The sequence below is a fragment of the Bufo bufo genome, chromosome 3 (genome assembly GCF_905171765.1).
Source record: "Bufo bufo chromosome 3, aBufBuf1.1, whole genome shotgun sequence".
NCBI lineage: Eukaryota > Metazoa > Chordata > Amphibia > Anura > Bufonidae > Bufo > Bufo bufo.
The window spans coordinates 50,802,936-50,947,114 of NC_053391.1; positions in this window are offsets into that span (position 1 = coordinate 50,802,936).

Below are 144,179 nucleotides of genomic sequence, written 5' to 3' on the forward strand. Positions count from 1 at the left end.
CAGTTATGTACATGGCAATAAATAGCAGAGTCTGTAATTTAGCAGTTTCCTTCATTCTCCCTCCACTCTCCCTGTAGTCTCCCTGCACTCTCCCTCTCCAATATTGTCCTACACTGTCTGTTAACAGCAATACTGTCACTAGTACATGAGCGTCTTGTCTTGTCTCTTTCTATATTCAGCTCACGGGAAAACAGCAGAATCCGTTTTTTATAGGGCTCTAAAGCAAAAACAAACAATACAACAGCACTTTGCAAACAAAAATAATAAAGTAAATATAGTGCCATACTCACTATAGAAAATTTACTAATGCTACATTATAAATGTGAGATTATTGGCAAATACATTTTGTACAAAATCATTTGTGCCTGTCCACCAACGTCAAGGTGATCTCTTTAGGACAGGAACCTACACTAAATACTACCTCCGATTGTGCGTTACTGGCCTTCATTAAATTTTGGGAATGCAGGCTCCACATGCATGCTGAGCCCACTCTATATTTTACCTCTCCTGGTGACAAATCACCTCCAATAAATACAGAAAGAGCAGGCTACAGCTTTATACTTGCACTAATTCAAATCAGCCTATGGGACAGACAGATTAGTTAGGACTGCACGACCAATAGAGTCAGCCACACCTCCAATACAGCCTGCAAAGAAAATTTAAAAAAGGGGTTAGTCAGCACCTACTAGTGTGCAGGTGCACCTCGCCATGGCTGAAAGCGTAAAAGCAAAAACAAACATAATGAAGCAGCAGTCTGAAAACACAAATAACAAAGTAAATTCAATTGTGCCATACTCACTATAGAAATTGTACTAATGCTAAACATGCATGTGGAACCTGTATTTCCTGAATTTAATGGAAGCTGGTATAGCACCAGTGGGGGTAGTATTTAGTGTTGGTTCCTGTCGTAGATTACCTTGTTGTTGGCTGACAGGCACAAATAATCCTGTACAAAAAGTATTTGCCAAGAATCTCACATTTATAACGTAGCATTTGCATTAGTACGTTTTCTATCATGAGTATGGCACTATATACACTGCCTGTCCAAAAAAACACTGCCACTTGGATTTAACTAAGCAAATAGTTATGAGCCTTCTATTGGATAATTACTGCATGGCCGATTATCTTTCAGCTGGCAATAAGTTATTTAAGCCCAACTGGTGCAATGAGCTTCTCATTTCTTAAACAACCATGTCGAAAGACACACCTCGTGGTCGTGGAAAAGATGTTAGTCTGTTTGAGAAGGGTCAAATCATTGGTATGCATTAAGCAGAGAAAACATCTAAGGAGATTGCAGAAACTACAAAAATTGGGTTAGGAACTGTCCAACGCATTATTAAAAACTGGAAGGATAGTGGGGACCCATCATATTCGAGGAAGAAATGTGGCGGGGAAAAAATCCTGAATGATCGTGATCGGCGATCACTTAAACGTTTGGTGAACTCAAATCTAAGAAAAACAGTAAAACTCAGGGCTATGCTTAATAATGAAAGTAAGAGCATTTCCACATGCACAATGCAAAGGGAACTCAAGGGATCGGGACTGAACAGCTGTGTAGCCATAAGAAAACTACTAATCAGTGAGGCAAACCAGAAAAAAAGGTTTCCATTTGCTAGGGAGCATAAAGATTGGACTCTGGACCAATGGAAGAAGGTCATGTGGTCTAATGAGTCAAGATTTACCCTGTACCCTGTTCCAGAGTGATGGGCCCATCAGGGTAAGAAGAGAGGCAGATGAAGTGATGCACCCATCATGCCTAGTGCCTACTGTACAAGCCTGTGGAGGCAGTGCTATGATCTGGGGTTGCTGTAGTTGGTCAGGTCTAGGTTCAGCAACAGTATGTGCTCCAAGAATGAGGTCAGCTGACTACCTGAACATACTGAATGACCAGGTTATTCCATCAATGGATTTTTTCTTCCCTGATGGCACGGGTATATTCCAAGATGACAATACCAGTATTCATCGGGCTCAAATTGTGAAAGAGTGGTTCAGGGAGCATGAGACATCATTTTCACAGATGGATTGGCCACCACAGAGTCCAGACCTTAACCCCATTGAGACTCTTTGGGATGTGCTGGAGAAGGTTTTGCACAGCAGTCAGACTCTACCATCATCAATGCAAGATCTTGGTGAAAAATGAATGCAACACTGGATGGAAATAAATCTTGTGACATTGCAGAAGCTTAACGAAACATTGCCACAGCCAATGCATTTGTATCAAAGCTAAAAGCGGTCCAACTAAATATTATACTGTGTGACCATTTTTTTGGTGGTGACTTTTTTTTGGACAGGCAGTGTATATATATATATATATATATATATATATATATATATCATCACCGCGCCCTGCCAGTGTGATGAGGTGGTGACAGACACATCAGTGCGGGAGAGATTTTGCTCATTTTCTTCAATCAAGATGGCCATGATGGGCTCTCCACGAGCAAATGGATGAGGTGAGTATGTTTTTTTTTCACCATTTAAGGAACAATTGATTGATTACCATGAAGCACCAGGAAATTCGGAAAACTGATGTCTATGCAATTTTTTTAGCTTTTCCTTTATAATAAATTATGAGTTTTTAAAATTCACATTAGGTGAATCAATTCAAAAACCACAGTTTTTTTATATCATGGGGAAACTCTGGTCCACACAAAGACTTCTGAATAGAGTTGAGCGGACACCTAGATGTTCAGGTTCGACAGGTTCGGCCAAACTTCACAAAAAAGTTCAAGTTCAGGACCCGAACTTGACTCCGACCCCGAACCCCATTGAAGTCAATAGGGACCCGAACTTTGGAACACTAAAATGGCTCTAAAAAAGTCATGTAACGGGATAGAGGGCTGCAAAAGGCAGCAAAATGTGGTTAAGAGCATGGCAAGTGCTCTGCATACAAATGTGGAAAGGGAAATGACTTCATATAGCATACAATACGTGAAAAAAAATAATTATAATCTTGATCTAGGGGGAGGAGGTCCATATGGAGTAGAAGGTTGAGGAGGCGGTGGATGTGGCTGTGTAGGTGTAAGTGGCGGTGGAGGAGGAGGAAGCCAACACTGGTTTTTGGTTTGTTTTTTTATTTTATTCTTTTATTTTATTTGTTATTTTTTGGGGTAGACCCCAAAACATTGGGAAATATAAAAAATAAAACAAAGAGAAAGTGCGCTGGAGTACAAAAATGGCTGGGTGAGCCCGGTATACATGTCTATTCTGCACAAGGTACGGACAAGTTCTGTGGGATCCCTGCCTGGTTCATTTTAATGAATGTGAGCTTGTCCACATTGGCTGTGGACAGGAGGCTGCGCTGGTCTGTGATAACCCCCTCCTGCCGTGCTAAACAAACATTCAGACAATACACTGGCCGCAGGGCAGGCCAGCAGCTCCAAGGCGTAAAAGGGCAAGCTCAGGCCATGTGCCCAATTTGGAGACCCAGAAGTTGAAGGGGCAGACCCATCAGTCAGTACGTGTAGGCGTGTGCATACATACTGCTCCACCATGTTGCATGTCCCCGTGATGTCCACGATCCAATTGGATATCTTCTCTATCAACTTTCCATGTTCTTTTATGCGCCTACCATGGTGATCACGGGTAGCGGGGAATCAGAGTTCCATGCCCGGAAAGGGAGCCTGAGAAAGGGATACCACGTCCAAGGGAGGTCAATGGCTGCGATGTGATCGAGCGGAAATGTGGAACATGTTGTTAAAGCGGAAGGATCGAATGAGGGGACGCGCGTCAATTACATGCAAATTTTATACATTTAAGTCCCTGTCACCTATGCAGAGCAGTGGTTTTTCATCTGCAAAAATGGGTTAATGTCACACAACAATGGAACAGACGATTTACATTTTTTTTAGCCCCTGTCAACTATACAGAGCAGGGGTTTATTCACGGCAAAACTGTGTTCATGTCACCCACCAACTGAACAGACAATTTAACAAAAATGAGTTCCCAGAGTAGGGCTTTTGTTGCTGAGCTTCACGGTATACCCTCAATATCTTCACCTAAATCCCTGTGTAGCTGAAGAAGCAGGTCAATAACCGAGACAATTTCCCCAGTGACTGGACGACACACAGTTTGGGAGTCAACTGACTTTACTAGGCATGCGCACCTGGTTTCAAACTGCCAACAGCCTCATTTACATACAATACATAGATTACTATGGTACAAGGAAAAGTGGGGTCAGACAATAGCAAGGGCTGATGGGAGGTTGAGGGGGGACACTGCAGCTATTTTACACAGGTCTCCCAGTGTCCCTGAGACAACACCCTGCTGGGGAAACAATGGGACAGGAAAAGGGGGGAGGTGAAGAGGTACAGACAAGAAAGACATTCTGTAAGTGGCTAGGTTTGCCACAATGCTCCCCCAGAACCAAGCCGGCATACACAGTCTGATCCCAACGGATCGGCTTGGGGATGTCCGGAGGAGCGCTCACGGATCACTTTTCAAGTTCAGTTTGTCTGGATAACCTGTCGGCGTTGCCATTTTGCTTCCCAGGGCGGTAGTGGATGGTAAAGTCAAAAGGCTGCAGCGCCAAACTCCAGCGCAGCAGCCTGGCATTGTCTCCTGACACCCTGTTCAGCCACACCAACGGGTTGTGATCTGTGAGTAAGGAAAAGGGTTGTCCGTACAAATAGGGCTGCAGCTTTTTAAGGGCCCACACCACGGCCAGGCATTCTTTTTCTATGGCGGCGTAGCTTACTTCCCGGGGTAAAAGTTTTCTGCTTAAGTAAGCCACTGGATGCTCGCCGCCATCTTCTCTGACTTGGCTCAGTACTGCCCCCAATCCAAACATAGAAGCGTCTGTGTGGACGAGAAAGCGTTTAGTTGGATCAGGGGCGGCAAGTACAGGTGAATTCACAAGAGCCGTTTTTAGTTGCTGGAATGCCTGCTCACACTCTGGGGTAGAGACTACTATCTTAGGGAGATTCTTGCGGGTCAAATCGGTGAGGGGTTTGGCCAGGGTACTGTAGTTGGGTACAAATTTACGGTAGTATCCTGCGGTACCTAGGAATGCCAGTACTTGAGTTTTGGTACGAGGGGTTGGCCATTTGGCTACAGCCTCTACCTTAGCCGGTTCGGGTTTTTGTTGGCCTCTCCCTACCCGGTGTCCTAGGTATTGGACTTCTGCCATCCCTATATGGCACTTACTGGGCTTCAGAGTTAATCCTGCCTCCCTAATACGGTCTAGTACGGCTCCTATATGGGTCAGGTGTTCAGTCCAGGAGTGGCTGAAGATCGCTATATCATCTAGATAGGCGCAAGCGTACTCCTGGAACCCATCCAATAGCCGATCCACCATCCTCTGAAAAGTAGCCGGAGCGTTTTTCATCCCGAATGGCATGACCTTAAACTGGTACAGGCCAAACGGGGTGACAAACGCCGACTTAGGGATGGCGTCTTCGGCTAGGGGTATCTGCCAATACCCCTTACAAAGATCTATTGTGGTGAGGTATTGGCCCCTGGCCATTTTGTCCAGGAGCTCGTCTATCCGGGGCATAGGGTAGGCATCGGATACGGTCTTATCATTAAGCCTCCGGTAGTCTACGCAGAAGCGGGTAGTCCCATCCCGCTTCGGCACCAGAACTACTGGGGAGGCCCAAGGGCTTTCAGAGTGCTCTATGACTCCTAGTTGTAGCATTTCTTCAATTTCCTTGCGCATATTATCCTTTACGGATTCAGGTATGCGGTAAGGAGGTTGGCGGATAGGGGTCTGCCCTGGTGTTTCTACTCTGTGGGTGGCTAACGGGGTGTACCCGGGGAGATTAGAAAAAGTGGTTCCCTTTTCCCTTATTAGACTATGAGCCTGCGCCCTTTCCTGGGGACTCAGCCGTTCACCTAACTGAACCTCTTCCAGGTCCTCTTTCTGGCCCTCTTTCTCTAGGAGATCTGGAAGAGGTAAATTGTCAAAGTCCTCTGCGGCAGAGGCACAAATAGCGGTCACCTCTTCTATGGGCTTGTAGTAGGGCTTCAGCATGTTCACATGGAGCATGCGTCTGCCCCCTGCTCCAGCGCACGGGCCGATCACATAGGTGGTATCGCAGATTTGCTCCACCACCTTGTATGGGCCCTGCCAGGAGGCCTGCAGCTTGTCATTAGGGACTGGCCGTAGGATTAACACCTTCTGCCCGACCTGAAAGCTGCGGTCCCTGGCCCCCTTATCGTACCATCTGCGCTGTCGTTGTTGGGCCGCTTGGAGGTTAGCACGTGTCGTCTGGGTCAGAGCCTCCAAGCGTTCCCTAAACTCCAGCACGTATGGGACAATAGGGGTACCATTCGTAGTTACCCCTCCCTCCCAGTGTTCTCTGATAAGGTCTAAGGGACCCCTCACTCTCCTCCCGAACAATAATTCAAAAGGGGAGAATCCCGTGGATTCTTGGGGTACTTCCCTATAGGCAAAGATCAAGTGGGGCAAAAATCGTTCCCAGTCTTTTTGAGTGTCTATGAACGTGCGGATCATCTGTTTAAGTGTTCCGTTAAACCGTTCACAGAGCCCGTTGGACTGGGGGTGGTAGGCGGAGTTTAAGATCGGTTTCACCACACACACTTTCCAGAGTTGGTGGGTGACCTCTGCAGTAAACTGGGTGCCCCTATCCGATATAATATCCCGGGGAAATCCCATACGGGAGAATATTCGCATAAAGGCATCGGCTATAGTCTCTGCACGTACATCGGTCAACGCCACTGCCTCTGGGTATCTAGTGGCGTAGTCCACTACGGTCAAGATGTATTTCTTGCCGGAGGGACTGGGTTTCGCTAGGGGTCCTATTATGTCTACAGCTACTCGACTGAAGGGTTCTTCAATTATGGGCAGGGATCTGAGTTTGGCTTTATAGCGATCCCCTCTCTTCCCTACCCTCTGGCAGGTATCGCACGTTTGACAGTATTGTCTAATATCCTTTGAGATACCTGGCCAGAAGAAGTTCTGCGTCAGCCGATGTTTCGTTCGGCTGATCCCTAAATGTCCTGATAATGGTATATCGTGCGCGATGCGCAGCAACTCTTGTCTATACTTTCGGGGTACCACTAACTGCTTAGTGGGCACGGGTATGGACCCTGCTACTACCTTCTCTGCATAGCGGTATATGAGACCTTTGTCCCAAGCATATCTCTCTCCCTCCAACCCTCCTTGGTCCTTGTTTATCCTATCTTTATATACCTGCAGGGAGGGATATAGGGCCACCTCCCTGCCAAATTCCAGGGGGGCATCCCAGGGGAGAATAGGAGGGGTGTGTGGCATATTGTTTACCCGAGCCTCAGTGTGATCGGATGGAGCCGTGGTGCGTGTTTGCTGCCGGGTAACAACCGGGTAGGCCTCTTGGATAGTTGGTTGAGGGACAAAAGCAGAGGTGAGCTCCCCCAAGTCGTTGCCCAAAATAACATCAGCGGGCAAATCCTGCATAATTCCCACCTCCATGTTTCCATGCCCTGCCCCCCAATTCAAATGCACCTTGGCAGTGGGAACTTTGTAAATTGCTCCCCCTGCCACCCGTACAGCTACACAGTCTCCGGTGAGGGTGTGCTTAGGCACCAAATGATTTTGGACCAGGGTTAACGTGGCCCCAGAGTCACGTAATCCTTGTATACTCTTCCCCTCCATGTGTACCACCTGGCGGTGCCCTTGGCGGTTGTCTGAAGCGGCTTGTATGGGGTTTACCTCGTGTAGGATCCCCAGAGGCTCTTCTTTTGAGGTGACTGTGGATGTTGGGAGCACAGATTCTCTTTGGCAGCAGTGTACTGCAGCCCGATTGGGGGGAGGAGGACCCTGGTGGTTCCAGTTCTGGCGAGGTCGGTTACGTGGGCAATCTCTCTGGATGTGCCCCTGTTGGTTGCAGGTGTGGCAGCGGATCGGAGGTCGGGTATTGTACCTAGCAGGGTACGGGTTGTGGCTCGCGGCTGGTCGTGGGTGAGCCAAGGTAGTCACTGCTGGCAGAGGGGTGGTAGATCCAAACGTGGTCCAGTGTGGTGTGCGTTGATCTCGCCTGGTGTCTTGGAACTCGTCAGCTAGCTTGGCTGCCTCTGGTAGGGTACGGGGTTTGCGATCTCGTACCCAATTTTGAAGTTCTGTGGTTAGTCCATTAAAAAACTGCTCCATTACTATTAACTGGAACATCTCTTCCATAGTGGTGACCCGTGCCGCTTCCATCCACCCCTTGGCGGCTCGTTGTAGTCGGTGTGCCCATTCAGTGTGTGAGTCTTTTGTTTGTTTCTTGAATTTGAGTCGGTATGCCTCAGAGGTAATGGCATACCGTGCTAGGATGGCTTGTTTGACTTTTGGATAATTCCTGATGTCTTCGTCTGGGACGGTCCGGTATGCCTCTGCAGCGCGGCCTGACAATCTACCTGCCAGCAGGGGTACTTGGTCGGCTGGGCTGATGTCGTGTAGCTGGCACAACCTTTCGAAATCCTGTAGGTATTCGTCAATATCACTTTCTCCTTCTGTGTAATTTTTAAAAGCTTGGTAGGGAATCTTAGCTTTTCCCTGGGTAGTGCTGGTGGGCGCTGGGGCTCCTTCCCTGACTCGCTGAATAGCATTTTGCTTCGCTACAATGTACTCGTGTACATCTGCTATCAGTCTTTCCAGTGTCTCCATGGAGGGGGTGTTTGGGTAAAAAGCTAACCTGCTATTGAGCTCTCTTGTAAATTCTGTTGGCTCTGTCTCCTGTGGAGCTGCCGCAGTGGTCGCTCTGTCCCCCTCCATGAGTTCGGCCACCAGAGTAGCTTTAGTTTTGTTGCTGGCTATTCTTCCCCTTGCTTCCAATAATTCCTTTAACGTAGTTCGTTTCAATGTTGCATAATTCATCTCCATTCACCGTTCGTTCGAATGACTGCACATATTCTCTTACTCCGGTATATCTGAATGGCTGTTTTAACAAACTGCTGCTTTGCTGTGCTGCAAGGCTTGTATCCCGCCGCTTGCCACCAATTGTTGCGGAGCTTCACGGTATACCCTCAATATCTTCACTTAAATCCCTGTGTAGCTGAAGAAGCAGGTCAATAACCGAGACAATTTCCCCAGTGACTGGACGACACACAGTTTGGGAGTCAACTGACTTTACTAGGCATGCGCACCTGGTTTCAAACTGCCAACAGCCTCATTTACATACAATACATAGATTACTATGGTACAAGGAAAAGTGGGGTCAGACAATAGCAAGGGCGGATGGGAGGTTGAGGGGGGACACTGCAGCTATTTTACACAGGTCTCCCAGTGTCCCTGAGACAACACCCTGCTGGGGAAACAATGGGACAGGAAAAGGGGGGAGGTGAAGAGGTACAGACAAGAAAGACATTCTGTAAGTGGCTAGGTTTGCCACAGCTTTGTATACAGGAAAAATGGTAAAATGTCACCTGACAATGTAACAGACGATTTTTTGAAATTTAGGTCCCTGTCACCTATGCAGAGCAGGGGTTTATTCACTGCAAAAATTGTAAAATGTCACCCAAGAATGCAACAGACGCTTTTGCACCCTGCTCCCTCTTTTGCTGTGCTAGTGCCTCTGTGCGACCACCGCCTCCTAATTCAAAGTTCACACGTCACTCGCATGACCTTGATTTCATGTGTGGTCTAGTACCTCATCATTCTCTACATCATTTTCCACCCAGTCTTCACCCCTGCCCTCCTTGTCGATCTGCACAGTGCACAAAGCAGAAGAGACTGCTGCATGACTTGGGGCTCAGACTGCTTGGCTGATTTGCAAGGGGGTAAGGTGAAAGACTGATGGCCATGGGCTGCAGGTGCCAACTCTGATCTTTCAGCAGGAGACTGGGTGGGAGATAATGTGAAGGAACTGGAGGCACTGTCAGCCACCTAATCTACTATCGCCTGTACTTGTTCTGGCCTCACCATCCGTAGAGCCGCATTAGGCCCGACCAAATAACGCTGAAGGTTCTGTCGCCTACTCGCACCTGAGGAAGGTGTTTCACTTGTGTGTGTAGCTGTCACAGATGGACCACGTCCTCTCCATGCAACAGGAGCTCCACCAGCAGCACCACGACAAGGGCCACGTCCCTTATTTGGCGCTCTCCTCATTCTTTGCGTTCACCAACCAAACTAACAGATGGTTTGTCAGGCGACTATGTAATCGCCAATAGTCAACAATCAAGTTCACTGACAGTAAGGCTGTGCCGGTGTCATAAAGAGTAAAAATTTCTTGAGGTCACACAATAGTGTGACCGGCGAATTTTATACAATTACTTCACGTGAACAAAATTTTTTAAAGGGGTTCTGCACTTTGTTTAAACTGATGATCCTCTGGATAGATCCTTAGCATCTGACCGACGGGGGTCCAACACCTGGGAACCCCGCCAATCAGCTGTTTGAAAAGGCAGCAGCGCTTCAGCAGTGCCGCTGCCTTCTAACTGTTTACCGCCGGCCCAGTGATGTCATGACTAGTATCAACTTGCCTGGGCGGGGCTAAGCTCTGTTCACTTGAATGGAGCTTAGCCCCGCCCCCAGGCAGTTTGATACTAGTTGTGACATCACTGGGCCGGCGGTAAACAGTGAGAAGGCCGCGGCGCGGCTGGAGTGCCACTACCATCTCAAACAGCTGATCGGCGGGGGTCCCGGGTGTCCTTGCCGATCAGATGCTGATGATCTATCCAGAGGATAGATCATCAGTTTAAAAAAGTTCACAACCCCTTTAATTTGTCAACCAAAAATGTAACAGCAGTATTGACTGGTTGTATTGGACTGTCACAAATGCAGCAAAGGCCCTAAATGTAGTGTCTTGCACAAAATGGGTGTTTTTTTTCAAACCAGAATATAAAAGCGGTATTTAACGCTTGTATTTGACTGTCAGAAATGCAGCAAAGGCCCCAAATGCAGTATCTAGGACAAAATGGGTGTTTTGTTTTAAAGCAGAATATAACTGCAGTATTTAAAGCTTGTATTGGACTGTCACAAATGCAGTGCAGGGCGCAAATGTACTTTTTAGTAAAAAATAAATAAATTGTCCCCCACAGAATCTAACAGATGGATTTAATTGGAATGTACTTTATAGAAAAAAAAAATTATATGTCACCCCCTGGGTCCCTGAACTCACAGACCGATTCCCTATATTATTTTGCCTTCCCCTGGCACATATGCAGTGCAGGTGCACTTAAAAAATGGGTGTTGCCTCACTGAACTAAAAGAACTAGGCTAAATTATTGACCCTGGCACATATGCAGTGCTGGTGCACTGAACTTGCACAAAATGGCCGCCGGCGCCCACCTAACTAACAGACGGATAAAAGTTATTTTTCTTTGTCACTGGGCTCAGGGCAGGGTTAAAAATTTTTGCACTGCACCCACAAAACAAAATCGCTGTAGATCGCAGAGTTAACAACAAGTTCTGATAACAGATAGATTTTTTCCTATTCTCTCCCTCACAGCAGCAGCATCCTATCCCTACACTAATCAGAGCAGAGTGACGTGCAGCGCTACGTGACTACAGCTTATATAGAGGCTGGGTCACATGCTGAACTGGCCAATCACAGCCATGCCATTAGTAGGCATGGTTGTGATAGCTTCTAAGGGAACATGAGTTAAACACTTGTTGATTGGCTGCTCTGCAGCCTTTTAAAAAGCTCCATTAACTCGCCGAACACCGAACTCGAACTTTTACTGAAAAGTTCGGGTTCGGGTCTGAGGTCCAAAAATCCTAAAGTTCGGTACGAACCCAAACTTTACAGTTCGGGTTCGCTCAACCCTACTTCTGAAGAAACGGTGAAAATTATTTGAGGTGGGTACGAGCATAGTCCTAGAAAATCAACCAGGCTGAATAGTATGGAACTACAAGTTCCACAAACCACGGTGTGGCTTATCTTACAAAAACATCTGCATTGTCAGTCATATAGATTCCAATGAAATCAGGAGCTAAAACCAGATGACAAACTGAAATATCATAACTTTTGCATTGACTTGCAGCAGTAATTGGAAGTGGACAAATTTAGTGACAGACTGGTTTTCAGTGGGGAGGTCAATCCCCAAAACTTTGGAATCTGGGGCTCAGAAGACCCATGACTTCTTATCGAGCACATGAGGGACTCACCAGAAGTAAACGTGTTCTGTGCAACGAGCTAGTGCAAAATCTACTGTACCTGTTGTTTTCTGGTATAGAGATCCAGCAGAGGATATCAATACTATAAAAAAGCGGTTCCGTTTGGACCTCATGCATTCTGAATGGAAAGAGATCCGTTCAGGATGCATCAGGACGTCTTCCATTCCATCAGCACTCCATTTTGTGACCCGACACAAAACTGCTGCAAGCTGAGGTTTTGTGTCTGGTCATGAAAATTGAAAAAACTGATACGCCACTGAAAACAATGTAAGTCAATGGTGATGGATCATTTTTTTTTTAGGAGCCTCAAAAATTGATCCGTCACCCATTGACTTTCAATGTATTTAGGGATGTTTTTTTTTCCGTTTTGATTTCACACAACCGCATCCTAACGTAATGGATGCATCCTGATGTTCAAAATCAAAACTGATCCATTAAATTCCGGTATTGAGATCCTCTGCCAGATCTCAATACCGGAATTAACAACTCAAGTGTGAAAGTAGCCTAAGCAATTCACCAATTTTGTGCTGGCCTCCAAAATCACCAGATCTAACGACCCTGCGACTACTTTCTGTGGGGCTACATCAAGAACCTCCAGTACCTGTCCCCAGCCAAAGGATCTGAGCAATCGACGTATCACTGAAAACGTGGAGTCCGTATCCAAGGATATTCCAGCACATCTGGACAGAACGAGACTACCGCCTAGACATCTGCCGTCTCACCAGTGGAGGACACATACAACATTTGTATGTATCTGTAGATGGATAGTGTGTCTTTCCATAGTAATAAATTTGTGCTATTTTGTCTCAGTTATGAAGACCAAGGATCTAATTTTGCACCATTCTTTTTCAATCACCCTGTATATTAGTTGTCATGTAAACCACTTTAGTACTGATAATGGCATATTGTAATGATTCATGGATGTACACATGAAATCTGCAGATTTCTGTCCTCAATAAGTCTTTAAAATGTACTGTTGAAAAGAAAAAAAAAACCTGTAGCAGATGTGAGGTGTAGGAAACACATGCAGACTGAAGTAGTTCTTCCCTCTCCAGGAGAGCATCAGTATAGCAGTATATATTTATTTTTTTCTTGAGCTGTTCAACTTTGGTGTGGAGTAACCAGCAGATGGTGCTATAAGATCACACAATCCTATGAGCACACAGCTGGTTGTTGCTTGAGGCATTGGAGATAAAATTGAAGAAGGCAGTCACTAGGATGAGATTGATCTGAGCTGAACTGGTGATATGACAGGTATATCAGTTATTTGTACTGTGGCATTGAATTTGACTGATGGAAATAAGGCAAAAAGCTAAGAAACTTCAAAGAATTTAGGCGTAAAGTTGTTGAAGGTGATAATAATAATAATAATAATAATAATAATAATAATAATAATACAAGAATTCTAAAATGCATAATAATTTACATTTTGATGGTATTTGGTTGATAATTTGCAAAAATGTAATCAATACAAATCTGACATTAAAATGATGTGACTAGAGATGAGCGAAATCCTCTAAAAGTTTGATTCGGCTGCTTTGCCGAATTTTACAAAAAAAATTGCTTTGTGACGTATTACTATAAAATTCTTGCAAATGAGCAAATCAAAGTCCACGAAGCCAGATTTCCTTGTGATTCGTGGTAGCAAAATGTTTTTCCCCGAAATGATGTAAAAAAAGCAAAAAAAAAATAAAAATCATACTTACCTCATCCATTTGCACAATGGGGCATATTCTTTTTTTACAGCTTAGGGTGGGTTCACACTAGCGTTAGGGATTCCGTTATGGCTTTCCATTATAACATGGTTATAACGGAAAATAACGGAAGCCATAAGACGGAAGAACGAATCCGTTCTTCTGCCCATAGACTTGCATTATGACAGAATGCAAAACGGAAGCCTTTTAATGGCATGGTTATAACGGAAAGCCATAACAAAATCCCTAACCCTAGTGTGAACCCACCCTTATTAGCGTTTGTATTTTTTCTTATGTTGATTGATTAACCTTGCCCATTGTATGATTAAGTGTTCACCTATCTGTCCATATGCTTTGATTTTGTGGAATAGTCAGTGGGGGGTTGCACATTCTACAACTCACAGGTGTGTCTGTTTTTAATTGTTTTCATGTGATTTTGGCTATACATGGTATTGATTTTTGATATTTAAATTAAGGTAATTTATTATTGCTATATATTTTTGGTGTGCACACGATTTATTGCCTACAATCTATTCTTGTGTGTTTGGTAACTCATATTGAGAATGGTTGTGTAGCACCTATTTGATTTGGCTATATTATTTGGGGTTGCACACCCATCTGTATATATTTGATCACAAAGGGGCTTTCACAGCCAAGATTTTGCACGGAATCTTCAACCATTTTGGGGTATATATAGTGTATTAAATAACTGTTATTATTTTATTTTTAGGGGGAAAGATAAATAACAGCAATTTTGACATTATTTTGTGGAATTTTTTATGGTGCTCACTGTGTGGTAAAAATAACATAATTTTTATCATCTGGGTCACTATAATTATGGTAATGTCACATTTCTTTATATTTTTACAGTTTTTTTCTCTCCTCCTGCAGCCTGTCAGTTCTGTAACTGCTCTCTCTCTTCCTTTACACTGCAGGGGAGGGGAGGCTGCTTTAACTGCCCATATCTCTGGTATGGGCTTTGTATTGCATGTAAGCTGGCACTCCAAGCTTTCATACAATACCAGAATATGTTCAGTACAGGGGAAGATATCATTGATAGAAATCGGGATGCTGTGAATGCAGCTGAAAGTAAAAGTAAAAGCAGGTTTCATTTTGCCAGCTTTCAAACAACCAGACTTAAACAAAAATGCTTTTTTTTTACTCCATTTTACCAGTATCATGAAGAACAATATGCGACGAAAAAAACAATCTCAGAATGGCCTGGATAAGTCCAAGCGTTTTAAAGTTATCACCACATAAAGTGACACTGGTCAGATTTGCAAAAAATGGCCTGGTCCTGAAGGTGAAAATGAGCCCGGTCCTTAAGGGGTTAAACACCATCTTCCCTCAATAAGGCACAATTTTCAAAATATGAAAAACAGTGCAGTATGTTTTTAAACAGGAATTATCCAACAAAAAATATTCTACAGTTTTCAAACCAGCAGCTTAATCTCAATACTTTTACAATTGCATGTAATTAAAGATTTTGTATAGCCGTTGAGCTATTCAATAAAATGTATCTGTATAGCGCCATCTGCTGTTTGTTCTCTTCTTTATTTGTCTGGCTCAATGAGAATGCCACACATGCTCAGTTTCATCCTTCAACTGCCTCCTGAGCATTCAAAGAGAGAGAGCTCCAGCAGAACAGACACGCCCCCTGAGCTGTCAGCTTGATATAAATGGGGAGATCTCTGGATCCATGTGAGGTACAGGGCTGGTTCTAGCTTTGTTAGAAAGAGTTTTGTATTATATGATGTCTGATTTTCATTTTTTACATTAATAATGGGATAACCCCTTTAACACCGTCAACCATGCGTTTACCCATAGCTATGTATGGAATGGGGAGGGGCTAGAAAGAGCAAACATTTGTTAAAAATGTTAAAAAATAAATAGCAATAAGTTATTTAAAAAAGGAGTCCTAGGAGACCTCAGAGTATCATATAAATTTCTTTTGCAATTGCAGCATGTTTGATTCGTGTTAAATATATTTGGGCACAATTGCTCATGTCTGCTGTGACTCTAGATTTTTTTCCCCCAAAATATTTATTGAGAATAAAAGGTACAATTGAAAATGAGGCAAATCTGAAAGCGTCTCACTTACATAAGCATATCAACTGACCAAACAAGTCAAATTCAACCAACTGAATACAATAATTAAAGGCTCTCTCAGACAGTCCTTCAAAATGAGCTGTGTACCTAGATCTCCCTAGTCAATAGCTAACATTTAACCTGAAAAGAAATAAGTACCAGCAACAAGTTATTGAAGAGAGGAAAGGGAAGGCAGGTGTAATAGGAGCCCCAATGGATAATAGGATAAGGAAAAGGTGTAGCACTGACTAGAGCTAATGTGTAGAGCTAATGTTATCCCTTATGACACAGTCCCTATACCTCTATAGGTCTTTCAGACTTTCCAGGCCTCCACAAATTTATGATAAGCTAACATTTCCCAAGAGGACATTTCCTCAAATGGGTAAATCTGGTCTATCTTTTGTTTCTATTGTTCTATGGAGGGTAGCTCATTTGACAGCCAGAATTTTGGGATGAGGAAGCAAGCTGCTCGAATAAGTAATTGGGTTTGGACTCATCAGTTGATTTATAGAGACCTAAGAGAGCACTAGCTGGCAAAGTGGGGACCCTAGAGCGGCAGATTTTATTGTCTATGACTAAAGATTAGTTTCCACCAATCCAGAATAACGGGGCATTGCCACCATATGTGAAAAGTGGTACCTTGTTCTTTAGAGGACATCCAGCAAATGTCCGACGCAGAGGTAGTGTAGAGGCATGTTTTATCAGGAGTCTTATACCAGTGGGTTAAGATCTTACATATGTTTTCCTGAATTCTAACGCATCAAGATGACTCATGTGGGAAGTCCCAAGTCCCCAGTTAAGTCCCAAGATAGATCCTGCTTCCATTGTCTAATATAGGCTTGGGTTGGAAAAAGGGCTGGGGAGCTGATTCTTTTATATAGTTGTGATATTACCTTTAAAGGTGACAACAGACTGCTGGTTAATCCCTCAAACTAAACAAGTGGCCAGATCAGATCTCCCTTTTCAATGTTTAAAGGGTATAAACAAGATTGACGGGAACTATAAGCCTTGTAATTAAAGGTGTTCAGTTATCTCGCTTATGTTCGGGATCCCACCATCCTCATCATACAAAGCTAAAAGATGAAGAGTAAAGTTTTATAACCTCTAAGAAATCTTCTCCCGAAGGGCTTTGGGGGCTAAAGAGTAAAGAAATGACATCTGTCAGTTGTAGTAATGATGAAGGGAAAGGGACGCCATAGTGGGAAGATTTAAACGATTTCCAAGAGTCCCAAGTGGTTCTGATAACTGGTCCAACATGTATCGGTAGAGGAAGACGAGTTTTATTCCCCAACAGCAGGAATTGAAAGGGAGAGCCTATCAAGGTTCGCTCCATGGAAACCCAAGACTTGTGAGGCGGAGCTCTTAACTAGGGTTGAGTGAACCTGAACTGTAAAGGTCGGGTTCGTATCGAACTTTAGTATTTTTGAACCCCGGACCCGAACATTTCAGTAAAAGTTCGGGTTCGGTGTTCGGCGAGTTAATGGCACTTTTTGAAAGGCAGCCAATCAACAAGCGTTTATCTCGTGTGCCCTTAGAAGTCATCACAGCCATGCTTACTAATGGCATGGCTATGATTGGCCAGTGTAGCATGTGACCCAGCCTCTATATAAGCTGGAGTCACATAGCGCTGCACGTCACTCTGCTCTAATTTTTCTGAGCCCAGTGACCCAGAAAAATAACTTATCTGTCTGTTAGTTAGGTGGGCGTCGGCGGCTATGTTATGCAAGTTCAGTGCACCAGCACAGCATATGTGCATTTGTGACAGTCAAATAGAACCTTAAAATACTGCAATTATATTCTGGGTTTAAAAAAAATCACCCATTTTTGGCAAGACCCTACATCTGTGGCCTTTGCAGCATTAGTCAGTGTGCAATTTAAGCTAGAAATACAGCTATAATTTTCTGGGTTTTAAAAAACACCCTTTTTGGGCAAAATACTAAATTGTTGCATCTGTCAGTGTGAAATTCAAGCGTAATATATACTACTGTCATATTCTGTTATTAAAAAAACACCCATTTTGAGCAAAGTACTTAATATTGCAGCCTTTGCTGCATCTGTCATTGTGAGATACACGCGTTAAATACTGGTGTTCTATTCTGTTATTAAAAAAACACCCATTTTGGGCAAAAAACTAAATTTGCGGCCTTGTCTGCATCTGTTAGTGTAAGATACAAGCTTGAAATACAGCAATAATATTCTGGGTTTAAAAAAACACCCATTTTAGGCAAGGTACTTAATATTTCAGCCTTTGCTGCATCTGTCACTGTCAGACGCATGCGTTAGATACTACTGTTCCTTTCTGTTCTTAAAAAAACACCCATTTTGGGCCAAATACTAAATTTGCGGCCTTGTCTGCATCTGTCAGTGTGAGATACATGCGTTAGATACTGCTGTTCTATTCTGTTATTTTAAAAAAACACCTATTTTGAGCAAAGTACTTAATATTGTAGCCTTTGCTGCATCTGTCATTGTGAGATACACGCGTTAGATACTGGCGTTCTATTTTGTTATTTAAAAAACACCAATTTTGGGCAAAAAACTAAATTTGCGGCCTTGTCTGCATCTGTCAGTGTGAGATACAAGCTTGAAATACAGCAATAATATTCAGTTATTAAAAAAACACCCATTTTGGGCAAAGTACTTAATATTGCAGCCTTTGCAGCATCTGTCATTGTGAGATACACGCGTTAGATACTGGTGTTCTATTCTGTTATAAAAAAAACACCCATTTTGGTGTAAAGTACTGCTGCTGGTGGAGCTTCTTTTGCAGGGAGAGGAAGTAGTCGATCTGTGCCAGCTACACGCACAAGTGAAACACCTTCCTCAGGTGCGAGTAGGCGACAGAACCTTCAGCGGTATTTGGTCGGGCCTAATGCGGCTCTACGAATGGTGAGGCCAGAACAAGTACAGGCGATAGTAGATTGGGTTGCTGACAGTGCCTCCAGTTCCTTTACATTGTCTCCCACCCAGTCTCCTGCTGAAAGATCAGAGTTGGAACCTGCAGCCGATGTCCATCAGTCTTTCACCTCACCCCCTTGCAAATCTGCCAAGCAGTCTGAGCCCCAAGTCATGCAGCAGTCTCTTCTGCTTGTTGATGAATCTGTTAGCAGGGTTTCCCAGGGCCATCCACCTAGCCCTGCCCCAGAAGTGGAAGAGATTGAGTGCACCGATGCCCAACCACTTATGTTTCAAGCTGAGTACATGGGAGGGCCACCGCAGCACATCTCGGATGATGACGAAACACAGGTGCCAACTGCTGTGGCTTTCGAAAGTGTGCAGACCGACAAGGAGGGCAGGGGGGAAGAATGGGTGGAAGATGATGTGGAGGACGATGAGGAAGAGGCGGTGGTCGCACAGAGCACAGAGCCAACAGCACAGCAGAAGAGGAAGCAGGGTGCAAAAGCGGAGCGGCCGTCCCCTAGACAGTATGTCTGCTACTGCCCCCACAGCAAAGGAAAGAGCACACCAAAGCCAGCTCCAAGGGGTTCCCTGGCATGGCAGTTCTTCAGACAATGTGCTGACGACAAGACATGAGTGGTTTGCACGCTGTGCAATCAGAGCCTTAAGCGAGGCATAAACGTTCTCAACCTGAGCACAACCTGCATGACCAGGCATCTAAGTGCAAAGCACGAGCTGCAGTAGAGTAGACTCCTCAAAAACCAAGAACGGTCTCTGGCTCCTCCTGCTTCCTCTTCTGCTGCAGTCTCGGCCTCTTCATTCATCTGTGGAGTGACAGTGCCACCAAACAGAGGATCTGCCAGCAACACCACCACCTGGGTCACCAAGCATCTCAACAATGTCACACGGAAGCGTTCAGCTCTCCATCTCCCAAACACTGGAGCGGAAAAGGAATTACCCCCCTACCCACCTGCGATCCCTGGTGAAGACAGAGAGTTTTAAAAGCCTTATGGTGGTGGCTGTCCCACAGTACGTCCTGCCCAGCCGCCACTACTTTTCCAGGCGTCCCATTCCTTCCCTGCACAACCAAGTGGGGGACAAATTCAGGTGTGCACTGGGCAACGCCATCTGTGGCAAGGTCCACCTAACTACGGATACGTGGACCAGTAAGCACAGTCAGGGACATTATATCTCCATGACAGCACACTGGGTAAATGCAGTGGCGGCTGGGCCTGAGGCGGATATCAGTTTGGCGCATGTCCTTCCACCACCGAGGATTCCTGGGCACTTCAGTTTGCCTCCTGTTGCTTCTTGCTCCTACTCCACTTCCTCATCCTCTACCGGCTCCTCATCCGGTCAGCGTAACACCTTCACCACCAACTTCGGCACAGCCAGGGGTAAACGACAGCAGGCAGTTTTAAAACTTATCTGTTTGGGGGACAAACCTCACACCGCGCAGGAGCTGTGGATGGGCCTTGAAAAACAGACCAATGAGTGGTTGGTGCCAGTGAGCCTCAAGCCCAGCCTGGTGGTGTGCGATAATGGGCGAAATCTCGTAGCAGCTCTGGGACTAGCCTGTTTGACGCACATCCCTTGCCTGACGCATGTGCTGAATTTGGTGGTGCAGAGATTTCATAAAAATTACCCTGATATGTCAGAGCTGCTGCATAAAGTGCGGGCCGTCTGTGCGCGCTTTTGGCGTTCTCACCCTGCTGCTGCTCGTCTGTCAGTGCCGCAGCATAACTTCAGCCTACCCGCTCACCGCCTCATATGCTAACTCCACCTTGCACATTCTGGCCAGACTGTGCGAGCAGCAGCCGGCGATAGTGGAGTTTCAGCTGCAGCACGCACGGGTGAGTCGCTCTGCGGAACAGCACCACTTCACCACCAATGACTGGGCCTCCATGCGAGACCTGTGTTCGTTGTTGCGGTGTTTCGAGTACTCCACCAACATGGCCAGTGCCGATAACGCCATTTTCAGCGTTACTATGCCACTTCTATGCCTCCTTAAAAAAACGCTGCTGGCGATGATGGAAGAGGATGTGGCACAGGAGGAGGAGGAAGAGGGATAATTTCATAGGGTTTCCGACCAGTCATTCACAAGTGGCTCCGAGGGTGGGTTCCTTCACCCACAAACGCCAGGTACACAATTGTCCAGCCAGGGCACAGTTCTGGAGGATGACGAGGTGGAGGATGAGGAGGAACCGTGTTCACAGCAGGGTGGCACTCAAACCAGCTCATGGCAATCACTGGTGCGTGGCTGGGGGGATACAGAGGACACAGACGATACACCTCCCACAGAGGACAGCTTTTCGTTACCTCTGGGCAGCCTGGCACTCATGAGTGATTACATGCTCCAGTGTCTCTGCAACGACCGCCGAGTTGCCCACATTCTATCTGGTAGACGCGCTGCTGGTGGCATTCCCACCTGACATGTGGGGCACAGTGGAAGCACAAGGCGAAGGCAGAGGAGGAGGAGGAAGAGGTTGCCAACGCAGCTGGGGCACTACCAGCACCTCAGAAGGCAGGGTTAGCATGGCCGAAATGTGAAAAAGCTTTGTCAGTACGCCACAACAACCAGCACCACCAGCTGATATGGAACGTCTTAGCAGTAGGCAGCATTTCAGCAACATGGTGGAGCAGTATGTGTGCACACGCCTACATGTACTGAATGACGGATCTGCCCCCTTCAACTTCTGGGTCTATAAATTGGGCACATGGCCTGAGCTTGCCCTTTACTCTTTGGAGGTGCTGGCCTGCCCTGCAGCCAGTGTATTGTCTGTATTGTCTGAACATGTGCTTAGCACGGCAGGGGTCGTTATCACAGACAAGTGCAGCCGCCTGTCCACAGCCAATGTGGACAAGCTCAAGTTAATAAAAATGAACCAGGCATGGGTCCCACAGGACTTGTCCGTACCTTGTGCAGAATAGACATGTATACCGGCCTTATCCAGCCATTGTTATACTACATTGCTCATTGTTGTATTTTGGATATTTCACACTCTTTTGGAGTGTACCCTAATAAAAAAAGAAAAATTATTAAAAAACCAAAAACCAGTGTTGGCTACCTCGTCCTCCTCCACCGCCGCTTTCACCTACACTGCTACGTCCACCGTCTCCTAAAACTCCTACTCCATATGGACCTCCACCTCATAAATCAAGCTTATTTTTTTTTATTTGTTTATGTAATTTCACTAATTTGCATGTTACATTTTCGGGTGAAATTCACCAATTTTTGGGTGTGATATACCCTGGCTGTACCTAGCAGACAGGTAAAATATTTCACTAATTTGTATGTTACATTTTTTGGGGAAGTTCACCAATTTTTGGGTGTGATATACCACTGGACTGGTGCAAGGATTTTTGCCACCCTAGGCGAAAGCTAATTTTGCCGCTCCTCCTGACTCCGCCCATTGATCACGCTCTTTGACCCGACCCGTTTTTGTTGACCACCTATTTAATGATTATTGCATGCAACATTTTACTTGACCAGCTAATTTTAGATATTCTTGGTGGTCATCTGTGCCATTTTGGCCTCAAAACATTACATGACCCCCTACACTACATTTCATTATTGACAACTGTAAGTTTTTACCTTGACTGGTGGTGGCCTAGGTGTGTTTATCAGCAGGTCTGCTCCAGTCCACTTATCTTTTTAAATCCATGCTGGAAAACCTGTCCAGATCTAATACTTCCCACAGCTGAGGGTTTGCTTCAATGTATGAGTGCAGGTTTTACACTTTGAACAAAGCGTTCTCTGCTGCCTTTAACCTGATGAGTTATTGGCATGACCCCCCCCCCCCGATGAGGTTCTGCAGCAGCTACAGTGTGCATGATAAGTGTGTGAACTGCTGCAGAACCTCTTTGAGCTCTGTGCCTTTAAATAAGCGATTGACGTATAGCTCCTCAGTTCCATGTCACCAAGAGGTTCTGCAGCAACTGAGCCATGCATTATGAGATGTGGAGGCTACGTGACTTATAATACACACCTCAGCTGCTGCAGAACCTCTTTGAGCTCAGTGTCTGCTCATCAATGATGGACATTTAGCTCCAAGGCTCTCTTCAAAAAGAGGTTCTGCAGCAGCTGAGCCATGCATTAGGAGGTCTCAGAGCTGTGCTGGAAATATAATTGATAGTACGTGCCTTATCTGCTGCAGAACCCCTTTGAGCTCGACGTCTGTTCATGAATGATGGACATTTAGCTCACTATTCGCCTTCCAAAAGAGGTTCCGCGGCAGCTGAGCCGCGCACTGTGATATCTGGATGTGATGTTACCCTGTAAATAATGCCAGCAGGACTGTGTAAGGTGCCGTGTTGCGGTACCGCAGTGGTATCCTGAGCGGAACGCCAGTCTGGCAGGCAGAGGAAACACAACAATGGCTTTACACTGTGCATGGCAGCAGCAATCAGTGCAGTTGTCAGAAGCTGGCCGGGGAGGGGGGCGGGAGGTGGAGGAGGGTGAGGAAGGGGGGGGGGAGTAATGAAGGTGGGCGGTGTCACCGCCCGCTGGAGGGAGGCAGGATCAGGGGTAAGGAGCGGGGCGGTGCCACTCTTCACAAGGCAGGATGGGGGAGGCAGTTAGGAGTGGAACGTTTCTCTGGTGAGAGAGAAAGGAAGACCAGGCAGACGGGCTGGGCATGGTTTGTCATCAGTGGGCATCTCAGATTTCTCACGAAAGCCTTTAGTGTGTAATTGAGGAGGCGTGGCCGCACTCGTTGAGGTAGGAGTGTTTCCAGTTTCATACGAAGCAGTGGTAAGTGTTGGGAATGTCGGGGGCGTGTCTGATGAGAGTGGAGGGGGGGTGGTTTTGTCGGCGCCACGGCGAGGGGAGGAGAGAGGCACCACTTGCAGGAACTGGAAAGGGGGAGGAGGTAGGAGAAGGTGCTGAAGGAGAGAGGAAAAAAAAAAAAAAAAGACAATGTAGCTTGCGTGCGGCTGCAGGAGATTAAAGCTGCCGCAGAGCATACTTTGCTTATGGGTGGGGCCGGCCCTGCTGCTATACCTAGTTGACAGGTAAAAAAAAAAAATTATTTGTCTGTTACATATACGGGTGAAATTCACCAATTTTTGGGTGTGATATATCCCTGCTGTACCTAGTAGACAGGTAAAAAAAAAATCACTTATTTGTCTGTTACGTTCTCGGGTGAAATAACACCAATTTTTGGCTGTGATATACCCCTGCTATACCTAGTAGACAGGTATAAACATTGCACTAATTTGTCTTTTACATTCTTGGGTGACATTTGACCATTTTTGCCATGATAGGGACATAGATTTTAAAAAATCGTCTGTTACATTGTCAGGTGACATTTTACCAATTTTGCCGTATACAAACCCCTGCTCTGCATATGTCACGGGTGTATGTGAGCAACGATAGTAATTCACAGTACAGAGCAACTGACTGGACCCAGAACTAGGGAGGATAAAGGGTGACCCCTGTCCGACCCTCAACGCTTTCCCTATTCTGCTAAAGCACATGCCCGGATCCAAAAGGCGGAACGAGGCATGCCCACGTGCCTAAGACTAATGACCACTGTAACCCCTACAATAGTGGAAGGGGCACGGCCACCAGTGCCCTACTCAGTATATGGAGGGAACCGTGGCCACCTCAGATCCAGTCAGAAAACAAACAGGAATACAACAATGTCTGCAGACTTAGCTGAAGGTGTTGTAGCCGCAGAGAAGACGGATCCAAGGACAGGCTGGCAAAATCCGGAGTGCTAGCTGCAGCAGAACACAGGTCCAGTGGACTGATAGCTACAAGTGAAGAAACCAAAGCAAGAGCCACAACTGAAGTGAGAACTATAATCCACATCCTATCATAGGAGGAGGGGTGATATAAAGAGAAGGAAATCAAACACATGAAGGACAGCTGTGGTGAAAGAAACCAGAAGTAAACAGAGTAGTGAGAACGCCTCCCAGCTCTAGTAGTGACATCATCACAGGGGTGGAGAAACAGAGCTGTGAGAACGTCCCAAAGCTCTGGTAGTGACAGTACCCCCCCCTCTACGGGTGGACTCCGGACACCCAGGACCCACCTTCTCAGGATGAGCCCTATGAAATGCCCTGATGAGGCGAGTGGCTTTAATGTCCGACACCGGAACCCACATCCTCTCCTCAGGACCATAACCCTTCCAATGAACGAGGTACTGAAGAGAACCGCGGACCATGCGAGAGTCCACAATTCTGGAAACCTCAAACTCCAGACTGCCATCAACCAAAATCGGAGGAGGAGGCAAAGAGGAGGGTACCGTGGGCTGGACATATGGTTTTAAGAGAGATCTGTGAAATACATTATGTATCTTCCAAACCCGTGGAAGATCAAGACGGAAGGCAACAGGATTGATGACTGACAAGATTTTATAAGGCCCAATAAACTTGGGACCCAATTTCCAGGAGGGAACCTTCAACTTAATGTTTCTAGTAGACAACCACACCAGATCACCCACATTCAGGTCCGGACCAGGCACACGTCTCTTATCAGCCACACGCTTATACCTCTCACTCATCTTTTTAAGATTACTCTGAATCTTTTGCCAAATGGTAGACAAAGACGAGGAAAATCTCTCCTCCTCAGGTAAACCAGAAAGAGCCCCTCCCGAGAATGTACCAAACTGTGGATGGAACCCATATGCACCAAAGAATGGTGACTCACCAGAAGATTCCTGACGACGGTTGTTCAGAGCAAACTCAGCAAGAGGGAGAAATGAACACCAATCCTCCTGGTTCTCTGAAACAAAACAGCGCAAATATGTCTCCAGATTCTGATTAAGGCGCTCAGTCTGACCATTCGACTGCGGATGAAAAGCAGAAGAGAAGGACAGCCGAACCCCCAGGCGAGAACAGAAAGCCTTCCAGAACCTGGACACAAACTGCGTGCCTCTATCGGAAACAATATCAGAGGGAATGCCGTGCAATTTAACAATATGGTCGACAAAAGCTTGCGCCAACGTTTTAGCATTGGGTAAACCAGGGAAAGGTACGAAATGAGCCATCTTGCTAAAACGGTCCACCACCACCAGGATCACCGACTTCCCCGAGGAACGAGGAAGATCCGTGATAAAGTCCATGGACAGGTGTGTCCAAGGACGGGAAGGAATGGGTAACGGGAGAAGGGAACCTGAAGGCCGTGAACGAGGGACCTTAGCGCGAGAGCACGTCTCACAAGCAGCCACAAAACCCTCCACCGACTTACGAAGAGCCGGCCACCAAAATCTCCGAGCAATGAGATCCACCGTGGCTCTACTCCCGGGGTGACCAGCAAGAACCGTATCATGATGCTCCTTAAAGAGTTTGTGACGTAGCTCAGGAGGCACGAACAACTTCCCAGAAGGACAACGGGCAGGTGTCTCAGTCTGGGCAGCCTGGACCTCGGCCTCCAAATCGGAATATAGAGCAGAAACAACTACCCCCTCCGCCAAAATGGGACCCGGGTCCTCAGAGTTTCCTCCTCCCGGAAAACAGCGAGAGAGAGCATCAGCCTTCACATTTTTTATCCCAGGTCGGAATGTAACAACAAAATTGAATCTGGAGAAGAACAGAGACCATCTGGCCTGTCTCGGATTCATACGCCTGGCCGACTCCAAGTATGCCAGATTCTTATGGTCGGTAAAAACGGTGATAGGGTGCCTGGCCCCCTCCAACCAATGGCGCCATTCCTCGAAAGCCAACTTGATGGCCAACAACTCCCTATCTCCCACATCATAGTTTCTCTCTGCCGGGGAGAGTTTTTTAGAGAAAAAGGCACAGGGTCGCCACTTGGCAGGGGAAGGGCCCTGGGACAAAACCGCACCCACACCCACCTCGGAAGCATCCACCTCAACAATAAAAGGTAAGAAAACATCGGGATGCACCAAGACGGGAGCAGACGCAAAATTCTCTTTAATCTTAGAAAAGGCTGCAAGCGCCTCCTCCGACCAAGAGGAAAAATCCGCCCCCTTTTTTGTCATGTCAGTGAGGGGTTTGACAACAGAGGAATAATTCAAAATGAACTTTCTGTAATAGTTCGCAAAACCCAGAAAGCGCATCAATGCCTTCTGATTCTCAGGAAGCTCCCACTCAAGTACAGCACGGACCTTCTCGGGATCCATGCGAAAACCAGAAGCAGAGAGGAGAAAACCCAGAAATTGAATCTCCGATACCATAAAAAGACATTTCTCCAGCTTGGCGTACAATTTATTTTCCCGCAGAATCTGCAGAACCTGAAAAAGATGATCCTGATGGGTCTGAACATCAGGGGAAAAAATCAAAATATCATCAAGATATACCAATACGAATTTCCCCATTAAATGATAGAAAATACTATTAACAAAATGCTGAAAGACGGCCGGAGCATTCATCAGGCCGAAAGGCATAACGAGATTCTCGAAATGCCCGTCAGGGGTATTAAAGGCCGTTTTCCATTCATCCCCCTCTCTGACCCTGACCAGGTTGTACGCGCCTCTCAAATCCAATTTGGAAAACACCTTGGCCCCAACAATTTGATTGAAGAGGTCCGGGATCAGAGGAAGGGGATAGGGATCGCGAATCGTGATACGGTTCAGCTCCCTAAAATCTAGGCAAGGTCTCAGAGAGCCATCTTTCTTTTTAACAAAAAAAAAACCCGCGGCCACAGGTGACTTTGAGGGACGAATATGCCCCTTTTCGAGACTCTCGGAGATGTAAGTTCGCATTGCGATTCTTTCCGGTTGTGAGAGATTGTAGAGGCGTGCTTTTGGCAGCTTGGCGCCGGGAATGAGGTTAATGGGACAGTCAAACTCCCGGTGAGGAGGTAGCTCCTGAACACCGCTCTCGGAAAACACGTCCGAGAAATCAGAGAGAAATGATGGCACTGTTTTAGTAGACACCTCTGCAAAAGTCGCTGTGAGACAATTCTCTCTACAAAAATCACTCCACTCATTTATTTGCCTTCCTTGCCAATCAATAGTGGGGTTATGTCTAGTGAGCCAGGGTAACCCCAAAACTAGAGGAGACGGCAATCCGTTAAGGACAAAACAAGATATATCCTCCACATGAGTGTCACCTACAGCTAGCCGGATATTGTGAACAATGCCCTTCAGAGATCTCTGTGAGAGTGGAGCAGAGTCAATAGCAAAAACAGGTATATCTTTATCTAATGTGCAAACCTGAAAACCATGCATGGCTACAAATTGAGTGTCAATAAGATTGACGGCCGCTCCACTATCGACAAAAATCTCGCAAGAAATGACTTTGCTCTCTAGCGCCACCCTGGCAGACAGGAGAAAACGGGAACTGCAGGTCAGAGGAAAAGCATCAAATCCTACATCAACTTTGCCCAAAGTAGCAGATGAAGCAGAACTTGATGATTTACCTTTTGAGATTTTTCTCTTATTATCGCTCTTAGTACGGTTCAAGAATCTCCTAGACGGACAAACATTAGCCAAATGACCTATGCCCCCACAACAAAAACATACCATACTCTGAGGACTAAATCCTCTTTTATCAGGGGCAAGTCGAGCTAGCTGCATGGGCTCCTCCTCAGAGGGGAGCGAGACAGGATGAGGCCCCTGCACACTGAATGAGTCCGCACCACTGCCCCTAGACTGACAATGGCTGGACAGAGAGGTCTCGTTTCTTTCTCTTAGACGCCTGTCAAGGCGTACCGCCAATGACATGGCAGACTCTAAGGACGTTGGTCTCTCATGGAAAGCAAACGCATCTTTTAATCTCTCCGAGAGACCATGACAGAACTGACTCCGGAGTGCAGCATCATTCCAACCCGAATCAGCTGCCCATCTCCGAAATTCAGAACAATAAAGCTCCGCAGACCGTTTGTTCTGGCATAAAACACGTAGGTTAGATTCGGCCAGAGCAACACGATCCGGGTCATCATAAATCTGCCCCAGGGCCACAAAAAATCCCTCCACGGATCGAAGGGAGGGATCCCCTGATGGCAGCGAAAAAGCCCAAGTCTGAGCATTACCCCTGAGCAGGGAGATGACAATCCTCACCCTCTGCTCTTGATTACCAGAAGAGTGAGGACACAAGCAAAAATGGAGTTTGCATGCCTCTCTGAAACGAACAAAATTCTCACTGCCCCCGGAGAACGTCTCCGGAAGTGAGACTTTTGGCTCGCAACAGACTCCATGAGCCGGAGCAGGGCCCAATGCTTGAAGCTGGGTCATAGATTGACGGAGATCCGCTACTTCCAAAGAAAGACCCTGCATGCGGTCAACCAGGTCAGAAAGCGGATCCATGTCAAAAAAGGACGGTTTTGGTGGATTATAATGTCACGGGTGTATGTGAGCAACGATAGTAATTCACAGTACAGAGCAACTGACTGGACCCAGAACTAGGGAGGATAAAGGGTGACCCCTGTCCGACCCTCAACGCTTTCCCTATTCTGCTAAAGCACATGCCCGGATCCAAAAGGCGGAACGAGGCATGCCCACGTGCCTAAGACTAATGACCACTGTAACCCCTACAATAGTGGAAGGGGCACGGCCACCAGTGCCCTACTCAGTATATGGAGGGAACCGTGGCCACCTCAGATCCAGTCAGAAAACAAACAGGAATACAACAATGTCTGCAGACTTAGCTGAAGGTGTTGTAGCCGCAGAGAAGACGGATCCAAGGACAGGCTGGCAAAATCCGGAGTGCTAGCTGCAGCAGAACACAGGTCCAGTGGACTGATAGCTACAAGTGAAGAAACCAAAGCAAGAGCCACAACTGAAGTGAGAACTATAATCCACATCCTATCATAGGAGGAGGGGTGATATAAAGAGAAGGAAATCAAACACATGAAGGACAGCTGTGGTGAAAGAAACCAGAAGTAAACAGAGTAGTGAGAACGCCTCCCAGCTCTAGTAGTGACATCATCACAGGGGTGGAGAAACAGAGCTGTGAGAACGTCCCAAAGCTCTGGTAGTGACAGCATAGGTGACAGTGAATTAAATTAAAAAAAATTCTTCTTTAATTGATGCACGCCCCCTCCTTTCATTCAATGCTTAAACTTTAACATCTTGTCCCACATTTGCACTTCAATAATTTGTCCCACTTTTCCTCTCGATCATATTTAATTAAAAAAAAATTACCTCCCTTGGATGTGGTCTCTCTTTCTCAAGCTCCTTCTCCGGCATGTAACCCTGATTCGCCGATACCTGTGATCAACATGGTAGGCTCAGAAAAAAACATCAAAAGTTGATAGAGAAGATATCCAAATGGATCGTGGACGTCACGGTGACGTGCGATCAGGCAGAAGTTATCTTGAGTCAACAAAGCGGCAGCAGGACCTCTCCTGTCTAACGTTTCCAAATCCTAAATACCCCAGTGTCATTCCCTATAATTTTGTATTAATCATTCCAATAACAGGGCATCTTAAGAGTCCTGTATTGTTATTTATCGTCACTACCTCCCCGACGGGAGTGGGTAATTGCCGCGTGCCTCCTCCTTTCCTTTGATTCTTCTGTTTTAATAACTTCTCCCACATTTCCATTCGATCACAATTAAATTTCATCCATTGACCTCCCTTGGATGTGGTATTCCTTTCTCACGCTCCCTCTCCGGCGTGAAACCCTAATTCGCTGATAACCGTGATCAACATGGTAGGCGCAGAAGAGAACATCGAAAGTTGATAGAGAAGATATCCAATTGGATCGTGAACATCACGGGGAAGTGCGACATGGTGGAGCAGTAAGTGTGCACACGCCTACACGAACTGACTGATGGGTCTGCCCCCTTCAACTTCTGGGTCTCCAAATTGGGCACATGGCCTGAGCTTGCCCTTTACGCCTTAGAGGTGATGGCCTGCCCAGCAGCCAGTGTATTGTCTGAATGTGTGTTTAGCACGACTGGAGGGGGTTATCACCATATTTCCCAATGTTTTGGGGTGTACCCTAATTTAAAAATAAAAATAAAAAATGTAAAACCAAAAAGCAGTGTAGGCTACCTCCTCCTCATCCACCGCTGCTTCCACCTACACCGCCACATCTACTGCCTCCTCAACCTCCTACTCCATATGGACCTCGTCCTCCTAGATCAAGATTATTATTTTGTATTTTTACGTATTTTATGTTATTTAAAGTCATTTCCCTATCCACATTTGTTTGCAGAGCACTTGCCATGCTCTTAACCACATTTTTCTGGCATCTGGCCCTTTCCATGACATTTTTAAAGCCATTTTAGTGCTCAATAGTTCGAGTCCCCATTGACTTCAATGGGGTTTGGGTTCGGAGTCAAGATCGGGTCCCGAACTCAAACTTTTTTGTGAAGTTCGGCCGAACCCGTCAAACCCGAACATCTAGGTGTCCGCTCAACTCTACTCTTAACCAATCCACTACCCTAGATATCAATACTGCTTTTCCATATAACTCTCGGTCAGGAAGGGCAATCACTCCTATCCAGTTGAGTCTGGACAGAGTTGCATAGGAAAGACGTGCCCTTCTACCACGCCAGATGAAGAAACAAAACATTTTCTGCAACAGATTGTTGTATGTTTTGGAAACAGAATTAGAAAAATATTTTTTAGCTCATAGAAAATATTATAAAATGATCATATGATGTAGATTATATCTGTATATGGTGTACACGTACAACAGCTGAATCCTATTTTAATAACTGTCTATTTATGCAGACCAAGACAAAATAAGCATGTTAATTTAAAGTCTAGAATAGGTAAGCACATAAAATGGTCTACAGTATGTCTGATTAGCATTTTAGTCACAAAATAGCTCCCTCTGCTTTGAAGGTAAAACTTCAACTTTAACAGTACAACACAAAGTTACATGAAAAAGTGAAGCAGTAAACAGCATGAGTTGAGCTGCTTCTAGTATACGTAGCAGCTTAATGAATGAATTAGCATATTTGCATTTTAATCAAAACCCAAACACTACTGTGTCTCTTGTTTATGGTAAGGAAAAGACTCAGAAGAAAAAGTTTCACAGGTCATCAAGCAGTTGTATTTGTGGGACAATATGCTAAAAATCTAAATTATAGGCCTTACATATCTAGGGTCCATGTGAAAATGCCTATTTGGTTTGGTTTTTGATTCCTTCCCATCACACAATTTTAGCTTTGATCACAGGTGATGTCTTCTATGATCTGACTTCTCTTTCCATTCAGTCCAGATTGTCATGGCAACTTCTCTGAACTCCTGCCTAGCAATATCCCTACCTATTTTCACAATTTGCGCTAAATGGTGACTCACAACTGGACGGCAGTCCCTTCCTAAATAAGTGCAGGGTCCGAGTCAGGAAAGGGAAACCACAGAGACAAATAACAAAAGACTAGGGACAGAATAGCACAGAAATCAAAAGACAAAATTCTGAAGAGTAACAAGCCTAGGTCAATTCCATGAGAATCCAAAATGTATCTAAACAGGACCAGAGAGGTGAAACTAGGGCTAGCCAGGGGTCAAAACAGGACATCTCATCCAAGACCAAGGGGTCAGTCAGGAGGCAGTGTCAGGTTACAAATCCAAAGTCAGAAATCCAGAAATCTGTCAAGCAATATAGGGCTAGTGAGTCAAACTAACAGAAGAAAACCAATGACTGGCAAGCTTTTTTTTTTTATTAGTGCATTGCACCCATTATAAGCTAAAAATCTTTTTTTCAATTGGTCTTTATTTAAAAATATGGAGCCCTTTTATCTGTACAGAGGTTAGATGCTCTACTAGCAGAATCTGAATCTGTGCTCTGTCACATAGCTGACGAGCTCCTTATCTCTGCTCTCAAACCTTATAAACACTCAAAGCTCGATACTTATCTTACTGATAAGAACGTGGCTTAAATAAGTGTTTATGATCTCTTAGTAGTTTAGAGATAAGGTTTATTAGATGACCTGCACAAAGCAAAAGTCGGATGCACACAGCTAGAAAAACAGTTAACCCTTTTTGACAGAACAGCTCAATATTTTTAATAAAGACCAACTGAAAAAAAAGATTTCAGCCCCAAATGAGCAAAAATGCAATCATAAAAAAAATGCTCCTGAAGGTTTAAATGGCCTTTAAACCCTAAGACAGCATTTTTAAAGTAAGTGACATACAGTATATAGCTATGTTAAATGGATGGTAGCTGGTGATAAACAGCCTGTTTTATAACACACTGCACTGTTTAATTTTAAAGAGATTATCTTTAAGACTATATTAGTAAATCTCACCCACTATCCTCAGAGATTTACACTGTGCCACCAATACTTGGTCCTAGATTGTTATAGTGCTACCAATACTGTACCCAAGAATTATAATATAACAATACTGCGGCCTAGACAGTTATAATGGGCCAGAGAGTATTATAGTAACACCAATGTTGTGCCTCTGATGAATGCACTGTGATCAGTGGTGAATGTTGTGTTCAAGAGTGTTATAGTGCTACCAATAATATGTCCCAACTATATAAACTGACCTCCAATGATATATCCTGAGTGCTAGAGTATTATAGTCCAACTAATGTCGTGCTCTAGAAATATACTGTGCCACACATGTGATCCCAGAGGTATACTATAATATGCTCCCCTGAGGGGTAAACTTTGATTTAGCAAATTGCTGTTCCCATAAATATCTCTTCATAAAATGTGTTAAAGGAATCTGTCAAATTGAACATACAATACAGTCTTTGGGCACCATGCCACTGCAAATTCATCTGATCAGATTCAGTAAAACGTTTAACATATGTATTTAAAGGCTATGTACACCTTTGGGGGGATTTTTATTATTGCATTGTACTCATTTTGAGATAAAAATTATATTTTAAATCGGTATTTATTAAAAAATATGGTATCTTTTTTATGTTCAGAGCTAAGATTCTCTAGTAGCACCCTTTGAACTTTCCGCCTCTTCCGTCAGACCAGGAGCTAACGGACTCCTCATCTCTGCTCTCTGACCTCCTAAACACACAATATAGCTCAGTCCTTATCTTTCTGATAATAATGTGGCTTAAATAAGTGTTTTTTTTTTACCTTTCAGTAGTTTAGAGATAAGGTTTATTACATGACTAGCACAAAGTGAAAGTACCAGTCACACAACTAGAAAAATAGTTAACCCTTTCTGACAGAACAGCTCAATATTTTTAATAAAGGCCAATTGAAAAAATTAATTGTAGCCCAAAATAAATAAAAAGCAATCATAAAAAATTGCCTCTGAAAGTGTACATAACCTTTAAACCTCTACTCTTTCTGGGATTTGGAGTCTAGTGGTCCTATCAGTGATTTCACCAACAACAGCTTTCTTATCCTCTAGCTACAGCATCTCTCTCTCTCTCTCTCTCTCTCTCTCTCTCTCTCCTGCTACACCATCTTTTCATGTTTTATTTTATGTTTAATCAGAACTATTACGAAAATCTATGAGTTTGATGGGTACATAGGCTTCAATAGTAATTTTGAGCAAGCATACTCGGCAGAACACCAGTTCGGCTCGAGCATCGCGATGCTCGGAACATTGCGGTGTTCGGCTGAATACCGCGTGTGCTCGAGCGCGATGCTCGGGTCTTCTTCCCTGTATGTTTGTTGGCTGCACGTAAGCATGTGCACGTAAGTACTGACACTCACTGTAATGCCGTAGCCATGTTGATTACTGGCATTACAGTGATTGGCTGGTGCTATGACATGTGGTTCTGCTCAGTCTTAGTCAGGGAGAGCCGTGCTGAAGAAGGGACAGATAGTGTAGGGAATTGAATTTTATTTTATTGTTAGGCAGGGTTGGTGTTAGAGATCCAAAAGTCCTGTTAAGGACTATTATTGTGTCTGGCAGCAATATATATTTTTAGCGCAACCTGAGCTAAATTGCGTGCAATTGTAGAGACCCAAAAGTCCTTTTAAGGACTAATATAGAGCAATTTAGCTAATATACAGGGAGTGCAGAATTATTAGGCAAGTTGTATTTTTGAGGATTAATTTTAATATTGAACAACAACCATGTTCTCAATGAACCCAAAAAACTCATTAATATCAAAGCTGAATATTTTTGGAAGTAGTTTTTAGTTTGTTTTTAGTTTTAGCTATTTTAGGGGGATATCTGTGTGTGCAGGTGACTATTACTGTGCATAATTATTAGGCAACTTAACAAAAAACAAATATATACCCATTTCAATTATTTATTTTTACCAGTGAAACCAATATAACATCTCAACATTCACAAATATACATTTCTGACATTCAAAAACAAAACAAAAACAAATCAGTGACCAATATAGCCACCTTTCTTTGCAAGGACACTCAAAAGCCTGCCATCCATGGATTCTGTCAGTGTTTTGATCTGTTCACCATCAACATTGCGTGCAGCAGCAACCACAGCCTCCCAGACACTGTTCAGAGAGGTGTACTGTTTTCCCTCCTTGTAAATCTCACATTTGATGATGGACCACAGGTTCTCAATGGGGTTCAGATCAGGTGAACAAGGAGGCCATGTCATTAGATTTTCTTCTTTTATACCCTTTCTTGCCAGCCACGCTGTGGAGTACTTGGACGCGAAACATGATTTTCATGCATTGTCCTGCATGAAAATCATGTTTTTCTTGAAGGCTGCAGACTTCTTCCTGTACCACTGCTTGAAGAAGGTGTCTTCCAGAAACTGGCAGTAGGACTGGGAGTTGAGCTTGACTCCATCCTCAACCCGAAAAGGCCCCACAAGCTCATCTTTGATGATACCAGCCCAAACCAGTACTCCACCTCCACCTTGCTGGCGTCTGAGTCGGACTGGAGCTCTCTGCCCTTTACCAATCCAGCCACGGGCCCATCCATCTGGCCCATCAAGACTCACTCTCATTTCATCAGTCCATAAAACCTTAGAAAAATCAGTCTTGAGATATTTCTTGGCCCAGTCTTGACGTTTCAGCTTGTGTGTCTTGTTCAGTGGTGGTCGTCTTTCAGCCTTTCTTACCTTGGCCATGTCTCTGAGTATTGCACACCTTGTGCTTTTGGGCACTCCAGTGATGTTGCAGCTCTGAAATATGGCCAAACTGGTGGCAAGTGGCATCTTGGCAGCTGCACGCTTGACTTTTCTCAGTTCATGGGCAGTTATTTTGCGTCTTGGTTTTTCCACACGCTTCTTGCGACCCTGTTGACTATTTTGAATGAAACGCTTGATTGTTCGATGATCACGCTTCAGAAGCTTTGCAATTTTAAGAGTGCTGCATCCCTCTGCAAGATATCTCACTATTTTTGACTTTTCTGAGCCTGTCAAGTCCTTCTTTTGACCCATTTTGCCAAAGAAAAGGAAGTTGCCTAATAATTATGCACACCTGATATAGGGTGTTGATGTCATTAGACCACACCCCTTCTCATTACAGAGATGCACATCACCTAATATGCTTAATTGGTAGTAGGCTTTCGAGCCTATACAGCTTGGAGTAAGACAACATGCATAAAGAGGATGATGTGGTCAAAATACTCATTTGCCTAATAATTCTGCACGCAGTGTAGTGCTATAATCTTTTTTTTTATATTTGTAATTTTTTTCCAATCTGAACTTCAGATGAGAAAAAAATTACAACTATTAGACAAAGAAGATTATAGCACTATATTAGCTAAATTGCTCTATATTAGTCCTTAAAAGGACTTTTGGGTCTCTACAATTGCACGCTATATTGCTACATATTCTTGTTTTAGAATATTACGAATATTCAAAAAAACGAATATATTCGATATAGTGCTATATATTAGTTTTTTAGAATATTCGTCATTTTTCCCATCTAAAGTCATGATTCCTCCCTGCTTAAGTTGCTTGTGGGCCAATGAATCATTGGCCCACAAGCAAGAAGCAGGGAGGAATCATGTTTTCAGATGTTAAAAAATGACGAATATTCGATATAGCGAATATATAGCACTATATTCGAAATATTCGCGAATTCTCGAAGTTGCGATATTCGAGATAAATATTCGTAATTCCAATATTCGCGCTCAACACTAGAATCTGGCAGCAATATATATTTTTAGCGCAACCTGCGCTAAGTAGCTTGCAATTGTTTGACAGAGACATTATCTCCGCTACATCTCCTGTTTAAAGTGTGCGCATACTAAAAATATCTGTGACATCCAGTGTACTTTTTCCGTAGATGGTGTCCACTGCAGACAGTGACAATACCTGCGCTACATCTCCTGTATAATGTTTCCACATCCCAAATATCTGTGACATTGACTGTAATTTTTTCTTAGCCTCTGGTGACCGCAGCGCCATTATCTGTGGTACCTCCCCTGTATAATGTTTCCGCATCCCAAATATCAGTGACATTGACTTAAATTGTTTCTTAGCCGCTGGTGACAGCAGCGCCATTACCTCTGGTACCTCTCCTGTATAACATTTCCGCATCCCAAATATCAGTGACATTGATTGTTTTTCTTAGCTGCTGGTGACAGCAGCGACATTAGCTGCACTACATCTCCTGTATAACGTTAGCCGCTGGTGACAGCAGCGACATTCCCTGCGCTATATCCCCTGTATAACGTTATCCGCTGGTGACAGCAGCAACATTACTTGCGCTACATCCCCTGTATAACGTTATCCGCTGGTGACAGCAGCAACATTGCCTGCGCTACATCTCCTGTATAATGTTTGCGCATCCCAAATAGCTGTGACATTCCCTGTAATTTTTTATTAGCCGCTGGTGACAGCAGCGACATTAACTACGCTATGTCTCCTGTATAACGTTTGCACATCCTAAATATCAGTGACATTTAGTGTGGTGAAACCAACCTCGCCACTGGGTGCTGGAGAAGCCTGGTTGCCAGCCTCTTGCCCCAGGATTATGGGCCCTCTCATCAGCCCATGCTAAACTTAAACCCCATGGAGATTTGACTGTGTTTGTGGCATCTGAGCGCTGTTCGGATATATTGAGCGCTCAGATCCAAGCCATCTGGGGATAAGTTGAATGTGGGGGTTCTGTTCAGTTTGATAGGAGTTATGTATTTTTGTGTAGTTTTGCTGTTGTTGTGAATAGAGGTATTTTCTGTACCTAGTTGGCTTACCACACCCAGTTAAGCCAATTATCTCACACAGCCTAACTCTGTAAAAACTGGTTTTGGGCAGAAAAACCATGCTTCCTTTGGTCACAAAGGACTATTACTAACTTTTGAACCCCTGGTCTAATTCGTGCCATTTTTGGATATGTTTAATGTCTAAGTTTTATGCAATAGCTGCACAGTTAAATATTCTTATGTCTTTTATTGTCTTTCGCTACCATGTGGCTAATAAAGTTTTGCCTCTTCCCTTGGAGATAAATTGGATTACTTCCCAATTGTCTCCAGGACAGAAGACATTGTGTAAAACTGTGTATTCTCCTGCCTGTGATAATTACATTAACCCATTGTGTAAGGTAATTGTATCACAGGCAGAGGGGAGGATTTTGTGTCTGAGTGTCTGAGTGTATTGTACGGGGTTACTGGTTGTTTTACAAAACCCTGTGGGTGGTACTAATGTGTAAGAATGTGTATATGAGAACAATAAACACACAGCTCTGGCTGACCACTGCTTGACCCTCAACACAGAGCCTCGTCTCGTTCTTGGGGGGGATTCACTGTATGCTGTTATAAACTGATTGCTAGGAGTATAAGCCACTTGGGTGCGTTTCCTATTCGTCTGCTAGCAGCTATTCATGAGGATCCATTCAGGAGTTTGGAGTATAGCTGCACAGTTAAATATTCTTATGTCTTTTATTGTCTTTCGCTACCATGTGGCTAATGAAGTTTTGCCTCTGCCCTTGGAGATAAATAGGATTACTTCCCAATTGTCTCCAGGACAGAAGACATTGTGTATTCTCCTGCCTGTGATAATTACATTAACCCATTGTGTAAGGTAATTGTATCACAGGCAGAGGAGAGGATATTGTGTGGGACTGTCTGAGTGTATTGTACGGGGTTACTGGTTGTTTTACAAAACCCTGTGGGTGGTACTAATGTGTAAGAATGTGTATATAAGAACAATAAACACACGGCTCTGGCTGACCACTGCTTGACCCTCAACACAGAGCCTCGTCTCGTTCTTGGGGGGATTCACTGTATGCTGTTATAGACTGATTGCTAGGAGTGTAAGCCGCTTGGGTACGTTTCCTATTCGTCTGCTAGCAGCTATTCATGAGGATCCATTCGGGAGTTTGGAGTATTCCCTTGTATGCCGTTCAGGAGTTTGGTGTTCTGTAAGTAGCTGTGTCTGTAGCTCTGGAAAGGGAATATCTCTTAAACGGCTTTTACCCCCTTTTATGCCCGGGGTGCCGTTACATTTAGTTTAATTATTTGTGCATACACTTACAAAACCTGCGCTACTGTACGTGTGACATACTTGCCAGCATATATATATATACCATTTAATAAGCAGAAGGCGAGTAGTAAGGGACGGGGAAGTGGCCGTGCTGCTGATGGTGCACGCAGAGGCCGTGGCCCTGGGCGCGGTGAAACTGAGGAGCTATTTTCAGCGCCATTCCTTGATTTGGGCCTCTCACCAAGTCCGCTTGAAGAGGGACATGAGGCGATTGTGTGCACTGATGCCCAAACTCTTGAGCATCCACAGTCACAAGAAGATGACGGTGGGGAACGGCAATTAGTGTTTCACGAGGTGGATGATGATGATTAGACACAGTTGCCAATAAGTCAACAGCAATTAGTGTCTCAAGAGGTTGATGATGAGGATGAGACACAGTTGTCAATAAGTAAGGTTGTTGTTAGGGCAACAAGTCAGGAGGATGAGCAGAGTGAGGAAGTGGAAGAGGCGGTGGTGGACAATGAAATCACTGACCCAACCTGGGAAGGTGGCAAGCCGAGCGAGGACAGCAGTACAGAGGGGGAGGAATCTGCAGCACCACAACAGGTTGGAAGAGGCAGTGGGGTGGCAGATGCGGGAAGGCGGGCCACACCTAACAGGCCCGCAACTGTTCCCCGGAGCACCCCCTTGCGGCAATCTCTCTTGCCAAGGGGTAGGTGTTCTGCAGTCTGGCGGTTATTTGAGGAAAGTGCGGATGATAAAAGAATTGTCATTTGCAACCTGTGCCGTACCAAAATGAGCAAGGGTGTGAACACTAGCAACCTCACCACCACCAGCATGATCCGCCACATGGCATCAAAGCACCCTAATAGGTGGGCCGAACGCCTGGGTCCACAATCAGTGTCTGCGGGTCGCACCACTGCCTCCTCTTCCCTTGTGTTACCTGCTGGCCAATCCCCTGTCCAAGATGCAGGCCCGTATGCCTCCCGCCCTGCACCTGGACCTTCGCAAACACCATCAGCTAGCAAATCCACTTCTGTGTCCCAGCGCAGCATACAGATGTCCATACCCCAGGCCTTTGAACGAAAGCGCAAATACCCAGCCACCCACCCACAAGCCATAACACTAAATGCGCACCTTTCCAAATTGCTGGCCCTGGAAATGTTGCCATTGAGGCTTGTGGACACTGAGGCTTTCCGCAGCCTGATGGTGGCAGCCGGCCCTCGTTACTCAGTCCCCAGCCACCACTATTTTTTCCCTGTGTGCCATCCCCGCCTTTCACCAGCATGTGTCCCGTAACATCACCTGTGCCCTGACCAACGCAGTAATTGGGAAGGTCCACTTAACGACTGACACATGGACAATGGCACACTGGGTGAACGTTGTGGAGGCCGGAAGAGAGTCGTACCCTGGGATGACAAAGGTGCTTCTGATGCCAAGGATTGCGGGCCCTACTTCCATCAGAATTTCCGCCACCACTTACATTAGTGGCTGTAACCTCCCCTTCTCCTCCTCTACTTCCATCTCTGAATTCTGACCTTGCAGCACCAATCTGTCGGTAGCTGGAAGCACTGCAGCACTGCAGTGGGGAAGCGGCAACAGGCCAAGCTGAAACTAATATGTTTAGGTGACAAACAGCACACCGCCGCAGGGCTGTGGCAGGGTATAAGGGACCGGACTGAGCTAAGGCTCTCGGCACTCAACCTTGAACCAGGCATGGTCATGTGTGATAATGGCCGTAACTTGGTGGCGGCTTTGGAGATCGGCAAGCTCACACACATACCATGCCAAGCCCACGTGTTCAACATAGTGGTTCAGCAGTTTCTCAAAACCTACCCCAATTTGCCTGAGCTACTGGTGAACAGTGATGGTCAGTTCGCAGTGTTCGCCTGCGAACACATGCGGGCTGCCATCTTGACTCACAAGTCCGGCGATGCACAGGTAAGCCTGAACGAGAAAATAATTCGGATTTTAGGATTATTTTGCCTTACAATACTGAGGCAAAACAAGTGGAATGCATTATAAAATCCCACTGGCACCATCTACATAGGGATAAAACTATAGGGATGTTCCTGCCTCCAATCCCCAAAATTACATATTCAAGGGCTCCTAACTTAGGAATACAAATAGCCCCTTCAGTAAAATAAAAAATAAAAAAAGGCCCAATATCAAATTGGCTCCAACCGAAAGTTTTTTTTAGGTGTGGGAGATGCTCAGGCTGTAGGAAGACCAAGTTCCCAAGGAAAACAACAACAGCCACCTCCACACAAAATTCACACACTGACTATTAAAAAATTTTCTCACATGTAACTCCGCCAATGTTATCTACCTGATCCAGTGTCCATGTTTGAGACAATACATTGGGAAAACCAAACGTACCTTGAAAGTTAGGATAGCGGAACACCTAAACAACATCACTATAGGGTATGAAAAACACTCGCTGTCCAAACATTTCAAGGACGTACACCATCAAGACCCCAAGGGTCTCTCATTCATGGCACTGGAAAAGGTGGAGAAGCATTGGCGGGGAGGTAATCAGATCGAGAGGTTATCAAGGGCAGAATCCAGAAAAATATACGAATTTGGTAGTCTCTTACCAAGAGGTCTAAATTCAGAAATATTTGGGTTTATCTAATATTGGGTGGTCCGTGTGGGTGTCGATGTAGAGTTGCATGTCAGGCTGTTTTTTTTCCCCCAGCACTGCAACTCTCCCTCTACCCCACACGTGCCCCCCTTTCATCTATAATGCACAGTTACCTAGAAGAAACAAGAATTACAGGTACAGTACAGACCAAAAGTTTGGACACACCTTCTCATTCAAAGAGTTTTCTTTATTTTCATGACTATGAAAATTGTAGATTCACACTGAAGGCATCAAAATTATGAATTAACTCATGTGGAATTATATACACTGCGTGCAGAATTATTAGGCAAATGAGTATTTTGACCACATCATCCTCTTTATGCATGTTGTCTTACTCCAAGCTGTATAGGCTCGAAAGCCTACTACCAATTAAGCATATTAGGTGATGTGCATCTCTGTAATGAGAAGGGGTGTGGTCTAATGACATCAACACCCTATATTAGGTGTGCATAATTATTAGGCAACTTCCTTTCCTTTGGCAAAATGGGTCAAAAGAAGGACTTGACAGGCTCAGAAAAGTCAAAAATAGTGAGATATCTTGCAGAGGGATGCAGCACTCTTAAAATTGCAAAGCTTCTGAAGCGTGATCATCGAACAATCAAGCGTTTCATTCAAAATAGTCAACAGGGTCGCAAGAAGCGTGTGGAAAAACCAAGGCGCAAAATAACTGCAACATCACTGGAGTGCCCAAAAGCACAAGGTGTGCAATACTCAGAGACATGGCCAAGGTAAGAAAGGCTGAAAGACGACCACCACTGAACAAGACACACAAGCTGAAACGTCAAGACTGGGCCAAGAAATATCTCAAGACTGATTTTTCTAAGGTTTTATGGACTGATGAAATGAGAGTGAGTCTTGATGGGCCAGATGGATGGGCCCGTGGCTGGATTGGTAAAGGGCAGAGAGCTCCAGTCCGACTCAGACGCCAGCAAGGTGGAGGTGGAGTACTGGTTTGGGCTGGTATCATCAAAGATGAGCTTGTGGGGCCTTTTCGGGTTGAGGATGGAGTCAAGCTCAACTCCCAGTCCTACTGCCAGTTTCTGGAAGACACCTTCTTCAAGCAGTGGTACAGGAAGAAGTCTGCATCCTTCAAGAAAAACATGATTTTCATGCAGGACAATGCTCCATCACACGCGTCCAAGTACTCCACAGCGTGGCTGGCAAGAAAGGGTATAAAAGAAGAAAATCTAATGACATGGCCTCCTTGTTCACCTGATCTGAACCCCATTGAGAACCTGTGGTCCATCATCAAATGTGAGATTTACAAGGAGGGAAAACAGTACACCTCTCTGAACAGTGTCTGGGAGGCTGTGGTTGCTGCTGCACGCAATGTTGATGGTGAACAGATCAAAACACTGACAGAATCCATGGATGGCAGGCTTTTGAGTGTCCTTGCAAAGAAAGGTGGCTATATTGGTCACTGATTTGTTTTTGTTTTGTTTTTGAATGTCAGAAATGTATATTTGTGAATGTTGAGATGTTATATTGGTTTCACTGGTAAAATAAATAATTGAAATGGGTATATATTAGTTTTTTGTTAAGTTGCCTAATAATTATGCACATTAATAGTCACCTGCACACACAGATATCCCCCTAAAATAGCTAAAACTAAAAACAAACTAAAAACTACTTCCAAAAATATTCAGCTTTGATATTAATGAGTTTTTTGGGTTTATTGAGAACATGGTTGTTGTTCAATAATAAAATTAATTCTCAAAAATACAACTTGCCTAATAATTCTGCACTCCCTGTACATAACAAACAAGCGTGAAACAACTGAAAATATGTCATATTCTAGGTTCTTCAAAGTAGCCACCTTTTGCTTTGATTACTGCTTTGCACACTCTTGGCATTCTCTTGATGAGCCTCAAGAGGTAGTCCCCTGAAATGGTTTTCACTTCACAGGTGTGCCCTGTCAGGTTTAATAAGTGCGATTTCTTGCCTTATAAATGGGGTTGGGACCATCAGTTGCGTTGAGTAGAAGTCAGGTGGATACACAGCTAATAGTCCTACTGAATAGACTGTTAGAATTTGTATTATGGCAAGAAAAAAGCAGCTAAGTAAAGAAAAACGAGTGGCCATCATTACTTTAAGAAATGAAGGTCAGTCAGTCAGCCGAAAAATTGGGAAAACTTTGAAAGTAAGGGCTATTTGACCATGAAGGAGAGTGATGGGGTGCTGCGCCAGATGACCTGGCCTCCACAGTCACCGGACCTGAACCCATTCGAGATGGTTTTGGGTGAGCTGGAATGCAGAGTGAAGGCAAAAGGGCCAACAAGTGCTAAGCATCTCTGGGAACTCCTTCAAGACTGTTGGAAGACCATTTCAGGGGACTACCTCTTGAAGCTCATCAAAAGAATGCCAAGAGTGTGCAAAGCAGTAATCAAAGCAAAAGGTGGCTACTTTGAAGAACCTAGAATATGACATATTTTCAGTTGTTTCACACTAGTTTGTTATGTATATAATTCCACATGTGTTAATTCATAGTTTTGATGCCTTCATAGTCATGAAAATAAAGAAAACTCTTTGAATGAGAAGGTGTGTCCAAACTTTTGGTCTGTACTGTATATATAACATTCGCAGAAAATATTTTTTGTGCAATAGAAAATTCTATATAGAAAATATCCCTGATGAACCGCAACTATGGCATAGAGACAATAGGAGAGAAAACGCACCAAATTCTTAAAAAACGCAATGAAACCGCATATGCGTTTTTTAGTCAATTGTGTTTTCTGAGAAATAGAAGATTCCACATAGAAAATATCCCTGATGAACTGCAACTATGGTATAGAGACAATAGAAGAGAAAGTGCATCAAATTCTAAAAAACGCAATGAAACAGCATATGCGTTTTTTGGTCAAATGTATTTTTGAGAAAGACTTTTAGTGGAGGGGAGACAATCCTCCCATGTAAGGCTTGGGAAAACTGCCTTGAGTACACATATATATATTTATTGTTTTAAATGTATTTTATTTCATTTATAGATGCATTGCATAAGCAAATTATAATAATAGCACATATGCGAAAAATTGAGAATCTATATTTAATATCACAACCATTATAAGTAGATTATAAATATAAAAAAAGAAAAATGTACCAGGGCAAAATACATTAAAACTGGAAGGAAAACACAGAGATGTAAAACAACATCCAAAAATTCTAGACCGGCTTTAAAGATACAATTCCGAATCCAGCCCGGATTTTTCGAAAGACCACCATCAGGTATAAATTACACTGATTCATGGAATGGGGGTATGCCACTGAGGAAGGGGAAGCGTCTCCCCGAAACGCGTCTGGCGTCAAGAAAACTTGGATGAATACCCCGTTCTCCTACTTAACTTAGTGCACTATAAAGAAAAGGAATCCATCGACCTCAGAAGACTGCGATACGTCATCCAACAGCGCCGGCAAAGAAAAGTCCATGATCCTCACATTGGACTTGATTCTGACACCATCTGTAAAAGACACGTGGGTGTAATGACCGACGTCACGCACAGGGAGGAAAACAGGGAAAGCTCTGCCCAATGGAGAGGGAAAGGTGGTGACCCCTAACTCACCTTGCGGCTGGAACCTGACTGCCCTGACGTCCCTAGACGGGTTCCTCACCCGTGCGACGATCACGTGCCTAAACCCTGGCTTTCCCTAAAATGAGCCCTAGATAGTGAACGGGCCGGTGGGATCGCTAGTCCGCACCACTGTCACTAAGAGGGAAACACCAGGGAGAGGACAGACAAAACAGACAAACACATACACCCAGGTGGGCGACCACAATAGACCAAAAAGGTCCAACAGGGATCCGGAGCGTAGCGTTCTGGACCAACTACCAGAGAACGCAGCAACACAGCTCCAGAAGGTCAGAATAGATGTCCAGGCAGGAAGCTCTATCTCTGGCAACCAGAGAAGTGTGAGAGAGGAATATAAGGAGGTCTAGGAGTGCTGGACAAGGAACAGCTGAGGAGAAGGAGCTACGGATCCCTGAGTGAGCCAAAAGGGTTTGCAAAGCAAACCCAGAAAGCTACCATAAGGAAAACAGCCCTCTATCTTAAATAGAGCGTGCAGCCAACCGCTGCGACTTCCTGACCCCGGGTATAACGGAGTCAGGCGTGGTTCTCGATACCCTCGTGACAGTACCCCCCTCTCTACGAGGGGCCTCCGGACATTCAGGACCAGGTCTCTCATGATGAGAGGCATGAAAAACCCGAACTAACCTGTCAGCGTTTACCTCAGACGTAGGAACCCACATTCTTTCCTCGGGACCGTAACCTCTCCAATGCACCAGATATTGAAGAGAGCGGCGGACCCGACGAGAATTAACAATTTTGGATATCTGAAATTCTAGATTACCATCCACGACAACAGGAGGGGGTGGCAGCGGTGATGGTTCTAGAGGTGGAACATATTTTTTGAGTAACGACTTATGAAAAACATTATGAATTTTAAAAGTCTGAGGTAACTCCAGGCAAAAAGCCACGGGGTTGATGATGGCTACAATTTTGTAAGGGCCAATAAACCTAGGACCTAGTTTCCAAGAGGGAACCTTCAATTTAATATTCCTAGTAGACAACCACACATAGACATTTACTCCTAGGTCCGGACCTGGCGACCTTCTCTTATCAGCCATGCATTTGTATTTACCTCCCATATTTTTCAAGTTAGCTTGCACCTTCTGCCATACCGATGAAAGAGATGACGAAAACCGTTCCTCTTCGGGAACCCCAGAAGACCCCCCCTCTTTGAAAGTTCAGAACTGGGGATGAAAACCATATGCACCAAGAAATGGTGACTTGCCAGTGGATTCCTGACGACGATTATTTATGGCAAACTCAGCTAACGGTAAATATGATGACCACAACTCTTGGTTTTCAGACACAAAACATCTTAGATATGTCTCAAGGTTTTGGTTGGTACGCTCAGTCTGTCCATTCGACTGAGGATGGAAAGCTGAGGAAAAGGACAAGTGTACCCCCAAAAGGGAACAAAAAGCTTTCCAAAATTTCAAAATAAACTGGGTACCCCGATCCGAAACAACATCGGAGGGGACCCCGTGAAGCTTCACGATTTCACTGACGAATACCTGAGCAAGAGTCTTAGCATTAGGTAGTGCGGGTAACGCAATGAAGTGTACCATTTTGCTAAACCTGTCCACTACTACCAAAATAACTGTTTTAACGCAGACAACGGTAAGTCAGTGATAAAATCCGTTGACAGATGTGTCCACGGTCTATTGGGAATAGAGAGTGGTAATAGAGACCCTGCAGGACGTGTATGTGAAACTTTTGCGCGCGCACAGGTAGAACAAGAAGACACAAAATCCAATACATCCTGACGCAACCTTGGCCACCAAAAACGACGAGACAATAGCTCCAAGGTTGCTTTACTACCCGGGTGCCCAGCAAGTGCCGAATTATGATGTTCCTTTAATAATTCGAAACGTAAGTTCAACGGTACAAACAATTTCTCTGAGGGGCAAGAGACCGGGGCGTCCCCCTGGGCCTCTAACACCTTCCCCTCCAAAACAGAGTGTACCGCAGAAACAACCACTCCTCTTTGAAGAATGGGCACCGGATCACTCACATTACCCCCTCCAGGGAAACAACGAGATAGTGCATCTGCCTTGGTGTTCTTTGCCCCAGGACGATAGGTAATCACAAAGTTAAACCTGGTAAAAAATAGCGACCACCTAGCCTGTCTAGGGGTGAGACACTTAGCTGATTCGAGGTACAGAAGATTTTTGTGGTCCGTAATCACAGTGAAGGGGTGGACTGCCCCCTCTAAGATGTGACGCCACTCCTCAAACGCAAGTTTAATAGCGAATAGTGCCCTATTGCCAATATCGTAGTTCTTTTCTGCTGCAGATAGTTTTTTAGAAAAGAAAGCACAAGGACGCCATTTGCCAGGAGACGGACCCTGAGACAGCACCGCCCCCACTCCCACCTCTGACGCATCGACTTCAACAATAAAAGGCTGAGAGACATCAGGTTGGACTAGTACATGTGCTGAGGTAAACCTCTCTTTTAGAGAGGAAAAAGCAACTTTAGCGGCGTCAGACCATTTAGAAAAATCTGTCCCCTTCCTAGTCATGTCAGTAAGCGGTTTTACAATAAGTGAATAATTTTTAATGAATTTCCTATAGAAATTCGCGAAGCCCAAGAACCGTTGTAGTGCTTTGAGGTTCTCAGGAAGATCCCAATCTAAAATTGCCTGGACCTTCCTAGGATCCATACGGAAACCTGAAGCAGATAAAAAATAACCCAGGAATTGTATCTCCTGAACGGCGAAGACACATTTTTTAATTTTAGCATATAAATCATTCGTCCGTAGGTCCTGCAGTACTTGTCTGACATGCACCTCATGTGTTTTCAGATCAGACAAATAAATTAAAATATCATCTAGGTATATTACCACAAACCTGCCGATTAGATGACTAAAAATGTCATTAACAAAATGTTGAAAGACGGCAGGAGCATTGGTCAGACCGAAAGGCATAACTAGATTTTCATAATGCCCCTCAGGGGTGTTAAACGCTGTCTTCCACTCATCCCCCTCCTTAATACGAATCAGATTGTAGGCACCCCTAAGATCAAGTTTGGAGAACCACCTAGCACCCGCAATCTGATTAAACAGGTCATGAATGAGAGGAAGAGGGTATGGGTCTCGGATGGTTATCCGATTTAATTCGCGAAAATGTAAGCAAGGACGCAGGCCCCCATCTTTCTTTTAAACGAAGAAAAACCCTGCAGCCACGGGTGAAGAAGAGGGTCTGATGTGTTCCTTAGCCAGGCTCTCGGAGATATAATCTTTCATGGCCTGTCTCTCTGGACCCGAAAGATTATATAACCTGGTCTTGGGTAATTTTGCGCCGGGAATAAGGTTAACCGGGCAATCATAAGGACGATGAGGTGGTAACTTCTGACAACCCTTTTCAGAAAAAACATCCTCAAAATCCGAAATAAATGTAGGTAGGGTAGTTATGGAGGCGACTAAGCAATTGCTATTTAAGCAATTTTCTCTGCACTGCTCACTCCACTCCAATATCTCCCTGCCCTGCCAATCCACCACTGGATTGTGCGCTACCAACCAGGGAAGGCCCAGCACTACCGGAGTGGGAAGCCCCTCCAGAACATAACATGAAAGCATCTCGTTATGGTGGTCCCCTACCCGAAGGTGTAAATTATGAACAATGTGGGTGAGTTTTCTCTGAGACAGGGGAGCAGAATCAATAGCGAATATGGGAATGGGTCTCTGTAAAGTACAGAGAGACAAACCCAAAGTGCGGGCAAAATGGGCATCTATCAAATTTACCCCTGCTCCACTGTCTAGAAAGAAAGAAATAGTCTCCGTCTTATCACCAAAAATAATAACCGCTGGCAACACAAAATTGCGATGTACGTATGGAGGAAACGTATACCCCCCGGCTGACATCCTCCACACAGCCTGGGGTTAGTAGTTTTTCCGACGGTCTTTTGTTTCTGAGGAAAGAAGGACAGACATTAATGAAATGACCCCTCTCCCCACAAAAAAAACAAACCCCTTGCCTACGGCGAGCCTCAGGAGGACGGACCTGACGAGTAGTTCCTCCTAGCTGCATAGGCTCGTCTAAGTCCGTACAGACTAACTGCTGCTTGGGAGGGGTTACCAATTGCTCCGGTTTTTTCAACCTGTCCCTAAGGCGTCTCTCTATACGGATAGAAAGGGACATAACCGCATCAAGGGAAAAGGGGGTCTCATATAATGCAAGCACATCCTTAACCCTTTCGGATAACCCAGAGCAGAACTGACTCCTGAGAGCCGGGTCGTTCCATTGGGTATCCGTAGCCCACCTACGGAATTCAGAGCAATACTCTTCTACTGGCCTCTCTCCTTGTAAGAGTCTCCGTAATCTTGATTCAGCCAGTGCGACTCGGTCAGGGTCGTCATATATGAGACCTAAGGCCCCGAAAAACTCATCCACTGACCGAAGAGCCTGGGAATCAGTAGGTAAAGAGAACGCCCAGGACTGCGGATCCCCCTGCAGCAGGGAAATAACAACCCCCACCCACTGATCTTCATTACCAGAGGAGTAAGGGCGCAGCTTAAAATATAACTTACAGGCCTCACGGAATGTCAAAAACTTGTCCCTTCCCCCAGAAAATCTGTCAGGGAGAGGGACCTTGGGTTCCGCAACAACCTGGTTACCAGTAGCAACCGCTGGGCTTGCAGTCAGTTGCAATCGCTGCTGTTGCTGGAGGACCGACGCCTTCAATCCTACCACCTCCAAACACAGGCCATGAAATTGTTTGGACAGAGCAGCAATTTGATCCATACTGGATTCTAAGTACACAAAATAAGGGCCAGAGATAATGTAATGACCGACGTCACGCACAGGGAGGAAAACAGGGAAAGCCCTGTCCAAGGGAGAGGGAAAGGTGGTGACCCCTAACTCACCTTGCGGCTGGCACCTGACTGCCCTGACGTCCCTAGACGGGTTCCTCACCCATGCGGCGATCACGTGCCTAAACCCTGGCTTTCCCTAAAATGAGCCCTAGATAGTGAACGGGCCGGTAGGATCGCTAGTCCGCACCACTGTCACTAAGAGGGAAACACCAGGGAGAGGACAGACAAAACATACAAACACATACACCCAGGTGGGCGACCACAATAAACCAAAAAGGTCCAACAGGGATCTGGAGGGTAGCGTTCTGGACCAACTACCAGAGAACGCAGCAACACAGCTCCAGAAGGTCAGAATAGATGTCCAGGCAGGAAGCTCTATCTCTGGCAACCAGAGAAGTGTGAGAGAGGAATATAAGGAGGTCTGGGAGTGCTGGACAAGGAACAGCTGAGGAGAAGGAGCTACGGATCCCTGAGTGAGCCAAAAGGGTTTGCAAAGCAAACCCAGAAAGCTACCATAAGGAAAACAGCCCTATCTTCAATAGAGCGTGCAGCCAACCGCTGCAACTTCCTGACCCCGGGTATAACGGAGTCAGGCGTGGTTCTCGATACCCTCGTGACAGTGGGACGCGAGCAGCTCCATAGCCGAGACGCCGGCAGACTCAACGGAGCAAGAGCTCAGTAGCAAGTCCCGTTTTGACCAGCGGCGCGGGTGAAGGTAAGCCCACAGTAGTGGGTATCACACTAAGGCTACTTTCACACCTGCGTTAGGTGCGAATCCGTCTGGTATCTGCACAGACGGATCCTCACCTATAATGCAAACGCTTAGATCCGTTCAGAACGGATCCGTTTGCATTACCATGAACAAAAAAAAATAATAATAATAATTATTATTTTTTTTGTTCATGATAATGCAAACGGATCCGTTTTGACTTTTCATTGAAAGTCAATGGGGGACGGATCCGTTTGAAAATTGAGCCATACTGTGTCAACTTCAAACGGATCCGTCCCCATTGACTTACATTGTAAGTCTGGACGGATCCGTTTGCCTCCGCACGGCCAGGCGGACACCCGAACGCTGCAAGCTGCGTTCAGGTGTCCGCCTGCTGAGCGGAGCGGAGGACAAGCGGTGCCAGACTGATGCATTCTGAGCGGATCCGCATCCACTCAGAATGCATTAGGGCTGGACGGATCCGTTCGGGGCCGCTTGTGAGAGCCTACAAACGGAACTCACAAGCGGACACCCGAACGCTAGTGTGAAAGTAGCCTAAGAGGTGTTGCACCAAATAACTAAAAAATGAACTGCTTTGGCTATCCAAGTGAAGAATTCCCGTTGTAATTAAGTTGAATGCTAGCATATTGCAACAGTCAGCAGCCGGAAAACTGACACAACATATAATTAGTCTGTAGCAGCTGGAGTGCTCTTTTGATACAGACGTTTGGATAGACTGTGTTTAAACATAAGAAAATAACAATAAACCAGAGACTGACCTAATCGATGGTGTAATATTTCTTGTTCTTAAATTTAATATAGTATAATACGCTATTTAATCTTTTATGAATTTGATGTATTTTGCTATTATATGAAGTTTGTAGACGGATTGCCAGCTAAATAGATAGATACTGTTTGCACTAACCTGTCTCTACACTGCGTGCAGAATTATTAGGCAAATGAGTATTTTGACCACATCATCCTCTTTATGCATGTTGTCTTACTCCAAGCTGTATAGGCTCGAAAGCCTACTACCAATTAAGCATATTAGGTGATGTGCATCTCTGTAATGAGAAGGGGTGTGGTCTAATGACATCAACACCCTATATTAGGTGTGCATAATTATTAGGCAACTTCCTTTCCTTTGGCAAAATGGGTCAAAAGAAGGACTTGACAGGCTCAGAAAAGTCAAAAATAGTGAGATATCTTGCAGAGGGATGCAGCACTCTTAAAATTGCAAAGCTTCTGAAGCGTGATCATCGAACAATCAAGCGTTTCATTCAAAATAGTCAACAGGGTCGCAAGAAGCGTGTGGAAAAACCAAGGCGCAAAATAACTGCCCATGAACTGAGAAAAGTCAAGCGTGCAGCTGCCAAGATGCCACTTGCCACCAGTTTGGCCATATTTCAGAGCTGCAACATCACTGGAGTGCCCAAAAGCACAAGGTGTGCAATACTCAGAGACATGGCCAAGGTAAGAAAGGCTGAAAGACGACCACCACTGAACAAGACACACAAGCTGAAACGTCAAGACTGGGCCAAGAAATATCTCAAGACTGATTTTTCTAAGGTTTTATGGACTGATGAAATGAGAGTGAGTCTTGATAGGCCAGATGGATGGGCCCGTGGCTGGATTGGTAAAGGGCAGAGAGCTCCAGTCCGACTCAGACGCCAACAAGGTGGAGGTGGAGTACTGGTTTGGGCTGGTATCATCAAAGATGAGCTTGTGGGGCCTTTTCGGGTTGAGGATGGAGTCAAGCTCAACTCCCAGTCCTACTCCCAGTTTCTGGAAGACACCTTCTTCAAGCAGTGGTACAGGAAGAAGTCTGCATCCTTCAAGAAAAACATAATTTTCATGCAGGACAATGCTCCATCACACGCGTCCAAGTACTCCACAGCGTGGCTGGCAAGAAAGGGTATAAAAGAAGAAAATCTAATGACATGGCCTCCTTGTTCACCTGATCTGAACCCCATTGAGAACCTGTGGTCCATCATCAAATGTGAGATTTACAAGGAGGGAAAACAGTACACCTCTCTGAACAGTGTCTGGGAGGCTGTGGTTGCTGCTGCACGCAATGTTGATGGTGAACAGATCAAAACACTGACAGAATCCATGGATGGCAGGCTTTTGAGTGTCCTTGCAAAGAAAGGTGGCTATATGGGTCACTGATTTGTTTTTGTTTTTGAATGTCAGAAATGTATATTTGTGAATGTTGAGATGTTATATTGGTTTCACTGGTAAAAATAAATAATTGAAATGGGTATATATTTGTTTTTTGTTAAGTTGCCTAATAATTATGCACAGTAATAGTCACCTGCACACACAGATATCCCCCTAAAATAGCTAAAACTAAAAACAAACTAAAAACTACTTCCAAAAATATTCAGCTTTGATATTAATGAGTTTTTTGGGTTCATTGAGAACATAGTTGTTGTTCAATAATAAAATTAATCCTCAAAAATACAACTTGCCTAATAATTCTGCACTCCCTGTATACCGGTATATATATTTGCCCTATTTAAATGCAGGATTTTATAGTAATGATGATGATGATGATGATGATGATGATGATGATGATGATGATGATAATTAGCGTGTCTGAATATCACTCTAAGTCCTCCGCAAATCGCAGATCCGCAAAACACGGATACCGGCCGTGTGCATTCCGCACAGGATGTAGTAATAAACCATCACAAGAACCCCAAAGCTGCTGTCTCTGGACGGGTGCCTTTTCTTTACAGAGAAGACTCTGTTTTGGCTTATATCCAAAAAAATCATGCTGCAAGGCCTGTTAAAGAGTCAGAAATTGACTCATAGCGTTGCTATGAGACAAGGGGTTAATCCAGAAGCGAGCTGAGGAGTCAAAGCCAGAAGAAGCCTATTCAGTAGCCAAGGGGTAAATCCAGAAACAAGCCAAGGAGTCAAACCTGGAGAATCAATACAGATCTGTACAGACTTGCTACCAGGTTCACCAACAGATTACATCAGATCCCTGGAGGGTCCCATCAGTGAGATGTCTGTGATCAGCTGTAAACAGCGGCCATATTGACAATAAATGTTTATCAATCGAATAGAAAACAGTGTCTGCGTCTTGACAGCCCACCAGTTCTACCCCATATTTGTTTTTCAAATTGGTCCTAAATTTTTTTCTTGTAACCATCATCTACTGGTCTTGTGAAAGAGCTATATTGCATTTCTGTGTTATTGTCAAATTACAGGAATTTCACCATATTTATGAAAGTGACTATAAATCAGTACCTTTTAGCGATGCGTACCTACCAGCTACAATGTCTGATGGGAGTCTGTGGTAGTCTGGAAACCATCTACGCCTCATCAGAGGCTCAGGCAGCTCTTGCTGAAGCTCTGCTTGTTCAGATTGGCCTCTCTTTGTTGGCACAAACCCACCATACGCTTCCATCAAGAACTACCAGCAACTAAACCACGAGTGAGACAAAGACCATCATCAGGAAACTACGCAGAATGATGTCAACGAGTCTTAGGCCTCATGCACACGGCCGTTGTTTTGGTCCGCATCCGAGCCGCAGTTTTGGCGGCCCGGATGCGGACCCGTTGACTTCAATGGGGCCCGCAAAAGATTCGGACAGCACTCCGTGTACTGTCCGCATCCGTTGCTCCGTTCCGTGGCCCCGCTTTGCGGACAAGAATAGGCAGTTACATTAAAGGCTGTCCGTGCCGTTCCGCAAATTGCGGAACTCGCGCGGACGCCATCCGTGTTTTGCGGACCGCAAAAAACACACCGCGGTCGTGTGCATGTAGCCTTAAAAGGGTTGTCAGGGACTATAAAAAGAATTCAGCTTCTAAATATGTTGTCGGGACTATTAAAAAGAGTCTGCTTTTAAATGGGTTGTCGGGACTATAAAAAAAATCTGCCAGTCTTAAAGGGTTGTCGGAACTAAAAAAAAAAGAGTCTATAAAAATAGTCTGCTTTTTTAAAGGGGTGTCATGGACTATATAAAAGAGTCTGCTTTTTTAAAGGGGGTGTCATGGACTATATAAAAGAGTCTGCTTGTTTAATAAATGATGTCACTCTTGTCCATGGACTGTGCCTGGTATTGCAGTATTTAGGTATTGGGACTGAGCTGCAGTACTAGGCACAGTCCACGTACAAGAATGGTCCCATTTCGGGAGAAAATAAAAAGCACACAAATTTTTCCGATTCCTGACAACACCTTTAATAAGAGGGGGGGGAGGTTCCTCAGTCCAGGTTCCGCAGGTACTTACCAATATATCAGTGAGGAAGGAATTGGATTGAATACTAGAACCTACCAACAATGTCTGGAAATAATTGCCTTCTCGTGTTATCAGTGGAGGTTGTTAAACGGTGGAGATTGTGTGGTCATCATATTTACAAGGAGGGAAAACAGTACACCTCTCTGAACAGTGTCTGGGAGGCTGTGGTTGCTGCTGCACGCAATGTTGATGGTGAACAGATCAAAACACTGACAGAATCCATGGATGGCAGGCTTTTGAGTGTCCTTGCAAAGAAAGGTGGCTATATTGGTCACTGATTTGTTTTTGTTTTGTTTTTGAATGTCAGAAATGTATATTTGTGAATGTTGAGATGTTATATTGGTTTCACTGGTAAAAATAAATAATTGAAATGGGTATATATTTGTTTTTTGTTAAGTTGCCTAATAATTATGCACAGTAATAGTCACCTGCACACACAGATATCCCCCTAAAATAGCTAAAACTAAAAACAAACTAAAAACTACTTCCAAAAATACTCAGCTTTGATATTAATGAGTTTTTTGGGTTCATTGAGAACATGGTTGTTGTTCAATAATAAAATTAATCCTCAAAAATACAACTTGCCTAATAATTCTGCACTCCCTGTGTAATCGGCAATTTACATCACACCCAGGACTTGACAAGTCCAGGTGGGAATATTAGAGAGAGGCTTAATTGGAGCTACCAGTACCTACCTAAACGCTTTTTCTTGTCTGTCCTGTACTATATCACTGATCAAGCATATGATATTTTGATAGGGAACATTTACTTTTAATATTTTATTGTAATTTTATCGTACACAATTTTATTATATGTCAAATAAAGTGTCCTATATTTCCATATAAGAGTGACCATTCCATATTCTTTCTATCATATATTTCAAACTTTGAGGGGTGACTCAAATTTTGGTTTGGAGCACCTATCCTGAGAGAATAGAGGTGAGCGGATCCCTTTTTCTGAATTTATTATGCCCTTACCTGTGCCTGTGCGCGAGCCAGTCTGAAATCAAATGCGGTCACCGGGAGCAGGCAGTTCCGAGAACAGCCCGATGAAGACCCCCGGTGGCTGTTCTCAGAACTGCCTGCTCCCGGTGACCGCAATTGATTTCAGACCGGCTCGCGCACAGGTAAGGGATTACCTGTGCATCTCCGGACTTGTGAGTCAAGATGGCAGCCCGCATGTGTTTGCAGGTGAACACTGCGAACTGACCATCGCTGCTGGTGAAAGTGTGCCGCGTGTCTGCCCATTTCTGAAAGTCACCTATAGCTGCCGCTGGTCTATCAACGCTGCAGCAGCGCTTGCAATTGCCAGCTTATCAACTGTTGTGCGACGTGATCACGCGCTGGAACTCCACGTTCCACATGTTGGCCAGGCTTTGTGAGCAGCAGAGGGCAGTAGTGGAATACCAGCTGCAACATAGTCGTCGCCTTTCCAGTCAGCTTCCGCTCTTCACAAGCGACGAGTGGGCATGAATGTCTGACCTCTGTGAGATTTTACGCAACTTTGAGGAATCAACACAGATAGTGAGCGGCGATGCCGCTATTATCAGCGTAATCATCCCACTTTTGTGTCTACTGAAACACTCGCTGCTCACAATGAAGGAGGACGCTTTGCATGTGGAAGAGGTGGAAATGGGGGAAGACAGTACACAGGGTGATAGCCAGACCACCCACAGCTCGTTTTCTCAGCGCAAATTGGATGATGATAAGGAGGAGGAGGAGGAGCAGGAGACGGTTGCCTATGCTACAGAGTAATACCCACAGCAGGTTTATTTCATCTGTTCAGCGTGGGATGGGCCGAAGAGGAGAAAGATGACTAGGCTAGGAGTCATCCTCCTGATGAGGACAGCAAAGTCTTGTCTGTTGGGACTCTGGCACACATGGCTGACTTTATGTTATGCTGCCTTTCCCGTGACCATCGCGTTATAAGCATTTTGGCTAACACGGATTACTGGTTGTTCACCCTTTTTGACCCCCGCTATAAAGAGAACTTCTCATCTCTCATTCCTGTGGTGGAGAAGACTAGCAAAATGGTGCAATACCAGAAGGTCCTTGTGGGAAAATTGCTCCAAATTTTTCCAGCTGACAATGCTGGCAGCAGAGTATGTAGTTCCTCGGGCAACCGAGGAGGGGAGACGAGGGGAACACACAGCAGTTCCAACAGAGGAAAGGCAATCTCCAAGTCCTGGAACAGTTTAATGACACCCAGCCAGCAATCTCACCCTGATGCGTGGCCTAGTGTCACAAGGAGAGAAAAGCTTTGGAAGATGGTGAAGGAGTTTTAGCAGACCGTGTCAGCGTCCTCAGTAATCCCTCTGTGCTTACAACTATTGGGTCTCCAAGCTGGACATGTGGCATGAACTGGCGATCTACGCCTTGGAAGTGCTGGCCTGCCCTGCCGCCAGCGTTTTGTCAGAGCAGGTATTTAGTGCTGTTGGAGGCATAATAACTGATAAGCGCATCCAACTGTCAACTGAAAATGTTGACAGGTTGACTGTTATCAAAATGAACAATGCCTGGATTGCCCCTACTCCAGCAGAGGAAAGCAGCTGAACAAAAAGGCACTTTAAATGTGGCTTTTATGGTGTATTGAATACACTGTATTCCCATGCACCCCTTCCACCACAAAAAGGATATATGGTTTAATCTTCCTTTTGTTGTCCTCCTCCTCCTCCATCATATAAACATGCTTATTATGCTGCCCTCGCTCCTAATGTTTTAGAGGGTCAGCTCAGCAGCAGTCCCTCAACCATAATTTTTTCGATGGTCAGCTCAGCAGCAGACCCTCGCCCATAATTTTTCCCATGGTCAGATCAGCAGCAGGCACTCGCCCCTAATGTTTTAGAGTCTGCTCACCAGCAGTCCCTCAACCATAATTTTTTCGTTGGTCAGCTCAGCAGCAGTACCCTCAACCATAATTTTTACGATGGTCAGCTCAGCAGCAGGCACTCACCCCTAATGTTTAAGAGAGTCAGCTCAGCAGCAGACCCTCAACCATCATTTTTTTGATGGTCAGCTCAGCAGCAGACCCTCGCCCATAATTTTTTCTATGGTCAGATCAGCAGCAGGCACTCGCCCCTAATGTTTTAGAGTCAGCTCAGCAGCAGACCCTCAACCATAATTTTTACGATGGTCAGCTCAGCAGCAGGCACTTACCCCTAATGTTTTAGATGGTCAGATCAGCAGCAGGCATTCGCCCCTAATGTTTCAGAGGGTCACCAGCAGGCCCTTGTGCCTAATGTTTTTGAGGGTCACCAGCAGGCCATCAATCATAATTTTTCAACTGTGTGTATGACGCCCTCCTTTATGTGTAATAAAGTGTGTATTGTAGTGCCGGTTCCTTGTAATTTTTGGCAGCCCTTTCACTTAGTGCATAGGCTTTATGAGTGTAGAAGTCCCACTACCTGAAAAATTGTACCACAATGTGAATGAGGCCCTCCTTCATGTGATATACAGGTTGTATCGGAGTGCCTCTTCCATGTAATTTTTGGCAGCACTTGCACTTTATATACAAGTAAATATACACGAAAGAATGTTTCCTAACAATTTTTCCTTTAAAATCGATTTTATCTTCAGTTTGGTGCGTATTATTGTCAGTCTGTAAAATTGGTGTACTATTCGGACAATAGGCCGCTGCTGGGAGTCCAAGATGCATTCAGACATTCTCCCCATGCTGTTTCCGAACCATTTCAGTGGTGTTTCCATCAATTTCTGATCTTTTCGTGTGAACAAGACACCCTCCCCTCTTCAGAGCAAGGGGTACCTGGTTTAATGCTAGGGTTCTTCCATTGACTTCCATTGTGCACTTTGGTGCTCGATCAACACTTTTTAATAGAATAAACATATGCCAAAAGTGCATAGTTTTTGTATCATTTGTACTCCTGTCTGCAGATGACTGCTCTATTCCATCCAGTAAACCAATTAATGTAGCTCTTTCAGTCTCAATTTGCCAAATAAATCAGTTGAAAGTAATGGGAGACTCCATTAAACGGGCCATGTAAATTTTTTACATACATTTAGTTAAATGACCAATTTACACGATAGAAGCTCCACCTTTTTCTCAATCTTTGCTTTGATACTAGGTAAACATGGAAAAAATATACCTCATAAAACTTCATCATTGATATCTGTTTCCATACTTTTTGATACAGATATAGGAGTCATTTATGAACAAAAATATGCCACTTTTCTGCGTATTTTAGGCACAGGTTTTGCCGCAAAACCCCTTAGCCCCAAAATATGTGCCTTTTTTCCCGCTCAAGCCATATTTACGAGGTGGTGGGAAAAGGGCATGGTGTGGGCGGGGAAGAGGGCGGGCCAGATGACCCGTCTCCTTTACCATTTTCCACGCCACTTTATGGGAGCTGGCACAGTTTAAACCATGTCACAGGACCGGTGGAACCAAGCGCCAAAGTTATGCAGTGGCCTGCACCTCCAAGCGCACAGGTATTAAGACCAGTGTATAAATTGCCGGTCTCTTTTAAATGACGCCCATAGTTTCCCTAAAAAACAAATATTCTGCTGGAAATAAAATAACTTGGTGTAAAAACAATATAACCCTTATACTGATCTCCAACTAAGCTCAACTCTTGCTGCAAAACAGGGCATTTCCACCCCTCTTATAAGCTGATCAACAGAGGGTCTGGCAAAGGATCTGGTCACCTGTTTTGACCAGAGCAATATACAGGTACTCACCATTAACATGCTAAATCCTAAAATAAATGGCCTACCATTAGCCACCGAAACAGTAATAACCAAGAAAGATGTTCATTGCACCTTTGATTTTTGTTGTCTACATGGAACAATCCTTTCTATAACCTATAAACTTGGGAAAGTCTCAAAATAAAACCTGTAGGAAATATTTGAAAGCTTAAATTAGAAAACTGAATGCTACATGCAGATATGAGTCAACAACAAAAAACATAAGTCATGTGAAGATAGATATTTCTAATGAAAGTCTTCTAATCCTGCATCAACTCACTGCTAACATGGTTCTTTTCCTTTACGTATTCCTTTCCTCTATCTTTTGGCTTTTACCTTCATTCTGTTTGATTCTTAGGGTACAGCCATATTCATTTTGTTGTGGACACTGCTGTATTACAGTGCAATGGCCAGATGTTACTTTAGATTAAATAAAAGTCACCTTGAAGAAAACAGTGGAAAGTATACGTTTATGAAAGCTGAACTTGCATCTAATTGGTGCCTACTGTACACATGGTCGTCGACCTGTAGCTCTCTATCTGTTGCAGAACTACAAATCTTAGCATGCCCCATACCAATATTTTGAATCTATAACTACATGGAATGTGAACAAAAAGAGAATGAGGCAGATATACAACTTCTGTAGATGGCGTAAACTTAGGCTCTCTAGCCCTGCACCAGATTTATCACAGGGGCTCTGTCACGGACGTTCCCGTGGCAGGTAGCAGGAGATCAGACAGACTGGCAACACGTGGGTTAAATTGACAAGTTCCTTGTGGATCTTATTGTGTCTGTGTTTTGGTGAATGCCACAACCCTTGCTTCAGGTGTTGCTTGTTGGTAATTTACCTTCCCCATAAGTAGCCGCTTCTCACTCTTGGAGGTGCTGTTTATAGATTTTCTTCCTGTCTTCTAACTAGCTGGTCGGTTGTACTCTGTGGTGCTTCTGGAGTTGCCAGTTTTCTACTTTAAGCTAAGTCTTGTCTTTTCTTATTGTATTGTGTTTGTTATATTGCCTGTTTGTATCTGGGCCTGAGACAGAGACTTCCATTCATCCATCTGGGGAGGACTGGGTTGTCTCTGGTCCCAACCTTATTCCTGGGCCTTATAGGGAAATAAGGGAATAGGTATACAGCATATGAATATTCCTACCTTCAAGGTCTATTCATATTGATAGGTAGTTAGGGCCCGGATTAGGGTTGTTTAGGAGGTGACACGTTTCTTCCCTAGTTTCCAGGCCCAGTTACTGTTCCCCTTCCCTCTTGTGTTCAGTGTGGAGTCCGTCCCTCCCACTGATCGTGACAGGCTCAGACTCTATGATAAATTTGGTGCAGCAATAGACACTTTCCACTGATTCTATGCCAACTATTGGTTGGCTTGGCTTGAAACAGAATTTTACGCCAGAACTGTGGCACTTTTTTTTTTTGCTAAATATTGCATATTATGCTTCACCCTACTACCAACACTTTGAGGTATAAAAGATGGTCTGCTAATCTGGGCCCACCAATATAAGCCAGAATGTGCCTTACAGGATGTGCTGAGACCTTTGATATCAATGGAGGGCAGTGGTGGCTAAGTAGTTAGCATTGTTGTCTTACAGTACTAAGGTCCTAGGTTTAAATCTAAAAATATATATAGTCTCCATGTAGTTTGTATGTTCTCCGTATCTTTGCATGGGTTCTCCAGTTTCCAGCCACAATCCAATAAAATACTGAGAGCAGGGGTGCACCTAGCCTTTCTGCTGCCTGAAGCGAAACCTGAATAGAACCTCCCCATGCCTAACCCCTTCCCTTCAGCCCATGACCCTTCGGCTGCCCTCCCTCTTGCCCCTACTTGGTGCTGCCTGAGGCAAGCACCTTACCTGGCCTCATTGGTGATGCACCCCTGACTGAGAGGCTATTTGGCCCTCCTTAAACAAAACTAAGCCTAGTGAATCATGGCATAGTTGTCAGCCATTGTCTCTCCTTATCCACAGCTGCTCATATACTAACAAGAACTTTCAGTTACTTGGGGGAGAAAACCAAATTACAAATGGTTATGGGATGATGTAAAGGTGCTTCCTGACAGAAAACCGGCATTGTGAGGGGCTGGTGGTCTCAAAAGAAGGACCAACAGTCAATTAGTCAATCAGTGTACTCGGTAAGATGAAAGAGTTTTACCAAACTGGACATCTCCCATTAAAGTAAAATTAGCTGCTTGGATAAAACCAGTACTTTTTCCAGCAAACAGAAATAGCATTTGCCAAATAAGTAAACCCATAATGATAAAAATCTACAAACTCTAAATAATGTTTCCTTGAAAAATAAATGTTCAAACTCACAAAGTCACTTTGCATTGATTTCAATAGTTTTACACTCCCTGGAGAGACAGTCACAAGAAAAAAAATATTTGGATTGTGATTGCATTTTTCATCAATCATGCTTTGCTATTTCTGCTCGAGCATGACAAACACATCAAATTATTTCATAAATCTAGTCTTTTTGGCTTATCGTTTGCTTGAACACAGCCTGAATTTCCAAACAAGAAAAAAATAAAATAAAGATGTGGATGTGCAGAGAATACACAGATATCAATAATTGTTTGGCTGAATGTTATGATGGAGTGAATTACTGGTGGCACCAGGAGTGGACTGGAAAACAACCTAAAAGTGGCCCTGGAAAACAACCTAAAAGTGGCCCTATGTTGTAGGCGGGTCCAATTTGACAGAAGGGAGGGGCAACACAAGTAGGCAGGGACAACAGAAGTAGGTTGGGCCAGCAACACCATAGTGCAGCAGTAAATACTACCCCGGCAGAACCAAATACCACAGTGCAGAAGAAAATACCTCCCAGCAGAACCAAATGCCACAGTGCAGCAGAAAATACTATCCTAGCAGAACCAAATACCACAGTGCAGTAGAAAATACTACCCTAGCAGAACCAAATACCATAGTGCAGCACAAAATTCTGCTGTCCCCACTGCAGTTTTTGACTGTATTGCCATCTTCAGTTGAATTCAGTAAGGCTCCTGTGGCTACTGTCCAAGTGCATAAGTACCTGATGCTCCTAGCGTTAATTAATGCTGAGAGCATCAGATCATTATGTACCTGGCCAGCGGCCATGAGGAGGGCTCGGGCGGCCCCCTGGACATCGGCACACCAGGAAGTTTCTCTATAGGCTCTATGGCCAGTCCGCCCCTGGGTGGCACTATGTAACTAGTCAAATACAGAAAAGTTACACATTGGTTTTCATTTTAAGATTAAGTATTATTACTACTCATAGCAAGTATGCACTACCGAAAAGAGTTGTTCTGTACATAGGAGAGATAAGCAATGAATGGTGTGGTCCATCTAAGAACTTTGGAGGAAATTTTCTCGCACATAATAAGCATGAGGAAACAGGTGTTGGCCAAGTTACATATGCCTGGAGATGGAGCTGTGTAACAAATAACTTTGAAAGAAGTGGTTTACTATCTAGTCCTACAAGGCAAAATGGGTGGTGTGGCAAAGAAGAATAGCGGAAGGGAATAATCTTTCATAGCTAAGGAAAGGCTAAAGGAAGAAATGACTTGCCACATACAAGTGTATCAGAAGAAATGGCCTGATATATACAAGGACTGAGACAGACATGGCTTAGGTTATTATGTAGGGAAGCTAGATAAGGAAGGTACTTAGAAGGTACTTTTTTGAAGAAGGAGGTGGTTTAGAGTTGAGCAAATTGATTCTAAATTAATCATATTCATTGTGAATTTCACCAAGATTCTTTTGCCAAACAAATGCAAAGAATTTTTATTTGTTCTGGATCAATCGCATAAAAACAGTGCCCAGTGCCATTTTGATGTGAATATTGGTGTGCAAAACCACAAAGCAGGAAGAAGAAAGAGGATTACATGACACTGGGGGGTTGCTGGAGACTTGCACTGATTGGCTCAGAGACTGTCAGACAGCCTGGATCAACCAATCAGGAGGAGGTGGGCAGGCAGCTCCTTATGCTGAAACAGAAGAATCTAAATTCTGTCTTCAGCTTGTGACCTGGAAGTGTGTTATGTGGTGGTGTCTAACTGAAATCTATTACACAAGCCACTGCTTTAGTGTGATAGGGACAATATAGAGAGAGAGAGAGAGAGAAAAGAAGATATAATTGGGAAGATTTCAGGGAATTTCACCAGGGAAAGATTTGAAAGAGTGAGGGGCTGGTCACAATCTGCCTAATTCATCTGCTGCTGGCTTCTATTTCTGCATTACAAAACTCAGAGGTGTAGCTAGGCTTTCCAGCACCTGGGGCAAGGGTTGAACATTGTGCGCCCCTCTCTACTGTTGGCACTCAAATATACATAAGGAATGAAGGGTTCAGCAGCAGTTTTTTTTACACTAAGCCACTCCTCTAACTCCACCCAATGCATAACTATACTCACCCAGTCCCACTTGCCTAATAAAATCTATCATAGGGTACACGGCGGTACACCTTGCAATAAATGAAAGAACCAACTGGTCCTACTGCATCCAGGGAGTTGCTAGAGTGTCCACTAGATGTCCACTGGATCCAGAACAAGGTCTCTTTGGTGATAGAGCAAAAAGAATAATAACTTAAGGAAGGGATAGTAACTGTACCTGTTAAATACCTCAGAGGGGACACTGTACTGGATTGAAAGACCGAGCCATCCCAAAGTATAACAGTAATCTAGGGCATTTCCACTTAGTGCTACCACATAGTACTAAAGCTCACATTGTGCCCACTCACAGTAGTTATCCCCACATTGTGCCTCCTTCACAATAGTTATGTCCTCCTTGTGGCCCCTCACAGTACTAATCCCCACATTGTGCCTCCTTTACAGCAGAAATGCCCGCATTGTAACCCCTCACAGTAGTTATGTCCTCTTTGTGGCCCCTTCCCAGTAGTTATGCCCACCTTTGTGCCCCTTCACAGTAGTTATGCCCACCTTTGTGCTCCCTCACAGTATTTATGCCAACCTTTTTGCCCCTTCACAGTAGTTATTCCCACCTTTGTGCCCCTTCACAGTAGTTATGCCCAGCTTTGTGCCCCCTCACAGTATTTCTGCCCACCTTTTTGCCCCTTCACATTAGTTATGCCCATCTTGCGGCCCCTTCACAGTAGTTATGCCTACTTTGCAGGCCTTCACAGTAGTTATGCTCACCTTAGTGTCCCTTCACAGTAGTTATGTTCTCCTTGTGCCCCACTATGCCCTCTTCAGCTCAATTCAAAAAAACACAAATACTTACCTGTTTCCCTGATGATCAGCAGATCCTGTGTTCACCAGCAGAAGCACAACATGCTCACACTCAGGGGCGGACATATTGCCTGTTACAGCCGGTTCAGCTGCACAGGGCCCTGGCGTGTGAGGGGGCCCATTTACACTAGCGAGCGCTTCTGGAAGCGCTCACTAGTATCATACTAGTGAGTGCATCCAGAAGCGCTCACTAGTATGAATGGGCCCCCTCTGGTATGCAAGAGAGAGGCGGAGGCTGTGGCAGTAAGCGCTTACTTACCCCTCTGGTTCTGCTTCCTCCCTGGTCTCCTCCAGCTTGACTGCGTACAGCATTCACTATGACCTGACACTGTACGCAGTCAGGTCACATGACTGTGCAGCGTAGGCTGTTGGAGACCAGCAGGGCAGGCACTTACATCAGGACACCCCGGAAGACATGGAGAGCAGCGGAGCACGAGAGGTAAGTTTTATTATTTTTTTTTAGTCTGATCTGAGGTCTGATGGGGGTCTTTCACATCGATATGGGGGGGGGGGTTCTGAGCAAGTGACATATGGGGGGGCCCTGAGCAATTGACATATGGGGGGGCCCTGAGCAATTGACATATGGGGGGCCTGCCTATTTTATATACTGGCAGACATGGGGGCACTATGGAGGGGGAGGGGCACTATGGGGGCCCTATCTTGTATACTGGCACACATGGGGGCACTATGGAGGGGAGGAGCAATATGGGGGCCATATCTTATATACTTGCACACATGGGGGCACTATGGAGGGGGAGGAGCACTATGGGGACCCTATCTTATATACTGGCACACATGGGGGGCACTATGGAGAAGGGGGAAAGGAGCACTATGGGGGCATCTTCTGGGGCCCTATCTTATATACTAGCAGACATGGGGGGCACTATGGAGAGGAGGAGCACTTTGGGGGCCCTATCTTATATACTAGCACACATGGGGGGCACTGTGGAGAAGAGGGAGCACTATGGGGGCATCTACTGGGGACCCTATCTTATATACTGGCACACATAGGGGGCACTATGGAGAAGGGGGAGAGGAGCATTATTGGGGTCATTATATAGGGAAAATATACTGGCACACATTATGGGGGAATTTTATACTGGCACATTGTCAGGCACCATGGGGATTATTATTACTGTGGGCATTATGGTGGGCTTTATTACAGTTGAGGGACTATGAGGAACATGAATACTAGTATGAGCACTATGGGAGTATTATTACTTCTGGGACACAGTGGAGGCATTATTACTGTAGGGGCACTATTACTACTACGTGTTGTCTGGTAGATAATTATTTCTATTGGTGGGACTTTGGGGAGCAGTATTACTGTGGGGGGCACTATTAGTGTCAGGGACACTGTTTCCTGGGCACAGTTATTTTTTAGGACACTGTGTGCCAATAGTTATTGAAGGAGAACTATCTGTGTGTAACCTGTATAGGGAGCACAGTGGGCACAGTATTGGGGGTGGCAGGATGGGATGTTCAGAAGGTGGAGGATGATGTAAAAGTAGGAAACTAATATGTCTTTCAAACTCTGCAGAGAGAAGTGATGGCTGAAATAAATCATCATGGCGGTCTGGTCTGAAAGGAGAAGATGAGGACAGAGAACATCTGCATCAAAGGAGACGTCACTGGATGGAAGAGGTATGTGGACCTGTATTACTTTCAAATCTACATTAGTTATTCTGGCAGGCTGTTCTAGCAGAGAACAGACTGTTGGAATGCGCTGGATCCAGCACTGCTGGATGCAGACAGAATGCCCGCCGGCCCCATTGACTATAATGGGGTATGGCAGAGATCCGGCCACAATCTGGCAAAAATGCAGAGACTCAGCGGGACACGGCCGGCCGATTCCTTGCATTTTCTGCTGGATTAGGTGGCCGGAGCGTAGTGCCGCAGGTGTGAAAGTAGCCTTACCCTGTATGTTTTGTATTGCTAAAGGTAATGTTAGGATGGAATGGGTTAGGTTGCGAATTTGGCTTGGGGTGGGAGTGGGGGCTCAGGCACATCCTTTGCACAGGGGCCCTCTGCTGTCTGTGTCCGCCCCTGGCTCACACACACACAGCCAGCAATGCAATGTGTGGCCTGCTGGGGAGCACTGGAGATCAATAGGAAACGGACAGCTCTCTGCTTTACCATGGAAATAAACTGACCAGCGAGTGCGCCCTCGCCAGCCTCTGCACCTGGGGCACATGCTTCGTCTGCCCCTTCCTCTCGCTACACCCCTGACAAAACCCATTATAAAATCCTCTGCAAGAAAAATAAAACAGTTTTGTTTCTACAGTTCATAGGCTTATTGTAAGCACCAATAGCATTTTGTTGCAAACGCTCAGCAATTGTAAATTTTTTTCTTCCAAAAAACATTTCAGAGCATTATATCTGTGCTATTAAATGCATTGCATTATAACAAAAACATTTTACAGCGATAATACCATTTTTATACCTGTGTTATTGAACACCTACAAATACAACTCGCCACAAACACTGAATTGTTATATTTGTGTTATCGGACGCATCGGAGATCAGACTATGTTTTTAACAGAAATTTTCAGTACATAAATGTTTTTGTTGAACCAGTTGAAAGACAACTTGCCACAAACACTGCATTGTTATATTCATGTTAGCGGACACTTTACTGCATCAGACTATGTATTTCAGACACTTTACTGCATCAGACTATGTATTTCAGACACTTTACTGCAAAAAATAAATTGCTGAAGCAGTGACATTGAATGCATAGTTCAAAGATATTTCACCACAAGCACTGCATTATTCCCAAAGTAAATTGTCAATACTACTGTGTAATGTTATTGTAGAATTTAATTTGCATTTAATTACAGATAAAACACTTGCCATTTTGCTAGTAGGTTTTAATTAATCTGAAACCAGTGACTTTTCATTTAAAAGAAACCCGTGAGTTTTGATTTATTGGAAACTAGTTTCTTTTCATGTATAGGCCTTTTCATTTATAATAGTGCAAACCAAAAGACTTGTGTGAAAAGCGACAGCATTTGTACTGACATGAGGAGAAGGTTCAGGTAGAGACAGGGGACCCTATGCACTGCTTTGTCGGTAGTTAGAGATGAGCGAATTAAAAAAAAAATTCAATTCGGCCGGTTTGCCGAATTTTTAGGAAAAATTTGATTCAATCCTAATTTATTTGCGGCGAAAAGCTTTAAAAATGGCTATTTCCTGGCTGCTGAGAGCCTTTATAGTGGTGTAGAACACTGTGCCTTTGTCATGGTCTTACCTGCTTGCTGCTCTCCTTCGTTTGACATGTGCTGGCGGCCATCTTGGGTCCTGGGTTTCTTGTAGCCTTCCACCCTGCGGCTCCTCCTTCCCCTGGGAGGAGCTGGATGCCTAGCTCATATATATAGGAGGTCTGTGGCTTCAGTTCCTTGCTTGGTCCTCTTGTGTTCACATGCTTCTAAGACTGCTGCTGCTTCTGGTTCCTGATCCTGGCTTCGTCTGACTACCCTGCTGGTTCCTGATCCTGGCTTCATCTGACTACCCTGCTGGTTCCTGATCCTGGCTTCGTCTGACTACCCTGCTGGTTCCTGATCCTGGCTTCGTCTGACTACCCTTCTGGTTCCTGACCTCTGGCTTCGCAAAGACTCTGCTCGGTTTCACCATCCGTTTGGACTTTTGCTTTACAGCTTTATTTTCAATAAAGCCTTCTTATTTTCACGTATCTCTTGTTGTACGTCTGGTTCATGGTTCCGTGACATTAGGACCAAGCCATGAATTCTGACGGTACAGGGCCATCCTCGCTACCCACGCTGGTTGCCAGACTTGATCAGCAGGATCACCTGTTGGGTCGGTTCGCTGTGGCGTTGCAAACCCTGCTTGAACGCACGGCTCATTTCGCTCCCGTTGCCGATGGGTCGGTTGTCGCTCCTGGGCTCGCTCCTACTGCCGCTCCGGTTGTTGCGCCAGAGTCTACCCCGACACCTGTTGTTGCGCCTGCGGTGTTTCGGGGTATGACCGGTTCTGCCCCTCTTCCACAGCGCTTTGGGGGAGAGCCAACTCAGTGCCGAGGTTTCCTTAACCAGGTGGGCATTTATTTCGAGTTGCTGCCACATGCCTTTCCTACTGAGAGATCAAAGGTGGGCTTCTTGATCTCGCTGCTCTCGGACAAGGCCTTGGCCTGGGCCAGCCCTTTATGGGAGAACAACAATCCGGTGGTTGCCGAGTTTTCCGGTTTTGTTGCTTCTCTTCGGAAGGTATTCGATGTGCCGGCTCGTGCTGCCTCTGCTGCGAAGCTCCTTATGTCCATCAGACAGGGTTCACGATCCGTAGCTGAATACGCCATTAAGTTTCGTACCCTGGCAGCAGAGGTGGGCTGGAATAATGAGGCTCTGGTCGCTGCTTTCTCTCATGGTCTCTCGGATGCCTTGAAGGATGAGGTTGCAGCTAAGGACCTACCAGTTGAGCTCGAGTCTCTTATTTCTTTCCTGATTTTGATTGACACCAGACTCAGGGAGAGACCTTCCTTTAAGGAGAACCTGCGGAGGTCTTCTAACAGATTGGTGCCTACGTTTGCTGTCCCACCCGTGCCTCCCTCTCCTCCCACGCCTCCTGGGGATGACTTGTCTGGGGGTGAACCCATGCAGCTGGGGTTTGCTCGCCTGTCCGAGGGGGAGAGGGCACTCCGGAGACGCGAGGGCCGATGCATGTACTGTGGTCTCGGTGGGCATTTTCGGTTGGCATGTCCGAACCGTCCGGGAAACGCTCGTACCCTGAGATCCTGTCGGGGGCAGATCTTGGGTGGAGTCTCCTCGTCCCCGGTTTCCCGTGTTGACAAACCACTGATCACTGTTGTCCTCTCCTGGGTCGGGGGCTCGGTGACGACCCAGGCGTTGGTGGACTCTGGTGCTGGTGGTTTGTTCATTGATAGTGTGTTCGCTGCCGCCAATTCCATTCCTCTGCAGGCTCGAGGTTCCCCACTGGCTCTTGAGGCGATAGACGGCAGACCCCTTCTGCCGCCACACGTGACTCATGAGACCCTTCCAGTGGGGATAGCCATTGGTGCCGTTCACAGAGAGTCGGTCTGCCTCCAGGTTATTTCGTCTCCACACTACTCGGTGGTCTTGGGGTACCCCTGGCTCCAGAAGCATAATCCGACTTTCGATTGGAGATCGGTCGAGATCCTCTCGTGGTCACCGCAGTGTGGGGCTAGTTGCATCCATGGGTCTGTCAAGTTGCTGTGTACTTCCTCGGACTCTCTGTTGCCTCCTGAATACGAGGAGTACCGGGATGTATTCGATAAGGTGCGCGCGGTTGCCCTACCTCCGCACCGCCCATACGATTGTGCCATAGAGTTACAATCTGGTGCCGTTCCTCCTCGTGGCAAAGTCTATCCACTGTCGGTAGCGGAGAATGAGGCCATGGAGGAGTACGTGAGGGAGGCGCTTTCACGCGGACACATTCGCAAATCTTCGTCCCCGGCAGGGGCTGGATTTTTCTTTGTGAAAAAGAAGGGCGGTGAGTTGAGGCCTTGCATCGATTACAGGGGTCTCAATCGCATCACGATCAAGAACGCTTACCCGATACCCTTGATTTCCGAGCTGTTCGATCGCCTTAAAGGGGCCACGGTCTTTACCAAACTCGACCTGAGGGCGGCATATAACCTGGTAAGGATCAAGGCGGGCGATGAGTGGAAGACCGCGTTTAACACCAGGACCGGTCATTACGAATCCTTGGTTATGCCCTTTGGGTTGTGCAATGCGCCCGCAGTCTTTCAGGAATTCATCAACGATGTTTTCCGTGACCTGTTGCAGCAGTGTGTGGTAGTCTATTTGGATGACATCTTGGTATATTCTGAATCCATGGAGGCCCACATTCTGGATGTCAGACGAGTGTTGCAACGGTTACGAGAGAACAAGCTGTTCGGTAAGCTTGAGAAATGCGAATTTCACCGATCCCAGGTAACCTTCTTAGGTTACATCATTTCCGCTGAGGGGTTCTCCATGGATCCTGAGAAGGTTTCGGCTGTCTTACAGTGGCCCCAGCCCAGTGGTCTTCGTTCCCTGCAGCGCTTTTTGGGCTTCGCCAATTATTATCGGAAGTTCATCAGGGACTTTTCCATGCTGGCCAAGCCTCTCACGGATCTGACCAGGAAGGGCAGTAATTCCCAGGTCTGGCCGCTCGAGGCCATCCGAGCTTTTGAGGCCCTAAAGTCCGCCTTTGTGTCGGCTCCGATTCTGTCGCATCCCAACCCTGGGTTGCCCTTTGTCCTCGAGGTGGACGCGTCTGAGACGGGAGTAGGCGCCCTTCTGTCTCAGCGTAGAACACCAGAGGGTCCTCTGCTTCCTTGTGGGTTTTACTCCCGGAAACTGTCTTCCGCGGAGTGCAACTATCAGATTGGTGACAGGGAGTTATTGGCCATCGTGCAGGCCCTTAAAGAATGGAGGCACTTGCTCGAGGGTTCGGTGGTTCCGGTTCTCATCCTGACGGACCACAAGAATCTGACCTACCTTTCTGAGGCCAAGAGATTGACACCACGTCAGGCCAGATGGGCTCTGTTCTTGTCACGTTTTAATTACGTGGTCTCCTACCTACCCGGTTCCAAGAACATCAGGGCGGATGCCTTATCACGGCAGTACTCCGAGCTGTCCAGGGAGGAGTCGATTCCGACTTCGGTCATACCTCCGAATCAGATCCTGGCCGCCATTCGCACCAGCCTGACCTCTCCCCTGGTTGAGCAGATTTTGGCGGCTCAATCTGGTGCTCCCTCTGGGAGACCCAACGGCAGATGTTTTGTGCCTGAGGAGTTGCGCACTCGGTTGTTGCGAACCTACCATAACTCCAAGACCGCGGGGCATCCTGGAAAGAATCAGCTGTCCTGGGCTGTTTCACGTCTGTTCTGGTGGCCTTCCCTACGTTCCGACATCGCCGCATATGTAGCGGCATGCTCCGTTTGTGCCCAGAGTAAGTCCCCTCGGCACCTTCCGTTGGGCCTTCTGCAACCCATAGCCACCGGGGAGCGCCCATGGTCACACCTGGGGATGGATTTCATTGTGGACCTCCCTGCATCCCGAGGCCATACGGTCATTCTCATGATTGTGGATCGGTTTTCCAAAATGTGCCACTGTGTTCCTCTCAAGAAGTTACCCTCTGCACAAGAGTTGGCCACGATTTTTGCCAGGGAGGTCTTCCGGTTGCACGGTTTGCCTAAGGAGATTGTGTCGGATCGGGGGAGTCAGTTTGTGTCCAGGTTCTGGCGCGCCTTTTGCTCCCAGTTGGGGATTCATCTCTCCTTCTCCTCGGCCTACCACCCTCAGTCCAATGGGGCCGCAGAACGATCCAATCAGGCCTTGGAGCAATTCCTTCGTTGCTATGTCTCCGATCACCAAGACAATTGGGTTGACCTCCTGCCTTGGGCTGAGTTTGCCAGGAACACGGCGGTGAACTCTTCCTCTGGGACGTCTCCCTTCATGGCCAATTATGGGTTCCAACCTGCCGTGTTACCGGAGGTATTCTCTCCCCAGGATATTCCGGCTGTGGAGGATCACCTTTCCGTCCTACGTGCTTCTTGGGTACAGATCCAGAAGTCCCTTGAGGTCTCTGCGCAGCGCCAGAGATTCCAGGCTGATCGCAGACGAGCGCCTGCTCCTTCCTACCAGGTCGGAGACCGTGTATGGTTGTCCACCCGCAACCTCAACCTTCGAGTGCCCACTCCCAAGCTGGCGCCTCGCTTTGTTGGTCCCTTCCGAGTGCTTCGCAGGGTAAACCCGGTAGCCTATGCCCTTGCGCTTCCTCCTGGCATGCGGATCTCCAACGTGTTTCATGTCTCCCTGTTGAAGCCACTGGTGTGTAATCGTTTCACTTCCTCGGTTCCTCGGCCTCGTCCGGTCCAAGTGGGCAATCGTGAGGAATATGAGGTGAGCAATATCCTGGACTCACGCCTGGTCCGCGGTCGGTTGCAGTTTTTGGTCCATTGGCGTGGTTATGGTCCAGAGGAGCGTTCCTGGGTTCCCTCCGCAGATGTCCATGCTCCTGCCTTGCTCCGAGCCTTCCACGCACGCTTCCCTCAGAAACCGTTTTGTGCTCCGCGGAGGAGGGGCCCTTGAGGGGGAGGTACTGTCATGGTCTTACCTGCTTGCTGCTCTCCTTCGTTTGACATGTGCTGGCGGCCATCTTGGGTCCTGGGTTTCTTGTAGCCTTCCACCCTGCGGCTCCTCCTTCCCCTGGGAGGAGCTGGATGCCTAGCTCATATATATAGGAGGTCTGTGGCTTCAGTTCCTTGCTTGGTCCTCTTGTGTTCACATGCTTCTAAGACTGCTGCTGCTTCTGGTTCCTGATCCTGGCTTCGTCTGACTACCCTGCTGGTTCCTGATCCTGGCTTCGTCTGACTACCCTGCTGGTTCCTGATCCTGGCTTCGTCTGACTACCCTGCTGGTTCCTGATCCTGGCTTCGTCTGACTACCCTTCTGGTTCCTGACCTCTGGCTTCGCAAAGACTCTGCTCGGTTTCACCATCCGTTTGGACTTTTGCTTTACAGCTTTATTTTCAATAAAGCCTTCTTATTTTCACGTATCTCTTGTTGTACGTCTGGTTCATGGTTCCGTGACAGCCTTGTAGTAACACACATAGGGAGTCTGATAATGATAATGGCTTATCTGAAATCCATCACAGATCCCCTGCTGGACTCTCTGCAATTTGCCTACAGGTCTAATAGATCTGCAGATGATGCTGTAAACATGTGTATACATTATGCACTAGAACATCTAGACTCCCCGGGAACCTATGCCTGAATTTTATTCGTGGATTTCAGCTCTGCATTTAATACCATAATACCATCACTGCTACACAGCAAGCTCTCCCACCTACGCATACCTGAATCCATCTGCAAATGGATAACCAATTTCTTAGCCGACAGGAGACAGCAGGTTAGACTTGGGAAACACACCTCAAGCTCTTCGACAGTCAGTACTGGAGCTACCCAGGACTGTGTGCTTTCCCCAAAATGGGGATGAGTCTGCATATAGGCATGAAGTGGGAAAGCTTTCCCCCTGGTGCAGCAACAACAACTTGGAACTTAATGCTTTTAAGACCATGGAGATGATAATAGACTTTAGGAGATCCCCCCAGCACCTCCCCTAATGATAAATGGATCTACAGTAACCCGACTATAGTCATTCAAGTTTTTTTGGGACCACAATTTCCAACAACCTAAATTGGAACAACAATACTGTCACTACCATCAAGAAAGCGCAACAGAGGATATACCACCTACAACAGCTGAAAAAGTTTGGCCTACCACAAAAATGAATGATGCAGTTCTACACCGCGATCGAATCCATCATGACATCATCTATGACTGTATGGTTCAGTTCCTGCTCAGTATTAGAAAAGGTGAGACTGCAGCGCATCATCCGAACAGCGGAAAGGATAATTGGCTGTAGCTTACCTTCCCTGCAGGATCTTCACAATAGCAGGTGTAGAAAGAGAGCGGCTAAGATTGCCTCAGACCCCTCTCACCCTGCTCACTCCATCTTCCAGCCTATGCCTTCAGGAGTGAGATACCGTTCAGTGGCTACTAAAACTTCCAGGCACAGGAACAGCTTTTTCCCTCAGGCAGTTGCCTTGCTTAATGCAGAACCACGCTAAAGCTGCTTTGACTTGGAAGCATTACAGCACAGAACTGAAAACGAACACTTCTCCCTGTTTTTTGCCAGTAAAACCTACATACTGTCCTTATCCTGCACTATCCATACTGTCTGTCCTTGCACTGTTTTGTTTGTGTCTGTCAAGCAACTGCCAAGTCAAATTCCTTGCAAGTGAAAACTTATTCGGCCAAATAAATGATTCTGATTCTTCATCGTTTTTGTTTCTATCCATTTCCCTATATACTCACCTCCTCTCTCACTTTGGGTTGCCATTTATCTGTGGCATTATGGGTTATGCTGTTGACTTGGTGTCAGAGTTATTATCTCATCGATCTGACACTACGTCAGAAGATTTGAATGCGGATCAAAGATTGTAGCCGGACTAAGTCCCGGCCGGCACACCTGCACACCGTTCAGTACATGCGCACTAGGCGGTACACCCAGCAGATAGAATTGAAGTTCCAGCGCAATCTCACTGTACTCACCACTACTAGTCACTAAGTCCGGGCGCATCGGCGCCTCGCGCAGCCCATCACAGTAGCCACATCCGTTGTTCTGATTGGAGGTGATGCGTTTCTGTTATCACTTGGGATCCCTTGTATTGGTTAACCATGCAGATTATCCAGCCCCGCTCTTTGACGTCCACTGTGCTGTATGGCCTTTCAAATTGTCAATCATGTTTAGGGAGGTTATTTATACCCCAAATCTGGCGTTCCTAATCCAATGCTGCCCCTGAAGAAGCCAGGTTAGCTGGTGAAACATGTCGGGGGGGCAGTTCTTAGGTTTTAAATCTATCTGTCCACCCTTGAGCTTGATCACAGGCAGAATTTGTTAGTACTCAGAAAGTGATATTAGTGATAGTGCCTGAAGCAGGGACCGTGCACACCCCTGTTGGCACAGTGATACATAAAATGCACACCACAGCCAATGGAGTGGGGGAGCAGTTTATTTATAACTCTTTTCTTTTGGTTCAGCTCACATTATACAATGTTAGAATCACAATTAAAAGTTATGTTTTACGATACATACAGTCAGGTCGATGAATATTGGGACATGGACACAATTCTGGCTCTATTTTTTCCATCTCTCTGATGGGTTTGTTTTGTTTTTTCAGCCTAATGATGGCTTGCTTCACTGATAGTGACAGCTCTTTGGATCTCATCTTGAGAGTTGACAGCAACAGATTCCAAATGCAAATAGCAGACTGGAAATGAACTCTGGACCTTTTATCTGCTCATTGTAATTGGGATAATGAGGGAATAACACACACCTGGCCATGGAACAGCTGAGAAGCCAATTGTCCCATTACTTTTGGTTCCTTAACAAGTGGGAGGCACATATGCAAGCTGTTGTAATTCCTACACCGTTCACCTGATTTGGATGTAAATACCCTCAAATTAAAGCTGACAGTCTGCAGTTAAAGTACATCTTGTTAGTTTCATTTCAAATCCATTGTGGTGGTGTATAGAGCCAAAAATATTAGAATTATGTTGATGTCCCAATATTTATGGACCCAACTGTAGGTATCTTGGTAAAGTTGGTATTCTGTCCGATAGGACTCTTTTGCTCATAGTGATAGGTAAAGTATAACAAAATGCTCAAAAGGAATTAAAGTTGCATGATGAATTATCAGTTTCAATGAGACTTTCAGCGACCACTTCAGCAATGAATGGAGCGCCATTTCTCCCCTCATGCTGTATTATTTATTGGAAAAGGACCTGAAAATTGTTATATAGTGTTCTTGCATCTAAAAGTGGAAATAAAGAAGTGCCGGATCCAGGCAGGTGTCGTCAAAGTTACGTAAATCCAAGATAGCGAGGAAGCATTTTCTATATCATTAGGTTCTATTTCTACACCATTCATGGAGCAGCTGTTTAACAAAATACAGATGGCTGGTAATAACATATTAAAGCTGCAATACAGATAAAAGTACTTTGATATACAAAATCCTTACATAGATTCTAACTTTGTAATGGAGGACACTGGGCAGAAGTGAGGCGTCCAAAAGGAAAAAATCTAAATGTGGACACTTTCTGGTATAGGTCTAAATCCATATAGGTTCTGGTGTACGTCCAAATTGCAAGTAATTTATTGCCTTTGGGCGCACAGTCATGTCCAAACTGCTTACCGGGGTTATGACACTATAAAGTGTCACAGCCCCGGAGTCTCCGTTCTCCCGGAGAGCAGACACACCGGGGAAGCCGGCAAGGGACCAATCAGATTGGTCCCTTGCAGGCAAGCGCTACGATTGGTTAGTCTCTGCAGACTAACCAATTGGAGTGCTTTAGTGTGAAATTGCCGATTTCAGGCTTTGATCTCCAAGCTGGAAATCACAGCCTGAAATCGGGTAAGACCCCCAATGTGCCCACAGTGCCCCTGATATTTATATTGCCCCCAGTAATTTAGTGGCCCCCATAATGCCCCCCAGATGCCCCCATTTCCTCCTGATGCCCCCCTGCAGCCTGATTCTCTCTGCAATCTATAATTGCAGCGGCTCAGGATAGGTAACTTACATCTGACACTCTGCTGCTATGTCCGAAATCGGTGCTGGCACCGATCTTGGCCATTTAACCACATAGATGCTGCGGTCAGTATCTGCCCACGGCATCCATGTGGTTGAGAGGGAGGGAGCTTCCTCTCTCTTCCATCGGGCCACTGCTACTGCCATAACAACCGGACGCCTTAGGGTCTGATCAGCTTTAGTGTAACTGTAATACAGACCATACAGTGCATTGCAATAGATGACTATTGCAATGCACTGTATAGCCATCAGGCCCACTGGATCTTCGAGATCCAAATGGGTCTTGATAAATAAATAAAAAAAGTGTAAAAAAAATGTTAAAAAAAGTGTAAAAAAAAGTAAAAAATAAAACAAATTAAAAGAATTTTTTTATAAAAATTGGCTTTTCTCATATCCGTTCCTTTATGTAATAAAAAAATGAAATAAATAAAAAATCTACACATAATTGGTATTGCACGGTCTGTAACGACCTGATCTATAAAAGTATCATGTTCCTAATCCCACGAGGTGAACGCCGTAAAAAATAATGTAGAAAACAATGATGGAATTGCTGTTTTTGTCACCTCAACTCCACAAAAAAAAAAAAAAACAAGTGATCAAAAAGTCATATGTACCCCAAAATGATACCAATAAAAACTACAGCCCGTACTGCAAAAAACAGGCCCTTAGGCCCCTTTCACACAAGCGAGTTTTCCGCTAAGGGTGCAATGAGTGACTTGAACATTTTTCACGCAGCCCTGGCCCTATAGAAGTGAATGGGGCTGCGTGAGAAACGCATTGCATCCGCAAGTAATTGCGGGTGCAATGCGTTTTTCACTGATGGTTGCTAAGAGATGTTGTTTGTAAACATTCAGTTTTTTATCATGCGTGTGAAAAACGCATCAAAACGCATTGCACCCACGCGGAATAAACTGAACAACTGAACGCAATCGCAGACAAAACTGACTGAAATTGCTTGCAAAATGGTGCGAGTTTCACTGAACGCACCCTGAACGTATCCGGACCTAATCCGTCACGCTCGTGTGAAAAGGGCCTAACACAGCTACTGTACATTGGTGAAAAAGTAAAAAAAAGTTATGGACTTTAGTATATGACTATGCAAAATATAATTTCTTTTTAACACAGAAGTGATTTTATGCTGAAAAAGTAGTAAAACATAAAAAAACTATATAAATTTGGTATCGCCATAACCGTATCAACCCACAGAATAAAATTATAATATAAATTTTACCGCAAGAGGAACCCCATAAAAAATAAAAATAAAAAACACTGACCCAATTGCCATTTTTACTCAATTCACCTCCAAATAAAAAGTTAATAAAAAGGGATGAAAAAGACTTATGTTCCTCGAAATGTTACTAATAAAAACTACAGTCCCTCCCACAAAAAAAATCCCCCACACAGTTACATTGGTGAAAAAATAAAAATGTTATTGATGTTAGTATATGGTGATGCAAAATATAATTTATTTTAAGCACAAAAAAGATTTTATGCTAAAAAAGTGGTAAAACATAAAAAAAACTATATAAATTTGGTATCGACATAACCGTATAAACCCATGGAATAAATCTATCATATTATATTTACTGCAAGAACAAACCCATAAAAAATTAAAATAAAAAACACAATTGCCATTTTTACCCATTTCACCTCCTTAAAATGCTATAAAAAATTATAAAAAAGAGTTATGTACCCAACAATGATAACAATAAAAACTACAGCCTGTCGTGCAAAAAACAAGCCCACACACAGCTACATTGGTGAAATTTTTAAAAAAAGTTATGGATTTTAGTATATAACGATGCAAAATATAATTTATTTTTAATACAAAAGTGTAAATTTGGTATCGCCATAACCATATAAATACACAGAATAAAATTATCATATTATATTTACCGCAAGAGGAACCCCATAAAAAAATAAAAAACACTGACACAATTGCCATTTTTACCCAATTCAACTCCATTGAAATGTTATAAAAGTGATCACCTGTGATTTCTACATTTATTGCTGTAAGTGTTTGAATATATTCCGTGGGCTTTTTTATTTTAATTAAATTTTTATATATAAGAACATTTTGTGATTTTATTAATTTGTATTTGGGAAAACAGGAAATTACATGTTATTCTAAGCTCATGTGATCAGGGATTATTTAAATCAGAGTTCGGGTGGATTTGATTGTGATGCCCCAGACAAAGCGAAGGCGAAACCCGGGTTGGACAAGTTTACAAGCTATATGCAAGTTGTCTTATTGTAAGTACAATAAATTATACCTTTTAAAGAAGAGTCGGGTATTGCACAATGATCTGTTCCTCTTGAAGGTTAATATCGAGACCATATGCGAAATCTCCGTGAAGACTGCCTGTTTGTGAAAAACTCCAAAATTCTGGTTTAGCGTGGACCCATATGTATGTACTCTTTTGATTTTACTGGAGAAGGGACTTACTCCGAATTTTGGGACTGCTGCTCATTTTATGGGATCACACAGAAATTTTATTTGTGTCTATATCATATTTACCGCAAGAGGAACCCCATAAAAAATAAAAATAAAAAACACTGACACAATTGCCATTTTTACCTATTTCACCCTATATAAAAAATGCTATAAAAAGTGATCAAAAAGAGTTATGTACCCAACAATAATACCAATATAAACTACAGCCTGTCCTGCAAAAAACAAGCCCCCACAAAGCTACATTGGTGAAAAACTAAAAATGTTATGGCCCCTAAAACAATTTCAGCAAATTGCCTTTTAGTAAATTCTGATGCAGCTCCATCCCTTCTGAATGATGCCATGTCCCCAAAAAGCGGTTAACGACCATGTACAAGGTGCTGCCGTATTCAGGAAAAAATGCAGAACAAATTTGTGGGGTGCATTTTCTCTTGTTAGACCTTGTGAAAATACAAAAATGTAGGGCTAAATCAACATTATATTGGAAATAAAAGTACATTTTTCATTTTCACAGCCATGCTTTTCTAAATTCTATTAAATGCTTGTTGGGTCAAAGCATTCATTTCACCACTATATTTTTTCCTTGAATTTTCAAAATGTGGTCAATTTTGGGGGTTTTCTTTATAGGGGTACCTCAGGGTCTCTTCAAATGTGACATGGCACCTGAAAACCATTCCAGCAAAATCTGCACTCCGATAACAATATGACGCTCCTTTCCTTCTAAGCACTGCCGTGTGCCCATACAACAGGTTACAACCACATAGGGGGTGTTTCTGTAAACTGGAAAATCAGGGCAATAAATATTGAGGTTTGTTAGGCTGTTAACCCTTTGAGGACGGACCAAAGGGTGTATTTTTTGCATGTTTTTAATTGCCTGTATCATCTGATTAAGAACTTAAAATGCATTTTTTTGTTTGAGTCAAAATATTAGTTCTTAACAAATGGATCTAGCTATATTTATTTTTCAAAGAAGAAAAAAGGCAGCACTCCAAATTGGTGATGAAATAGTGGATGGTTTATTCACCCATGTCAGCCGTTTATACCCGGGTGTCAGCAATGTGCTGACACCCTGGTATACCCACTGGCCACCAACGATTATTCAAGGGGAGGCGGGCGGGGGATCGCGATCCCGCCTGCCGTACCGCCCGCCTCCCGCACCGCCCGCACCGCCTTCAACCCCCCCTGCACCTCCCGCCGCCATAAAATCATTCAGGGCTGCAGGGGGAGTGAAACATATATATTTTAGGCATATTAAAGTTTCTGATCCCCGCGGTCAGGGACTGCGGGGATCAGAAACTGCAGAAAGCGCAGCAAACCGGAGGTCTGAATTGACCTGCGGTTTGTTGCGATCGCCGACATGGGGGGGTCACGGGACCCCCCTGCGCATTTAGCCGAGGTGCCTGCTCAATGATTTGAGCAGGAACCATGTTCCGATCACCGCCGGCCGGGCGGCAGTGATCGGAACAACACATGACGTACCGGTACGTCATGTGTCCTTAAGGGGTTAAAAGCAGAGAAATTCAAATTTGGAAAATAGCGAATTTTTCAAAAATTTCTGCAAATTTTGTTTTTATGCATAAATGTAAAACGTATCAACCCAAATTCACCACTAACATGAAGTGTGATGTGTCATGAGAAAACAATCTCATAATGGCCTGTATAAGTAAAATTGTTCCAAAATTATTACCACATAAACTGACACATGTCAGATTTGAAAAATGGGGCTCAGCCATTTGGTCCAAACTGGCTGTCGCTTGAACGGGTTAATGTTCCAAATACCATCAAACACTATAAATCCTGAGCCCCATTCCACCCAAGAATCTCCTCAAATTCTTCCTTTTGACACAACTTGTAGATTTCTTGCACAAAGTCCATACCTCCCATGCAGAGAGGATTCAATTAGTGACATACTGAGCCCTGCTCCTTCTCCAAGGCTTGCATGTGCTCCCTTGCTGCCATTAATTTATGTTGGTTACAGAGTAAAATTCATAATTATTTTAAAGCACCATTAAAAGGATTGTCCCACAAAAAATTTTGTAGAGTTTTCAAACTAGCACCTGGATCTCAATACTTTTGTAATTGCATGTTATTAAAAATTTAGCATAGCCACTAAGTTATTAAATAAAATGTATCTGTATAGCGCCACCTGCTGTTTTTCTTATTTCTTAGACCTGCTCACTTTCAACTGCCTCCTGAGCTGTTATAGGCAGAGCATGGACACGCCCCCTGAGCTGTGATAGGGAGAGCATGGACACGCCCCCTGAGCTGCAGCAGAAAGGACCCTCCCCTTCAGCTGTCAGCTTGATATAAATCTAGCAGAGCAATGAATGTGGAGATCTCTGGACCCATGTGAGGTACAGGGCTGGTTCTAGAGGTTGCCATGTACTATATGTTGTCTGTGTAATGAGGTGCAGGCAGTGTGTGCTTCCTTCGCAGCACCGCCGGCAACCTGCGCAAGGATGTAGCCTGCGTCCTCATCTCCATGGCAGCAGGCGAGCAGCAGGGGAGCCGAGCTCCGATAATGATGATCGGTGCTCGGCTGAGTTGGGCTGCTGTGAATCACGTGACGCTGGCCACATTATGTGACTCACCAGCCAGACCTATTTAAACAGGCAGCCTGCTGGCCGCAGGTTGCCTGTGATTACGGTCTTTATATGTTCCTGTTTCCCTGGCATTGTGTTCCTGAATTCTGACCTCGTCGCTGCTCGTTTGACCTCGTAGTGACTTTATTGATGTTTTTTTCTCATCTGATGTTGAGAAGCTGCCACCCCACAGACCATGATTGTGCCATTAATCTCGTTGCAGGATCTAAGTTTCCAAACGGCCGTATTTATAATTTATCCAGTCCTGAGCGAATCTCTATGAAGGAGTATCTCAAAGAAAGTTTATTAAAAGGTCATATCAAACCCTCTGGGGGCAGGGTTCTTTTTTGTGGAGAAAAAGGATGGAGGTTTGAGACCCTGTATTGATTATAGGAAATTTAACAAAATCACAATTAATAATCAGTATTCCCTACCATTGATTCCAGACCTGTTCAATCAGGTGCTTGGGGCCTGTTGGTTTTCTAAGCTTGATTTAAAAGGAGCCTACAATTTGATTCGTATTAGGGAGGGGGACGAGTGGAAGACAGCTTTTAACACTCCTGAGCGTCACTTTGAATATTTGGTCATGTCGTTTAGTCTCTGTAATGCGCCCGTGGTATTTTAAAACTTCATTATTGACATTTTCAGGAACTTTATTGGCAAATATATGACAGTTTACTTGGATGACATCCTGATCTTTTCACCTAGTTGGGAATTTCATGTCACCCCTCCCGCAAGTGCTGGAAGTTCTTAGGGAAAATCAATTATTTGCCAAGAAAGAAAAGTGTATTTTTGGGGTAAAAGAGATTTTGTTTTTAGGTTATATACTTACCCCTCAATCTTTTAACATGGATCTGGGAAAATTACAAGCCATTCAAGATTGGGTGAGACCTTACCTTAAGGCGCTGTAACTCTTTCTGGGGTTTGCTAATTATTATCGAAAATTTATTAAAAACTTTTGGGTAATCGCTAAACCTCTGACCGACCTAACCAGGAAGGGGTGGATCTTGTTAATTGGTCATCTGAGGCCATAGAAGCCTTTGAAACCCTCAAGAGGTGTTTCGGTAACGCCCCGGTCCTGATTCAGCTGGATCAAGAAAAGCCATTTATTGTCGAGGTCGATGCATCTGAGGATGGAGTAAGAGCAGTTCTCTCTCAGGGATCATCTAATCTTACTAATTTAAGGCCATGTGCGTTTTTCTCCCGGAAGTTCTCCCCTACCGAGAGAAATTACAACATTGGGAACCGAGAAATGCTCGCTATTAAAAGGGCTTTTGAGGAATGGTGACATCTTTTGGAGGGAGCTCAGCATTGCATCACTGTTCTTACTGATCATAAAAATCTATTGTTTCTGGAATCCGCAAAACGTTTGAATCCTAGACAAGCAAGGTGGGCATTATTCTTTGCGCCTTTTAACTTTTCCATTACTTTCAGGCCAGGAAGTAAAAATGTAAAAGACGATGCTTTGTCCAGAAGTTTTCATGCCTTTCAACTGCCTGACACTCCTTCTGAACCTATTTTGCCCGCTGGTATCATTGTGGCCTCAATGTCCTCCGATCTTATCACCTAAATTGAGGCAGCACAACATCTAGCTCTGGTACAGTCTTCTAATGATAAATTGTTTGTTCCAGTTCACTTACGTCTCTGGCTTTTGGGTAAGTGTCCTAATTCAGTGTTATGTGAACACCCCAGTGTTTTTTGCCACCAAGGAACTCATCTCTAGGTCCTACTGGTGGCCCACGCTGAACTTGTATGTGTCTTCATGTGAGGTATGTGCCAGAGCCAAAACTCCTAGAACTTGCCCGGCTGGTGAGTTATGACCACTGCCCATTCCCAGTAGACCGTGGTCACATATTTCCATGGATTTTATCACCGACTTGCCAGTCTCTGAGGGTAAGTCGGTGGTATGGGTAGTGGTCGATAGATTTAGTAAAATGGTGCATTTTGTTTCACTGGCAAAGCTCCCTAATGCTAAATCTTTGACTTCTCTGTTTGTGGATAAGGCGTCTCCATGGGATTCCAAAGAATGTTGTCTCTGATAGAGGCGTTCAATTTGTTTCTAGGTTCTGGAGAGCCTTCTGTCATAAATGTGATATTTCTTTGTCCTTTTCTTCCAGCTTTCACCCTGAAACTAACGGTCAAACAGAAAGGTTGAACCAGTTGTTGGAATAGTTCTTGAGAGGTTATGTTTCTGATAATCAACTGTTGTTGGTGCGACATCTACCCTTGGCTGAGTTTGCTATCAATAACCGGGTGAACTCATCCACGGGAGTGTCGCCATTCTTCTGTAATCTTGGGTTCCATCCACAATTTAATTCATTGTCGCCGTCTTCTTCACAAGTTCCGGAAGCAGATATATTGATTAGAGAACTGTGCACAGTCTGGGCCCAGGTTCAGTTGAACCTGAAGAAATCCCAGGAGGTTCAGAAAATCAAGGCTGATAATAGGGTGGATTTTATGGTGGGTGAGAAGGTATGGCTATCTACCAAAAATCTGTCTATTAAAGTACCATCTAATAAGTTTGCTCCACGATTTATTGGTCCTTACGAGATTATTAAGGTTATTAACCCTGTATCATTTAAACTAAAACTACCTGATTCCTTTCGCATCCACAATGTGTTTCACAAATCTTTACTAAAGTAGTATGTGTCAACTGTCGTTCCTTCAGAGGAACCTCCGCCTCTAGTGGAGGTTGCCGGACAAATGGAATTAGAGGTCTTAAGGATTATTGATGTTAGAAAGGTCCGAAATTCTTTCCAGTATCTAATGCATTGGAAGGGTTTCGGGCCAGAAGAGAGGTCTTGGGTGCCGATGAGTAAGTTACTGTCACGAGGGTGTCAAGAACCACGCCTGACTCCGTTATACCCGGGGTCAGGAAGTCGCAGCGGTTGGCTGCACGCTCTATGTAAGATAGGGCTGTTTCCTTATGGTAGCTTTCTGGGTTTGCTTTGCAAACCCTTTTGGCTCACTCAGGGATCCGTAGCTCCTTCTCCTCAGCTGTTCCTTGTCCAGCACTCCCAAACCTCCTTATATTCCCCTCTCACACTTCTCTGGTTGCCAGATATAGAGCTTCCTGCCTGGACATCTATTCTGACCCTCTGGAGCTGTGTTGCTGCGTTCTCTGGTAGTTGGTCCAGAACGCTACCCTCCGGATCCCTGTTGGACCTTTGTGGTCTATTGTGGTCGCCCACCTGGGTGTATGTGTTTGTCTGTTTTGTCTGTCCTCTCCCTGGTGTTTCCCTCTTAGTGACAGTGGTGCGGACTAGTGATCCCACCGGCCCGTTCACTATCTAGGGCTAATTTTAGGGAAAGCCAGGGTTTAGGCACGTGATCGCCGCACGGGTGAGGAACCCGTCTAGGGACGTCAGTGCAGTCAGGTGCCAGCCGCAAGGTTGAGTTAGGGATCACTACCTTTCCCTCTCCCTTGGGCAGGGCTTTCCCTTTTTCCTCCCTGTGCGTGACGCCGGTCATTACATTATATCTGGCCCTTATGTTGTGTAGGTAAAAAAAAAAAAAAAAATATATATATATATTTTTTTTACCTACTTAGAATCCAGTATGGATCAAATTGCTGCTCTGTCCAAACAATTTCATGGCCTGTCTTTGGAGGTGGCAGGATTGAAGGCGTCGGTCCTCCAGCAACAGCAGCAATTACAACTGACCGCAAGCCCAGCGGTTGCTACTGGTAACCAGGTTGTTGCGGAACCCAAGGTCCCTCTCCCTGACAGATTTTCTGGGGGAAGGGACAAGTTTTTGACATTCCGTGAGGCCTGTAAATTATATTTTAAACTGCGCCCTTACTTCTCTGGTGACGAAGAACAGCGGGTGGGGGCTGTTATTTCCCTGCTGCAGGGGGACCTGCAGTGCTGGGCGTTCTCTTTACCTACTGATTCCCAGGCTCTTCGGTCAGTGGATGAGTTTTTCGGGGCCTTGGGTCTCATATATGACGACCCTGACCGAGTCGCACTGGCTGAATCAAGATTACGGAGACTCTTACAAGGAGAGGGGCCGGTAGAGGAGTATTGCTCTGAATTCCGTAGGTGGGCTACGGATACCCAATGGAACGACCCGGCTCTCAGGAGTCAGTTCTGCTCTGGGTTATCCGAAAGGGTTAAGGATGCGCTTGCATTATATGAGACCCCCTTTTCCCTTGATGCGGTTATGTCCCTTTCTATCCGAATAGATAGACGCCTTAGAGACAGGTTGAAAAAACCGGAGCAATTGGTAACCCCTCCCAAGCAGCAGTTAGTCTGTACGGACTTAGACGAGCCTATGCAGCTAGGAGGAACTACTCGTCAGGTCCGTCCTCCTGAGGCTCGCCGTAGGCGTGGGGTTTGTTTTTTTTGTGGGGAGAGGGGTCATTTCATTAATGTCTGTCCTTCTTTCCTCAGAAACAAAAGACCGTCGGAAAACTACTAACCCCAGGCTGTGTGGAGGATGTCAGCCGGGGGGTATACGTTTCCTCAATACGTACATCGCAATTTGTGTTGCGAGCGATTATTGTTTTTGGTGATAAGACGGAGACTATTTCTTTCTTTCTAGACAGTGGAGCAGGGGTAAATTTGATAGATGCCCATTTTGCCCGCACTATGGGTTTGTCTCTCTGTACGCTACAGAGACCTATTCCCATATTCGCTATTGATTCTGCTCCTCTGTCTCAGAGAAACCTCACCCACATTGTTCATAATTTACACCTTCGAGATGCTTTCATGTTATGTTTTGGAGGGGCTTCCCACACCGGTAGTGCTGGGTCTTCCCTGGTTGGTAGCGCACAATCCAGTGGTGGATTGGCAGGCCAGGGAGATATTGGAGTGGAGTGAGCAGTGCAGAGAAAATAGCTTAAATAGCAATTGCTTAGTCGCCTCCATAACTACCCTACCTACATTTATTTCGGATTTTGAGGATGTTTTTTCTGAAAAGGGTTGTCAGAAGTTACCACCTCATCGTTCTTATGATTGCCCGGTTAACCTTATTCCCGGCGCAAAATTACCCAAGACCGGGTTATATAATCTTTCGGGTCCAGAGAGACAAGCCATGAAAGATTATATCTCCGAGAGCTTGGCTAAGGGACACATCAGACCCCCTTCTTCACCCGTGGCTGCAGGGTTTTTCTTCGTTAAAAAGAAAGATGGGGGCCTGCGTCCTTGCCTAGATTTTCGCGAATTAAATCGGATAACCATCCGAGACCCATACCCTCTTCCTCTCATTCCTGACCTGTTTAACCAGATTGCGGGTGCTAGGTGGTTCTCCAAACTTGATCTTAGGGGGGCCTACAATCTGATTTGTATTAAGGAGGGGGATGAGTGGAAGACAGCTTTTAACACCCCTGAGGGGCATTATGAAAATCTAGTTATGCCTTTCGGTCTGACCAATGCTCCTGCCGTCTTTCAACATTTCGTTAATGACATTTTTAGTCATCTAATCCTCAGGTTTGTGGTAATATACCTAGATGATATTTTAATTTATTCTTCTGATCTGAGAACACATGAGGTGCATGTCAGACAAGTACTGCAGGTCCTACTGATGAATAAATTATATGCTAAAATTGAAAAATGTGTCTTCGCCGTTCAGGAGATACAATTCCTAGGTTATTTTTTATCTGCTTCAGGTTTCCGTATGGATCCTAGGAAGGTCCAGGCAATTTTAGATTGGGATCTTCCTGAGAACCTCAAAGCACTACAACGGTTCTTGGGCTTCGCGAATTTCAATAGGAAATTCATTAAAAATTATTCACTTATTGTAAAACCCCTTACTGACATGACTAGGAAGGGGACTGATTTTTCTAAATGGTCTGACGACGCTAAAGTTGCTTTTTCCTCTCTAAAAGAGAGGTTTACCTCAGCACCTGTACTAGTCCAACCTGATGTCTCTCAGCCTTTTATTGTTGAAGTCGATGCGTCAGAGGTGGGAGTGAGGGTGGTTCTGTCTCAGGGTCCGTCTCCTGGCAAATGGCGTCCTTGTGCTTTCTTTTCTAAAAAACTATCTGCAGCAGAAAAGAACTACAATATTGGCAATAGGGAACTATTAGCTATTAAACTTGCGTTTGAGGAGTGGCGTCACTTTTTAGAGGGGGCAGTCCACCCCGTCACTGTGATTACGGACCACAAAAATCTTCTGTACCTCGAATCAGCTAAGCGTCTCACCCCTAGACAGGCTAGGTGGTCGCTATTTTTTACCAGGTTTAACTTTGTGATTACCTATCGTCCTGGGGCAAAGAATACCAAGGCAGATGCACTATCTCATTGTTTCCCTGGAGGGGGTAATGTGAGTGATCCGGTGCCCATTCTTCAAAGAGGAGTGGTTGTTTTTGCGGTACACTCTGTTCTGGAGGGGAAGGTGTTAGAGGCCCAGGGGGACGCCCCGGTCTCTTGCCCCTCAGAGAAATTGTTTGTACCGTTGAACCTACGTTTCGAATTATGAAAGGAACATCATAATTCGGCACTTGCTGGGCACCCGGGTAGTAAAGCAACCTTGGAGCTATTGTCTTGTCGTTTTTGGTGGCCAAGGTTGCGTCAGGATGTATTGGATTTTGTGTCTTCTTGTTCTACCTGTGCGCGCGCAAAAGTTTCACATACACGTCCTGCAGGGTCTCTATTACCACTCGTCATTCCCAATAGACCGTGGACACATCTGTCAATGGATTTTATCACTGACTTACCTTTGTCTGCGGGTAAAACAGTTATTTTGGTAGTAGTGGACAGGTTTAGCAAAATTGTACACTTCATTGCGTTACCCGCACTACCTAATGCTAAGACTCTTGCTCAGGTATTCGTCAGTGAAATCGTGAAGCTTCACGGGGTCCCTTCCGATGTTGTTTCGGATCGGGGTACCCAGTTTATTTCTAAATTTTGGAAAGCTTTTTGTTCCCGTTTGGGGGTACACTTGTCCTTTTCCTCAGCTTTCCATCCTCAGTCGAATGGACAGACTGAGCGTACCAACCAAAGCCTTGAGACATATCTAAGATGTTTTGTGTCTGAAAACCAAGAGTTGTGGTCATTATATTTACCGTTAGCCGAGTTTGCCATAAATAATCGTCGTCAGGAATCCACTGGCAAGTCACCATTTCTTGGTGCATATGGTTTTCATCCCCAATTCTGTACTTTCAAAGAGGGGGGGTCTTCTGGAGTTCCCGAAGAGGAACGGTTTTCGTCATCTCTTTCATCGGTATGGCAGAAGGTGCAAGCTAACTTGAAAAATATGGGAGGTAAATACAAATGCATGGCTGATAAGAGACGGTCACCAGGTCCGGACCTAGGAGTGAATGACTATGTGTGGTTGTCTACTAGGAATATTAAATTGAAGGTTCCCTCTTGGAAACTGGGTCCTAGGTTTATTGGCCCTTACAAAATTGTAGCCATCATCAACCCCGTGGCTTTTCGCCTGGAGTTACCTCAGACTTTTAAAATTCATAATGTTTTTTATAAGTCGTTACTCAAAAAATATGTTCCACCTCTAGAACCGTCACCGCTGCCACCCCCTCCTGTTGTCGTGGATGGTAATCTTGAATTTCAGATATCCAAAATTGTTAATTCTGGTCGGGTCTGCCGCTCTCTTCAATATCTGGTGCATTGGAGAGGTTACGGTCCCGAGGAAAGAATGTGGGTTCCTGCGTCTGAGGTAAATGCCGACAGGCTAGTTCGGGTTTTTCATGCCTCTCATCCTGAGAGACCTGGTCCTGAGTGTCCGGAGGCCCCTCGTAGAGAGGGGGGTACTGTCACGAGGGTGTCAAGAACCACGCCTGACTCCGTTATACCCGGGGTTCGGCAAGTCGCAGAGGTTGGCTGCACGCTCTATGTAAGATAGGGCTGTTTCCTTATGGTAGCTTTCTGGGTTTGCTTTGCAAACCCTTTTGGCTCACTCAGGGATCCGTAGCTCCTTCTCCTCAGCTGTTCCTTGTCCAGCACTCCCAAACCTCCTTATATTCCCCTCTCACACTTCTCTGGTTGCCAGATATAGAGCTTCCTGCCTGGACATCTATTCTGAACCTCTGGAGCTGTGTTGCTGCGTTCTCTGGTAGTTGGTCCAGAACTCTACCCTCCGGATCCCTGTTGGACCTTTGTGGTCTATTGCGGTCGCCCACCTGGGTGTATGTGTTTGTCTGTTTTGTCTGTCCTCTCCCTGGTGTTTCCCTCTTAGTGACAGTGGTGCGGACTAGCGATCCCACCGGCCCGTTCACTATCTAGGGCTCATTTTAGGGAAAGCCAGGGTTTAGGCACGTGATCGCCGCACGGGTGAGGAACCCGTCTAGGGACGTCAGGGCAGTCAGGTGCCAGCCGCAAGGTGAGTTAGGGGTCACCACTAGGGATGAGCGAACCCGAACTGTATAGTTCGGGTTCGTACCGAATTTTGGGGTGTCCGTGACAAGGACCTGAACCCGAACATTTTCGTAAAAGTCCGTGTTCGGGTTCGGTGTTCGGCGCTTTCTTGGCGCTTTTTGAAAGGCTGCAAAGCAGCCAATCAACAAGCGTCATACTACTTGCCCCAAGAGGCCATCACAGCCTTGCCTACTATTGGCATGGCTGTGATTGGCCAGTGCAGCATGTGACCCAGCCTCTATATAAGCTTGGGTCACGTTGCGCTGCACGTCACTCTGCTGATTCAAGCATAGGGAGAGGTTGCAGCTGCGACGTTAGGGCGAGATTAGGCAGTGATTAACTCCTCCAAAAGACTTCATTCTGTGATCGATCTGCAGCTGTGGATCATTGAAGTGCTAATATTGACTTGCTCACTTTTTTGAGGCTGCCCAGAGCGTTTTTAGATCACTTTTTTTCTGGGGTGATCGGCGGCCATTTTTTGACTTGTGGTGCGCCAGCACAAGCTATCACCAAGTGTATTTAACCATCAATAGTGTGGTTATTTTGTGCTATATCCTACATCAGCTGCAGGCTGAGCCTGTGTCACCGAAGTGCATTTAACCATCAACAGTCTGGTTATTTTTTGGCCATATACTACATCAGCTGCAGGCTGAGCCTGTGTCACCGAAGTGCATTTAACCATCAACAGTCTGATTATTTTTTGGCCATATACTACATCTGGTGCAGGCTGAGCCTCTGTCACCCAAGTGCACTTAACCATCAACAGTGTGGTTATTTTTTGGCCATATACTACATCAGGGGAAAGTTGAGCCTGTCACCCGGCGCCTAAAAAATAGACCTGACATTTCTATTCAACCAAATCTGCACTGTTTTAGCTGGTCAAGTTATTTGTAGTGACCGTAAAAGCACACTTTTTGTTCTGGGTTGAAAAACTATTCCCAAATTTGCCATTCTCAAAATAACTCGTTTCTGGTATATGAGGCCTACTTGAAATCTATAAAATTAATTATGCCACCGCTATTGGTGTATATGCAGTGGTATATGATTACACCCAAATATAACTGATAAATTTTGTAAACTGGGACTAGTTAAAACGTAACCTTTACTAGGTCATTTAAAATATTGTTTCACACTGGGTGGGAGACGACAGTAACAGTAAATTACCTCCACTATATCACATTATATACGGTCATAGAAAAAATGCAAAAAGGGTAGATCTCACCTCGTCCGAGCTGGATCCACATCCGTGGAGGTAGGTCCTGGCAGTTGTACCTATGACCGGTGTGACCAGGGTGCTTGTGTTGTATTGGCATTACATCCACTCCTACGCCACCCTAAAATGGCTTTCCTGCCTGTCTAGGGGTAGGGGGCTATAAAATGGACCTGCCTACCACACATGGAGCACCCGCCCCGACAGGGGCGACCCCACACCGAACCTTTCCCTGGGGTATGGGTCTAGTGTTCTATAAAGCCCTAATTACAATGCCCTACATGCCATGTTTCTGTCTTTCTTGACATCATCAGGGGCTTCACATATGTATTCAAGGACAAACTACAAAAAAAAGTTACAGACATACACTCAATATAGGTCACAAATGGTACAGAGTACCGCAAACACACAAACTTTTAAGCAGACTCAATGTACTTACTAGAGATCAAGGTGGTTTGAGCCTCGTCTCATCACACGGGATAGTGGGTAATTCTTATCCTCACTGTATCATGGGAAGTGTCCCATGTCAGTCTGTGTCTCACCACAAATAACAATGATTTGGGTGAGCACTGCATACTTGTCAGCCGCCTCCTCATATACCTCTCCTCCCGGTGAGTGTACGCCCCCCTTAGTAACTTGCCTCACCTGTCCGGATCCATCCGAATGCATGTTACTCCATGTGGAACGCATGTTGCTCGCGTGCGTTCCACCGGACCGGAAGTTCAAGTCACATGGTGCGGGCTAACCGGAAGTGAGGTCATGGCCTGCGTCGGAGCGTTGCCAGTTGCATAGCAACCTCCAAGCTCATGACGCACAGCCAGATCACAGGGCAAATGATGACTTGCCTCGTCTTTGAATATGCACAATCGCATTACGGATTTAAAATTGACAGGACAGCCACGCACCTGCCATGACACTAAAAATGCCAGTTATTAAGAGAACCAAGGGCACAAGTATATGTATGCATAAGTATGATAGCATGGTACATTTAATACACCTGCCTTCATTAGCATTATACTTCCATCAGAGGGTCCCACGGGCATCAGCACATGGGTTCCGAGGGGGCCTAAGTTATATTAAGTAGAGTTACCCCCATATGTCATATAACCAGAGTCAACCGTCGGGTCCCATACGCTCACATTTTAAACGAGAGCCCATGAGACCCAAGGGAGAGACTCTAGCAGTCACCATCCTTTTCTTGCACCTGAGATCATCTAATGCAGCAATTATTTACATGTCACAATACATGAGATCTAAGGTGGCCCAGACCATCATTCTAATGGCTAAGAGCGCCCCCGTCTCTAGACTGGTCAGATTCCACCATCAGGTCCCACATGCTCGCATTAAAAACGGGAGCACATGAGATCCAAGGGAGGGAATACCGTAGACACCCTCCTGGCATTAGAGCCTAAATCAAATAAAGCAACAATAGTTTTGTTGTTCATTTAAACCAGATGGGTGGACCGTTCTAAGATAGAAGATCCATTTCGCCTCGCATTGCAGGATCCTCTTGTCAAAGTCTCCCCGTCTAGTGCCTGGTTTTATTTGTTCAATTCCCATAAAGGAAAGGCAGTTCATTCTGCCGTCATGTTCGGTGTTCACATGCCGTGCCACCGATGTGTCTCTCCCATTTCTTATATCACTCAGATGCTCTCCTATTCTTCTCCTCAATTCTCTACTTGTCTTCCCGATGTATTCCTTTCCACATTCACATGTGATTTTGTAAACTAATCCGACACTCCTACAGTTAATGAACTCCTTCACTATGTAGGTTTTGCCGGTATTGTTGCTCCTGAATGACCTCGCTTTGGTCACAAAGGGGCACGCCACACAACGACCGCATTTGAAATTGCCACTGATGCCTCTCTCTAGCCATGTCTTTTTCTGTGGTACTGGTGTATAGTGGCTATGTACCATCATATCACGGATGCTTCTGCCCCGTCTGTATGTAATGCTGGGGCGCCCCTTTATGACCCTACGAATGTCAGGGTCCATCAGGAGCACATGCCAATGTGTAGATATGATGTCTCTGATAGCAGAGGAACATCCGTTATATGTGCTGATCAGGCGGATCTCCCTATTCTCACTGGAGCCAATCGGCCCAGGGGTATCCACCTGTGGGGTCAATAGAGACACTCTATCTTTATTCAAGGCCATTTGATATGCTGGTGTGAGTACACCTGGTGGATATCCACGTTCTAGAAATCGAGTTTTTAATTCTCTCGCTTGTTTGATGAACTCTGATCGCCTGGAGCAGTTCCTCCTCAGTCGCAAGTATTGGCCTCTCGGTATTCCCTTCCTGAGTGGGTACGGATGGCTACTTTCCCATCTCAGGAGGGAATTTGTCGAGGTAGGCTTGCGATATATGGATGTCTCCAAGCGACCTGTGTGGTTTATGCTCACTCTGATGTCAAGGAAGGGAAGGTTAGATGGATCACATTCAGATGTGAAATGGAGACCTATTTCATTTTGGTTTAGTTGTTGGACCCAACCTGAAAAAGACTCCATACTTCCCTTCCAAATGACAAAAACATCGTCGATAAAGCGCGCCCATTTTTGGACGCACTGTAGCTCGATTGTGGACTCATCCTTGAATACTAGAGTGTTTTCCCACCAGCCCAGGAACAAATTTGCATACGATGGGGCGCATGGGCTCCCCATCGCAGTGCCCCTGAGCTGGTGGAAAAACCGCCTATTGAATAAGAAATAATTTCTCTTCAATAATAATTCCAGCAATTCTAGAACAAACGCACTATGTGCTTGGAAGTGTCTCCCTCTTGAAGACAGGAAGTATGACACTGCATATAGACCCCATTTGTGTGGGATGGATGAGTATAGTGCTTCAACGTCTACACTCCCAAGTATGCAGTCTTGATCTAACTGGATACCCTCTAACTGTCTAAGGAGGTCCCCGGTGTCTTTCACATGGGATGATAAGGAGAGGACAAATGGTGCCAGAATCTTGTCTATGTATATTCCTAAGTTTTGGCTCAGGCTATCGATGCCCGAAACAATCGGGCGCCCTTTCAAGGGCTCGTAGCCCTTGTGTACTTTTGGAAGACTATAAAAGGTAGCAATCTGAGGATGTTCTGGGTACATGAAATCAAATTCTTCCTGGCTGATGAGCTTGGCAAGTTTTGCCCTATCTAATATATTTTTAAGCTCTTTTTTGTAGACGGAGGTCGGATCACTCTGTAGGATTTCGTAGCAGTCTCGTGGGGCTAGCAAGTTCTCACACATCTCTTCATAGTGTTTTGTATTTAAAATGACTGTATTCCCGCCTTTGTCCGAAGGCTTAATGACAATACTTTTATTTTTGGACAGATTGTCCAATGCACTCAGTTCGTCCCGAGTACAATTTTGAGGTGCTGCATATAAGTGGGTGGTCTCCAGATCTTTACTGACCAGTTTCAGAAATACGTCCACGCAATTTGTTTCGCCTATTGGGGGTGCCCTCCTACTTTTATTTTTAAAAGGAGTGAAGGGTCCTTCACCCAGAATTGGTTCATTAGTTGCTGTTAAGCTTTCTAGCAGTTTTACATCAGGTATCATTTCTCTAGGGATACCCATTTCTGCACTTTGTTTTTTCTCGATATTGCAGAAGTGCTTGTACCAGCGCAGTTTGCGCGCAAAAAGGTTCAAGTCTACGACAGTTTTAAATGGATTATATTTGGGTGTTGGGACAAAGGAGAGACCCTTCTCAAGGACCTTAGTTTCTGTACTCGACAGGGGATAAACTGACAAATTAATTATTTTGGGGCCGGCACTATTGCTACTCCCTGATGCTGTTGTGGTGCTCGATTTCGTAAGGGGTATGTCGGGCCCTGATCTAAAAAACTTTGTCCAGCCTTATTGTAATAGCCGCCCCGGTTGTTTTTCTTACCGCGACCTCTACCTTTAGGTAGGTTTTTCCGGCTACCTATGTATTGTTCTTTCTCTGATCCTGACAGGTCAGTCTCGGTTGATGAGATATCCGTATCTCTTTCAGTTAATCTCCTTCTTTCTACTATCTGTACATATACTTTATTTTCCTTAAAGTCTGCTAGATCTCGAGTAAACTGTTTGTGTTTTCGCTCCTTAAGGTGATATTGAAATTTATCCAGGGAGGTCTGAAGTTGTTTCTCCTTTGTCCCAAAATCCGTTTCCTGTGCGAAAGACTGTGTGATTGCTATCTGGTCTCGTAGCTTAATCTCAAGGCCTGCTAAGGTCACTCGTTCCTGTTCAATTAATAGTTTCATAAACCTTAATGAGCTGCTAGTGGCCTCAGACTCCCATTTACTCATCAAAGAGGCATTTCTGCAACGAATCGCAGGAGTGAGATTGATGCGTAGGCCGCGTGGAACAATATTATGTTCTAAATAATGTTCAAGACTTTGAACTTCCCACCATGGCAGGATTTCTGAGCACAGGCTTTGACTCTGATAGCTGGCTGACCGAGGCCAAGGAAGTTATTTCTGATAGGGCATTCTGTCAGAAAAAATATATTCCTTCTTATGGTGCTGCATTCAAGGAATTGGAAAAAGTGTACAGGGAACAGATAGTCTCCTGGTGGGAAGTTCAAAGTCTTGAACATTATTTAGAACATAATATTGTTCCACGCGTAGGAGGGCACCCCCAATAGGCGAAACAAATTGCGTGGACGTATTTCTGAAACTGGTCAGTAAAGATCTGGAGACCACCCACTTATATGCAGCACCTCAAAATTGTACTCGGGACGAACTGAGTGCATTGGACAATCTGTCCAAAAATAAAAGTATTGTCATTAAGCCTTCGGACAAAGGCGGGAATACAGTCATTTTAAATACAAAACACTATGAAGAGATGTGTGAGAACTTGCTAGCCCCACGAGACTGCTACGAAATCCTACAGAGTGATCCGACCTCCGTCTACAAAAAAGAGCTTAAAAATATATTAGATAGGGCAAAACTTGCCAAGCTCATCAGCCAGGAAGAATTTGATTTCATGTACCCAGAACATCCTCAGATTGCTACCTTTTATAGTCTTCCAAAAGTACACAAGGGCTACGAGCCCTTGAAAGGGCGCCCGATTGTTTCGGGCATCGATAGCCTGAGCCAAAACTTAGGAATATACATAGACAAGATTCTGGCACCATTTGTCCTCTCCTTATCATCCCATGTGAAAGACACCGGGGACCTCCTTAGACAGTTAGAGGGTATCCAGTTAGATCAAGACTGCATACTTGGGAGTGTAGACGTTGAAGCACTATACTCATCCATCCCACACAAATGGGGTCTATATGCAGTGTCATACTTCCTGTCTTCAAGAGGGAGACACTTCCAAGCACATAGTGCGTTTGTTCTAGAATTGCTGGAATTCTCATTGAAGAGAAATTATTTCTTATTCAATGGGCGGTTTTTCCACCAGCTCAGGGGCACTGCGATGGGGAGCCCATGCGCCCCATCGTATGCAAATTTGTTCCTGGGCTGGTGGGAAAACACTCTAGTATTCAAGGATGAGTCCACAATCGAGCTACAGTGCGTCCAAAAATGGGCGCGCTTTATCGACGATGTTTTTGTCATTTGGAAGGGAAGTATGGAGTCTTTTTCAGGTTGGGTCCAACAACTAAACCAAAATGAAATAGGTCTCCATTTCACATCTGAATGTGATCCATCTAACCTTCCCTTCCTTGACATCAGAGTGAGCATAAACCACACAGGTCGCTTGGAGACATCCATATATCGCAAGCCTACCTCGACAAATTCCCTCCTGAGATGGGAAAGTAGCCATCCGTACCCACTCAGGAAGGGAATACCGAGAGGCCAATACTTGCGACTGAGGAGGAACTGCTCCAGGCGATCAGAGTTCATCAAACAAGCGAGAGAATTAAAAACTCGATTTCTAGAACGTGGATATCCACCAGGTGTACTCACACCAGCATATCAAATGGCCTTGAATAAAGATAGAGTGTCTCTATTGACCCCACAGGTGGATACCCCTGGGCCGATTGGCTCCAGTGAGAATAGGGAGATCCGCCTGATCAGCACATATAACGGATGTTCCTCTGCTATCAGAGACATCATATCTACACATTGGCATGTGCTCCTGATGGACCCTGACATTCGTAGGGTCATAAAGGGGCGCCCCAGCATTACATACAGACGGGGCAGAAGCATCCGTGATATGATGGTACATAGCCACTATACACCAGTACCACAGAAAAAGACATGGCTAGAGAGAGGCATCAGTGGCAATTTCAAATGCGGTCGTTGTGTGGCGTGCCCCTTTGTGAGTAAAGCGAGGTCATTCAGGAGCAACAATACCGGCAAAACCTACATAGTGAAGGAGTTCATTAACTGTAGGAGTGTCGGATTAGTTTACAAAATCACATGTGAATGTGGAAAGGAATACATCGGGAAGACAAGTAGAGAATTGAGGAGAAGAATAGGAGAGCATCTGAGTGATATAAGAAATGGGAGAGACACATCGGTGGCACGGCATGTGAACACCGAACATGACGGCAGAATGAACTGCCTTTCCTTTATGGGAATTGAACAAATAAAACCAGGCACTAGACGGGGAGACTTTGACAAGAGGATCCTGCAATGCGAGGCGAAATGGATCTTCTATCTTAGAACGGTCCACCCATCTGGTTTAAATGAACAACAAAACTATTGTTGCTTTATTTGATTTAGGCTCTAATGCCAGGAGGGTGTCTACGGTATTCCCTCCCTTGGATCTCATGTGCTCCCGTTTTTAATGCGAGCATGTGGGACCTGATGGTGGAATCTGACCAGTCTAGAGACGGGGGCGCTCTTAGCCATTAGAATGATGGTCTGGGCCACCTTAGATCTCATGTATTGTGACATGTAAATAATTGCTGCATTAGATGATCTCAGGTGCAAGAAAAGGACGGTGACTGCTAGAGTCTCTCCCTTGGGTCTCATGGGCTCTCGTTTAAAATGTGAGCGTATGGGACCCGACGGTTGACTCTGGTTATATGACATATGGGGGTAACTCTACTTAATATAACTTAGGCCCCCTCGGAACCCATGTGCTGATGCCCGTGGGACCCTCTGATGGAAGTATAATGCTAATGAAGGCAGGTGTATTAAATGTACCATGCTATCATACTTATGCATACATATACTTGTGCCCTTGGTTCTCTTAATAACTGGCATTTTTAGTGTCATGGCAGGTGCGTGGCTGTCCTGTCAATTTTAAATCCGTAATGCGACTGTGCATATTCAAAGACGAGGCAAGTCATCATTTGCCCTGTGATCTGGCTGTGCGTCATGAGCTTGGAGGTTGCTATGCAACTGGCAACGCTCCGACGCAGGCCATGACCTCACTTCCGGTTAGCCCGCACCATGTGACTTGAACTTCCGGTCCGGTGGAACGCACGCGAGCAACATGCGTTCCACATGGAGTAACATGCATTCGGATGGATCCGGACAGGTGAGGCAAGTTACTAAGGGGGGCGTACACTCACCGGGAGGAGAGGTATATGAGGAGGCGGCTGACAAGTATGCAGTGCTCACCCAAATCATTGTTATTTGTGGTGAGACACAGACTGACATGGGACACTTCCCATGATACAGTGAGGATAAGAATTACCCACTATCCCGTGTGATGAGACGAGGCTCAAACCACCTTGATCTCTAGTAAGTACATTGAGTCTGCTTAAAAGTTTGTGCGTTTGCGGTACTCTGTACCATTTGTGACCTATATTGAGTGTATGTCTGTAACTTTTTTTGTAGTTTGTCCTTGAATACATATGTGAAGCCCCTGATGATGTCAAGAAAGACAGAAACATGGCATGTAGGGCATTGTAATTAGGGCTTTATAGAACACTAGACCCATACCCCAGGGAAAGGTTCGGTGTGGGGTCGCCCCTGTCGGGGCGGGTGCTCCATGTGTGGTAGGCAGGTCCATTTTATAGCCCCCTACCCCTAGACAGGCAGGAAAGCCATTTTAGGGTGGCGTAGGAGTGGATGTAATGCCAATACAACACAAGCACCCTGGTCACACCGGTCATAGGTACAACTGCCAGGACCTACCTCCACGGATGTGGATCCAGCTCGGACGAGGTGAGATCTACCCTTTTTGCATTTTTTCTATGACCGTATATAATGTGATATAGTGGAGGTAATTTACTGTTACTGTCGTCTCCCACCCAGTGTGAAACAATATTTTAAATGACCTAGTAAAGGTTACGTTTTAACTAGTCCCAGTTTACAAAATTTATCAGCTACTTGAAATCTATCCCAAAAAGGATATCTTACATTGAAGGTACTGATAGTGTCATTCAGAAAAACCTAAGACACACGCTACCGTGCAGATAGAAGTCTGATTCTGAGATTAAACCTTAACCTGTCACACAGTGCAAAAAAAACAGGTCTCACATTTCTATTCAAGCAAATCTGTACTGTTTTAGCTGGTCAAGTTATTTGTAGCGACCGTAAAAGCACTTTTTATTTTCTGGATTGAAAAACTATTCCCAAATTTGCCATTCTCAAAATAACTAGTTTCTGGTATTTGAGGCCTACTTGAAATCTATCCCAAAAAGGATATCTTACATTGAAGGTACTGATAGTGTCATTCGGAAAAACCTAAGACACACGCTACCGTGCAGATAGAAGTCTGATTCTGAGATTAAACCTTAACCTGTCACACAGTGCAAAAAAAAACAGGTCTCACATTTCTATTCAAGCAAATCTGTACTGTTTTAGTTGGTCAAGTTATTTGTAGTGACCGTAAAAGCACTTTTTATTTTCTGGGTTGAAAAACTATTCCCAAATTTGCCATTCTCAAAATAACTAGTTTCTGGTATTTGAGGCCTACTTGAAATCTATCCCAAAAAGGATATCTTACATTGAAGGTACTGATAGTGTCATTCAGAAAAACCAAAGACACACGCTACCGTGCAGATAGAAGTCTGATTCTGAGATTAAACCTTAACCTGTCACACAGTGCAAAAAAAAACAGGTCTCACATTTCTATTCAAGCAAATCTGTACTGTTTTAGTTGGTCAAGTTATTTGTAGTGACCGTAAAAGCACTTTTTATTTTCTGGGTTGAAAAACTATTCCCAAATTTGCCATTCTCAAAATAACTAGTTTCTGGTATTTGAGGCCTACTTGAAATCTATCCCAAAAAGGATATCTTACATTGAAGGTACTGATAGTGTCATTCAGAAAAACCTAAGACACACGCTACCGTGCAGATAGAAGTCTGATTCTGAGATTAAACCTTAACCTGTCACACAGTGCAAAAAAAACAGGTCTCACATTTCTATTCAAGCAAATCTGTACTGTTTTAGTTGGTCAAGTTATTTGTAGTGACCGTAAAAGCACTTTTTATTTTCTGGGTTGAAAAACTATTCCCAAATTTGCCATTCTCAAAATAACTAGTTTCTGGTATTTGAGGCCTACTTGAAATCTATCCCAAAAAGGATATCTTACATTGAAGGTACTGATAGTGTCATTCAGAAAAACCTAAGACACACGCTACCGTGCAGATAGAAGTCTGATTCTGTGATTAAACCTATACCTGTCACACAGCGCAAAAAAAAAAACAGGCCTCACAATTCTATTCAATCAAATCTGTACTGTTTTAGCTGATCAAGCTATTTGTAGTGACCGTAAAAGCACACTTTTTGTTCTGGGTTGAAAAACTATTCCCAAATTTGCCATTCTCAAAATTGTGGTGAACGGGAACAATGAGGAAAACATCTAATAAGGGACGCGAACGCGGACGTGGACATGGTCGTGGTGGTGTTAGTGGACCCTCTGGTGCTGGGAGAGGCCGTGGCCCTTCTGCCACAGCCACACGTCCTAGTGTACCAACTACCTCAGGTCCCAGTAGCCGCCAGAATTTACAGGGATATTTGGTGGGGCCCAATGCCGTTCTAAGGATGGTAAGGCCTGAGCAGGTACAGGCATTAGTCAATTGGGTGGCCGACAGTGCATCTAGCACGTTCACATTATCTCCCACCCAGTCTTCTGCAGAAAGCGCACAGATGGCGCATGAAGACCAAGCCGATCAGTCTGTCACATCACCCCCATGCATATCAGGGAAACTGTCTGAGCCTCAAGTTATGCAGCAGTCTCTTATGCTGTTTGAAGACTCTGCTGCCAGGGTTTCCCAAGGGCATCCACCTAGCCCTTCCCCTGGGGTGGAAGAGATAGAATGCACTAACGCACAACCACTTATGTTTCCTGATGATGAGGACATGGGAATACCACCTCAGCACGTCTCCTCCTCCTCCTACTCAGCTTCCTCCTCCTCTTCTTCCACCTGCTCATCCAGTCAGCCACACACCTTCACCACCAACTTCAGCACAGCCCGGGGTAAACGTCAGCAGGCCATTCTGAAACTCATATGTTTGGGGGACAGGCCCCACACCGCACAGGAGTTGTGGCGGGGTATAGAACAACAGACCGACGAGTGGTTGCTGCCGGTGAGCCTCAAGCCCGGCCTGGTGGTGTGTGATAATGGGCGAAATCTCGTTGCAGCTCTGGGACTAGCCGGTTTGACGCACATCCCTTGCCTGGCGCATGTGCTGAATTTGGTGGTGCAGAAGTTCATTCGCCACTACCCCGACATGTCAGAGCTGCTGCATAAAGTGCGGGCCGTCTGTTCGCGCTTCCGGCGTTCACACCCTGCCGCTGCTCGCCTGTCTGCGCTACAGCATAACTTCCGCCTACCGCTCACCGCCTCATATGCGACGTACCCACCAGGTGGAACTCCACCTTGCATATGCTGGACAGACTGTGCGAGCAGCAGCAGGCCATAGTGAAGTTTCAGCTGCAGCACGCACGGGTCAGTCGCACTGCGGATTAGACACACTTCACCACCAATGACTGGGCCTCCATGCGAGACCTGTGTGCCCTGTTGCGCTGTTTCGAGTACTCCACCAACATGGCCAGTGGCGATGACGCCGTTATCAGCGTTACAATACCACTTCTATGTCTTCTTGAGAAAACACTTAGGGCGATGATGGAAGAGGAGGTGGCCCAGGATGAAGAGGAGGAAGAGGGGTCATTTTTAGCACTTTCAGGCCAGTCTCTTCGAAGTGACTCAGAGGGAGGTTTTTTGCAACACCAGAGGCCAGGTACAAATGTGGCCAGACAGGGCCCACTACTGGAGGACAAGGAGGACGAGGATGAGGAGGAGGTGGAGAAGGATGAGGATGAAGCATGTTCACAGCGGGGTGGCACCCAAAGCAGCTCGGGCCCATTACTGGTGCGTGGCTGGGGGGAAACACAGGACGATGACGATACGCCTTCCACAGAGGACAGCTTGTCCTTACCTCTGGGCAGCCTGGCACACATGAGCGACTACATGCTGCAGTGCCTGCGCAACGACAGCAGAGTTGCCCACATTTTAACGTGTGCGGACTACTGGGTTGCCACCCTGCTGGATCCCCGGTACAAAGACAATGTGCCCACCTTACTTCCTACACTGGAGCGTGATAGGAAGATGCGCGAGTACAAGCGCACGTTGGTAGACGCGCTACTGAGAGCATTCCCAAATGTCACAGGGGAACCAGTGGAAGCCCAAGGCGAAGGCAGAGGAGGAGCAAGAGGTCGCCAACGCAGCTGTGTCACGCCCAGCTCCTCTGAGGGCAGGGTTAGCATGGCAGAGATGTGGAAAAGTTTTGTCAACACGCCACAGCTAAGTGCACCACCACCTGATACGGAACGTGTTAGCAGGAGGCAACATTTCACTAACATGGTGGTACAGTACCTGTGCACACCCCTCCATGTACTGACTGATGGTTCGGCCCCATTCAACTTCTGGGTCTCCAAATTGTCCACGTGGCCAGAGCTAGCCTTTTATGCCTTGGAGGTGCTGGCCTGCCCGGCGGCCAGCGTTTTGTCTGAACGTGTATTCAGCACGGCAGGGGGCGTCATTACAGACAAACGCAGCCGCCTGTCTACAGCCAATGTGGACAAGCTGACGTTCATAAAAATGAACCAGGCATGGATCTCACAGGACCTGTCCATCCCTTGTGCAGATTAGATATTAACTACCTCCCCTTAACAATATATTATTCTACTCCAGGGCACTTCCTCATTCAATACTATTTTTAATTTCATTTTACCATTATATTGTGGGGCAACCCAAAGTTGAATGAACCTCTCCTCTGTCTGGGCGCCGGGGCCTAAATGTGTGACAGTGGCCTGTTCCAGTGGTGGGTGACGTGATGCCTGATTCTCTGCTATGACATGAAGACTTATTCTGTGCTGACATGAAGCCAGATTCTCTGTTACGCGACCTCTCTCCTCTGCCTGGGTGCCTGGGCCTAAATATGTGACAGTGGCCTGTTCCAGTGGTGGGTGACGTGAAGCCTGATTCTCTGCTATGACATGAAGACTGATTCTGCGCTGACATAAGGCCATATTCTCTGTTACGGGACCTCTCTCCTCTGCCTGGGTGCCTGGGCCTAAATGTGTGACAGTGGCCTGTTCCAGTGGTGGGTGACGTGATGCCTGATTCTCTGCTATGACATGAAGACAGATTCTGTGCTGACATAAGGCCAGATTCTCTGTTACAGGACCTCTCTCCTCTGTCTGGGTGCCGGGGCCTAAATGTGTGACAGTGGCCTGTTCCAGTGGTGGGTGACGTGAAGCCTGATTCTCTGCTATGACATAAAGACTGATTCTGCGCTGACATAAGGCCAGATTCTCTGTTACGGGACCTCTCTCCTCTGTCTGGGTGCCGGGGCCTAAATATGTGACAGTGGCCTGTTCCAGTGGTGGGTGACGTGAAGCCTGATTCTCTGCTATGACATGAAGACAGATTCTGTGCTGACATAAGGCCAGATTCTCTGTTACGGGACCTCTCTCCTCTGCCTGGGTGCCTGGGCCTAAATATGTGACAGTGGCCTGTTCCAGTGGTGGGTGACGTGAAGCCTGATTCTCTGCTATGACATGAAGACTGATTCTGTGCTGACATAAGGCCAGATTCTCTGTTACGGGACCTCTCTCCTCTGCCTGGGTGCCTGGGCCTAAATATGTGACAGTGGCCTGTTTCAGTGGTGGGTGACGTGAAGCCTGATTCTCTGCTATGACATGAAGACTGATTCTGCGCTGACATAAGGCCATATTCTCTGTTACGGGACCTCTCTCCTCTGCCTGGGTGCCTGGGCCTAAATGTGTGACAGTGGCCTGTTCCAGTGGTGGGTGACGTGATGCCTGATTCTCTGCTATGACCTGAAGACAGATTCTGTGCTGACATTAGGCCAGATTCTCTGTTACAGGACCTCTCTCCTCTGTCTGGGTGCCGGGGCCTAAATGTGTGACAGTGGCCTGTTCCAGTGGTGGGTGACGTGAAGCCTGATTCTCTGCTATGACATGAAGACAGATTCTGCGCTGACATAAGGCCAGATTCTCTGTTACGGGACCGCTCTCCTCTGTCTGGGTGCCGGGGCCTAAATGTGTGACAGTGGCCTGTTCCAGTGGTGGGTGACGTGAAGCCGGATTCTCTGCTATGACATGAAGACTGATTCTGTGCTGACATGAAGCCAGATTCTCTGCTATGGCATGAAGAGACTGATTCTGTGCTGACATGAAGCCAGATTCTTTGCTATGGCATGAAGAGACTGATTCTCTGCTGACGTGAAGCCAGATTCTCTGCTATGGGACCTCTGTCTAATTGATATTGGGTCATTTTTATTTTTTTTATTTTAATTTTAATTCATTTCCCTATCCACATTTGTTTGCAGGGGATTTACCTACATGTTGCTGCCTTTTGCAGCCCTCTAGCTCTTTCCTGGGCTGTTTTACAGCCTTTTTAGTTCCCAAAAGTTTGGGTCCCCATTGACTTCAATGGGGTTCGGGTTCGGGACGAAGTTCGGTTCGGGTTCGGATCCCGAACCCGAACATTTCCGTGAAGTTCGGCCGAACTTCTCGAACCCGAACATCCAGGTGTTCGCTCAACTCTAGTCACCACCTTTCCCTCTCCCTTGGGCAGGGCTTTCCCTTTTTCCTCCCCGTGCGTGACGCCGGTCATTACAGTTACATGCTGCCAGACTGGTGAAGAGGTTCCATCTGACTCATCCGGAGAAACCCAATCCTATGACTTTGGGTCCGGTGGCCCTGGTAGAAGGGGGGCACTGTAATGAGGGTCAGGCGGTATGTGCTTCTTTCGCAGCACCGCCAACAACCTGTGCAAGGAAAGGGGCAAGGACGTAGCCTGCGTCCTTGTCTCTATGGCAGCAGGCGAGTAGCAGGGGAGCCAAACGCTCATAATGATGATCGGTGCTCGGCTGAGTTGGGCTGCTGTGAGTCACTTGATGCTGGCCACATCATGTGACTCACCAGCCAGGCCTATTTAAACAGGCAGCCTGCTGGCCACAGGTAGCCTGTGATTAAGGTCTATATATGGTCCTGTTTTCCTGGCATTGTGTTCCTGAATCCTGACCTTGGCTCTAGTCGTTTGACCTCGCTTCCTGCTCATCCCCTGTTGCTTGTTGTGATCTCCTGGTACTGACTTTCAGCTTGTGTTTGGACACGCTCTTGTTGCTCCCTTCTACTGATTTGACTTCCTGATATTTGACTTCGGCTAGTTTGACTTGCTTTGTGTTCTGTTTGTCCTGTCTTTTGTTTTTCCCCTGCACTTACTTAAGTTAGGGACTGCCGTCCAGTTGCGCCCTGTTACCTAGAACGGATCATGCAAGTAGGTAGGGGCAGAGGCGTGGGTGGCTGTCAGGGGTGCATGCTTCCCTTCCCCCGTTCGTGACAATCTGATTTTCATTTGTGACATTAGTCATGGGATAACCCCTTTAAATCCTGTGGACTATACAGATGGAAAGATTAACATACATACTATGATTAAAACTAAAAATGGTAAGTGACAGATTGATATAATGGAAAAGATAACCGTGTCCATGAGGGCTTACAAGGAAGAGGGAAAAACTCTGCATGGGTGGGGCTTGAATAAAAATCCTAAACAGGTGCTTTTTGGTAGGTTCCCCATAGCATTTTGAATCACCTCTGCAGAGCTTCACCGGAACATTTTCCTGCCAATCTTTTTAGTCTAATGAATGCGGACATCGTGTTATCTACAGATAAGGGGTCATATTCGAATTCCTGATATTTCACAAATATTTTGTAGAATATTCGTCGAATATTTGCGAATTCAAATATTCGTTATATCCTACATTCTTTTTTTTTACTCGAAAATCGGCATGGTAATGATCGCGTAATATGCGAATATTACGCAATCAATACAGGCGTGGGTCAAAAACAAATATATAGCACTATAGAATATAGTGCTATATATTTGTTTTTAGAATATTCATCATTTTTTCCATCTGAACACGTGATTCCTCCCTGCTTCTTGCTTGTGGGCAAATGAGTCATTGGCCCACAAGCAACTTAAGCAGGTAGGAATCATGACTTCAGATGGAAAAAAATGACGAATATTCTAAAAAAACTAATATATAGCACTATATTCTATATAGTGCTATATATTCGTATTTTAGAATATTCGTCATTTTTTTCCATCTGAAGTGAACAGTGTTCAGTGTTCACTTCAGATGGAAAAAAATGACGAATATTCTAAAATACGAATATATAGCACTATATAGAATATAGTGCTATATTTTAGTTTTTTTGAATATTTGTTATTTTTTTCCATCTGAAGTCATGATGTTCAGATGGGAAAAAATGACGAATATTCGATATAATGAATATATAGCACTATATTATAAATATTTGCAAATTCTCGAGGTGGCTATATTCGTGATTAAAAATTTGCTTTTTGAATATTCGCGCTCAACACTACAGATAACTATGATGTATTAGTGAGAATGCTAATGTTGAATTAGTAGATTGTTTTTAGGTCAGTTTTGCATGAGATGGTTTTTGCAGAAGAAAATACTTATCCGACGAAAAATAGTATTCTCGCATCTTCCAGTTTTCTTTGCAAACATTATGAAAACCACACTTCTTCTTTTTATATTTCTCATGATAAAGGACACATTTTCCATTGAGCTTTTAGAGATTGTACAAAACATACTAACTGCCATCTCAGGGGCTTTAATTGAATTAGATGCTCCAGTACCTAACTATGAGATATTATAGTTGAGCCTCGTATGTGTCTAATTAGCCAAACAAATTGAATGGATGAAATGTAGGAGAATCATGTTTGGCTTACCCAGGGAATTCTTAATGACATAATTTGTATTGCAAACTAATTGAATCTTTATGGAAATATACTTTCTTTGTCTGTATTCAAAATACCTTAGCGCTAGTGGGACTAATTTTCACCAGAGTTCAATTAATAACGCCTATGGTTCCAAAATGAAATATATTATAGAATTATTGGGTGTTTATAATTCTTTGGCTTCAATTAAAAAATGCTAATGGTCTCGGCATTTATTTGACATTTTTGAAGTTTTCGCAAACAATATACTTCTGACTTAAGTATAGTACTTTGCATGCATTTAAATGAAAAATGCAATCATCAATGCTGTAAAGATGTGACTTCCTTACCTTTTCTCTTGTTTCTACATATCCAGAGATGTGTGGTACAAGATAACCAGCTTTTCAGAAAAACATGATTTGCAATGAGATGTCTATCATAAATGTAGCTATGTGTGGTCACCCAGTAGTTGTGTTGTGCATTGCAGTTAGACAAGTATTTTGCTAACAAGTTGTGGTGTTGTATTGAATTTATTTAATGAAAAATTTGAGTTGCATATTTTTTTCTTCTAAAAACCATTTCAGTGCATTATATTCATGTTTTTAAACACGTTGCATTATAGCAAGTGGAGATGAGCTAAACGATTCTACAGAATCATTTTGTCCAATCAGCAGGACTGTTAGAATCATTATGCTCAATCAGCATGCTAATGCAAATGAAGAAGCACTGCTGATTGGACAAAATTATTCTGTAGAATCTTTTAGCTCAAGACCAAGAAAAATCCAGCTTCTAAGATGCAAAAAGGTGGAATCTTTATTGTGCGTTTAAAATCCAATGTCATTAACTGTTGGTGTTGTTCTGGCTCCCCAGTGTGCTACAATACATTTTCTTGCAAAAAATAGAAATTTGGATGCTACTTCTCGATCTTGAACAATATCTATTTTATCTATCACTCCCAAAACACAAACCTCAAAGCAGGCCGGAACTTTAAATAAATGATGCTTCTCTATTTTTTCATTCACCATCCTCCAAAATTTCAGAATTTTTATACATGTCCAAAGTATATGGACATCATCTACTCCCTCTTCCCCACATTTTTTACAGCTAAATTGTTTGGTTTTATACAGAGGCGTACATTGAAATCATGGGGCCCCATAGCAAAACTTGGCATTGGGCCCCTCCCTCCCTCCACAAATATAAAGTACAGTAGTTAATCTGGCTGTTAGTTTGGTGGGTGACATATACCCATTTTTTTGTGTGAGGTACACCTGCACTGCATACGTGACAGGGAAATTTATATAGTTAATCTGTCTGTTAGTTCAGTGGGTGACCTCAAAGAATGAGAAGAGCATCAAATAAGGGACGTGGCTCTGGTCGTGGTGCTGCTGGTGTTGGTGGAGCTCCTGTTGCAGTGAGAGGACGTGGTCGATCTGTGCCAACTACACGCCCAAATGAAACACCTTTCTCAGGTGCACGCAGGTGACAAAACATTCAGCGTTATTTTGTAGGCCCGAGTACCGGTGTACGAATGGTGTAGCCAGAACAAGTAGAGGCGGTAGTAGATTGGGTGGCTGACGGTGCGTCCAGTTCCTTCACATTGTCTCCCACCTGGTAACCTGCTGAAAGTGCAGAGTTGACACCTCACCCCCTTGCAAATCAGGCAAGTAGTCTCAGCCCCAAGTCATGCAGCAGTCTCTTATGATTTTTTTTGTTTAAAATTTTTTATTTTCAAAGTAAGAAAACAATACATATTTGATATGCATAGCGTCAAACATGGTGCAATCGTTAATACAGAGGTTATACATTTTAATAGCATAAAGGTTCCTGATCAATGTCAATCTGCAAAGCATTTTCAAATATATGTGTATGTAGTATTAACCGCCTCCAGACCGCCTAACGCAGGATCGCGTTCCGGAGGCGGAAGCCCTGCGCAGAGTCACGCATATATGCGTCATCTCGCGAGACGCGAGATTTCCTGTGAACGAGCGCACACAGGCGCGCGCGTTCACAGGATCGGAAGGTAAGCGAGTGGATCTCCAGCCTGCCAGCGGTGATCGTTCGCTGGCAGGCTGGAGATGCGATTTTTTTAACCCCTAACAGGTATATTAAACGCTGTTTTGATAACAGCGTCTAATATACCTGCTACCTGGTCCTCTGGTGGTCCCTTTTGCTTGGATCGACCACCAGAGGACACAGGCAGCTCAGTAATAAGTAGCACCAAACACCAGTACACTACACCCCCCCCCCTGTCACTTATTAACCCCTTATTAACCCCTGATCACCCCTGATCACCACATATAGACTCGCTGATCACTCCCTTGTCATTGATCACCCCCCTGTCATTGATCACCCCCTTGTAAGGCTCCATTCAGACGTCCGTATGATTTTTACGGATCCACTGATACATGGATCGGATCTGCAAAACACATACGGACGTCTGAATGGAGCCTTACAGGGGGGTGATCAATGACGGGGGTGATCACCCCATATAGACTCCCTGATCACCCCCCTGTCATTGATCACCCCCCTGTAAGGCTCCATTCAGACGTCCGTATGATTTTTACGGATCCACTGATACATGGATCGGATCCGCAAAACACATACGGACGTCTGAATGGAGCCTTACAGGGGGGTGAACACCCCATATAGACTCCCTGATCACCCCCTGTCATTGATCACCCCCCTGTAAGGCTCCATTCAAACGTCCGTATGTTTTTTACGGATCCACGGATACATGGATCGGATCCGCAAAACACATACGGACATCTAAATGGAGCCTTATAGGGGGTGATCAATGACAGGGGGGTGATCACCCCATATTGACTCCCTGATCACCCCCCTGTCATTGATCACCCCCCTGTAAGGCTGCATTCAGATGTCCGTATGTTTTTTACGGATCCACGGATACATGGATCGGATCCGCAAAACACATACGGACATCTGAATGGAGCCTTATAGGGGGGTGATCAATGACAGGGGGGTGATCACCCCATATAGACTCCCTGATCACCCCCCTGTCATTGATCACCCCCCTGTCATTGATCACCCCCCTGTAAGGCTGCATTCAGATGTCCGTATGTTTTTTACGGATCCACGGATACATGGATCGGATCCGCAAAACACATACAGACATCTGAATGGAGCCTTATAGGGGGGTGATCAATGACAGGGGGGTGATCACCCCATATAGACTCCCTGATCACCCCCCCTGTCATTGATCACCCCCCTGTAAGGCTTCATTCAGATGTCCGTATGTTTTTTACGGATCCACGGATACATGGATCGGATCCGCAAAACACATACGGACATCTGAATGGAGCCGTATAGGGGGGTGATCAATGACAGGGGGGTGATCACCCCATATAGACTCCCTGATCACCCCCCTGTCATTGATCACCCCCCTGTCATTGATCACCCCCCTGTAAGTCTGCATTCAGATGTCCGTATGTTTTTTACGGATCCACGGATACATGGATCGGATCCGCAAAACACATACGGACATCTGAATGGAGCCTTATAGGGGGGTGATCAATGACAGGGGGGTGATCACCCATATAGACTCCCTGATAATCCCCCTGTCATTGATCACCCCCCTGTAAGGCTGCATTCAGATGTCCGTATGTTTTTTACGGATCCACGGATACATGGATCGGATCCGCAAAACACATACAGACATCTGAATGGAGCCTTATAGGGGGGTGATCAATGACAGGGGGGTGATCACCCCATATATACTCCCTGATCATCCCCCTGTAATTGATCACCCCCCTGTAAGGCTGCATTCAGATGTCCGTATGTTTTTTACGGATCCACGGATACATGGATCGGATCCGGAAAACACATACGGACATCTGAATGGAGCCTTATAGGGGGGTGATCAATGACAGGGGGTGATCACCCCATATAGACTCCCTGATCACCCCCCTGTCATTGATCACCACCCTGTAAGGCTCTATTCAGACATTTTTTTGGCCTAAGTTAGCGGAATTTTATTATTTTTTTCTTACAAAGTCTCATATTCCACTAACTTGTGTCAAAAATTAAAATCTCACATGAACTCACCATACCCCTCACGGAATCCAAATGCGTAAAAATTTTTAGACATTTATATTCCAGATTTCTTCTCACACTTTAGGGCCCCTAGAATGCCAGGGCAGTATAAATACCCCACATGCGACCCCAAAATAAAAACTTCTATGAACTCGCCATGCCCCTCATTGAATACCTTGGGGTGTCTTCTTTCCAAAATGGGGTGACATGTGGGGTATTTATACTGCCCTGGCATTTTAGGGGCCCTAAAGAGTGAGAAGAAGTCTGGGATCCAAATGTCTAAAAATGCCCCCCTAAAAGGAATGTGGGCCCCTTTGCGCAACTAGGCTGCAAAAAAGTGTCACACATGTGTTATCGCCGTACTCAGGAGAAGTTGGGGAATGTGTTTTGGGGTGTCATTTTACATATACCCATGCTGGGTGAGATAAATATCTCGGTCAAATGCCAACTTGTCACGGAACCATGAACCAGACGTACAACAAGAGATAAATGAAAATAAGAAGGCTTTATTGAAAATAAAGCTGTAAAGCAAAAGTCCAAACGGATGGTGAAACCGAGCAGAGTCTTTGCGAAGCCAGAGGTCAGGAACCAGAAGGGTAGTCAGACGAAGCCAGGATCAGGAACCAGCAGGGTAGTCAGACGAAGCCAGGATCAGGAACCAGCAGGGTAGTCAGACGAAGCCAGGATCAGGAACCAGCAGGGTAGTCAGACGAAGCCAGGATCAGGAACCAGAAGCAGCAGCAGTCTTAGAAGCATGTGAACACAAGAGGACCAAGCAAGGAACTGAAGCCACAGACCTCCTATATATATGAGCTAGGCATCCAGCTCCTCCCAGGGGAAGGAGGAGCCGCAGGGTGGAAGGCTACAAGAAACCCAGGACCCAAGATGGCCGCCAGCACATGTCAAACGAAGGAGAGCAGCAAGCAGGTAAGACCATGACAGTACCTCCCCCTCAAGGGCCCCTCCTCCGCGGAGCACAAAACGGTTTCTGAGGGAAGCGTGCGTGGAAGGCTCGGAGCAAGGCAGGAGCATGGACATCTGCGGAGGGAACCCAGGAACGCTCCTCTGGACCATAACCACGCCAATGGACCAAAAACTGCAACCGACCGCGGACCAGGCGTGAGTCCAGGATATTGCTCACCTCATATTCCTCACGATTGCCCACTTGGACCGGACGAGGCCGAGGAACCGAGGAAGTGAAACGATTACACACCAGTGGCTTCAACAGGGAGACATGAAACACGTTGGAGATCCGCATGCCAGGAGGAAGCGCAAGGGCATAGGCTACCGGGTTTACCCTGCGAAGCACTCGGAAGGGACCAACAAAGCGAGGCGCCAGCTTGGGAGTGGGCACTCGAAGGTTGAGGTTGCGGGTGGACAACCATACACGGTCTCCGACCTGGTAGGAAGGAGCAGGCGCTCGTCTGCGATCAGCCTGGAATCTCTGGCGCTGCGCAGAGACCTCAAGGGACTTCTGGATCTGTACCCAAGAAGCACGTAGGACGGAAAGGTGATCCTCCACAGCCGGAATATCCTGGGGAGAGAATACCTCCGGTAACACGGCAGGTTGGAACCCATAATTGGCCATGAAGGGAGACGTCCCAGAGGAAGAGTTCACCGCCGTGTTCCTGGCAAACTCAGCCCAAGGCAGGAGGTCAACCCAATTGTCTTGGTGATCGGAGACATAGCAACGAAGGAATTGCTCCAAGGCCTGATTGGATCGTTCTGCGGCCCCATTGGACTGAGGGTGGTAGGCCGAGGAGAAGGAGAGATGAATCCCCAACTGGGAGCAAAAGGCGCGCCAGAACCTGGACACAAACTGACTCCCCCGATCCGACACAATCTCCTTAGGCAAACCGTGCAACCGGAAGACCTCCCTGGCAAAAATCGTGGCCAACTCTTGTGCAGAGGGTAACTTCTTGAGAGGAACACAGTGGCACATTTTGGAAAACCGATCCACAATCATGAGAATGACCGTATGGCCTCGGGATGCAGGGAGGTCCACAATGAAATCCATCCCCAGGTGTGACCATGGGCGCTCCCCGGTGGCTATGGGTTGCAGAAGGCCCAACGGAAGGTGCCGAGGGGACTTACTCTGGGCACAAACGGAGCATGCCGCTACATATGCGGCGATGTCGGAACGTAGGGAAGGCCACCAGAACAGACGTGAAACAGCCCAGGACAGCTGATTCTTTCCAGGATGCCCCGCGGTCTTGGAGTTATGGTAGGTTCGCAACAACCGAGTGCGCAACTCCTCAGGCACAAAACATCTGCCGTTGGGTCTCCCAGAGGGAGCACCAGATTGAGCCGCCAAAATCTGCTCACCCAGGGGAGAGGTCAGGCTGGTGCGAATGGCGGCCAGGATCTGATTCGGAGGTATGACCGAAGTCGGAATCGACTCCTCCCTGGACAGCTCGGAGTACTGCCGTGATAAGGCATCCGCCCTGATGTTCTTGGAACCGGGTAGGTAGGAGACCACGTAATTAAAACGTGACAAGAACAGAGCCCATCTGGCCTGACGTGGTGTCAATCTCTTGGCCTCAGAAAGGTAGGTCAGATTCTTGTGGTCCGTCAGGATGAGAACCGGAACCACCGAACCCTCGAGCAAGTGCCTCCATTCTTTAAGGGCCTGCACGATGGCCAATAACTCCCTGTCACCAATCTGATAGTTTGCACTCCGCGGAAGACAGTTTCCGGGAGTGAAACCCACAAGGAAGCAGAGGACCCTCTGGTGTTCTACGCTGAGACAGAAGGGCGCCTACTCCCGTCTCAGACGCGTCCACCTCGAGGACAAAGGGCAACCCAGGGTTGGGATGCGACAGAATCGGAGCCGACACAAAGGCGGACTTTAGGGCCTCAAAAGCTCGGATGGCCTCGAGCGGCCAGACCTGGGAATTACTGCCCTTCCTGGTCAGATCCGTGAGAGGCTTGGCCAGCATGGAAAAGTCCCTGATGAACTTCCGATAATAATTGGCGAAGCCCAAAAAGCGCTGCAGGGAACGAAGACCACTGGGCTGGGGCCACTGTAAGACAGCCGAAACCTTCTCAGGATCCATGGAGAACCCCTCAGCGGAAATGATGTAACCTAAGAAGGTTACCTGGGATCGGTGAAATTCGCATTTCTCAAGCTTACCGAACAGCTTGTTCTCTCGTAACCGTTGCAACACTCGTCTGACATCCAGAATGTGGGCCTCCATGGATTCAGAATATACCAAGATGTCATCCAAATAGACTACCACACACTGCTGCAACAGGTCACGGAAAACATCGTTGATGAATTCCTGAAAGACTGCGGGCGCATTGCACAACCCAAAGGGCATAACCAAGGATTCGTAATGACCGGTCCTGGTGTTAAACGCGGTCTTCCACTCATCGCCCGCCTTGATCCTTACCAGGTTATATGCCGCCCTCAGGTCGAGTTTGGTAAAGACCGTGGCCCCTTTAAGGCGATCGAACAGCTCAGAAATCAAAGGTATCGGGTAAGCGTTCTTGATCGTGATGCGATTGAGACCCCTGTAATCGATGCAAGGCCTCAACTCACCGCCCTTCTTTTTCACAAAGAAAAATCCAGCCCCTGCCGGGGACGAAGATTTGCGAATGTGTCCGCGTGAAAGCGCCTCCCTCACGTACTCCTCCATGGCCTCATTCTCCGCTACCGACAGTGGATAGACTTTGCCACGAGGAGGAACGGCACCAGATTGTAACTCTATGGCACAATCGTATGGGCGGTGCGGAGGTAGGGCAACCGCGCGCACCTTATCGAATACATCCCGGTACTCCTCGTATTCAGGAGGCAACAGAGAGTCCGAGGAAGTACACAGCAACTTGACAGACCCATGGATGCAACTAGCCCCACACTGCGGTGACCACGAGAGGATCTCGACCGATCTCCAATCGAAAGTCGGATTATGCTTCTGGAGCCAGGGGTACCCCAAGACCACCGAGTAGTGTGGAGACGAAATAACCTGGAGGCAGACCGACTCTCTGTGAACGGCACCAATGGCTATCCCCACTGGAAGGGTCTCATGAGTCACGTGTGGCGGCAGAAGGGGTCTGCCGTCTATCGCCTCAAGAGCCAGTGGGGAACCTCGAGCCTGCAGAGGAATGGAATTGGCGGCAGCGAACACACTATCAATGAACAAACCACCAGCACCAGAGTCCACCAACGCCTGGGTCGTCACCGAGCCCCCGACCCAGGAGAGGACAACAGTGATCAGTGGTTTGTCAACACGGGAAACCGGGGACGAGGAGACTCCACCCAAGATCTGCCCCCGACAGGATCTCAGGGTACGAGCGTTTCCCGGACGGTTCGGACATGCCAACCGAAAATGCCCACCGAGACCACAGTACATGCATCGGCCCTCGCGTCTCCGGAGTGCCCTCTCCCCCTCGGACAGGCGAGCAAACCCCAGCTGCATGGGTTCACCCCCAGACAAGTCATCCCCAGGAGGCGTGGGAGGAGAGGGAGGCACGGGTGGGACAGCAAACGTAGGCACCAATCTGTTAGAAGACCTCCGCAGGTTCTCCTTAAAGGAAGGTCTCTCCCTGAGTCTGGTGTCAATCAAAATCAGGAAAGAAATAAGAGACTCGAGCTCAACTGGTAGGTCCTTAGCTGCAACCTCATCCTTCAAGGCATCCGAGAGACCATGAGAGAAAGCAGCGACCAGAGCCTCATTATTCCAGCCCACCTCTGCTGCCAGGGTACGAAACTCAATGGCGTATTCAGCTACGGATCGTGAACCCTGTCTTATGGACATAAGGAGCTTCGCAGCAGAGGCAGCACGAGCCGGCACATCGAATACCTTCCGAAGAGAAGCAACAAAACCGGAAAACTCGGCAACCACCGGATTGTTGTTCTCCCATAAAGGGCTGGCCCAGGCCAAGGCCTTGTCCGAGAGCAGCGAGATCAAGAAGCCCACCTTTGATCTCTCAGTAGGAAAGGCATGTGGCAGCAACTCGAAATAAATGCCCACCTGGTTAAGGAAACCTCGGCACTGAGTTGGCTCTCCCCCAAAGCGCTGTGGAAGAGGGGCAGAACCGGTCATACCCCGAAACACCGCAGGCGCAACAACAGGTGTCGGGGTAGACTCTGGCGCAACAACCGGAGCGGCAGTAGGAGCGAGCCCAGGAGCGACAACCGACCCATCGGCAACGGGAGCGAAATGAGCCGTGCGTTCAAGCAGGGTTTGCAACGCCACAGCGAACCGACCCAACAGGTGATCCTGCTGATCAAGTCTGGCAACCAGCGTGGGTAGCGAGGATGGCCCTGTACCGTCAGAATTCATGGCTTGGTCCTAATGTCACGGAACCATGAACCAGACGTACAACAAGAGATAAATGAAAATAAGAAGGCTTTATTGAAAATAAAGCTGTAAAGCAAAAGTCCAAACGGATGGTGAAACCGAGCAGAGTCTTTGCGAAGCCAGAGGTCAGGAACCAGAAGGGTAGTCAGACGAAGCCAGGATCAGGAACCAGCAGGGTAGTCAGACGAAGCCAGGATCAGGAACCAGCAGGGTAGTCAGACGAAGCCAGGATCAGGAACCAGCAGGGTAGTCAGACGAAGCCAGGATCAGGAACCAGAAGCAGCAGCAGTCTTAGAAGCATGTGAACACAAGAGGACCAAGCAAGGAACTGAAGCCACAGACCTCCTATATATATGAGCTAGGCATCCAGCTCCTCCCAGGGGAAGGAGGAGCCGCAGGGTGGAAGGCTACAAGAAACCCAGGACCCAAGATGGCCGCCAGCACATGTCAAACGAAGGAGAGCAGCAAGCAGGTAAGACCATGACAGAACTTTGTATAAAAAAATGGGAAAAGTTGTCTTTTGCCGAGATATTTCTCTCACCCAGCATGGGTATATGTAAAATGACACCCCAAAACACATTGCCCAACTTCTCCTGAGTACGGAGATACCACATGTGTGACACTTTTTTTGCAGCCTAGGTGGGCAAAGGGGCCCACATTCCAAAGAGCACCTTTCGGATTTCACCGGCCATTTTTTACAGATTTTGATTTCAAACTACTTCTCACACATTAGGGCCCCTAGAATGCCAGGGCAGTATAAGTACCCCACAAGTGACCCCATTTTGGAAAGAAGACACCCCAAGGTATTTCGTGATGGGCATAGTGAGTTGATGGAAGTTTTTATTTTTTGTCACAAGTTAGTGGAATATAAGACTTTGTAAGAAAAAAAAAAAAAAGAAAAAAAATCATCATTTTCCGCTAACTTGTGACAAAAAAAAAAATTCTAGGAACTCGCCATGCCCCCTCACGGAATACCTTGTGGTGTCTTCTTTCCAAAATGGGGTCACTTGTGGGGTAGTTATACTGCCCTGGCATTCTAGGGGCCCTAATGTGTGGTAAGTAGTTTGAAATCAAAAACTGTAAAGAATGGCCGGTGAAATCCGAAAGGTGCTCTTTGGAATGTGGGCCCCTTTGCCCACCTAGGCTGCAAAAAAGTGTCACACATGTGGTATTGCCGTACTCAGGAGAAGTTGGGCAATGTGTTTTGGGGTGTCATTTTACATATACCCATGCTGGGTGAGATAAATATCTTGGTCAAATGCCAACTTTGTAAAAAAAAATGGGAAAAGTTGTATTTTGCCAAGATATTTCTCTCACCCAGCATGGGTATATGTAAAATGACACCCCAAAACACATTGCCCAACTTCTTTTCAGTACGGCAATACCACATGTGTGACATTTTTTTGCAGCCTAGGTGGGCAAAGGGGCCACATTCCAAAGAGCACCTTTCGGATTTCACCGGCCATTTTTTACAGATTTTGATTTCAAACTACTTACCACACATTAGGGCCCCTAGAATGCCAGGGCAGTATAACTACCCCACAAGTGACCCCATTTTGGAAAGAAGACACCCCAAGGTATTCGCTGATGGGCATAGTGAGTTCATAGAAGTTTTTATTTTTTGTCACAAGTTAGTGGAATATGAGACTTTGTAAGAAAAAAAAATAAAGAAAGAATCATCATTTTCCGCTAACTTGTGACAAAAAATAAAAAGTTCTATGAACTCACTATGCCCATCAGTGAATACCTTAGGGTGTCTACTTTCCGAAATGGGGTTATTTGTGGGGTGTTTGTACTGTCTGGGCATTGTAGAACCTCAGGAAACATGACAGGTGCTCAGAAAGTCAGAGCTGCTTCAAAAAGCGGAAATTCTCATTTTTGTACCATAGTTTGTAAACGCTCTAACTTTTACCCAAACCATTTTTTTTTTACCCAAACATTTTTTTTTTATCAAAGACATGTAGAACAATAAATTTAGAGAAAAATTTATATATGGATGTCGTTTTTTTTTGCAAAATTTTTACAACTGAAAGTGAAAAATGACATTTTTTTGCAAAAAAAATCGTAAAATTTTGATTAATAACAAAAAAAAGTAAAAATGTCAGCAGCAATGAAATACCACCAAATGAAAGCTCTATTAGTGAGAAGAAAAGGAGGTAAAATTCATTTGGGTGGTAAGTTGCATGACCGAGCAATAAACGGTGAAAGTAGTGTAGGTCAGAAGTGTAAAAAGTGGCCTGGTCATTAAGGGTGTTTAAGCTAGGGGGGCTGAAGTGGTTAATAACATCATGATGAAATTTACCATCTTTGGGAAAGCCTAGCACCTTCAAAATATTTTCAGCAAGTATGGAGGATGGAAGGATTATCCTATCCTAATCATACAGTAAGCTAGGAAGAAGGCGTCGGACGATTAGTAAACCTAGTTCAAAGGAAAATCCCAGCAGACGTGACTTGAATGCTCGTAGAATTTTATTCTCATATTACAATATGTCCCATAAATAAGGACGCGCTTCGGCTAGACTGCCTTTTTCAACAAGTAGATGTACATTGTGGATAACAGATATATATATACACACATCAATGATTGAGGATAGGAACCTCCCTATGACGTCAACGCCCAAAAAAAGGGCAGTACATTCATGGTAACATAGTAACATAATCAAACCGAAATCAATCAATCAGGAAGACGGCACAGGTATCAAAACACATATTAATAATTATTAAATGTTATTAAATACCAGTACAGCAGAGAAAATCCTTCATTAGGTAGTCGATGTCTAAAAAATAATGATACATAAGTTAATATTTGATGGTAAACAGAAAACGCACAGGTAAACAAAACAAAACCTCAAATATGCATAATTTCATAATCTCTGTTGAGACCCCTTGGATGTAAGGTGTCTAGGGTGTGGATCCAATAAGCCTTCCGACTCAATAATAGTTTTTTAATGTCACCCCCCCGCCTGGGTCTGGTGACCTGCTCTATAACCTGAAACTTCAATTGGTCCTGATGTTGGACTTATGTTTTCCAATGCGATCTCTAACGCTCTGTATTGTTTCCCCAATATATAGCAACCCACATGGACATTTTATTAAATATATAACATTGGCTGATTCACACGTGAAGAAGCCATCCACTGGGTAAGTGCGTCCAGTGTGTGGGTGATGGATATTGGGCCCTTTGATTATGTTAGAGCACTGGAAACAATGTAGACACGGAAAAGTGCCCTTCCGCTGTGTAGCCAGTACACTCTGTTTGAGGGTACCACGAATACTCCCAATATCCGCACGTACTAGCTTGTCCCTGTAACTTTGTTTTTTTTATTACAGATAAGGGGCGGATTTTTGAATTCATCAATCTGGGGGTATGCTTTTTCTAACAAATACAATATTATCCAGTTTTTGGTTGAAAGGATGGTATTTATGGATTAATGCCACTCTTGGGGTTTTATCTTGTTCTTTTTCAGAACTACAAGGGGCTTTTAATTCATTTAGGGTTTTTGTTAGGATTGATGGCGGGTACCCTCTTTCTTCAAACCTCGTGGTCATTTCTTCAATTCTAAGTTCCTGTATCGAGGGATTAGAGACAATCTGTCTAACCCTCTGATACCGGGACTTTGGAATTGTTCTTTTCAAAGAAGGTGGGTGGGCACTGGTAAAGTGGAGGATACTATTTCTGTCTGTCTCTTTACGGAATAAATCAATGGAAAGGTTACCATTTGAATCCTTAATTACCCTTGTGTCCAGGAAACTAACCGTATGATTATCACACGTGACTGTGAACTGTAAACCAGTGCGCGCATGGTTCAGATGTAGGATGAAAGACGTTAGGGTCTCGTGTGGCCCCGCCCATATGCAAAAAATGTCATCGATGAATCTTTTCCACAATAAAATGTGGTTATGGTACCATTCAGTGTTGTATACAAACTCTTCCTCAAATTTTGACATATACGCATTTGCATACGGCGGGGCCACATTCGACCCCATCGCGGTCCCCCATTTCTGCAGGTAATAAGAATCTTCAAACATGAAATAGTTTTCATATAAGACAAGGGAAAGCAGCTGTATAAAAAATTCACGTTCAATGCATGATGGAATAATTACTTCTTTCCAAAAATGACTTAACAGCCTGTATACCTCCACTATGTTCAATGGAGGTATACAGGCTGACTACATCAATCGTCACCAACAAGCTGTCTGGCGGAGCCGGACCTAATTGTACAACAGTGCTGAGAAAATGTTGTGTATCTGTCAAAAAAGATGGGATATCCCTTATCAGGGGTGTGAGTATCTTCTCAAGCACTATTGCCAATGGGGACAAGATGGATCCTACTGAGGCCACTATCGGGCGACCTGGGGGGGTCGATTAAGGTTTTATGCACCTTGGGGAGCATGTAAAAAAACTGGTGTTATCGGTGTTTGATTAATCAAAAAGGTGTACATATTATTATCAAAAACACCTAATGTAGCAAAGTGATCAACAATCTTCAGTATTTTTCTTTTAATACAAAAAACCGGATCTGTGGTCAAGAGTTCATATGTGTTATGATCTGAAAGTTGTCGATTCACCTCCGCTACATATTTTGCCCTGCCCATAAGGACAATGGCGCCCCCTTTGTCTGCTGGCTTTAGAACAACACTCTTATCTTCCATTAGTGATTTCATTGCAGTCCTTTCTTGTGGTGTCACGTTGTGTGTAAACAGCAGTTCACCCCTTTTAATCTCATCTATATGCTTCTTAATGTCCCTGTAGACCAGTTCTATATAAGTCTCAACCAGGTAATAGAATTTAGGGGGCATAAATTTACTAGGGTTCTTCAGACCTAAATCTCTCAAGCATAAGCTACTAGGTCTCTCTCCATCATCCGGACCAACAGTTCTGTTACCATGATCCAAAAAGTGAGCTTTTAAGCGCAATTTGCGGAAAAAAAAAATGGTTTAAATCAATATCATATTGAAAAGTGTCAAATGAGTAGAAGGACTAAACGAAAGTCCCTTCTGGAGGGCCGACATTTGTATGAGACTCAAGATCTGTGAGGAGAGGTTAATCAGGAGCGACTGGTTCTTACCTCCGAGCGGGTTTGAATGGCTTGACTCGGTCCCGACATTGCTGCGGTGGCTGCGGTGCTTGCGTCGCCTCCTCCTCGTGGACGCTGGCTGCCTCTCCGAAAAATAGAAGAAGAAGAAGAGCAGGTGTCTTGTGGTCCCATGGACTCGCTTCCGGAGCTGGAGGTAAAGGATCCGGGTCTTGCGGGTCGTCTGTAACCTGGTCTCTGATGCCATGAGGGATCTTGCCATTTGTAAACACGATTAAATGGTAATCCTCGCTGTCACGCAAGAACTTGGACCTTTTCTTTATCTCCGTTTCTTTCCGGTATGTGGAGATATAATTATCCACGGACTCCTTCAATTTCCCGAATTCTTCTGAGGTTAAGGAGTCTCTCAGCTGTTGTTCGGTAACTGCATTCTGTGTCTGTAATTCGGTTACCGCCGTATGTATGCGTCTGATTGTCAGCAGAATAAGGTCATACGAGCATTTGTTAATAATTTTCTCGAAATCACTAGTGTATTCAGGATCGTTAGAGAAGAAAGTAGGGCGTAAATGAACCCTTAAACCTCTGGGGATCCTTTTGACCTTAAAGTACTCTGCCAGGGTAGTCGCATGTAACTCATACGAGGTAAGTCTCCTGCGTTCGCGTTCCCAATGCCGCTTCTGAAATTCACTTGTAGGGATATTAAGGAATTCAGAGGTGGATGTCACTTGGGAGAGTATCCTCTCAGCATCTGCAAAACTCAGCGTTGAAGTGTCGGAAGACATCTGTTAATAGCGGTGCACGTTCCTGCAGACAAGTATAAAGATGAGTTGGCCAGCACACGCTGAGATGCACGCCGCGCGGATAGGACCGGTTCCACGTGTAGTTCAAAGGAAAATCCCAGCAGACGTGACTTGAATGCTCGTAGAATTTTATTCTCATATAACAATATGTCCCTTAATTAATGACGCGTTTCGGCTAGACTGCCTTTTTCAACAAGTAGATGTACATTGTGGATAACAGATATATATACACACATCAATGATTGAGGATAGGAACCTCCCTATGATGTCAACGCCCAAAAAAAGGGCGGTACATTCATAGTAACATAGTAACATAATCAAACCGAAATCAATCAATCAGGAAGACGGCACAGGTATCAAAACACATATTAATAATACCAGTACAGCAGAGAAAATCCTTCATTAGGTAGTCGATGTCTAAAAAATAATGATACATAAGTTAATATTTGATGGTAAACAGAAAACGCACAGGTAAACAAAACCAAACCTCAAATATGCATAATTTCATAATCTCTGTTGAGACCCCTTGGATGTAAGGGAATGTAAACCTAAACTCCCTCCACAGTCGCCACTGTTTTGCAAATTTTTGGTGATTCCTAGCTTCCCATGCGGATAGTTCCTCAAAACAGTACAGTTGGTCCACTTTCTGTCTCCACTGTTCCATAGATGGGAGAGTAGTTGAAAGACAGTGTTTCGGGACCAATAGACGTGCTGCGATAAGCAGTTGTCTAAACAGAAAGGGGGGAGGACGGGGGACCCCTGACTCATCTGTTTCATAGATGTTAAGTAAGGCTTTGAGAGGAGAGATTGGCACTGTGGTTTGGCATAACAAGTTGCTTAGGCGAAATATTTCCTTCCACCAATTATTTACTATGGGGCACCCCCACCAGATATGGAAAAAGGATCCTCTATCACTCAGACATCTCTAACATCTGTCCGATGTTGATTCAGAGAATAGGCAGGTAATGTCCGGAGTTTTATACCATCTGGAGGGAGAGACGGGAGGTCTAGTGTTTCTAAAAAAGAGGAGGTTAGGGTGGAGTGGGAATCCGGTGTAAGTGAAGGGGGAAGATTATATAGGGATTCATAGAACTCCTTGAAACGGGATGCAATTAACTTAGAGGAGTATAGTGGAGAGCCCTGGGGGGAGTCTATTTGATGAATATAGTTTGATGCCTTCCTATTCTTTATAGAGTTTGCTGCCTTCCTATTCTACATCAATAAGATGTAGGTTCCAGAATCCCTCCCGTATTCCTCGTAAGGCACTAGCAGATAAAGCAGATCTCCGGGTGGATGAGTCAAGTTGTGGGGTTAAAGCGGCATTTAAATCACCTCCCAGGACCACTAGACCTTCCGCAAAGTTCTCAATGATTGGGAAGATTGTGGAAAACCATCTGGACTGACCAGTATTAGGGGCATAGATATTTATGATGGTGTACATTTGAGGGCCTATGCTGCCCTTAACCAGGATGTACCTCCCCTCTGGATCCTGCATGTGCGAGGTGTACTTGAACGGGACTTTCCTCTGAAATCCAATGCTCACCCCTCCGGAAGCAGATGAATGACCACCACAGTGATACCACTGGGAATAATGAGCAAAGGATAGGTTGGGGTGAACTGTATGTTCCTTCGCTTGGCTTTCTGCGATTTCGGAGTGCGCGGAGATTCGAATGGCACTATCACAGGCAGCTCTGGGAGCTCCAAGATGTCCTGGTAAAGCTCCCAGTTCTCCATTTCCATAGGCGGAATCTGTAGATGCTCGAACACTCCAGCTAGGTCGGCATACGCGGAGATAGAGAGCCGGCGTCCTGCATGGGCAAAGGTAGGTCCGAACGGGAATGTCCATCGGTATAGGATCTTCAGGGATCGCCGTTTTCTGAGTGTTGAGGGTGCTAAGTCCTGATAAATCGAGACTGGCGATCCTTCTCATGTTATGTTGTCTCGGTTCCTGGCAGCCTCCTGCACTGCTGTTTTATTCTGGAAATTTAGGAATCGGCAAATTACATCTCTGGGGGGTTCAGAGGGTTTGGGTTTAGGCCGCAGAGCTCTGTGGGCACGTTCGATGGTTATATCAGACTGTTGATCTGGGCCCAACAATGATTTTCAAAGTGCCAGCACTGTGGCTGGAATGTCCGTGGCTTGGACTGTCTCAGGTATCCCTCTGAACCTAAGGCTACTTTCACACTAGCGTTCGGAGCGGATCCGTCTGATGTTTCATCAGACGGATCCGCTCCGATAATGCAGACGTTTGCATCCGTTCAGAACGGATCCGTCTGCATTATTACTTAGAAAATTTTCTAAGTCAGAAAGTAGCCTGAGCGGATCCGTTCAGACTTTACATTAAAAGTCAATGGGGAACGGATCCGCTTGAAGATTGAGCCATATGGTGTCATCTTCAAGCGGATCCGTCCCCATTGACTTCCATTATAAGTCTGGACGGATCCGCTCGCCTCCGCACGGCCAGGCGGACACCCGAACGCTGCAAGCAGCGTTTAGGTGTCCGCTCACTGAGCGGAGCGGAGGCTGAGCGCTGGCAGGCGCATGCATTCTCAGTGGATCCGCCTCCACTGAGAATGCAATAGGGCCAGACGGATGCGTTCGGGGCCGCTCGTGAGCCCCTTCAAACGGCGCGCACGAGCGGACACCCGAACGCTCGTGTGAAAGTAGCCTAAGATTGTTTCTGCGTCCCCGATTTTCTTGATCCTCCAAGGCACTATGGAGGTCGTTGAGATGAGTGGGGCACTTCTGCAGAGAGGATGCAGTGGCTGTTTGGTGGGCTAGGATCGCGGCTTGATGCGTCTCCAGCGTGACCACTCTGTCTCCTACATGCAGGATATCATGGCGGAGCGCTGTAAGTTCGCTCAGGATCGGTTCCATAGCTTTGCTGAGCGTTTGTTTTAGGAATCGACGGGTAATCGGGAGTGCCGTCCTGCTGTGAGAGTCTTCATTATCAGACTCCCCGTCAGAAAGATCAGTGGCGCGCTCACTAACCTTAAGCAAAGGCGTCGGCGCCATCTTGGGCTCCCGCGCCGCAACAGTGGCGGCTGCTTTTCGGATGAATTTATCCATTTCCCCGCCTGAATTAGCGGGTTTGTTGGTACCTGAGGAGTCACCAGACCTAGCCTGGCCTATCTTGACCATTTCTCCGGTTGTTAGCTTGCGTCAGCTGGTGCTATGCAGGATCTAATACGGAGAGCTCCCGACTAAGCTTCCATCACAGTCAGGCGCTAGCTCCGCCCTCCGTCTCTTATGATTTTTGATGACTCTGCTGGTAGGGTCTCCATGCGCCATCCACCTAGCCCTGCCCCAGGAGTGGAAGAGATTGAGTGCACTGATGCCCAACCACTTATGTTTCAGGATGTGGACATGGGAGGACACCACAGCACCTCTCTTCCCAAATTTATAATAAATAAATAAATTAAAGGAAAAATAAATAAATAAGGAAAAAAACAGAACAAAAACTTGGCTATCTCCTCCTTCTCCACTGCCGCTTCGACCTACCCCGCCATGTCCACCGTCTCCTTAACCACCTACTCCAATTTTACCTCCGCCTCCTAGTTCAAGATTATAATTTTTTTATTTTTTTATATTGTATGTTTTAAGTAATTTCCCTCTCCACATTTATTTACAGGGCAATTGTCCTGCTCTCATCCCCATTTTGCTCCCTTTTGCAGCCCTCTAGTCTCTACTATGACTATTTTACAGCCATTTTAGTGCACCAAAGTTCGTTTCCCATTGACTTCAATGGGGTTCGGGTTCGAGTTCGGGTCAAGTTTGGGTCCCGAAGTTTGGCCGTACCCAGCGAACCCAAACATCCATAGGTCTGCTCATCCCTAAACCTAACCCCTTTGCCACAATTTAAGGGCTCATTGCCTATGGCCCTTCCGCTTCCCCCCTCTTGCCTCTACCTGATGCTGCCTGAGGCAATCGCCTCACCTGACCTCATCGGCCACCCCTGTGGCTATCTTCCTACCAACTCCAACTGGGCAAGGTGATCAGAGATAATGGCAGGAACATTGTGGCCACTCATTGGGGGAATTTGGGGGAAATAACACATACTCCCTGTAATGCACACGTGAACAATTGTGCAACACTTTTTTAAAAAGTACAGTGGCTTGCAGAGGGTTCTAGCTATGTCCAGGAGACTGTCCCCTGGCATACAACATTTTTTAGCAAAAAATTTGGATATTTTTTTTTTTTGTTATGGACAGTGGACGTGGACCCACTGTGCCAACTAACTGGTTTGTGTCTCAAGAAAACAATCTATCCATTGTGTCTCAAGAAGACTAACCCAGAATGCCCTTGTGGGACCCTTGTAAAAATTACCTTTTAGCTTTTATATTCTTACATTTATATGCATGTACAGTAGCATAATCTCAAGCCAGTACAATACTGTATGGAGAACATTTGCACAGTACACCATATGTGTTTATTGTTTACTGCAATTCTGTTGCAACATTTCAATACAAGTTTATGGACGGGCAGCACTAAATCACTGAGAACTGTCTACAACTTTACATTCTGTATCTTACCAGCTGCACTTTTGGATGGATACCGAAGACGTAAAGGTTTTTATGCAAGAGGGAAAATGAATTCTGCTAAGAAACAGCACAAGTCTCCAAAACACAGCTGATAAAAAGGCACTGAATGAATGAGCTCATCCAGTTGCCATGTGGTTTTTATTTTGATAACATGATACTATATTGCAGTGGAAATTTTTAGCATTATGACAAATTGAAAGAAAAACAATGTACTAAAATAATGGAAATAAAAGACTTTCAATGTCATAGTGAATTATTATATATAATAATATAGTTATATAATACTGTATATACTATAATTATATATAATACTACAGTGAGGCCAACGGGAGGAGAGACGATGGGAGTTCTGGCTGTGAGAGAATGGTGGTTCTACTAAGGCCTCATGCACACGACCGTTGTGTATTTTGCGGTCCGCAAAATAGGAAAGGTTATATTTTTTTTGCAGACCATAGAACGCAGCAATGTAAATGGACAGCAGATTGCTGTTTCAAAATGCTTTTAAAGTTGTAGGATCGAAGCCAGAAGTTCTTCACCATAGTCTCATGAGACTTTGGACTTAACCAATTTTGCCTCTGCACAGCACATACATTTTAAGGCTGTATGGAGTCTATGAATAGCCTCATAGACTGCAATTGCTTGTACAAAATGGCCGCGTGATGGACGTTACATAAACAGCCGTCACACAGCCATTTTTTCACGTTTGTGTGCATGTAGCCTAAATAACATTGCTACCCTCCCTTCACCCCCTCCAACATATGGTCCCATGTAAATAACATCTCCCCCGTTCACCTCCAGCATACCATGTAAATCAACCAAGCAGGGAGGTGGTATAAGAGAGAACTACAACACCCCGCATTACTCTGGCTCTCACACCAAATCCTTCCCTTCACTTACCTCTCCTAATGTTACAGACGTCACCACAGGTTCTTCTCCACTAGTTCTCCTCTTTACTGCTCAGCTCCGTCCTCTCCTGCAGTGATCACATGATGGTGACATCATTGCAGGTCCTTCTCCAGCACTGAGCTCTGCCTCTAGTACAGACCACCTGACTGTGATGTCATCACAGGTCCTTCAGTTCCTGCAGTGCGTTGTGGTCAGTAGTCACCCTTGTTTTTTCAGTATCTGTTGCTCAGGTGAGCAGGGGTCCCTTGGCAATTGATTCAGTGTGGTAGCACTGCAGCCCAGTGATTCAATTGTACATGTTATATGTCTAGCAGACAGTACATTCAGGGCCTGGTACAAAACATCCGGGGCCCAGGCCACGAATGTTTTGACCTAGCAACGACCCTGGGGCATGCCATCTTCCATCAAACAGGAGGCTTCAACCAGAGTGTGGCTGCCCTCTCTCTCTCTTCTGTGCACGGATCAGGGAGCAGGACTGCCACTGTTAGGCCTCATGTACATGACCGTTGTTTTGGTCCGCATCCGAGCTGCAGTTTTGCTGCTTGGATGCGGACCCATTCACTTCAATGGGGCCGCAAAAGTTGCGGACAGGGAATAACTATTAAATGGGGCCCAAGAACATCGCGGACAGGGAATAACTATTAAATGGGGCCCAAGAACATCGCCTAGGCCAGAGCCTACAAAAATGAAATTTAGGTGAAGAAGTAGAAGTGTACCACATTTACCACAACTATGGCAGCAACCAGCAATCAAACCACCAATAATTTGGCCAGGTGAGAGTTCAGCTTGCACATAAGCTAATTGCTGGTCAAGAAAATTTTTCTCATGGCCACACATTCCATTATGGATGTCTTATGATGTAGCAGAGCTCAAGGGAGAGGAGTTAGAGCAGGAGAAGAAGCAGCTGATTATGACAAGGACACTATACTGCTTGGGGATGGGTGCTGGCTACCATAAAGACCAAGAGAAGAAAGACAGATTTGTTCTGATTGGGAATAGTTTTATCCGTGAATATTCGAATTGTGAATTTTAATCGCGAATATCGCCACTTCGAGAATTCGAGAATATTTAGAATATAGTGCTATATATTCATATTCACAAAAAGTGTTAATTGCGAATATTCTAATCGTGATTTTATCACAAATTTATTGAGAATTTATCGAGAATTTATTGTGAATATCGGCACTTAGCAACATTCCTAGCAACCAGTAGGAAAGTTGCCTACCCCTTAGTGTTGATCAGGAATATTCTAATCACCAATTTTTATTACGAATATATTACATTGCCGATTTTCACAATCAAGAAAATAATGACTGGAGATCACGAATTCTCGAATTCTCGAATTTATGGCGAATATTCGGCCATCACTAATTGGGAATGCTGGCAGTTCTATTCTCCCACACGATCCACTGATACCGCCTCATGTGCTACAATGGAAAACTGATATTTATGTTGAGATATTTATGTTTTAATCCTGCAGATCTTGCACATGGCTGTGGGTTTGTGTGCCAGACTTGTGGAGAAAAACTGCCATATGGGAGTTGCTCGCACAGAGCTTGAGGTAGTCGAGCCTGGTCTAGGTCTGACAGGTTTTGAGCCTGCGCCCACAGTATCAGCAGCATCGCCAGTTCCTGAGCTGACCACAGTAGAAGCAGATCTGGCCCTGGTAGTTTTTTGGGGAGGTTTTCGCTGTACATTGCCTCTGTTCTTTATTGCCATCACAGCTACTGCAGTCCTCTTCTGATGTTACCTCCTTCTCCGCACCCTGATCCGGCTCCCAGGTCCTGTCCAATACACAATCATTGACATAGCACTCACCCTCCGCACTATTTTTATCAGACTATGATATGTCATTGTGAGCTCCTGTTCTGTATTTGCCTTGACTGCCCCTATCACCACCACTTTAGCTAAAAGTGCCACTACTACTACTATTATCTGGATAGCTGATGCTGCTACATTTTGTATCTGGATGAGGAGGCCTGATCTTTTTGCTTTGCACTCTTCCGCTTTCCGGAGATTTTATTATGAGGCCTACAAATAAAAAGTCATGACTTTCCTATATATGAAAATTCATGAGTTTTGCACACACAGATTATTGAACAGTACTAGCAAATTTGCAAGTGTTTTTTCAGTAATTTAATGAAAGAGTGACAATTAAATGTCCCTATTCCCTCCCCTATCAAAAACACACTGCACACTGGTATTGAGAATTTATAATGGTAATACAATTTTTGCAGTGAAATGTGTTTGAACTTGACACCCTGATGCAATACCACCATCCCTTCACTAACACTCAGGTGTGAAAAAACTATTTTTGGGCAGTGATAATAAACATCTATTCAACTAGATTACAGGATAGTCGTAATCATGGAAACGAGCAGTGTATAATGTGATGAAAAAATGAATACAGCCAGCAAAGGAAGCAATGTGGATAATAACAATACATTAGTAAGTGCCTTGTATTAACTTTCTCTACTTGATAAATGCTACTTGCTGAAGTGACACAACCCCATTAAAGGGGCTGTCTGGGTTCAGAGGTGAACCTGGAATATGCCCATTTTCACCCAGGCAGCCCACCTGACTTGAGCATCGGAGCAGTCATACTCCGATGCTCTCCTTTGCCCTGTGCTGAATCACGCAGGGCAAAGGCATTTTCTGGAGTTCCGGTGATGAACTGGGCTCTCCATGGGGCTGCCAGGCAGAGTCTTCTGCCCAGCTGTGAGCCCGGTGACGTCACCAGCACTGATTGGCGGGCTTTAGCGCTGCCCTAGAGTGTAACATGGCTAGGGCAGTGCTAAAGCCCGCCCATCAGAGCCGGTAAAATCACCGAACACACTGCTGGGTGGAAGCCTCTGCCTGGCAGTGTGTTATTGTAAATAAAAGAGCCGTTACCCTGCGCAATCCAGCGCAGGGTAAGGAAGCGCATCAGAGCATGAAATGCTGCCAGGGTGAAATTATCTGTCATTAGCTGTCTGTTCCCTGCAGTTCAGCCGCTTGCTTCAGCTAGCTCACCTCACTACACTCTGGCTTGAACAACAGGAACGGACCAAGCCCAAGAGTTTAGATCCACCCCTTTTCCATTAATTCTGTATGCATAGTCTACAGGTGGAAACTGTAGAATACCAGCTTGAAATATCGCAAAGGCAGGAAATAACAATGCTTTCACATAATTTCCCCTAACACTATATTTTTAACTCTTTTTCAGTTATCCACTGGGTCACTACAATAACTGCACTTTTGCCCCTCCTTTTTGCATCAAAACAGAAGGCTTTTTATAATATTGTGTTTTTTTTTTCAGGTTTACTATTTGTTCTCTACATAGAAAAAGCATTAGATCGTAATAATTACACCAAAAATATTTTACATCAATAAAAGAGAAAAAGTGGAAATATTCGCATTTAAAAATACTATGGATAAGGCATATCATGGAGTGAGAAAATAGGTTTACCTAGTTTGAGATGTGCGATGGTAACTCATATTTCGTTGTTTTTTGCAAGTGAATTGTGTGTGTGGCTGAAGCGTGAGAAAGACCAGTCTAACCAAGAGATTCTCATACTTAGACCTCATGCACACGACCGTATGTATTTTGCGGTCCGCAAAAAAACGCATCCGCAAAAATTACGGATTACATCCATGTGCATTCCGTATTTTCTGGAACGGAACAGCTGGCCCCTAATAAAACAGTCCTATCCTTGTCCGTAATGCGGACAATAATAGGATATGTTCCATTTTTTGGCGGAACGTATATAAGGAAAAGGAATGCACACGGAATATCTTCCGTTTTTTTTTGCGGATCCATTGAAATGAATGGTTCCGTATACGGTCTGCAAAAAACCGGAACGGACACGGAATGGAAATACATTTGTGTGCATGAGGCCTAAGGAGAATGTATAGCTAACCATATACACCATATATATTTATGACTCTGTGATGAGCCACTTCTTTATTATTTCTGCTATAACTTATGAATGAATTGTCAGCAGTTTATAATGAATGGAATATAATGAATATAAACTTGAATGGAATATAATAAAGGTCCAGCTGGGTGTTTTCAGTTGGGTGTGTGTCCCTGCACACTAGCAGCACTGATTGGATAATGTCAGACCGTGCAGGGACACACCCTCAACTGGTAACATCTGGACCTTCACTGTAAACTTCTGGCAATTCATTCATAACTTCTAGCAGAAATATTAAAGGAATGGCACAACATAGAGCAGTGTTTCCCAACCACTGTGCCTCCAGCTGTTGCAAAATGCTGGGAGTTGTAGTTTTGCAACAGCTGGAGGCACATTGGTTGGGAAACACTGACATAGAGTCATGAGAATAGATGATCCAGAATTGTTATTACTAGAGATGAGCGAAGTATTTCAAAATTCCATTCAGCTGCTTCGCAGAATTTTACAAAAAAATTAGTTTTTGGACGAATTACTTTGTCACAACGCACATTTCTTTGTAAGTAGTGCATGCGATGCGTAATTGTGCCCCTCATAGCATCTTTGATCTTGACGAACCAGCTGCCGCCATCTTGATTGAAGATCTAGAACGAAATCTCACACGGCCCGTGATGACTTCATCATGTCATGATACGTCACCACACATGGGATTTCGTGCCAGATCTTCAATCAAGATGGAGGCGGCCAGCTCATTGCAATCAAATGGATCAGGTAAGTATAATTTTTTAAAATATTTTACCGCCATTCAGGGAAAATCGATTCGCAACCACGAAGCACAAGGAAATTCGGCTTTGCGTGAATCAAATTGTCCCTGAAATTTGGATTAAAGTCCACTCTGTGGACTTCGACTGACTCAGCACTAGTTATTGCATATGGAATGCAAGTTGTTTCTGAAAAAGGTTGTCCGGTGCGGTGACAGGTTGTTTTTGAATTTAATTTAAAAAATTGAAAATCTGATCAACTAGACTTATATAGAAAAAAAAAACAATCCAAAAACACATATCTTTTAGTTTCCTTGCACGTGAATTATATTCATAGATGAGCTGTCTGAACAAGTCATTCTCACACTGTTGCCATAATGCACAGAAGGGAAAATATGACATTGAGCAGAAGTTTCTGATCCCCTGAAAAGATATCACATCACTTCTCAGTCTTTTCTTCTGAATTTTACAGGGAGTATGTCAGCAGTTTAGACAATGCTAAACTGCTGACAGAAGTAAACGGAGGCCGGGGAAAGCAGAACAAATATCTTTTGTGGAGCTTTTCTGCCAAATTCTCTCAAAAGTGTCCTAGAGGCGGAGCATTACTCTGTTCTCTGCGATGAGCTGCTTCATAGTCCCTCCTCTATGCTCTGAACAACATTTACAGTGGACTTCTGGTTGAATAAAACAGCTGTCAATCAGAGCAGAGGCGGATGGGGATGTAAAGCAACTCGTCATAGAGAGCATTTTACACTGAAGCTCAGTTTCCTGACGCTAGACAACTGAATCTGGTAGAATAAATCTTCAGATTTTCACTACTCCTTAAGAGAAAAGGTCCATAAAAGGTATGTTTGTACTGCTCTCCTCAGTCCCTAACTAGAGCAGTCAGTAGTTTATCATTGTCACAAGTGCTGACATGGCATTTTAGAGGTGCTTGCAGGTACTTGTGGATATAGATGTCCACTGTAATATAGCCTTGATGTTAGTATGGTTGAAACAAATCCAGCGGGCACTTGCTGTTTCCTAGCGTTGCAGGGGGAAGGAGCGTGGCTCCACGAGGAACAGGTAAAAAATCCCAGCAACTGCTAATATGCTTGAAAATAAATTTCCTCTTTATTCCATATTAATTAAACAATATTAATATAACGTGTTTCGGCACACAGCCTTTATCAATAGATACTTAGCAATGACTCAAACCAACTTTATATAAGATATATCCAATCCAACATAAGTGACATCATCCACCCCATCGTTTAATAGAGAATAGTGTAATGAATAGTGTAATTAGCAAATTTCTAAATCTGCTCCTGATGCTACTTCTGATACCTCCACACTGTCATTGTGCCACCCTGTGGCCTCCTCCTGATGCTGCTGCCACCTCCACACTCTGTCCTTTTGCTTCTCTGTGGCCTCCTGATGCTGCTGCTGCCACCTCTACGCTGTCATTGTGCCACTCTGTGGCCTCCTCCTGATGATGCTGCTGCTACCACCTCCACACTCTGTCATTTTGCCTCTCTGTGGCCTCCTGATGCTGCTGCTGCCACCTCCACACTGTGATTGTGCCACTCTGTGGCCTCCTCCTGATGCTGCTTCTGAAGCCGCCTCCACTTTGTCATTGTGCCACCCTGTGGTCTCCTCCTGATGCTGCTGCTGCCACCTCCACACTCTGTCATTTTGCCTCTATGTGGCCCCCTAATGCTGCTGCTGCCACCTCCACACTAATTGTGCCACCCTGTGGCCTTCTTCTGATGCTGCTTCTGCCACCACCTCCACACTCTGTCATTGTGCTACTCTGTGGCCTCCTGATGCGGCTGCCACCTCCACACTGTCATTGTGCCACCCTGTGGCCTCATCCTGATGCTGCTACCGCCACCTCCACACTCTGCCATTGTGCCACTCTGTGGCCTCCTGATTTTGCTGCCACCTCCACACTGTTATTGTGCCACTCTGTGGCCTCCTCCTTATGCTGCTGCCACCTCCAGACTCTATCATTGGGCCACTATGTGGGCTCCTCATTCTGCTTCCACCTCCACACTATGTTATAGGGCCACTCTGTGGACTTGTCATGCTGTTCCCACCCTCCCCACTTCATGACTGGGCCACTATTTTGCCTTTTGGCCTGGCTGACATCATTTATTTGACACTTGTTCTGGTCTGTCAGAAGGAAGGAAAAATGAGTCGCACAACGGATCGTGTCTATGTAATAGTTGTAAGTCCTTCATGATATGGTGCCTATTTTGCATCAGAATTGGCTTATGATTTGCTAGCCAAAAGCAGGAGTGGGTACAAAACACAGAAGACATGCAAATATTCTATTCACGTGTCATCTCTGTTTTGGATCCACCCCTGTTTATTTATTTTTTGGGCTTTAGCAATACTGATGGATTACTGACCAAATGCTGACCGAGTGAAGGCGTATACTCCACAGACAGGATCCGGTTTTTTGGGGTTATTATTCTGACAGATCAGAGGAAGGGCAAAATAATCAGTGACGTTAACACAAACTTACTGGTGACACCCTTTCCACTCTGTTGGATGGCTCTACTTGTATAAGCGTTTAATAGAACAGGTTCTGTAGAAATCTATGTGGAATCAGGGAATTGGTGTAAAAGGAGTGCGCTCTTTTACGCTATACTAGGATCTTGGGCCTCTGCACGGTTCTTTACACCTGGCGATAACATTGACCTGTAAGGCTGAGTTCACACTTGAGTTATTTGGTCAGTTTTGGCCCTGTGACTGCCCTAATAAGTGCAGTGTGCAGTAATTCTAAGAGTATTCACAGTATTGTTTCACTACCACAGTAGACTCCCTTTGCGTGTTACTGCAAGGCACAGTGTTCTACACCACTATATAGGCTCTCTGCAGCCAGGAAATAGCCGTTTTTAAATGCAATTTGCCACAAATAAATTTGTATCGAAAAACATTTTTGGGGAAAATTCGGTGAACCGGCCGAATCAAATTTTTTAGAAATTTACTCATTTCTATTAGTGTTGAGCGAGCCATGCTCGGCGAATACCAGTTCGGCTCATGCATCGCTATGCTCGGCACATGACAGTACTCGGGCGAATACCACATGTGCTCGAGCGCAATGCTCAAGTCTCCTCTCCGCACGTTCGTGACTGGTAAGCAGCCAATAACGTGCAGGTAAGTACTGCCCTCTCTGTAATGCCAGTAGCCATGTTGGTTACTGGCATTACAGTATTTGGCTGGCCGGAACACGTCATCGGGTGCTATATAGCACCCGATGAAGCGTGTTCGGCACATTCTAAGTCAGGGAGAGCTGAGGATAAGAAGGGACAGACAGTGTAGGGAGTGTAATCGAATATTATAAGTGTACAAAAATATTTCAGAGAACCAAAAGTCCTTGTATGAACTATTGTGTGATACAGCAGCAATATATTTTTGTAGCTCAACCTGCGCTAAATTGCTCAGTGTTAGGGAGAGCTGTGCATAGGAAGGGACAGACAATAAAAGAGGAGTGTAAGGCCTCATGCACATGACCGTTACATTTTTTGCAGTCCATAAACGTGAATCTGCAAAAAACAGAATCCGCCTGTGTGCCTTCCGCAATTTGCCGAACGGAACGGACGGACCATTGTAAGAATGCCTATTCTTGTCCACAAAACGGACAAGAATAGGACATGTTCTATTTTTTTTGCGGGGCCACGGAACGGAGCAACGGATGTGGACAGCACACGGAGTGCTGTTCGCATCTTTTGCGGCCCCATTGAAGGATCGGATGCGGACCAAAACAATGGCCATGTGCATATGGCCTAATAGGAAGATTTTTATAAAAAAAAGTTTCAGAGACCCAAAAGTCCTTTTTAAGAAAAATGTGTGTGACAGCAGCAATATATATTTTTAGCACATCCTGCGCTAAATACTGTGTAATAGGTCGCTGCGGACAGTTAAATATCCGCGCCACATCTCTGTTTAAAGTGTGCGCATCGCCAAAATATCAGTGACATCCAAGTGCAGATTTCCATCGATGGTCGTCAGCCGCGGACTGTTAAATTATCCGCGCCACATCTCCTGTCTAAAGTGTGCGCCATCCCTAAAATATCAGTGACATCCAGTGCAGTTTTTCTATAGAAGGTGTCCGTTGTGAACTGTTAAATTTTCTGCGGCACATCTCCTGTTTCAAGTGTGTGCATCCCTAAAATATCAGTGACATCCAGTGCAGTTTTTCCGTAGACGGTCTCCCCTGCGGACTGTTAAATTATCCACGCCACATCTCTTGTTTCAAATGTGCGCATCCCTAAAATATCAGTGACATCCAGTGCAGTTTTTCCGTAGACAGTGTCTGCTGCGGACTGCTAAATTATCTGCGCCACATCTCCTGTTTCAAGTGTGTGCAATCCTAAAATATCAGTGACATCCAGTGCAGTTTTTCCGTAAGAGGTGTCCCCTGCGTACAGTTAAATTATCCACGCCACTGTGAGATTGTGGAACAGCTCTTCCTGTATAATGTTTGTGCCTAATTGCATTGAAACTGTTATTTGGCATTTCGGGCACTAGAGGCCACTGTTTTGCAGCTACAACCAGCACACTCTGGGATTTGAATATGTAAAGCAGATGATGACTCATGCACGCTGCTTCTGAAGAAAACTAGGAAGTGTGAGCTGATTTTACATGGTGGAAGGAATGTTCTGTGAGAGACTGAATCCGATTCCATCTTGGTTTCCGGGTGGCCAGGAGTGAATAGGCACACAGAGAATGGAGATTAGTTGTTGTCCCTTACTTGGATCCGGCTCTTTGATAGAGAGATTGTTCCAGGAAGATCGTTTACAGCGTGTAGGCAGAAGTCTGATTACCAAGCAAGGCCGCACGGTTGCTGAGAGTTTGGTGGCCATCCCGAATAAGTGGCATCCCCGGGCCCAGAGCAGACACAGGTCAGTACACCTGGTTACTCATTGTCTTATACTGAGTGGTGCCTGAAGTAATAGAGACTAAGCCTAGGTCTGAAAGTAGTTAGTTAGGGTTATATGTTTTCCTAGGCCATACAGAACTGTTCTGCGGTGCAGTATTTGACTTGCAGGCTCTGCTGCGTCTGCCACTGGCTAAGTGTGTCCTCTTTAGCGGCACAACACGACTTGCAGGCTCTGCTGTGTGCTCCACCGAGCTAGGCCTGTCCCTCGGACAGGGACAGTGACTGGGAGCCTGGGGATTAACTTAGTCTGTGTATATTTATATTGTTGTGGTTATTACTATTGTTAAAGTAAAGTTATTGTTCTTGCATATAAAGCTGGTGTCAGTGTCGCTTTTCTTGTCTGTGACTTCGCTGTATCCTGGGGAGCCCACCCCAGTACACAGCTTACACCACATCTCCTGTTTAAAGTGTGCGCAGCCCTAAAGAAATATCAGTGACATCCAGTGCAGTTTTTTCCGTAGACGTTGTCCGCTGCGGACAGTTAAATTATCCACGCCACATCTCCTGTTTCAAGAGTGTGCAACCCTAAAATATCAGTGACATCCAGTGCAGTTTTTCCGTACACGGTGTCCGCTGCGGACAGTTAAATTATTTGTGCCAAATCTCCAGTTTCAAGTGTGCGCATCCCTAAAATATCAGTGACATCCAGTGCAGTTTTTCCATGTACCGTCTCCCCTGCGGACAGTTAAATTATCCGCGGCACATCTCCTGTTTAACCACCTCCGGACCGCCGAACGCAGCGACGCGTCCTGGAGGTGGTTGATTCATTCCTCCTGGACGCATATACGCGTCCTCTCGCGAACGTGCGCACACAGGATCGGATGGTAAGCGAGTGGATCTCCAGCCTGCCAGCGGCGATCGTTCGCTGGCAGGCTGGAGATGCGATTTTTTTAACCCCTACCAGGTATATTAGACACTGTTTTGATAACAGCGTCTAATATACCTGCTACCTGGTCCTCTGGTGGTCCCTTTTGCTTGGATCGACCACCAGAGGACACAGGCAGCTCAGTAATATGTAGCACCAAACACCACTACACTACACCCCCCCCTGTCACTTATTAACCCCTTATTAACCCCTGATCACCCCATATAGACTCCCTGATCACCCCCCTGTCATTGATCACCCCCCTGTCATTGATCACTTCCCTGTAAGGCTCCATTCAGACGTCCGTATGATTTTTACAGATCCACTGATACATGGATCGGATCCGCAAAACACATACGGACATCTGAATGAAGCCTTACAGGGGGGTGATCAATGACAGGGGGGTGATCAATGACAGGGGGGTGATCAGGGAGTCTATATGGGGTGATCACCCCCTGTCATTGATCACCCCCCTGTAAGGCTCCATTCAGACATCCGTATGATTTTTACTGATCCACTGATACATGGATCGGATCCGCAAAACACATACGGACATCTGAATGGAGCCTTACAGGGGGGTGATCAATGACAGGGGGTGATCAGGGAGTCTATATGGGGTGATCACCCCCTGTCATTGATCACCCCCCTGTAAGGCTCCATTCAAACATCCGTATGTTTTTTACGGATCCACGGATACATGGATCGGATCCGCAAAACACATACGGACATCTGAATGGAGCCTTATAGGGGGGTGATCAATGACAGGGCGGTGATCACCCCATATAGACTCCCTGATCACCCCCCTGTCATTGATCACCCCCCTGTAAGGCTCCATTCAAACGTCCGTATGTTTTTTACGGATCCACGGATACATGGATCGGATCCGCAAAACACATACAGACATCTGAATGGAGCCTCATAGGGGGGTGATCAATGACAGGGGGGTGATCACCCCATATAGACTCCCTGATCACCCCCCTGTCATTGATCACCCCCCTGTCATTTATCACCCCCCTGTAAGGCTCCATTCAAACGTCCGTATGTTTTTTACGGATCCACGGATACATGGATCGGATCCGCAAAACACATACGGACATCTGAATGGAGCATTATAGGGGGGTGATCAATGACAGGGGGGTGATCACCCCATATAGACTCCCTGATCACCCCCCTGTCATTGATCACCCGCCTGTCATTGATCACCCCCCTGTAAGGCTCCATTCAAACGTCCGTATGTTTTTTACGGATCCACGGATACATGGATCGGATCCGCAAAACACATACGGACATCTGAGTGGAGCCTTATAGGGGGGTGATCAATGACAGGGGGGTGATCACCCCATATAGACTCCCTGATCACCCCCCTGTCATTGATCACCCCCCTGTCATTGATCACCCCCCTGTAAGGCTCCATTCAGACATTTTTTTGGCCCAATTTAGCGGAAATTATATATTTTTTTCTTACAAAGTCTCATATTCCACTAACTTGTGTCAAAAAAGAAAATCTCACATGAACTCACCATACACCTCACGGAATCCAAATGCGTAAAAAATTTTTGACATTTATATTCCAGACTTCTTCTCACGCTTTAGGGCCCCTAGAATGCCAGGGCAGTATAAATAACCCACATGTGACCCCATTTCGGAAAGAAGACACCCCAAGGTATTCCGTGAGGGGCATATTGAGTCCATGAAAGATTGAAATTTTTGTCCCAAGTTAGCGGAAAGGGAGACTTTGTGAGAAAAAAAAAAAAAATCAATTTCCGCTAACTTGTGCCAAAAAAAAAAAAATTCTATGAACTCGCCATGCCCCTCATTGAATACCTTGGGGTGTTTTCTTTCCAAAATGGGGTCACATGTGGGGTATTTATACTGCCCTGGCATTTTAGAGGCCCTAAATCGTGAGAAGAAGTCTGGGATCCAAATCTCTAAAAATGCCCTTATAAAAGGAATGTGGGCCCCTTTGCGCATCTAGGCTGCAAAAAAGTGTCACACATCTGGTATCGCCGTACTCAGGAGAAGTTGGGCAATGTGTTTTGGGGTGTCATTTTACATATACCCATGCTGGGTGAGATAAATATCTTGGTCAAATGCCAACTTTGTATAAAAAAATGGGAAAAGTTGTCTTTTGCCGAGATATTTCTCTCACCCAGCATGAGTATATGTTAAAAGACACCCCAAAACACATTGCCCAACTTCTCCTGAGTACGGCGATACCACATTTGTGACACTTTTTTGCAGCCTAGGTGGACAAAGGGGCCCACATTCCAAAGAGCACCTTTAGGATTTCACAGGTCATTTTTTACACATTTTTATTTCAAACTACTTACCACACATTAGGGCCCCTAGAATGCCAGGGCAGTATAACTACCCCACAAGTGACCCCATTTTGGAAAGAAGACACTACAAGGTATTCCGTGAGGGGCATGACGAGTTCCTAGAATTTTTTATTTTTTGTCACAAGTTAGAAGAAAATTATGATTTTTTTTTTTATTTTTTTTTCTTACAGAGTCTCATATTCCAGTAACTTGTGACAAAAAATAAAAACTTCCATGAACTCACTATGCCCATCACGAAATACCTTGGGGTGTCTTCTTTCCAAAATGGGGTCACTTGTGGAGTAGTTATACTGCCCTGGCATTTTAGGGGCCCGAATGCGTGAGAAGTGGTTTGAAATCAAAATCTGTAAAAAAAATGGCCAGTGAAATCCGAAAGGTGCTCTTTGGAATGTGGGCCCCTTTGCCCACCTAGGCTGCAAAAAAGTGTCACACATCTGGTATCACCGTACTCAGGAGAAGTTGGGCAATGTTTTTTGTGGTGTCTTTTTACATATACCCATGCTGGGTGAGAGAAATATCTTGCCAAAAGACAACTTTTCCCATTTTTTTATACAAAGTTGGCATTTGACCGAGATATTTATCTCACCCAGCATGGGTATATGTAAAATGACACCCCAAAACACATTGGCCAACTTCTCCTGAGTACGGCGGTACCAGATGTGTGACACTTTTTTGCAGCCTAGGTGGGCAAAGGGGCCCACATTCCAAAGAGCACCTTTTGGATTTCACCGGCCATTTTTTACAGATTTTGATTTCAAACTACTTCTCACGCATTCGGCCCCTAAAATGCCAGGGCAGTATAACTACCCCACAAGTGACCCCTTTTTGGAAAGAAGACACCCCAAGGTATTTCGTGATGGGCATAGTGAGTTCATGGAAATTTTAATTTTTTTGTCACAAGTTTGTGGAATATGAGACTTTGTAAGAAAAAAAATAAAAATAAAAATCATCATTTTCCGCTAACTTGTGACAAAAAATAAAAAGTTCTATGAACTCACTATGCCCATCAGCAAATACCTTAGGGTGTCTACTTTCCGAAATGGGGTTATTTGTGGGGTGTTTATACTATCTGGCCATTGACTGTCTGGCCATTGTAGAACCTCAGGAAACATGACAGGTGCTCAGAAAGTCAGAGCTGCTTCAAAAAGCGGAAATTCACATTTTTGTACCATAGTTTTTTTTTTTTTTACCCAAACATTTTTTTTTTATCAAAGACATGTAGACCAATAAATTTAGAGAAAAATGTATATATGGATGTCGTTTTTTTTTTGCAAAATTTTACAACTGAAAGTGAAAAATGTCATTTTTTTGCAAAAAAATCGTTAAATTTCGATTAATAACAAAAAAAGTTAAAATGTCAGCAGCAATGAAATACCACCAAATGAAAGCTCTATTAGTGAGAAGAAAAGGAGGCAAACTTCATTTGGGTGGTAAGTTGCATGACCGAGCAATAAACGGTGAAAGTAGTGTAGGTCAGAAGTGTAAAAAGTGGCCTGGTCATTAAGGGTGTTTAAGCTAGGGGAGCTGAGGTGGTTAAAATGTGTGCATCCCTAAAATATTAGTGACATCCAGTGCAGTTTTTCCATAGACGGTCTCCCCTGTGGACAGTTAAATTGTCCACGCCACATCTCCTGTTTAAAGTGTGCGTATCCCTATATTATAAGTGACATCCAGTGCAGTTTTTCCATAGACGGTGTTGCTGCGGACTGTTAAATTATCTGCACCACATCTCCTGTCTAAAGTGTGCGCATCCCTAAAATATCAGTGAAATCCAATGCACTTTTTCCATAGACGTGTCCGCTGCGGACTGTTAAATTCTCCGCGCCACATCTCCTGTTTCAAGTGTGCGCATCCCTAAAATATCAGTGACATCCAGTGCAGTTTTCCCGTAGACGGTCTACCCTGTGGACAGTTAAATTCTCCGCACCACATCTCCTGTCTAAAGTGTGCGCATCCCTAAAATATCAGTGACATCCAGTGCAGTTTTCCCGTAGACGGTCTCCCCTGCGGACAGTTAAATTCTCCGCGCCACATCTCCTGTCTAAAGTGTGCGCATCCCTAAAATATCAGTGACATCCAGTGCAGTTTTCCCGTAGACGGTCTCCCCTGCGGACAGTTAAATTATCCGCGCCATATCTCCTGTCTAAAGTGTGCACATACCTAAAATATCAATGATACCCAGTGCAGTTTTTCCGTAGACGGTCTCCGCTGTGGACTGTTAAATTATCCGCATCACATCTCCTGATTAAAGTGTGCCCATCCCTAAAATATCAGTGACATCCAGTGCAGTTTTTTCATAGCCAGTGTCTGCTGCGGATTGTTAAATTATCCGCGCCACATCTCCTTTTTCAAGTGTGCGCATCAGTAAATAATCAGTGACATCCAGTGCAGTTTTGGGGAAAACATTACACTGGGTGATAGCCAGACCACGCTAAGTTCGTCTTCTCAGCACAAATTGGATGATGAAGAGGAGGAGGAGCAAGAGACGGTTGCCTCCGCTACAGAGGGTAGTACCCATGGAAGTTTAATTCCATCTGTTCAGCGTGGGTGGGCAGAAGAGGAGGAAGAGGATGAGGAGATAGAGAGTCATCCTCCTGATGACGACAGCGAAGTCTTGTCTGTTGGTACTTTGGCACACATGGCTGACTTCATGTTAGTCTGCCTTTCCCGCGACCCGCGCGTTATACGCATTTTAGACAACACGGATTACTGGTTGTTTATTCTTCTCGACCCCGCTACAAAGAAAACTTTTCATCTCTCATTCCTCTGATGGATGGGATGAGCAAAACGGTACAATACCAGAAGATCTTTTTTGAAAAATTGCTCCAACAAATTTCAATTTAACAACGCTGGCGGCAGAGTCCGTAGTTCCTTGGCCAACCGAGGAGGGGAGACAAGGGGAACACACAGCAGTTCCAACAGAGACAGGGCAACACTTTCCCAAAGCCTGGGACAGTTTCATGACACCCCGACAGCATCCTCACCCTGATGCGCAGCCTACTGTCACAAGGAGAGAAAAATTTTGGAAGATGGTGAAGTACATAGCAGACCGTGTCAGTGTCCTCAATGATCCCTCAGTGCCTTACAACTACTGGGTGTCCAAGCTGGACACGTGGCATGAGCTCTCTCTCTACGCTTTGGAGGTGTGCTGGTCTGTCCTGACGCCAGCATTTTGTCTGAGCGGGTATTT